This window comes from Nicotiana sylvestris, chromosome 5 (assembly GCF_000393655.2).
Source record: "Nicotiana sylvestris chromosome 5, ASM39365v2, whole genome shotgun sequence".
Classification (NCBI taxonomy): Eukaryota; Viridiplantae; Streptophyta; class Magnoliopsida; order Solanales; family Solanaceae; genus Nicotiana; species Nicotiana sylvestris.
In genome coordinates this window covers 170,078,740-170,222,918 of record NC_091061.1, presented here as the reverse complement: position 1 = coordinate 170,222,918, position 144,179 = coordinate 170,078,740, and the positions used below count along the sequence as shown (strand labels likewise).

Here is a 144,179-nt window from a genome sequence, read left to right as displayed (position 1 = left end):
GGTGGGCGACCTAGAACTGAAATGTATTCCCGCATTTTACTGGTGGGCGACCTAGAACTGAAATGTATTCCCGCATTTTACTGGTGGGCGACCTAGAACTGAAATGTATTCCCGCATTTTACTGGTGGGCGACCTAGAACAGAAAGTATTCCCGCATTATACTGGTGGGCGACCTAGAACTGAAATGTATTCCCGCATTTTACTGGTGGGCGACCTAGAACAGAAAGTATTCCCGCATTTTACTGGTGGGCGACCTAGAACTGAAATGTATTCCCGCATTTTACTGGTGGGCGACCTAGAACAGAAAGTATTCCCGCATTATACTGGTGGGCGACCTAGAACTGAAATGTATTCCCGCATTTTACTGGTGGGCGACCTAGAACAGAAAGTATTCCCGCATTTTACTGGTGGGCGACCTAGAACTGAAATGTATTCCCGCATTTTACTGGTGGGCGACCTAGAACTGAAATGTATTCCGCATTTTACTGGTGGGCGACCTAGAACTGAAATGTATTCCCGCATTTTACTGGTGGGCGACCTAGAACTGAAATGTATTCCCGCATTCTACTGGTGGGCGACCTAGAACTGAAATGTATTCCCGCATTTTACTGGTGGGCGACCTAGAACTGAAAGTAAAAGGACAGAAATGTATGCCTCTATTATATGGGCGGGCTCCCAACTTCAATGCTAACTTAGGAGGAAATGCGTCTCCTATGGGTAAACTAAACTTAGGAGGAAATGCGTCTCCTATGGGTAAAAGTAAATTTAGGAGGAAATACGTCTCCTATGGGTAAACTAAACTTAGGAGGAAATGCGTCTCCTATGGGTAAACTAAACTTAGGAGGAAATGCGTCTCCTGTGGGTAAAACTAAACTTAGGAGGAAATGCGTCTCCTGTGGGTAAAACTAAACTTAAGAGGAAATGCGTCTCCTATGGGTAAACTAAACTTAGGAGGAAATGCGTCTCCTATGGGTAAACTAAACTTAGGAGGAAATGCGTCTCCTATGGGTAAAACTAAACTTAGGAGGAAATGCGTCTCCTATGGGTGAAACTAACTTAGGAAGTGCGTCTCCTATTGGCAGAACTAGACTTAGGAAGTGCGTCTCCTATTGGCAAAGGCGTGGAATGTATTCCCTTGTTATACAGGTGGGCGCCTAAAATATGCAATGGACAGACAAGAAAAGTATTCCTTTCGTTATTCAGGTGGGCGCCTGGCTTCAACAACAACTTTGAAAATAAAATCCTATTCGAGGGCGGATGAACCCAAAATATCCTATTCGAGGGCGGATGAACCCAAAATATCCTATTCGAGGGCGGATGAACCCAAAATATCCTATTCGAGGGCGGATGAACCCAAAATATCCTATTTGAGGGTGGATGAACCCAAAATATCCTAATTCGAGGGCGGATGAACCCACAATATCCTATTCGAGGGCGGATGAACCCAAAATATCCTATTCGAGGGCGGATGAACCCAAAATATCCTATTCGAGGGCGGATGAACCCAAAATATCCTATTCGAGGGCGGATGAACCCAAAATATCCTATTCGAGGGCGGATGAACCCACAATATCCTATTCGAGGGCGGATGAACCCAAAATATCCTATTCGAGGGCGGATGAACCCAAAATATCCTATTCGAGGGCGGATGAACCCAAAATATCCTATTCGAGGGCGGATGAACCCAAAATATCCTATTCGAGGGCGGATGAACCCAAAATATCCTATTCGAGGGCGGATGAACCCAAAATATCCTATTCGAGGGCGGATGAACCCACAATATCCTATTCGAGGGCGGATGAACCCAAAATATCCTATTCGAGGGCGGATGAACCCAAAATATCCTATTCGAGGGCGGATGAACCCAAAATATCCTATTCGAGGGCGGATGAACCCAAAATATCCTATTCGAGGGCGGATGAACCCAAAATATCCTATTCGAGGGCGGATGAACCCAAAATATCCTTAAGACTTGAAAATGTCTTACCTCGAATACTTGCTGGGGATAACACTGTTGGGGAATTATTTACTTACCTGTTGGGGGGTAAAATGTTATCAGCTGGGGATAACGCTGTCGAGGATAACACTGTTGGGGGATTCTGATTCTTTCAGAACTAGTGCTTCACTGAGCTCAAGTTTCATCCCTTTGCTGGGGAACAACTTCCTCCATAGAACTTATTATGTTGGGGGCAACACTGGTTCTAAGACCACTTCCCTTGAGACTGGCGTTATCTTTATTCTTTCCCGCATGGGTACCTGACTTCCAGAAAATTTTCTAAGCGGAAGGAAAATTTTCTGCCCCAGTTTGATAATATCCCTTGCGGCATGCATTTCTGGCATCAATGCCATTTCCTTTACCTGTTTCAAATCAAACAAAATTTGTTAGTTTAAAACATGGTGGTTGGTTGTGATACCCCTACTGGGATGGCTTTTCCCTTTCTCCTTCCTTGCTCTGCGTTCCACAGCTTGTTGGGGATGATATTATGTGCTGGGGATAATCCCTTCCTGCTGGGGATATCCGTCTTCTTTTGTGACATAACTCGGAAGCTGGCATTTCCCCGACCTTTTAGTCCTAGTATGAATTTCCCAAATCATGCTCATTGCTCTCCTTGATTTGCCCACTGGCTTTGGCCTTGAGGTTTATAACTTTGGTTTTGGCAAGGATATCCCTTTTGACACTCGTCAATCCTTTTGTCAATTCCCTTTTGCTGGGGATATTTTCTTGACACTGGCCTCGCGCTTGTTCCTCGCTGACTACACCATTTGGATGCACTAGTCAGATCTCATTTTGTATAATTGGGAAGCTGATGACATATTTTGAAGTCATTTCATACTTGTTCTGACCGGACAGACTCTATTGGGGAAAATTTTTTATGAAAGGAGAAAGATAAAAGATACAAAACAAAAGACAAAGGAAATGATGACTCTTTTACAAAAGAAACTATAAATAAAAACCTATCAAACGCAGATACCGACTCTAATGGCCATGACATGCGTATGTGGCCTATCCTCTACCGTCAATCATCTTTCAAGATCTTCAATTGGCGATTCCCCATTGGATTCTTAATCTTATTCGACTTGTAGTGCCCAAAGGGTTTTCACTATCAAGTCTCTCTCATTTTTTGTTCTTCTCTCAGCTTTCATCGCCTTATGGTGCCTGTGAAGGTTTTCACCGATATGACTCTCTCATTTGTATCACTTTCCAGCTGGGGATTTGGAGTGTTGCCGGTATGACTCTCTCTGCTGGAGATTAGAGTCCTTTCTGCTGTGGAACAGAATGTTATGTTCGCCGGTAAGACTCTCATTTGTCTGACTTGGCATCTTTTGAAGACTGGTCAGAAGGTCTTTCTTTGGACCGTAATGTGGGTTTTGGATAGGGCTAGAAAAAAAAAGGTATTAAAGGCTCAAAAATGCATTAATTCTGGGTTATTAGTTACAACTTTCGGAACTAGATTTATTTACCACAAACGCAACTTTTGCCCCAGTTTCTTGCTTGGGGATATTTTACTTGATTGATTTATATTTTTTCAAAACTATGACCGAGCCGTGAAGCGCCTACGTATCCTCTTTGAGGAATCAGGTCAAACGTAGTTCCCAATTCCTCTTTTTTCATTTGACTTTCTTTTGTGTTTTTTTTTTTACCATTTTTCTTTTCTTTTCTTTTTCGTTTTGTTGTTTTCTTTTCTTCTTTTTTTTCTTCATGTTTTCATGCCATGCTCGCGTTTTCTAGTCGTTTTTTACTGATTCCGAATGAGGGGTATGAAAGAAAAATAAGTAAGGCTCAAAAAGGGGTAACGAAGGATAAAGTGTTTAGGTAGCAGAACAAAATGCCTTCGTCATTCCAGTCTTCAAAACATGCCAAATGCAAACAACACAACAAACAATAGATTTATAGTCTCTTCCGACGGTGCTGGGCTTGACAATTATGTTAAACATATGTTTGTTCATTTGTCACTTCTAAAGCACCGTTGGGCGACACTCTCATTCTCTTTTATTATGAACGACCCTCATGCCAATTTAGGCGAATCTTTATTTAACGGTTTTCTTTGTGTTTTCCCCAGTTCCACATGACTCGGGCTCCAAATAATCTCAAACCGTTCTTATTTCCTTTAAATGCTTTGATCACCTTCTCAGGGTTTTATGATTAACTTTTAAGACTAGGCCCAAACTGGGTGCGCATGTCATGTCCCTAGAATCGGCATTGAACAAAAATGATAAAAGGACTAAACAAAAAGATGACTGGAAATAATAAAAGACCGGATTTTGTATTAGACTACCGGTGAAATGGTTTAAATAACAAAACAAACAAAACAATCCAGAACAAAATCCTAAAACAAACTGGACAAGACAACATCCGACTTATAACCCTAATAATCCGAACAACAGAAATGACAACAAAATGAGCCACCACAAGCTTCTCTCTTGCTGACCAAGGAACGAAACGTCCTCCCACTTTATCAAAATTGGCATTTTAGCCACTGAGCTTTGCATCAATACTGCCGAGACCATTACCAGCTTCAATCTCATCAACCTCCGTCGGCAAGTTCTCGAGGGGGTTCGAGTGCTCCATGTCACTGTTATTAATCACAACCCGCCCTTCTCGGATCATTTTCTCTACTTCCCTTCTCCAACTATAACAGCTCTCAATGTTGTGCCCTATGACATTGGAGTGGTAGGCGCATCGCGCTGCCGGATCAAAGCTCCTTGCAAGTGGATTTAGAGTACATGCGGGGAGTGGCTCAATCGAGCCAGCATGCCTTAGCCTTTCAAACAGACTGGCATAAGATACCCCGATGGGGGTGAGAGTCTTTCCTCGTTTCAGCAGCCTCTTCATTCTTGCATGTTGACAGGGCCGGAAACCTGATCCAGGTGGCTTTTGGTAGGCTTGTGTAGGTGGGTAGGCATTTTGTGGAGCAGGGTGCCTGGAAAGTGAAGTATGGCGGGGAAAGAAGTGGTGTTGGGGAGCGGAGAAGCATTGAGGAGTGATGGAGCTACTCGGGTAGCTGGGAAAGCTGCCATAAGTGGGTTGAGATGGAGAGTATGGGGGATCTTCCATTATGGTGTTGGGTGCTTGGGAAATGACAGAGTTCAAGAGGCTTGGCGGTGGAAGGGTTAGTGCTTTTCCAGTTATCCATGCCTGAAACATATCTGTCACATGTTGTCTCAGCATTTTCACTTCCTCTACCAACCTATTATTCCGTTCGACCAATTGTTGTCGGTCATCGATACCGACCCACTCGTTTCTGCAGTTCTGAGCCATTATTCTTTGATTTTGCTTTGCAGGGAAGAGCTACCACAACCAACCACTTTTCTATATATGAACACAGCAAAGGGAAACCATCAACGTTAGTGTTAGGGCATTTGACAGACAATCATATATCAGAGATACAATTGTGCCCCTCCGAAAATTTCCCACACTTTCCTTTATTTATTTATTCTTTTTATTATTATTATTATTATTATTATTATTTTTCTTTTTTTTTAGTGGTGGTCGAATCTTATGGAGATTGCCTACGTATCATGTCCCCGCATGAATCAGACCTTGCGTAGTTCGGACCAATAAAATATAAACAATAGTAAACATTTTTCAATTTTCATATTAGAACAAACTGAGTTTCAAAGGTTTGAAGATGACCTACAAACTTGAAACTCAGGCAAACCACATTATTCTAATCAAGAGATTTATAAACTCAAAAACAAAAGGCTAGCTCCCTTTCTCTGTTCGACAAATGCAACCAAACAGTTATTTTTGCAAATGTGGCCCCTTCCAATTTTCACATGAATTTTGAGGTCGGGGAGGATTATTTTGACACTTTACAAACTTGTCCATTCTTTTACGAAAATAACCTTTCGACAACTGAAAGATACTCTAAGGCTATTTCGGCAAGAACGGTTTAAGACGCGGCCGAAGCTGGCTCGGCTTATTATGACAAAATTCAAACGGTATTCACCTGACTGTTGACTCTTTGTTTTTCTTTTTCTTTTCAAAATTACAAAAAAAACTGGTGTTGCAAACACGGCCCTTCAGCGCCTCGGGGACGAGGATTTTTAAGGCTGAGTGGGTCAACTGGATCAAAATCCTAAAATGACCCAAAGGTGGCTGTTTATGCAAAGTCAGCCTTCCGGCGTCCCTTTCGGGAACATTCGGCTATGTCTTGATAAAACAGCGTCACCCGACCTCTTTAAAATTTGACATATTTTTTTTTATTATTATTTCTTTTTCTTTTTTATTGGCTATTTTAGCAAAATGGGGGGGTTGGACCCGATGAGGGTTGCCTACGTATCTCACATCCGGTGAGAATCAAACCCGCGTAGTTCGGGCCTCGCGAATAAGTAAATGAACTAATATATTTTTTTTTAATTGGAACTGTGAAAGAACTGCTTCAAAAGAAGAAAGGAAGTATATATATATATATATATATATATATAGAAAGGAAGTATATATATATATTTTTGATTGATTTCTTTTTGAAAGAAAGACTTGTAAAAATTCCTTTTCTTTTGATTTGAACTTTGAGAATTTCAAAAGTAAAAGGAAGTTTTTTTTTTTTTTTGAATTTCCATTTGTTTTTTTTTCTTATTCTAAAGAAAAAAAAAGAAAATATTTTTGGAATTTTACTTTTGATAAAAGAAATGCTTCTAAAAAATATTTTTTGAATTTTGAATTTTCTTTTCAATTTTGAAAGAAGTATCAAAATATTTTCGGATTTTTTTTAAAAAAAACATTTTTATTATTTTTGTTTTATCAACAATGGAAAATAAAGATATTTATATTATTTTTTGCAAGACATGTCTTTTTTTGGAATTTTACTTTGAATTTTCTTGGCAAGACAAATACTCTTTGCAACAAATAAAGATATATATATTTTTTGGAAATAAAAAAAAACTTTTCAGATTTATATATATATTTGCGACAAATAATGAAAGTTTTTTTATTTTTTTATTTTTTTGCATTTTCATAAGCAAATAAATAATAAAAAAAACATTTTAAAAATAAGACTCTTTTTCATTTTCATTTTCATGGCAAGACAAACTATATATTTTTTTCTATTTTTATTTTTTGAAAAACAAAGCAGAACAACGACTCTTTTTTTTTCTTTTCTTAGCTTTTAATAAAACAAACTAATAAGACATTTTTTTTTCATTTTCTCAAAATTTCGGTAGAGTTTTGACAGTATTTGGGCATTTGTTTTCTTTTCAAAATAAACAATCAATTCCCTAACCGCTATTTCTTTTTTTTTCAAAATATTATTCCTGATATTCACAAGTCAGTCAACACACAAGTCCGTATCAAATTAATGCGCAAGTAGTAACAAGTAAGATGCATCAGGATGGTCATTTTCATTTTTGGTGCACCTGTCCTAGACAGACCCAACCCCTGTGTTGAGCCTCCAAAGTCAGATGCACGTGATGCAAACAAACGTTCCTACTAGGGATCCGGCATGTGGCTTTGTTATACTAGGTTCAGAACCTGGGTGTTTGTTCTAGACCTGGCTTACCCGAGCGGACAGCTCGAGCCGAGGGGGGGTAGCGTACCGGGAATACAGAAGCTTCACCGGCTTAGCAACTTGTCCGAACCTCGTTCTAAATTGGGATTTTACACTATACAGAAAAGAAGTCGTACGAAGTACACCCTTCTTCATGATTTAGAAGACTCAGAGAGGAGATGGGTTTCGGCACAGTTTATACACAGTTCACGTAATATCAAAGCGGTAAAAGCAGCATTTAGCACATTAGGCTCAAACATGTAAAAATCAGATAAAACCAAATATGACAATTTATATGAGCTCGAATTTCTAACCCTGAACCACTGGTTCTGGGTAAAGTCCCCAGCAGAGTCGCCAGAGCTGTCGCACCTCCTTTTTCCGACCCCGCGAAGGGCGAAGGAGTTTTTTCCAATTAAAGGACAGTCGAAACGGGATTTGTTTATTTATTTCAGAGTCGCCACTTGGGAGATTTAGGGTGTCCCAAGTCACCAGTTTAATCCCGAATCGAGGAAAAGAATGACTCCATATTACAGTCCGCGAACCAGAAATCCGGATAAGGAATTCTGTTAACCCGGGAGAAGGTGTTAGGCATTCCCGAGTTCCGTGGTTCTAGCACGGTCGCTCAATTGTCATATTTGGCTTATTTATCTGATTTTAATACAATTATGAACCGATGTGCCAATTTTAACTCTTTACCACTTTATTATTATTATTATTATTTTTAAAAAAAATTGTGAACATCGTTTAAAACATGTCTTTGGATTACGTCACATGAAATGCACCCGCAATCCGGAACACATTTTTATTCAATGTTTTAGGATTTAGATTTGGGTCGCATGAAATGCGCATCCGAGTTTAAGAAGGTAAAATTAATTAAATCGCGCCTAAAGAGTCTAGCGTATCATTATTTTGGGTAGGGCCGTGAAATTTGCTAAAACGGCTCCTCCCTAATTCTAAGCGATTAAATGTACATTTATTGAGGGCCCCGCAATCTATACATTTCATTAAGCGAGGCTCATCTCATTTATTTGGACAAATCTTAAAACGACTACATTTTTCTATAAAAATGAGTCTCTAAAATAAAGAAAGAAAATCCTAATTTATTACTAGCTTTTATTATTTTAAGAAGACATGACATGCTAATTGCTTGATTAATACAAATATTGATGAAAAAGGAATTTCACTCTTAATTTCGAAATTATAAATAAAATAAAAATTCAACAACTAATATTCAAAATAAACAAATATAGCTAGATTAAAACTCAGCATTGTTATTTTTTTAAAAAAAATTTATTGAGATTAATTATTCACAATCATTTGAAACTAGATTTAACCATAATTACTAAAGCTTATTAGAAAGTTTATTAGACTTAAACGTTCTCTTAATCTTGCTTAAGCTCAAGTCATGCCTTAATGCCTAATTTACGATGTTTAATTTAAATTCGTGTCTTAGCTAAATTTAGCTACTTGTTCATGATCAACCTATAATCTTGAAGCCTTCATAACTAGTGAATTAACCTATTTTGCCGAACTGATTTATTACAGACTAACTTATGATATTATTTTCTTATTCCAGTTATTATTTAGTAATTCATGAAATAGCTTAAATACAATCAACAAAAGGAACAAAGAAATAAAAACGAAATTAAAACTTCAAATTTTCATTCTTCATATGTATTCACGCTTCATATTTCGGATTACAATAAACAGCTTTTCAGTTGTGTACCTGATATTGGAAGCAAAAGAAAATGAATATGAGAATCAGCAACAGCAGTAAAATCAGTACAACACAGCAACAATAGCCCAACAACAGTAACAACCCAGTAACAGACCGGTGGAGTAGTAATCCAAAAAAAACAAAAGCTTCAGCTTTTATGAAACAACAATCAATTCTGATTTCAAACAACAAAAGAAAGCAGAATATTTTTTTTTAGTTTTTTTTATTTGAAAGCTTAAATATTTTTCGGAATTTTCTATCTCTTAAATGTTCAGCCCTTTTCTCTCTTATTTTCAGATTTGTTTCTCTCTCCCGTTTTTTTTTCTGTCTGTGTATTTCTCCTCCTTTTTTATTTGTCTTCAAGACTTCACATATATAACACATCCCATAAACCTTTTAATCAATTAAAATCAACCCATTTTCTCTACCAAACCCATTATCTTCCCACTCATCCCCATTATATTAAATAAACATATCACACCACCCCATTATATTTTGTCCCCCATGCTTTATTTAAAATAATGCAAGATTCCCCTTTAATTTAAATCTTGTCCCCCCTTTATATTAAATAATCATATCACAACCCACCCCATTTCATTTTGTCCCCCATGCTTCAAATAAACAATTTCAAAATGTACAATTCCTAAACTACCCCTTCCGACCTTACTGAAATTACCAAACTACCCCTGAACGTATTACAAATTTACCAAACTAACCATCAGCCATAACACATCAATTAATCAAACTTAACCAAAATATAGACAATATGATCAATTTCTAACAATGTTCAAACAACAATATGAACATGGATGAACATCATAACAACAATATCACATGAACACGATTTTAACAACATTTCAACAACAAATCACATGAACACGAATTGAACAACAAAGAACAACTAAAATTTGATTGAACAATATTTTAGCAACAAACAATCCTATTTTCGGATTCAACAACAACAACAAACAAAGTATGAAGATTTCTAAATTCAATCATATTGAACTTAAAATCAACTCTAACAACATTACAACAAACAATTCTTATATTAAACTTTAAACAAGATTATGAGAACAATTCAAGCAATAATCATAAATGGTAAACAAGAAATCAAACTATACAAAAATTCGGATTCAAGATCCATCCAAACAAAGTATGAACATGAATGAATCTATTTTAAGACAACAAACATGACGGATTAAACGATTAAAACAATATATTCCTTTAATACAACTAAATTCTTTAAACAAATAACAAGATCGACGAAGAAACAATTATGAACTTAAACTTGAACTTAACAATATTAACAATTTCTAACAATACATAAACACATGAAACAAATTGAAGAAATAGTTGATTAAATTTCAATTTGAATCTAACAAACATCAAACTAACAAATACATACTTAAACAATAATACAAACATGAAATAAACATGAAAACAACTAATTAAACTTCTATTTTGAAATCTGAAAATTAATTTAACAAACAACATGAACATGAACAAAACCAAAAATCAAATATCTAACCATAGACATGAATAAAACAAACATTCGCCGATTTTAGATTCGAAAAATATCAAAACAAAATACGGACAAAAATAAAAATTCAAAAACTACTAAACGGATTGAAACAACGAATGACTAACCAACGACGAACGACATCGACCAAAACTCATCCGTGTATGCGAGGCCGAAGTGAAGAGGACGAAGGTGAGGCGGCGTCGGGGCAGCTGAAGCCACTGCCGCGACAAAGCAGCAGCGATGGGCTTGGCCATGACGCAAACGACTTCCATGGCGACGCTCACTGAAGAAGACGAAGAAGAGCAGCAGCGGCTGAGGCTTGTTTTGGCCTCAAACTACTCGACAGAAGCAGCTGGCCTCAAGCTCATCCATGGCGGAATGAGCTGGACGACGAAGGCAGCGATGGGCTTGGCCATGACGAGCATCGGCGATGGGAACTTCGAACAACAGCTGACTCGTCGTGGGTTGTGTTCGTTTGGTTGTTTGGTTGAGACACAGAAGCAGCATGGTCAGCCTATGAGCGTCGAGCTCAAGCTTGAGCTCGACGAGCTTCGTCAATGGCGGATAGGGCTAGGAATTTCGGACGAAGAAGAAGAAGATGAAGACGATGTAGCCATGGGTGGTCGAAGAGCAGCTTTGTTGCTGCGTCAACTGTTGGACGATAGTCGACGGGCGGACATGGGAGGGTAACTTGGAACTTGAGGAAGAAGAAGAAGATAAGGGGAGGGGGGGCGGATGGCTTTCCTTAGTTTTTAGGGTTTTTCTTCTTTTTTTTGTTTTGTTTTGTGTTGTAAAATGTAAGACAAAGGGGTTTGGGTCTTTTGGGTTATGGACTGGGTCGACCCAGTTCGAAATGGACTGGGTCGTAGGGAAGATTGGGCCATTTTTTGGGCCTATGGCTTGAAATCGAAGAAGAGGCCCAATTCCGACTTTCTTTATATTTTCGCTCTCTTTTCTTCTTTTATTTTTCTAAAACTAAATTATAAAAATACTTAAACTATTATTAAGAACTAAATTAAGTTATAAAGGCGCAAATTAACTCCCAATAACAATTAACGCACAATTAAGTATTAATTAAGCATAAAATTGTATATTTGGACATTAAATGCTAAAAATGCAAACGATGCCTATTTTTGTAATTTTTAATTTTTGTAAAACAATTTTAATTACTAACAATTGTAGAATTAAATGCTATATGCAAAATGCGACATATTTTTGTATTTTTTATTAATTTAGCAAATAAACATGCACAGATAAATACAAATAATTATTCAAAATATCACAAAATATCACAAAATTGCACACCAAGAAAAATTACTTTATTTTTTGAATTTTTTGGGAGTAATTCTCATATAGGGCAAAAATCACGTGCTTACAGGTATTCCTTAGAAATAATATCTCTTCAAATGAACCACATTCCAATGTGAAGGTAGTATCTTGCCATCCATTGTCTCCAGCTCATATGCTCCCTTTCCTGCAATATCACGAACTCTATAGGGTCCTTCCCATGTTGGACTTAATTTACCCGCGTTAGCTGCCTTTGTAGATTGAAAAACCTTTTTAAGCACGAAGTCCCCCACTTTGAAGAATCTGAGGCGTGCTTTTCGGTTGTAATATCGTTCTATGACTTGCTTTTGTGCTGCCATTCTTATTAATGCAACTTCTATCCTCCCCTCGAGTAAATCTAGATTGACCTGCATCTCCTCATCATTAGATTCTTGTGTCGCCTGTGTGAACCGCGTACTTGGTTCCCCTATCTCAACTGGAATTAAAGCCTCAGCTCCATAAACCAATGAAAACGGTGTTTCTCTTGTACTTGTTTTTGCAGTTGTGCGATATGCCCATAAAACTCCAGGTAACACTTCAGGCCAGCTCCCTTTTAATTCCTCTAATCGTTTCTTTAAATTATTGATAATAACCATGTTCGTTGATTCTGCTTGCCCATTACCTACCGGATGATAAGGTGTTGACGTAATCCTTTTAATTTGCCAACTTTGAAAGAATTTCGTGATTTGAGCTCCAATAAATTGAGGGCCATTATCACACACGATCTCCTTTGGTACACCGAATCGGCATATGATATTCCGCCAAATAAAATCTTTGACTTCCTTTTCTCGCACCTGTTTAAATGCTCCTGCCTCCACCCATTTAGTAAAATAATCAGTGAGTATGAGCAGAAACTTTACATGTCCTTTCGCTTGCGGTAATGGACCCACGATATCAATTCCCCATTTCATAAATGGCCATGGCGCAATGACCGGGTGTAATAACTCCGTAGGTCTATGCATATTATTACCGTACCTTTGACATTTATCACATTTGGCCACGAAACTTTCTGCTTCTTCTTCCATTTTAGGCCAGTAATAACCTGCCCTAATTAAAGTTCTTACCAATGACCTTCCTCCTACGTGATTCCCGCAATGTCCCTCGTATATTTCTTTCATTACATACTTCGTTTGCGAAGGTCCGAGGCATCTTGTTAAGGGACCACCGAACATTTTACGATATAAATTGCCTTGCTTTAAGCAATACCAAGCAGCCCTCTTTCAAGCGCATGAGCTTTCTTCTTATCATCAGGGACGGTACCATACTGCAAAAAAGCAACAATCTCGTTCCTCCAATCCCAAGTTAAATTATTAAAATTTACCTTATTCTTATCAGGATCGAGAACTGAATGAAATAAATGTATAACTGAGGCGTTTGCATTGCTTGCCATATCAGCTACAAATGTGAGATTAGCTAGGGCGTCCGTTTCAACATTTTCATCCCTTGGTATTTGTATAACTTTCCGGGTTTGAAATTGCTTTATCAATTCTCGTACCTTTTCTAAGTATTGTTGCATCCTTGCTTCCCTAGCTGTATAAGTCCCCAGCATTTGATTAACCACGAGTTGCAAATCACTCTTAATTATAATCTGATTTATGCCAAGCTCTCGTGCCAATTCTAGACCTGCAATCATAGCCTCATACTCCGCTTCATTGTTAGTTATGGAGTGACATTTAATAGCTTGTCGAATGGTCTCACCCGTAGGTGGTACCAAGACAATCCCTAAACATGCACCTTTTACATTAGATGAGCCATCAGAGAATAAAGTCCAAGTTCCCAGGTTAGCTCCATTGAATACCTGTAATTCTTTTTCTGCTTCTAATTGCATCCCTTGGCTAAAATCAGCCACAAAATTAGCTAACACTTATGATTGTATAGCAGTTCTAGGTTGGTATGTGATTTCGTATTCAATTAACTCTATTGACCACTTAGCTAACCTGCCTGATAGCTCATGCTTATGTAATATATTACGTAAAGGGTAGGCAGTTACTACGTCGATAGGATGACACTGAAAGTAAGGTCTTAACTTTCTAGATGTCATGATTAATGCAAGTGTAAGTTTTTCTAACTGAGGATACCGCGTCTCCACATCTAACAAAGATTTACTAACATAGTAGATAGGGGATTGTTTACCTTGTTCTTCTCGGACCAAAACATCACTTACCGCAACTTCCGAAACAACAAGGTAAATGAGTAGTCTTTCCCCAGCCTTTGGTTTTGCCAGCAAAGGTGGATTTGATAAGTACATTTTCAAATTCCTGAGTGCCTGTTGACATTCCTCATTCCATTCGAAATGATCCTACTTCTTAAGGGCCGAGAAGAATTTAAAACACTTCTCTGATGATTTAGAAATGAATCTTCCCAAGGCTGCAATTCTCCCTGTTAATCTTTAAACTTCTTTCTTGTTTGAAAGTATATCAGGGATTTCCTCAATGGCCTTGATCTGTGCAGAATTCACTTCAATACCACGGTTAGAAACAAGAAAACCCAAAAACTTGCCTGATGCAACGCCAAACGCACATTTTCGGGATTTAACTTCATATTAAATTTGCGCAAAATTGAAATCTATATATACCTCCATAATCTTTCCTAAATGCTCTTGAAACATTTTGGTAACTAACCTCTGATACGTTGCACCTGCATTTTTTAGACCAAAGGATATTACTTTATAACAGTAAGTCCCCCTGTCTGTTATGAATGAAGTTTTTTCTTCATCTTCCGGATCCATTTTAATCTGATTATAACCTGAATATGCATCTAAAAAACTTAATAGTTCGTGACCTACAGTTGCATCAATCAATTGATCTATGTGTGGTAGTGGAAAAGAATATTTAGGGCAGGCTTTATTAAAATCTGTGTAATCTACACAAACCCACCACTTACCGTTCTTCTTTGGAACTACAACACTGTTAGCTAACCAGTTAGGATATTTTACCTCACAAATGGAACCAATTTTTAGCAATTTTTGGACTTCTTCTTGAATCACCTGATACTTGAAAGTTCCTTGCTTTCTTTTCTTTTGCTTGACAGGAGGGTATGATGGATCTTCATTTAGTTTATGAGTTATCACCTCTGGTGGTATTCCTGTCATGTCAGAATAGGACCAAGCAAGACAGTCCACGTTAGTTTTCAAAAATTCAATTAACTTACCTCTCAAACCTTGGCTAAGATTGGCTCCAACATAGACTTTTTTATCAGGCCATTGAGCAAATAACACGATAGACTCTAATTCATCTATTATTGTTTTGATATTTTCATTCTCTTCTGGTTCTTGAATGGTATCAGGCCTTGAATCTACATCTGTTTGCCCTTGTTCAATTGAGGTTTGTGTTGTGATGACCTTAACTGCCTTCTGTGATTGCTATTTACCTTCATTTCTCGTGTTTGTATCTGCAATAGAGTTGATAGCCCTGGTTGTATGTTGATCTCCACGAATTTGACAGATTCCCCATGGCGATGGAAATTTAATAACTTGATGCAAGGTTGAAGGAACAACATCCATTTTGTGGATCCATGGTCTCTCAAGAATCATGTTGTAAGCCATCTCCATATCTACCACCTGAAATTTTGTATCTTTAACGACTCCTTCAGCGAATGTGGTGAGTGTTACCTCTCATTTCGTGAGGACACTAGAATTATCAAATCCAGCTAGAGTATGCGCCTTTGGTATCACTTTATCTTCAGCTTGCATATCATGTAATACTCTTAGTAAAATAATGTTCACGGAACTACCTGGATCATTCAAAACTCGTTTCACATTAGTATCATGTATAATTAAAGATATTACCAATGCATCGTTATGAGGGGTTAATACGCCATCTGCATCTACGTCATTGAATGTAATGTTGTCTTCCTCTAAAACATGGCGCACCCGTTTCCCTTAGGTAATTGTTACTTTGGAAATTTTGTTAGCTGCAGTATATGATATACCATCGACGTCTTCACCCCCACTTATAATGTTGACAGTTCTTTTGGGAGAAGGTGGTTTTGGAGGCTCCTACATGTTATTCATATAAGCTTGCTTGCCTTTCTCACTGAACAACTCAGTAAGATATCCTTTTTTTAATAAATGATCAACTTCACTTTGTAAGAATCTGCAATATGTTGTGTTTATGTCTGTGGTCATTATGAAACTCGCACCAATGGTCAGGGTTGTGCCTGTTTGGATTCGATCTCATTTCCTTTGGCCATCGAACCTTATCTCCCATGCTTTTCAAAACAGCTATGTGCTGACGTTGAAGTTGTAACCACCGAATCTCGCTTTTAAATTTCAATCATCATCTTGCGACTCATAGTTGTTTCGCTCGTTCCTAAATCTTGATGAAGAACCTGATTCCTTGTTTCTTGATCTGTGATTGTACCTTTTATTATCCTGCTTTGACCACGAGTCCTTTCCCGCAGGTCCCATGTAAGGCTCGTACCTGTTTTTACCGGATCTTTTTTTGGTCTCCGCACGTTTAGAACTTACCTTTTCTTCTTTTTGAAATCGTGGAACAATATCTTCCTCAATCCTCAGCTTCGTGCTATACCTGTTATAAACATCATTCCACGTTGTAGCCGGGAATTCTCGAAGGCTTTTCTTGAGTCTTATTATAGCTTCCGAGCTTTTTTCATTCAAATTACTTGTGAAAGCTATAGCTACCCAATTGTCAGGTACACGTGGCAATGCCATTCTTTCACGTTGAAATCTATCCACGAATTCTCTAAGCAATTCTGAGTCCCCTTGTTTGATTTTGAAAATATCCTCCATTCTTTTCTCTACTTTTTGAGCTCCCGGGTGTGCTTTGATGAAAGAATCTGCAAGCTCAGCAAAAGAATTTATAGAATTTTCGGGTAAAAGAGAATACCATGTTAGCACTCCTTTGGTGAGTGTTTCACCAAATTTTTTGACTAATACTGATTCAATATCCTACTTAGTCAAATCATTGCCTTTTACACCCGTTGTGAATGCAGTCACGTGATCTCGTGAGTCTGTTGTTCCATCATATTTTGGAATATCAGGCATTTTGAACTTTTTGGAATTGGGAGTGGAGCAGCACTAGGCTTCCAGGGTTGTTGTGAATATCTATCCATATCTACCCCTTTGATTATGGGCGGCACCCAGGGTATCTGCTCTATGCACTCACTTTGCTCCTTGAGCTGTTTCTACAAGGTTAGTACTAAGTTTTGTAAATTTGAATTAACTAAATTACCTGGTTCTCCATCTTGCGATTCACTGGGGGTTCCACCGCTGCCTGAATTAACAAGCCAGGAACGAGGGTACTCCAGAGTGTTGTTATTTGGAGTAGGTGTGGGTGGTGCAGCAGGTAACTGGCTAACCAAGGCCTGAACGGCTTTTTTGACCTGTGCGGTAATAAGTTTTTGCAAAGCCTCATCCATAGCTTCAACATTTTCGAATTGAGCCTGTCCATCAGTATGAAATCCCTTAGGAATGCCTTCACGAGATCGCCGAGGAGAGCCTTGTGGAGAAATAATCAGTGCGTTATTATCCTGAGGGTCTCTCTGAAGTTGTTGGTTTATTTGGTTTTCTTGGTTTCCTTGAATGTTGTCATTGTTGTTTGACATAGTTGATGCAACAAGGAAAGTTAAGCGAAAAGAAAATAGATTATCAGATTCCGGTAACGGAACCAATTTATTTAACCAAAAAATAAAATTTTAGTCAAAGCTAGAATTTAGAAGTACACGGGTTACTGATAATCAAAAGAGTGTATAAAAGGAAGTAATTTAGGTAGCAAGAGAGTAATCAAGAGAAAAACAAGTAAACCAAAGTTTATCCCAATAGTATTTTGTGTCCTTACAATTGATCAGATATCTCCCTTTTATAGATATCTTGGAGATATACGTTTTACCCAAATCATAATGAGACTATTATGAGTAATTAAAGATATTGAATGCTACGTTACATAATCATTACATTCAATAAAAATTCTCTAACGTATTCCACATTTAATGCCTATTAAATGTCGTATCTGCACTCTTTTCTATTGTCAGATTCATTCCTTTTGATTCTCGGACATAAATGACTTAGATAGGTACGAGTGCTGGGTTATTTGTATACCTGACCGTGCCTCTTCCTCTGCCATTTGCTCGTATCTATTGCAACTCGTGCCTCTTGGCTAGTTGTAATTCTTTGATCATTTGACCAGTCTACGTGTTTCGATAAGTCACCTTTATATTTAAACACAATTTTTCCCAATACAATCATATTACTGGTACATGATAACATGAAATAATGGCAAAACGACATAATCTATCCAAACATTATATTCATCAAACGATACAGTACAGTACAACACAATACAATACGATACATTATGAAACGATATAAAACAACCATCCAAACAAGCTGTTAATTGTGACTGTTACAAGCATGTAGGAATTATGTATTGTAACTGCAAACACTTTGTGGTTTATTTTCTTTCTTTGATACTTGCGATATTCTTTCTTCATCTTAGAACTTCGGACTTGAATCACCTTTTACCACCATATAAAGTGTTAGATCTATGTGCCAAAGAAAGTTTTACAAGTGCAAGTTACATTGATCTCTCCCCAAATAAGTATTATTGTACCATATCTACCGGTAATTTAAATAATAAACTCAATATTTGTTTGGAGTACCTGTTATGAAAAACAACTTCTTAAATTATGCCTTACTATTGGCTAACAAAAAATATCATTTTCCTAACGTGGTTTAGTTCTGTTTAGATGGAAAATTATAATGCACAAATATATAAAAATTTTGAATCTCCTTGATTCGCTTTAGGTTGCTAGCTAGAAAATTTTATGAAATGCAATTTTCAATATACATATTTAGTGATTTTTTAAAATATAAATTACTCACTGAGACGGGGTGTGAATATACTAAGGGTGTTAAACGGGCCGGATCAGCCCATTGACAACCCGGTTTGACTCCCAGGTCAGCCCAGCCCGGTAAGGTGGACGAGTTGGCTAGGGTAGGGGGGTGCCGGACAGGGTCAGGCTATTTTTGGCTACCGGTGCATCAGAACCCGGCTAGTCCGGTAACCCGTTCACGAGTTTTACTGGGCTCCAGCCCGGTTACCGTTGGATTTTTTTTGGTGACCGGCTCCAATGGTCAAATTCAAAAATGACCATTGGGCAACGACTATTTTTTGCAATTTTAGCCATTTTGGCTTACCCCTTAATAAATAGACCCCTCCCCTAATAATTGATAAATTACATTTTTAACCTTTTAAAAACTATAGATAGCCGCCCAACTTCTTATTTTTTCTCACAACTTGCTCTCTTTTTCCACTCTAATTCTATATCAATTCCCTCTTGATTATTGAATTGCTAATTGCTCTCAAGTTCTCAATTAATTATTATTTCAAGTTTTATCAAGTATTTACGGTAGCCACTACAAAATTACAATTATCAAGTGAAATGTGGTATCCATATCATCAAAGATCAATTGAAATATGATATCAAATTTAGTATGGCCATGACTCAAAACGTGCTAAATGTGTCGATTTTAACAGTTGCATCAGAGAGCGCATTTAACCAAGCGAAGCTAGGAAATACCCGTCATTCATTGGGTAGCAACGCTTTGGATGTTCTAGTGTGCTCCATAGGTTGGATAAGATCAGAACATCGAAATCAAGGGCGTGAAGAGGTAGATGAACTAGAGGACCAAGAAATTGGAGATATATGGTTTATTGTTCTGATTCAAGAAATGCTGGAAATCAAGAACCTCATCTTGATATGGATGAACTTACAAAAATGATGCAAAGCATGTGATTGTGAAGACCCGGCCAGTCATCTCGTGAGTTAACACTCTGTTTCCCCTATTTCTACTTCTTTATGCTTCGTTACCCGTGTTTTATGTGGTCAAGTTGATTGGTTTGCGTTTGGCGTGGTTTTGGTAAGAAATGAGACACTTAGTCTCTTTTAAGAAGGCTTAAGTTAGAAAAGTCAACTGGATGTTGACTTATGAGTTAGAGGACTCGGATGTGATTTTCGATGGTTCGGTTAACTTCGGGAGGTGATTTGTGACTTAGAAGTGTGATCGGAAGTGGTTTTGGAGGTCCTGTGTAGAATTAGGCTTGAACTGGCGAAGTTAGTATTTTGGTGATTCTAGTTGGTAGGTGAGATTTTGATCCAAGGGTCGGAATGGAATTCCGAGAGTTGTTGTAGTTTCGTTATGTCATTTGGGATGTGTGTGCAAAATTTCAGGTCATTCAGACGTGTTTTGGTTGGATTTTTGATTGAAAGTGTATTTCGGAAGTTTTTACAAAACTTAGGCTTGAATTCGAAGTGAATTGATGGATTTGGCGTTGTTTGAGGTGTTTTGATGATTGGAACAAGTTTGAATAAGGTATTGGGTTGTGTTGGTGCTTTTGGTTGAGGTCCCGGGGGCTTTGGGATGATTTCGGATGGCTAACGGGAAGTTTTGGAACTTAAGTAATGGCAGATTTTCTACTACTTCTGGTTTTTTCGCACCTGCGGGTTGGGGGCCGCAGGTGCGGTATCGCAGATTCGTGGTTTGGGTCACAGAAGCGGAAAGGCTGAGGAAGGCCTGGAACCGCAGATGCGAAAGAGGGACCGCACCTGCGGAGCCGCAGAAGCGGCGAAAGGACCGCAACTGCGGTGTTGGTCCAATAAGTGAAATTCCGCAGATGCAGAGAAATGACTGTAGAAGCGGTACTGCTGAAGCGGCTATTGGACTGTAGATGCGATTACGTCTAGGCAGTGAGTTTATTAAACATTTCATCCGCGATTTTGAGCCATTTTTCCAACATAACTGAGTATTTGGAGAGCTTTTTGAGGGAAATTGAAGAGGGATTCGAGGAGAAGTGATTGGAGGTAAGATTTATGAGCATAAAACGTGATTCTATTGTGAAATTAACCTAGAAATTCATGGAAATTTAGCTAAAAATGGAAGAACTAGGGCTTGGGATTTTGAGATTTTAAATTGGGATTTGAAGGGCCATTTGAGGTCGGATTTGAGAACTCTTGATATGTATGGACTTGTGGAAGGATAAGGAACCCGTTGATGTGAAAATTTCTGAGTTTCGAGAAGTGGGCCCGGGGCTCGGATTTTGCTACACATCCATAATCAAGACTCTACTAGACATGGCTCATAGACAATCCCTAGGACAGACTTGCTCTGATACCAAGTTTGTCACGACCCAAACTGGAGGGCCATGACTAGCACCCGACCATACTTGCCGAGCACCAACGTACATTTCATCTAACCTTCATTATTATCTTTTAGGGCTGACGAGATCAATATAAATGGTAGACCTGGATCATGGACAACCAACAATAAAATATGACGGCATGAACATACATAGCAGGGGATGACCAGACAATCAAGAAACTACATATAAGGTATGAGCTACCACGCTACCATGAAAGACTATATAACAAAAACCAGCCGACAAGGCATACCAAACTATACATGAGTCGACACTTGTCTATGAGCCTCTAAATGAACATAAGTGCTGCAACATAGCCGGAACAGGGCCCCGACATACCCATAATGTCTATAACAAAAATGCATACCAAGACCAAGGCAAGTCCGGAGAAGGGATCTCGCCAATCACCGCTGAACTGGACAGCCTACTGTGGTGGGGGAGCTGCACCCGCTTGTCTATCAGGACCTGCAGCACGACATGCAGCGTCCACAAATAAAAGGACGTCAGTACTAATAAAGTACTGAGTATGTAAGGCAGGGAACCATAAATACGATCAGTAATGTAAGCAAGGATAGAGAATATACAACCTGTAACACCTTAGTATCTCTGAGGGTTACTGACATGAAATGCATGATACATATGTATAAATACATAAACCTTTAAAGCATTCGCCTCTGTGGGCATCATCATCATCATATCGTACCCGGCCATAATAGGCTCGGTAGAATCGTACCCGGCCACGTGGAGCTCGGTAAAACCCAACTGATCAGTGGTTGCACAATAGGTGCCGTACCCGGCCAACTATAGCGTGGCTCGGTAGAGTAAAATAGATACATATATATAATGCATGCTCGACTCATGGAATCACATTCTAAACCTTTCGGAGTGACGTAAGGTCGGTATCCTCTGTACACGTTATTAGGACTAACTCTTCACTATGAACCTTATAAGAATCAGGAAGTACCAACAACATTGATAACATAAGAATAAGAGAAGCAACATTAACATCAATCGTTCCATAAGAGGGAAAACAATGTAAGTACTGCTAGCTTCTAAGAGTAGAGTATCTTGGAAGCTCGTTCATTACATTATGTACAATCGGAGTCGTGCAAAAGAAGGAAAGGGATAGCCTCACATACCTTGTATATACTTCCCCAATCTCAAGCTATGCAATTGTCAAAACTCCTTAGTCTACAATAAGAGAAACGATACTATCGTTATCATTTAAGCGTCATAACTATTATGTATCGACCACAACCTATTTTACGATGAAACGGACAGCACCTCCCCTATATATATGACTTCACACCATTCAAAACAATCACCAAACAGCCCAAACAACATCAATAATAAACATATTGAGCCTCCCAAAATAGTCCACGCACAGCCTAATCACTCCATACATACGACGACCACCGTAGTCGTGTCAAACGACCCGGAAATGTTACAAATAACTATCATCCCACAACAATACATATATATGGTGTTTATACACAACCTTCCTCCTCCAAAACTCCACAAAATAGTAGTAAAATACGCAGCCCAACAGCAACACAAAACAGTCCACAAAACAATAACATTACTACCAAGACTTTCGATATATATTTCACAAGTTCTAGCTTCAATGGCTTAGCCGCAACTTGGATAATCTTAAATACATATAGAGTAAGAGGTTACTTACCTTTATACAGAAATAACAACTCCAATTTGACCTTAAATTTCCATGAAATATCCCTCCAATGCTGCCACAACAACAAAAAAGCGAAACTAGCGATCAATTAGTGTTTTTCGGCACTAGAATCACTTTAGAAGGCTTGAAATCACCTAGGATTGATATTAAGAACATGAGGGAGTATTTACAGAACATAAACCCTTTAAAACAACCTCCCACACGAGCTGGAACGACACAAAAATGAGCAACAACAAGAAGAACAAGAGACTTACTAGCGCCACGGAATTCCCGACACTTGATTTGTGTTGTTTGCCCTTTTTTTGGGTCTTGAATCTTGAGAGAACCTTGAGAGGATGTTCCTAGGGTTCTAAGGTCTGAAAATAGTGAGAATAAATGACTTAAAACGGGTTGGAGGCATCCTATATAGGTCCAAATATCTTAAACCGCCTTAGTGGGCCCCATAGAGAGGTGCTTGGTGCAGTCTCGCGAAAATGCGCATATCTCTCTACTCCAAGATCGTATCGATGAATGGTTTAATGCGTTGGAAACTAGACTCATAGATATTTAATTTGGTTGGTAGATCACCCCGTAATTCCTTGTAAATTAGGAGAAAATATTAGAAACATTTGACCTAATATTTAAGTAAAATTATGAACCTAAGTTGCGACAACTTTTGTCGACTTTTGTTTCATAACTCGTTTGACTTCAAGACTTATGATACGGATATTATATGATTAAAATACCTTAATACATGACCTCTTGAGTGTATTAAGCACCGCTAGATTTACCTGAAAATACGAGTTACAACATCCTTGATTCATTTAACTTCTAATACTTGTTAATCACCCTTATACACTCTTGTATCACTTAAGACCAATAGGATTGACTTCTTATCATCTCAAAGATAATTCCTTCTTGGATTTATGTTAACTAATATATGGCATGAACTAACACATGTGGATATGGGTTGTAACACCCTCCCCCCCTTAGGAACATTCGTCCTCGAATGTAATGGTTCATGGGGAGTTTAAATCATCGTGGATTCCAATGGAAATTTCCGATCAATTTTCCCCTATAAAATGGTCACTAGCAAAACTTGCAAGTAATTAAGCCCAACATATGGCTTCACAAGGCTACACAAAGCATTATGCGTATTTACATTATCTACATATCACCATTTTGTATTAAGGAGGAGTATTCTCAAATTATTGCTTACCTCATAGAGCCGTTTCACCTTCCAATGTATCCTGTCTTCCACCAACATCCTTGTTATCTTCATTCTGGAATAAGTAAGGGTATTTAGACTTCATCTCCTCTTCTGCTTCCCATGTCATTTCTTCCATATTTTTGTTCCTCCACAATACTTTGACGGAAGCTACATCTTTTGTTCTTAGCTTGCGGACTTGTCGATCTAATATCGCCACTGGCACTTCTTCATATGATAGGTCCTCTGTAACTTGTACATCTTTGATAGGGACGACTCGAGAAGGGTCTCCAATACATTTCCTCAACATAGATACATGGAATACCGGGTGGACAAATTCCAATTCGGATGGCAATTCTAACTCATAAGCAACCTGTCCAATCCGTCGAAGAATTTTATACGGCCCGATATACCTTGGACTCAGCTTACCTTTCTTCCCAAAATGCATAATACCCTTCATTGGTGAGATCCTCAGGAAAACCCAATCACCAACCTCAAACTCTAGATCACGACGTCGGACATCAGAATAAGATTTTTGCCTGCTTTGTGCCGTCCTCAATCGCTCCTGTATCACTTTCACCTTCTCAATAGCTTGGTGAATCAAATCTGGCCCATATAATTCTGTTTCACCGACTTCGAACCATCCAACTGGTGATCTACATCTCCTCCCGTATAGTGCCTCGTATGGGGCCATTTTAATACTGGAATGGTAGCTATTGTTATAGGCGAATTCTATGAGTGGAAGATGATCATCCCAATTCCCCTTAAAATCTAGAACACATGCTCGTAGCATATTTTCTAGTGTCTGAATGGTACGTTCAGCCTGTCCGGCAGTTTGCGGATGAAATGCAGTGCTGAGATTCACTTGTGTGCCTAAACCCTTCTGAAAAGACCTCCAAAAGTTAGCTGTAAATTGAGCTCCTCGGTCTGATATAATAGATACCGGCACACCATGAAGCCTAACAATCTCCTTGATATACAACTTCGCATAATCTTCAGCCGTGTAAGTTGTCTTAACTGGCAGAAAATGGGCACATTTTGTAAGTCGATCAATTATCACCCAGATGGAGTCAAACTTATGATAAGAGCGAGGTAATCCAATAATGAAGTCCATATTAATCACCTCCCATTTCCAGGTCGGAATCTCTATATTCTGAAGCAATCCACCGGGTTTCTGATGTTCTATCTTTACTTGTTGACAATTGGGACACTGGGCTACAAATTCTGCAATAGACTTCTTCATGTTATCCCACCAATACTGCTCCTTGACATCATGATACATCTTTGTCGAGCCGGGATGGATGGAATATCGGGATTGATGAATCTCATTCATAATCTTCTCTCGCAACCCTGCCACATTAGGCACACATAATCGGCCCTGGTATCTCAGTGCCCCATCTCTTCCGATCTCAAAAGCCATACTTTTACACTGCTGAATGCTCTCTCTTAATCGTACTAAGATAGGATCTTCATATTGTCGTGCTTTTACCTCGGCTACCAAAGATAATTCTGATGTATTCTGTACAGTAACACCTCCATTATCAGAGTCTAACAATCTGATTCTCATATTGGCTAGCTGATGAAGCTCTTTAGTCAACCCCCATCTACCTGCCTCAATATGTACTAAGCTTCCCATTGATTTACGGTTGAGAGCGTCTGCCAAAACATTGGCTTTATCGGTATGATACAATATCTCGACGTCGTAGTCTTTCCATAATTCAAGCCACCTACGCTGCCTCAAATTCAACTCTTTCTGCTTGAAGATGTATTGTAAACTCTTGTATTCTGTGTAGATGTCAACATGGACGCCGTATAAGTAGTGCCACCATATCTTCAAAGCATATATTACTGCATCCAATTCCAAATCATGGGTTGGATAATTATTTTCATGCTTCTTCAATTGTCTTGATGCATAAGCAATCACCTTCCTACGCTGCATCAATACGCACCCCAAACCTATTCCTGAGGCATCACAATATACCACATAACCTTCTGTTCCTTCAGGAAGAGTGAGCACTGGTGCAGATGTCAATCGATTCTTCAGCTCCTGAAAACTACGTTCACAAGTGTCAGACCACTGGAACTTGGTAGCTTTCTGTGTTAACTTAGTCAATGGTGATGATATAGAGGAAAACCCTTACACAAACCGCTTATAATATCCTGCTAGCCCTAGGAAGCTGCGGACTTCTGATGGTGTTGTAGGTCTCGGCCAATTCTTTACTGCATCGATCTTCTGAGTGTCGACACTAATACCCTCGTCAGATATCACATGGCCAAGGAACGCTACTGAGTTCAGCCAAAATTCACATTTGGAGAGCTTAGCATATAACTTACGATCCTGAAGCGTCTGTAATACTATCCGCAAGTGGCCCGCATGTTCCGCCTCCGAACGAGAATATACTAGAATGTCATCAATGAATACAATCACGAACACATCAAGATAGGGCCTGAATATAGTATTCATGAGATCCATAAAAGCTGCTGGGGCATTTGTTAGCCCGAACGACATCACCAAGAACTCAAAGTGCCCATATCTTGTCCGGAAGGCCGTCTTTGGAATATCCTTCTCCCTAACCCTCACCTGATGATACCCTGAACGTAAATCAATCTTGGAGAAATACTTGGCACCCTGGAGTTGGTCAAACAGGTCATCAATTCTTGGAAGTGGATACTTGTTCTTTATAGTAGACTTATTCAACTGTCGATAGTCGATACACATCCGTAACGACCCGTCTTTCTTCCGCACGAATAGGACTGGTGCACCCCAAGGTGAAGTGCTAGGCCTAATAAAGCCCTTATCCAGCAAGTCCTTCAACTGCACCTTCAACTCTCGCAACTCTGCCGGGGCCATTCTGTATGGAGGAATAGAGATCGGTTGAGTGTCAGGCAACACATCAATGCTAAACTCAATCTCCCTTTCAGGAGGAAGGCCTGGGAGTTCATCTGGGAAAACATCTGGGAAATTTGTTGACCACAGGGATTGATTGTAGAGTAGGCGGCTTCGCCTCCGCATCCCTAACGTGAACGAATGATAAATGTAACCTTTGAGATTATTTTCCTTACCTTAAGATAGGAAATAAACCTACATTTCGGTGTAGCAATGTTCCCTTTCCATTCAATGACGGGTTCACCTGGAAATTGGAACCTAACCATCTTCGTACGGCAGTCAACATTTGCATAGCATGAGGCCAACCAGTCCATTCCCATTATCACATCAAAATCAACCATTTCTAACTCAAATAAATTTGCCGAGGTTTGACGACTACAAATCATCACAGTGCAACCTCTATATACCCTTCTAGCAATCACAGAATCTCCTATCGGAGTAGATACCGCAAGGGGTTTACTTATCAATTCAGGTTCAATGCCAAACTTATTAGCCACAAAGGGTGTAACATATGATAATGTAGATCCCGGATCAATCAGCGCATATACATCATAAGAAAACACAGATATAATACCTGTAACAACATCTGGAGACGACTCGAGATCCTGTCGACCTACTAGAGCATAGGTTCGATTTTGAGCACCACTCGAACTCGGCACTGCACCTCTACCCCTACCACGACCTGTCGACTGCTGAAAACCCCGTGCTGGAGGTCGAACTGATGAGGAAGAACCAGACACAGATCCAGTCGGCTGAGCCATACCATCACCTCCTCTATTAGGACAATCCCGCATCATATGGCCAGGCTGCCCGCACGAATAGCATGCATCAGAACCTCGACGACACAGTCCAAAGTGGGCCTTGCCGCACTGATCACAATGTGGTGTTGGGGGTCTCATCTGACTAGTATCCCTGTGATGTTGCGAGCCAGATGCCCGCGAACTATGACCTGGACCAGAATAGGATCGATCATATCGAGGCCTCTGAAACTGTGGAGGACCACTAGCTACAGGTGGCGCCGAACTCCTCGAAAACTGTGGCCTGACGCTGCCTCTGAAGTCATCAGAATACCCTGCAAATCTCGCCCTCTTATGCTGGCCCCTATCCTGCTCCCTAACTGCCCTCTGCTGGCGCTTACGATCCTCTAGGGTCTGGGCATAAGCTTGAATACGGGAAATATCCATGCCCTCCACCAAGGAGGCTGTCGTACACTCATTTATCAGATGTGGTCCCAACCCATTCACGAACATATGCACCCTATCACTCATCTCGGCCACCATATGGGGAGCATACCTTGCCAAAGAATCAAACTGCATACTGTACTCTCGCACACTCATATTACCTTGTCTAAGGTTCAAGAACTTATCAGCTCTAGCTCGTCGTATCTCAACTGGCAAGTAGTGACGAAGAAAGGCCTCAGAAAATTCCTTCCACACAGCTGGAGGAGGGTTCGGACCCCTGGATCTCTCCCAACTATCATACCAGAGAACCGCTAAATCCCGTAGCCGATAAGAAGCCAACTCTACTGCCTCTGTATCACTAACATGCATAACCCGAAGTGTACGATGAACCTGGTCAATAAAAGTCTGTGGGTCCTCCTTGGGGTCTGATCCGGTAAACACTGGAGGGTCTAAATTAATAAAATCACAAACTCTCGTACTAACTGGTTTCTCAGCAGCACCTGTATTCTGCCTCTGAGCCTGAGCAGCTACCAAGCTAGTTAATAACTGCAAAGTACTCCGTATATCCTGGTCTGTAGTGCCAGACGGAGGAACTGGAGGTGCTGGGTGCCTCCTAATATCCTCTGGAGGAGACGAGGTAGATGAGGTATGAGAGGGCATCTCACTCTGAGCCTCACTTTGTCCTGCTGTGGCTTGGGGCACCTGACTGATACCCTCTCCCGCTGCTCTATCAAGTCGTCTACTAATCGTTTGCTTCCTAGTCGAAGGAATCACTGAAAGAAAACAAGGTGAATATTAGAGACGAACACTTACGACTCAACTCTACGCACGATCTAGATTCAGGAAGAAGGTAACAACCCTAGATGTCATGTAGCCTCCTGATTATAAATGTGGCACGCTACACATCCATAATCAAGACTCTACTAGACACGGCTCATAGACAACCCCTAGGACAGACTTGCTCTGATACCAAGTTTGTCACGACCCAAACTGGAGGGCCATGACTAGCACCCGACCATACTTGCCGAGCACCAACGTACATTTCATCTAACCTTCATTATTATCTTTTAGGGCTGACGAGATCAATATAAATGGTAGACCTGGATCATGGACAACCAGCAATAAAATATGACGGCATGAACATACATAGCAGGGGATGACCAGACAATCAAGAAACTACATATAAGGTATGAGCTACCACGCTACCATGAAAGACTATATAACAAAAACCAGCCGACAAGGCATACCAAACTATACATGAGTCGACACTTGTCTATGAGCCTCTAAATGAACATAAGTGCTGCAACATAGCCGGAACAGGGCCCCGACATACCCATAATGTCTATAACAAAAATGCATACCAAGACCAAGGCAAGTCCGGAGAAGGGATCTCGCCAATCACCGCTGAACTGGACAGCCTACTGTGGTGGGGGAGCTGCACCTGCCTGTCTATCAGGACCTGCAGCACGACATGCAGCGTCCACAAATAAAAGGACGTCAGTACGAATAAAGTACTGAGTATGTAAGGCAGGGAACCATAAATACGATCAGTAATGTAAGCAAGGATAGAGAATATACAACCTGTAACATCTTAGTACCTCTGAGGGCTACTGACATGAAATGCATGATACATATGTATAAATACATAAACCTTTAAAACATTCGCCTCTGTGGGCATCATCATCATCATATCGTACCCGGCCATAATAGGCTCGGTAAAAAACGTACCCGGCCATAATAGGCTCGGTAGAATCGTACCCGGCCACGTGGAGCTCGGTAAAACCCAACTGATCAGTGGTTGCACAATAGGTGTCGTACCCGGCCAACTATAGCGTGGCTCGGTAGAGTAAAATAGATACATATATATAATGCATGCTCGACTCATGGAATCACATTCTAAACCTTTCGGAGTGACGTAAGGTCGGTATCCTCTGTACACGTTATTAGGACTAACTCTTCACTATGAACCTTATAAGAATCAGGAAGTACCAACAACATTGATAACATAAGAATAAGAGAAGCAACATTAACATCAATCGTTCCATAAGAGGGAAAACAATGTAAGTACTGCTAGCTTCTAAGAGTAGAGTATCTTGGAAGCTCGTTCATTACATTATGTACAATCGGAGTCGTGCAAAAGAAGGAAAGGGATAGCCTCACATACCTTGTATATACTGCCCCAATCTCAAGCTATGCAATTGTCAAAACTCCTTAGTCTACAATAAGAGAAACGATACTATCGTTATCATTTAAGCGTCATAACTATTATGTATCGACCACAACCTATTTTACGATGAAACGGACAGCACCTCCCCTATATATATGACTTCACACCATTCAAAACAATCACCAAACAGCCCAAACAACATCAATAATAAACATATTGAGCCTCCCAAAATAGTCCACGCACAGCCTAATCACTCCATACATACGACGACCACCGTAGTCGTGTCAAACGACCCGGAAATGTTACGAATAACTATCATCCCACAACCCTACATATATATGGTGTTTCTCCAAACCCTTCCTCCTCCAAAAATCCACAAAACAGTAGTAAAATACGCAGCCCAATAGCAACGCAAAACAGTCCACAAAACAATAACATTACTACCAAGCCTTTCGATATATATTTCACAAGTTCTAGCTTCAATGGCTTATCCGCAACTTGGATAATCTTAAATACATATAGATTAAGAGGTTAATTACCTTTATGTAGAAATAAAAACTCCAATTTGACCTTAAATTTCCATGAAATATCCCTCCAATGCTGCCACAACAATAAAAAAGCGAAACTAGCGATCAATTAGTGTTTTTCGGCACTAGAATTACTTTAGAAGGCTTGAAATCACCTAGTATTGATATTAATAACATGAGGGAGTATTTAAAGAACACAAACCCTTTAAAACAAACTCCCACACGAGCTGGAACGACACAAAAATGAGCAACAACAAGAAGAACCAGAGACTTACTAGCGCCACGGAATTTCCGACACTTGATTTGTGTTGTTTGCCCTTTTTTGGGTCTTGAATCTTGAGAGAACCTTGAGAGGATGTTCCTAGGGTTCTAATGTCTTAAAATAGTGAGGAGAAATGACTTAAAACGGGTTGTAGGCATCCTGTATAGGTCCAAATATCTTAAACCGCCTTAGTGGGCCCCATAGAAATGTGCTTGGCGCAGTCTCGCGAAAATGCGAATATCTCTCTACTCCAAGATCGTATCGATGAAAGGTTTAATGCGTTGGAAATTAGAATCATAGATCTTTAATCTGGTTGGTAGATCACCCCGTAATTCCTTGTAAATTAGGAGAAAAGATTAGAAATATTTGACCTAATATTTAAGTAAAATTATGAACCTAAGTTGCGACAACTTTTGTCGACTTTTGTTTCATAACTCATTTGACTTCAAGACTTATGATACGGATATTATATGATTAAAATACCTTAATACATGACCTCTTGAGTGTATTAAGCACCGCTAGATTTACCTGAAAATACGAGTTACAACATCCTTGATTCATTTAACTTCTAATACTTGTTAATCACCCTTATACACTCTTGTATCACTTAAGACCAATAGGATTGACTTCTTATCATCTCAAAGATAATTCCTTCTTGGATTTATGTTAACTAATATATGGCATGAACTAACACATGTAGATATGGGTTGTAACACCCTCCCCCCCTTAGGAGCATTCGTCCTCGAATGTAAGGGTTCATGGGGAGTTTAAATCATTGTGGATTCTAATGGAAATTTCCGATCAATTTTCCCCTATAAAATGGTCACTAGCAAAACTTGCAAGCAATTAAGACCAACATATGGCTTCACAAGGCTACACAAAGCATTATGTATATTTACATTATCTACATATCACCATTTTGTATTAAGGAGGAGTATTATCAAATTATTTCTTACCTCATAGAGCCGTTTCACCTTCCAATGTATCCTGTCTTCCACCAGCATCCTTGTTATCTTCATTCTGGAATAGGTAAGGGTATTTAGACTTCATCCCCTCTTCTGCTTCCCATATCATTTCTTCCATATTTTTGTTCCTCCACAATACTTTGACGAAAGCTACATCTTTTGTTCTCAGCTTGCGGACTTGTCGATCTAATATCGCCACTGGCACTTCTTCATATGATAGGTCCTCTGTAACTTGTACATCTTTAATAGGGATGACTCGAGAAGGGTCTCCAATACATTTCCTCAATATAGATACATGGAATATCGGGTGGACAAATTCCAATTCGGATGGCAATTCTAACTCATAAGCAACCTGTCCAATCCGTCGAAGAATTTTATATGACCCGATATACCTTGGACTGAGCTTACATTTCTTCCCAAAATGCATAATACCCTTCATTGGTGAGATCCTCAGGAAAATCCAATCACCAACCTCAAACTCCAGATCACGACGTCGGACATCGGAATAAGATTTTTGCCTGCTTTGTGTCGTTCTCAATCGCTCCTGTATCACTTTCACCTTCTCAATAGCTTGGTGAATCAAATCTGGCCCATATAATTCTGTTTCACCGACTTCAAAACATCCAACTGGTGAGCTACATCTTCTCCCATATAGTGCCTCGTATGGGGCCATTTTAATACTGGAATGGTAGCTATTATTGTAGGCGAATTCTATGAGTGGAAGATGGTCATCCCAATTTCCCTTAAAATCTAGTACACATGCTCGTAGCATATCTTCCAGTGTCTAAATGGTACGTTCAGCCTGTCCGGCAGTCTGCGGATGAAATGCAATGCTAAGATTCACTTGTGTGTCTAAACCCTTCTGAAAAGACCTCCAAAAGTTAGCTGTAAATTGAGCTCCTCGGTCTGATATAATAGATACCGGCACACCATAAAGCCTAACAATCTCCTTGATATACAACTTCGCATAATCTTCAGCCATGTAAGTTGTCTTAACTGGCAGAAAATGGGCACATTTTGTAAGTCGATCAATTATCACCCAGATGGAGTCAAACTTATGATAAGAGCGATGTAATCCAATAATGAAGTCCATATTAATCACCTCCCATTTCCAGGTCGGAATCTCTATATTCTGAAGCAATCCACCGGGTTTCTGATGTTCTATCTTTACAACTCAGCCACTTTTACTCAGTTTGAAACTAAAATGATATATTAAATAATGTTTCGGGCTGAGAACTACTGTTTTACTAATGCCCGAAGGGCTTATATTATTTCTGGACTGAGTACGGCCAAGGGCCAGATGTGAGGATACTATAAATGAGGCTGCGCACCGCAGCAGTATTATACTAATATTGATATGAGGTCGAGGGCCTGGATTGGATGCCACAAGATGGCTTGATATTGCACTTGGGCCGTAAGGGGGCCCTCCCGGAGTCTGCACACCCCCAATGAGCACCGTCGACGAAATATATGGATCGGACTGCACGTCGCAACGGGTACTATAGGGTACCATTCTATGTGTAGATTTTCTTTATATGTCTGCCACTTAACTGCTTATTTGTTGTAACATTACCATATTTCGTTTCCATTGGTTTATTGCTTTCATATTACTTGTTTTAAACTGCCACATTATAGATTACTCTGTGTTTTTCTGTGACTTCTTATTCTCAGTCATTATTTATGCTTATTACTCACTGGGTCGGAGTACTCACATTACTCTCTGTACCTTGTGTGTAGATCTAGGTGTTCCAAAGGCTGAGTGAGGATTTTCAGTCGATCAATTTATATTCGGGAGCATCGAGGTAGCTGCACGGCGTCCGCAGCCCGGATCTCTCCCTTCTATCCTTTCATTTTATCCGCATTTTTCTAGACTGATTATGTATTAGGTTGTTAAACTTGTACTAGAGGCTCGAGACTTGTGACACCAGATCTGTATAGGCTATGTAGTGGTATTATCATCTGAATTTTCACATATTTAACTCGTTGTCTTAAACTCTTATTAGGGTAATTTAGCAATTTAACTGTGTTAGCTAATAATGATTCTTATATGAAAACGGATTGAGGTTGTTAGTTGGTCAGGCTTGCCTAGTAGTATGTTGGGTGTCATCATGACCGGGGTTGGGGTCGTGACAAGTTGGTATCAGAGCCTAGGTTACATTAGGTCTCACAAGTCAAGAGCCAATTTAGTAGAGTCTCGCGGATCGGACAGAGACATCTGTATTTATCCTCGAGAGGTTGCAGAACCTTTAAGAAAAACTTCATATTCTTGAAATTCTTGTCGTGCGAACTTGTTGGTCCGGGTACTAAACTTCTGTTATTCTATTCTCTCACAGATGGTGAGGACGCGAACTACCGGACCAGGTGGACGACCACCAGTGCCACTAGCTGAGACCACCAAAGGCCGCGGGCGCGGTCGTGGCAGAGGCAGAGCAGCGAGGGCAGCACCTACAGATCTACCAGCTGCCCTAGCTCCGGATCAGGCTCCAGCTACGGACGCTCTAGCAGTACCAGTTTAGACGCTAGCTGTACCCATCGTGATTCCGGGTCTTCAGGATGCCTTGACACAGATCTTATCAGTTTGCACTGGCCTGGCTTAGGAAGCTTCAGCCACTACTGTTGCAGCTACTTCACAGGCCGGGGGAGGCAATTATACCCCCGCTGCTCGCACACCTGAGTAGGTAGTGTAGGGACTACAGACGCTGGGGGCACCTCTAGCTCAGCCGGTTGCACTAGTTTAGGAGTTCGTAGTACCAGCCATGCTGGATGATGAGCAGTGTCGTCTTGAGAGGTTTGGTAGGCTCCAGCCTCCGACGTTTAGTGGTGTTGAGGGCGAGGATGCCCAGGGTTTTCTTGACAAATGTCCGTAGATGCTCCATACAGCAGGGATTCTTGAGTCTAGTGGAGTGGCCTTTACCACCTTTCAGTTCTCGGGGGCTGCTTTTACTTGGTGGGAGGATTTTGAGATGCGTAGGCCTATCGGTGCAGCACCCCTTTCTTGGCAACAGTTCTCCGCTCTTTTTTTGGAGAAGTATGTACCGTAGTCCCGCAGAGAGGAGCTGCGTAGGCAGTTTGAGTGGTTGACGCAGGGGGATATGACCGTGACCCAATATGAGATGAGGTTTTTTGAGTTGGCTCGTCATGCCATTTGGATGATTCCGTCAGATCGTGAGAGGATCAGGAGATTTGTGGATGGCCTTAACTACCATCTTCGTATTCTGATGACTAGAGAGAGTAATGGGTGCTACGTTCGAGGAGGTGGTTGATATCGCTCGTGAGATTGAGATGGTACGCCGTCGGGAGCGAGAGAAGAGGGAGGCCAAGAGGCCTCGAGGATCGGGGCAGTTACAGTAGTGCTCCTTCGAGGGGCCAGTTCCAGCATGGTAGAGGTCGTTCTTTCAGGCCTGCTCAGTCGGCCTATCCACAGTATCGTGGGGCATCTTTAGGTAATGGTCATCATGGGTATCAGCAGGGCTAGCCTTCATTCAGCGCCCTCCCAGCTCATAGTTTATCTCGTGCCCCATCAGCTCAAGGTTCTTTTGCGCCAAGTGCATTTGCTAGTCACTCCGGTGCGAGGGGTTCTCTTCAGTCCCCATATTCAGCACCGGGTAGTTGTTATGAGTGCGGAGAGTTTAGACATATGAGGAGGCAGCGCCCTCGACTTCGTGATGGTTAGTTTCAGCAGAGGGGTCAGCCCTCGACTTCTGCTCCAGTACTTTACCACCCGCCCAGCCAGCTAGGGTGGAGGTTAGGCAGCCAGGGGTCGCCATAGGTGGGGAGGTCAATCAGGTGGTGGCCAGGTTCGTTTTTATGCTATTCCAAGCAGGACAGATGCTATTGCTTCAGATGCTGCCATTACAGGTATTGTTTTAGTCTGCCACAGAAATGCCTCTATATTATTTGATCCCGGTTCCACCTATTCTTATGTGTCCTCATATTTTGCTCATCATTTGGGTATGTCCCGAGAGTTTCTTGCTTTACCTGTTCATGTATCTACCCCGGTGGGCGATACTATTGTTGTAGACCGTGTGTACCGGTCATGTATGGTGACTATTGGGGGTCTGGAGACCCGAGTGGATCTATTGCTATTGAGCATGGTGGATTTTGATGTCATTTTGGGCATGGATTGGCTATCTCCATGTCATGCGATTCTAGATTGTCATGCTAAGATAGTCACTTTGGCTATGCCGGGTGTACTACGGATCGAGTGGCGTGGTGTGACTGATTATGTTCCTAGTGGAGTGATATCTTTCTTGAAGGCTCAGCGTATGGTTGGGAAGGGTTGTTTGTCATATCTAGCGTTTGTGAGGGATGTTGGAGCTGAGACTCCTAGCATTAATTCTGTTCCAATTGTGAGGGATTTTCCCGATGTTTTTCCTGCAGACCTACCGGGCATGCCACCGGACATGGATATTGATTTTGGTATTGACCTGGTGCCAGGCACTCAGCCCATTTCTATTCTGTCGTATCGTATGGCACCAGCAGAGTTGAAAGAATTGAAGGAGCAGCTTCAAGAACTCCTAGCTAAGGGGTTCATTTGGCCTAGTGTGTCACCGTGGGGTGCACCGGTTCTGTTTGTGAAGAAGAAGGATGGCACAACGAGAATATGCATTGATTGCAGGCAATTGAATAAGGTAACAATTAAGAATAAGTATCCCTTGCCTCACATTGATGATTTATTTGACCAGCTTCAGGGAGTGAGGGTATTCTCTAAGATTGATCTCCGTTCGGGCTATCACTAGTTGAAGATCAGGGATTGAGATATTCTTAAGACTGATTTCAGGACTAGATATGGTCACTATGAGTTTCTTGTCATGTCTTTCGGGCTGACCAATGCCCCAACAACGTGCATGCATTTGATGAACATTATATTTTGGCCTTATCTGGATTCGTTCGTTATAGTATTCATTGATGATATTCTGGTGTACTCTCGTAGTCACGAAGAGCATGCGGAGCATCTGCGAGTTGTATTGCAGAGATTGAGGGAGGAGAAGCTTTATGCAAAGTTCTCCAAGTGTGAGTTTTGGTCGGTTCGGTGGCTTTCTTGGGACACGTGGTGTCAAACGAGGGTATTCAGGTTGATCCAAAGAATATAGAAGCAGTTCAGAGTTGGCCTAGACCGTCCTCAGCCACAGAGATTCGTAGCTTTCTTGGGTTGGTAGGCTATTATCGCCGGTTTGTTCAGGGATTCTCATCCATTGCATCGCCCTTGACCAAGTTGACTCAGAAGGGTGCTCCATTTGTATGGTCGGACGAGCGTGAAGAGAACTTTTGGAAGTTCAAGATAGCTTTGCCCACAGCTCCAGTATTGGTTTTGCCATCAGCTTCAAGTTCATATACCGTATATTGTGATGCTTTGAGAGTTGAGATTGGTTGTGTATTGATGCAGGAGGGTAGAGTTATTGTTTATACTTCTCGTCAGTTGAAGCCCCATGAAAAGGACTACCTTGTTCATGATTTGGAGTTGGCTGCCATAGTTCATGCATTGAAGATTTGGAGGCATTACTTGTATGGCGTATCTTGTGAGGTATTCACCGATCATCGCAGTCTTCAGCATTTGTTCAAGCAAAAGGATCTTAATTTGAGGCATCGAAGATGATTAGAGGTTCTTAAGGATTATGATATTATTATTCTGTATCATCCGGGAAAGGCCAATGTAATGGCCGAACTTTGAGCCAAAAGGCAGTGAGTATGGGGAGTTTGGCGTACATTCCAGTTGGGAGAGAACCCTTGCAGTTGATGTTCAGGCCTTGGCCAATCAGTTTGTGAGACCAGATATTTCAGAGCTCAGTCGGGTGTTGGCTTGTGTGGTTTCTCAGTCTTCCTTATATGATTGCATCAGAGAGCGCCAGTATGATGATCCGCATTTGCTTGTCCTTAAGGACAGGGTTCAGCATGATGATGCCAGAGATGTGACCATCGGTGATGATGGTGTGTTGAGGATGCAGGGCTGGATCTGTGTGCCCAATGTGGATGGGCTTAGAGAGTTGATTCTAGAGAAGGCCCATAGCTCGCGGTATTCCATTCATCCGGGTGCTGCGAAGATGTATCAGGATTTGAGGCAGCACTATTGGTGGAGAATAATGAAGAAAGATATTGTGGGATTTGTAGCTCGGTGTCTCAACTGTCAGCAGGTAAAATATGAGCATCAGAGACTGGGTGGCTTGCTTCAGCAGATGGTTATTCCCGAGTGGAAGTGGGAGAGGATTACTATGGACTTTGTGGTTGGACTTCCTCGTACTTTGAAGAAGTTTGATGCTATTTGGGTGATTGTGGATCGGCTGACCAAGTCCGCGCACTTCATTCCTGTGTGTACTACCTATTCTTAGAGCGGTTGGCAGGGATATATATCCGGGAGATTGTTCGGTTGCATGGTGTTCCGATTTCTATCATTTCAGATAGAGGTACTCAGTTTACTTCGCAGTTTTGGAAGTCTGTTCAGCGAGAGTTGGGTACTCAAGTGGAGTTAAGCACAACTTCTCATCCTCAGACGGACGGGCAGTCCGAGCTTACTACTCAGATATTGGAGGATATGTTGCGTGCTTGTGTTATTTATTTCAGAGGTTCATGGGATAAGTTTCTACCGCTTGTAAAGTTTGCCTACAACAACAGCTACCAGTCGAGTATTCGGATGGCTCCGTATGAGGCTTTGTATGGGAGGCGGTGTAGATCTCCAGTTGGTTGGTTCGAGCCCGGCGAGGCTAGGCTATTGGGGACAGATTTGGTTCAGGATGCCTTAGAGAAAGTGAAGGTGATTTAGGAGAGGCTTCGTACAGCGCAGTCGCGTCAGAAGAGTTATGCGGACCGAAAGGTTCGGGATGTGTCCTATATGGTGGGTGAGAAGGTTTTGTTAAAGGTTTCGCCTATAAAGGGTGTTATGAGATTTGGAAAGAAATGGAAGTTGAGTCTGCGGTTCATTGGTCCTTTTGAGGTACTTCAGAGGATTGGGGAGGTGGCTTATATGCTTGCTCTGCCACCCAGCTTGTCTAGCGTGCATCCGGTATTTCATGTTTCTATGCTCCAAAAGTATATTGGAGATCCGTCTCATGTTTTGGACTTCAGCACTGTTCAGTTGGATGATGATTTGACCTTTGATGTGGAGCCAGTAACTATTTTGGGTCGTCAGGTTTGGAAGTTGAGGTCAAAGGATATAGCTTTAGTGAAAGTGCAGTGGAGAGGTCGGCCCGTGGAAGAGGCTAACTGGGAGACCGAGCGGGAGATGCAGAGCATATATCCTCACATGTTTGACGCTTTAGGTATGTTTCTTGACTCGTTCGAGGACGAACGTTTGTTTAAGTTGGAGAGGATGTGACGACCTGGCTAGTCGTCTCATGAGTTACCACTCCGTTTCCCCCATTTCTTCTTCTTTATGCTTCGTTACCCGTGTTTTATGTGGTCGGGTTGATTGGTTTGCGTTTGGCGTGGTTTTGGTAAGAAATTAGACACTTAGTCTCTTTTAAGAAGGCTTAAGTTGGAAAAGTCAACCGGATGTTGACTTATGAGTTAGAGGGATCGGATGTGAGTTCTGTTGGTTTGGTTAGCTTTGGGAGGTGATTTGTGACTTAGGAGTGTGATCGAAAGTGGTTTTAGAGGTCCGGTGTAGAATTAGGCTTGAATTGGCGAAGTTAGTATTTTGGTGATTCCGGTTGGTAGGTGAGATTTTGATCCGAGGGTCGGAATGGAATTCCGAGAGTTGTTGTAGCTTCGTTGTCATTTGGGATGTGTGCGCAAAATTTCAGGTCATTCAGACGTGTTTTGGTTGGTTTTTTGATCGAACGCGTATTTCGGAAGTTTTTAGAAAACTTAGGTTTGAATTCGATGTGAATTGATGGATTTGGCGTTGTTTGAGGTGTTTTGATGATTGGAACAAATTTTAAGGGTTGCGTTGGTGCTTTTAGTTGAGGTCTCGGGGGCCTCGGGGTGATTTCGGATGGCTAATAGGAAGTTTTGGAACTTGAGTAATGACAGATTTTCTGCTGCTTCTGGTGTTTTTGCACATGCGGTTTGGGGACCGCATGTGCGGTATCGCAGATGCGTGGTTTGGGTCGCAGAAGTGGAAAGGCTGAGGAAGGCCTGGAACCGTAGATACGGAAGAGGGACCGCACTTGCGGAGCCGCAGAAGCGGCGAAAGGACCGCAGATGCGGTGTTGGACCAGTAAGTGAAATTTTGCAGATGCTGAGAAATGAACACAGAAGCGGTACTGCAGAAACGGCTATTAGACCGCAGATGAGGTTATGTCTGGGCAGTGAGTTTATTAAACATTTCATCCGTGATTTTGAGTCATTTTTCCACCATAGCTGAGTATTTGGAGAGCTCTTTGAGGGAAATTGAAGAGGGATTCGAGGAGAAGTGATTGGAGGTAAGATTTATGAGCATAAAACGTGATTCTATTGTGAAATTAACCTAGAAATTCATGGAAATTTAGCTAAAAATGGAAGAACTAGGGCTTGGAATTTTGAGATTTTAAATTGGGATTTGAAGGGCCATTTTAGGTCGGATTCGAGAACTCTTGATATGTATGGACTCGTGGAAGGATAAGGAACCCGTTGATGTGAAAATTTCTGAGTTTCGAGAAGCGGGCCCGGGACTCGAGTTGTGCTAATTTCTAGATTTTTGATATTTTTTGATTGTTTTCGCTTGGGCTTTGTCCCCTTAGCATATTGTGATGTTTTCGTTCTGGTTTTGGTTAGATTCGACGCGTGAGGAGCCCGATTTGATAGGCAAAGGCGTCGCGAGCTAGAGATTTAGCCGGTCTGAGGTGAGTAATGAATGTAAATGATGTTCTGAGGGTTTGAAACCCCAAATTTGCACATCGTAGTGCTATATTGAGATGAGACGCGCGCTTGATGATGAGCGTGGGGTCGTTTACTATTGGAGATTGTGACTTAGTCCGTCCCGAGTGATGCTTTTACCGCGTATTTGATTGAAGCTTATTTGTTCTCATTATTATTTGGACTGATTGCCATATTTGGGCTTCGTGCCAACTATTTGAACCCTCCGGGGAGTTTTATCACTATTTCCTCACTGTTTTGACTTACTACTTGAACTCAGTCGTACCGTTTTCCACTGTTTTATAACTCAACCACTTTTACTCGGTTTGAAACTAAAATGATATATTAAATGATGTTTCAGGCTGAGAACTACTATTTTATTAATGCCCGAGGGGCTTATATGATTTTTGGACTGAGTACAGCCAAGGGCCAGATGTGAGGATACTATGGATCAGGCTGTGCGCCGCAGCAATGTTATATTGATATTGATATGAGGCCGAGGGCCTGGATTGGATGCCATGAGATGGCTTGATATTGCGCTTGGGATGTAAGGGGGCCCTCCCGAAGTCTGCACACCCCCAGTGAGCACTGTCGACGAAATATATGGATCGGGCTGCACGCCGCAACGGGTACTATAGGGTACCGTTCTATGTGTTGATTTTCTTTATATGTCTGCCACTTAACTGCTTATTTGTTGTAACATTACCATATTTTATTTCCATTGGTTTATTGCTTTCATATTACTTGTTTTAAACTGCCGCATTATAGATTACTCTGTATTTTTCCGTAAATTCTTATTCTCAGTCATTATTTATGCTTATTACTCACTGGGTCGGAGTACTCACATTACTCCCTGCACCTTGCGTGCAGATCCAGGTGTTCCAGAGGCTGAGTGAGGATTTTCAGTCGATCAGTTTATATCCGGGAGCATCGAGGTAGCTGCACGGTGTCCGCAACCCGAATCTCTCCCTTCTATCCTTTCATTTTATCCGCATTTTCCTAGACTGATTATGTATTAGGCTGTTAAACTTTGTACTAGAGGCTCGAGACAAGTAACACCAGATTTGTATGGGCTATGTAGTGGTATTATCATCTGAATTTTCGCATATTTAACTCGTTGTCTTAAACTCTTATTAGGGTAATTTAGCAATTTAACTGTGTTAGCTGATAATGATTCTTATAAGAAAACGGATTGAGGTTGTTAGTTGGTCAGGCTTGCCTAGCAGTGTGTTGGGCGCCATCACGACCGGGGTTGGGGTCGTGACAGTGATGTACTCTTTCTTATTTTTTATAATTGTTGTAAACTATTAATTTGCAAGTTCGAAAAAAAAAAATCAAAATAGAACTAGCAAACTAATTTGCAGTATTATTATGCGTTGATAATATGAAACGAAAGCCTTTGAAGTTTGATCCTTACATATTGGTCTTATTAAATAATTTTATGTAGCCACTTAATATCAATTTTCAAATATTAAAATTCAAATTTTAAATTTAAAACTTAAAACTTTAAAGTTTAAAAATACTTATTTTATTATATAAAAGTTTACAAAAATTTAATTATCAATTACACTGAATAAGACCTGATAAGCCAGAACGCGGACGGGCCCAACTTAACTCGGAAAATCCTAGCCCACTAACCAACCCGCCCCACTAACTGGACGAACTATTTTTTTCTATGTCCAGTCTGGTCCAGCCCGTTTAATAAACACCTCTAGAATATATTCCTCAAAAATAAAACTTTATCTAGCGTGAAATTAGTTAAACACTGTTGAAATTTAATGAAACATGATTTTCGCTGGGATTGGGATGATGAGATGCCAGTTTGATAGATAGAGTCTAGTTGGATTGTGATTGAAATGCAAATATATGACTGTAAAAAATGGGGCATTTGCATCTATACCCACTTTTTAGGCCACGTTTTAACTTGTGGCCACTTTGCAAAAATAATTGCAAGCGTACTCACTTTTTTGTGTAACTTCAGCATACGGGCATGAAGTAGCAAAGACAATCACGCAAAACTTCAGTATTCTAGTAAACGGGCCTGAAGTAACAAATATTGCTGAACCAAGTGTGCTGAAGTTTTTGTTGGTAATTGCTGAACTTAAGCATAATAGTTGAAGTTTTGTTCTCTATTTGCTGAAGTTTTTGTTTGTAATTGCTGAACTTAAGCATTCTAGTAGCTGAAGTTTTGTTCTCTATTTGCTGAACTTCAGCATGTTCTAGCTGAAGTTTTGTTCTATATTTGTTGAACTTCAGCATGTTTTATGCTATCATGTAATTGATTTTTTGTACAGATAATAAGTTTATCATAAGTAGAATTAGTAACTTAAAAAACTAGATGATGATTTAGCACAACATGTTAATATGAATTGATAATGTACAAAGCTGAATCCAAAAAAAATAATAGAATGTGAATTAAAGGAAATAGACTTATATTTACATACATGTACGTACTTACTTTAGAAAGTTATTTATAATTTATTTTTAAATAATCTGATAAATATACTTATGGCAATTATCTCCATGAACTGAAGTTTAATAACAACACCAATAGTAGTAAAAAAAAGAAGAAGAAGAAAACGAAGGAGGAGAAGGAGGAGGAGAAAGGGGACTGAAGTTGTTTAGAAAATGGGTACAAGTTAAAACTTTAAAAAAATGGGTATAAGTTAAATGGGGGCGACCAAATAGGGCGTCCCGCGCAATTTTTACGTCAAAAATGTAAATTAAGAAAATCTGCTAAGATGTGTAAATTTTTTAAAATTATTGCTTAGTTGTGTTCTTTTCCCAACACAAAAGTGCCAAAAGCCCAATCCATTTCAAGTTAATCCAACACATTCCTGGAACGGTCCATTACATTTAGCACAGGTAAAAAAGCACGACCCAGTCTCTTTTAGTGGCTATGCACTCTATTCTCGGGAATATACTTGCTCCCTACTCCAGTGCATCTCTCTTACTATAAATTGATTAGCGCGAAGACTCGACTCTCTCCGAATTCTCTATGTAAATTTCTATTACTGAAAGACGTGTTCGATTTGATATACTAAACTATTTGGTGAAAAATCATTTACACGTGACTGCTGATTTTATTTCATTCTTCTAGAACATTCGAACACGAATTTGTCGATCATCAATCTCAGGTCAGAGCTTATTCAATTGTTTCATTTCATATTTTCGGTTGATTTTGATGATATTTTTGTGTTTTTTTAAAATTAATTTTAGCTTACATTTTTTACTATTTGTTCTCATTTGGAATGCATACATTGAGCGAGTTATTGTATTTACTTAGCTTGAAGCAATGCGAATTGAATTTGTTTTTTGACGAGGTTTTTGATTGCTTTTATGAACGTATATTTGTGGATGATGAACTAATGGATATGTTAGGTTTGTTTTTGTGGAAAACTGTGTAACTAGCGGGTTGTAGAAACTGAATTTTGAGGATAAAGAGGAAAGACTATGATAATGGAATTTGTAGACTGGGAATGAGGCGGATCCATAATTTGAACTTTAGGTTTCGCCTTGGGGATTCTACCATAACTCTACCCCAACTCATTTGCTTTAATGGTTCGAAATAGATTACTTATACTTATGTAGTGATAATATACGGAGTCTGAGCCAAAGCTCCTGGGTTCGGATGAACTTGTAACTAACACCTGACATCTGTCTCTGGATTGGGATGTGTACTATAGACATCGTGAAGTTATTTGGACCTGTGGAAGAAGGAATAGTGTGGATATGTATACATTTATGCATGATGGACAAGTGGCTACATCAGGTGTGATTTTGTGGAAAACTGTGTAATGAGGTGGTTGTAGATACTTAATTTTGGGATAATGAGGAAGGATGGTAATGGAAATGTTTTGCTAGTACTATTTTTTGTTGATTGGATGAGTATTATAAGCTTTTGGAAGGTCTTTGGAGCTGCGGAAGAAGGAAGAGTGGATACTCAAGGGTGTGACCTAGTGGTCAGTGAAGTGTGTGGAGAACCATGAGGTTTCAGGGTCAAATCCCAGTGGAGACAAACAATACTAGGTGATTTCTTCTCATCTGCTCAATCTTGGTAAGTAGAGTTACGTAGTACTTGTGGTAGGGGGAATATGGTGGAATAGTCGAGGGTCGAGGGGTAACACAAGCTGTCCCGAACACCTCTGTCATCAAAAAAGAAAAAAAAGGAAGGAAGATTGTGGATATGTGATTCAACGAGCAGGGGATTTGGCATTTTTGTTTGCTGCTTGGATTGACTTTCTTTCTGTGGGAGGCAAAGAGTGTTTATTGCAACAGAATGCAATCATTGTCATTTATCCACATAAAAAATGAATGTAATTGTTGTTTATCATTTGAAGTTAGAGCATTCATGTTGCAGTAAGGACTGTCTGCTCCAGTTTTTTTGTTTTGCATTCAGTAATGTAAAGATTTTACACCTGAAAGTTGAAATTGGGAAGAGAAAGTGAAGTTTTGGGGTGGATTGAATGGCAGCATGACTTTGCAATACAGATACACGACAGTTACTAATAACTGTAGCAAATTGGTATATATTGAACTGACTCCCCATTCAATTCGAAACAGCCTTTTCCAGCCCTTGCAGAAATGCAGAGTAAGGTTGCATACAATAGACTCTTGTGGTCCGGCCCTTCCCCGCACCCCGCGCATAGCGGGAGCTTAGTGTACCGGGCTGCCCTTTGAGGAGGTGGTTGTAATGAGGAAAGAAGATAATAGAATTGAACTAATTCACTTGCTTTTTAATTAGTTGATCCAAAAAAAATCTGTTAAGTAAAATGCTTATATGATCCTGTACGTTTAGTGAATTATGGTCTTTTATTAGTATAATAATCTGTTCTATTAAACAGGCTGGCTTTAGGCGAGGAATTTCTGAAATATGTTACATTAGCTGTATGCAAAGAAGAACTTTTTGCTAATGGCTTCAAGAGCAATATTGAGAAGGAAGAGGAACCTCTTTGATTCTACTGTGAGACCTCATACTTTCATTCGAGGTTTTTCGAGCTATGAGAACTGTGGATCTTCTAAGGCTTCTAATTCTTGGGATTGGTGCTCTACAGTAACTCATCAATCTCAAAATGCAGAAAACAAAAAGGAAAGAAATTCAAATCCACTAACCGAAAATGAGTTACTAAAAGTATGGGGAAAACGTGTCCTATCCAAATCATCTGAAATTCCAGCCCTGGGTCTGAGAATAGGAAGATATGGGTCTCTTTCTCCTTTGGGGACCAGGTGGATGACAGACCATCAACGATATTCGACAGCTGCAGCAGGTCAACCTGATTTCGGTAAAGGAAATGATAAGGATGAAGAACCAACTGTTAGACAGAAGAAAGAAGCTTCACCAGAAGAATGTGATGAAGCAGTTGAAGATTTAACCATGGCCAAAGCCAAAGCAAAAGCAAAACAGCTGCAAGATTCACAGAATGGTATTCAACCTATACTTAAGAAAATTTGGGCTGTGCTATTAGGGATTGGTCCTGCTTTGAGAGCTGTTGCTTCAATGAGCAGGTTGAAAATATATTTTATTCCTATATAACAGATAGATAATGTTCTATACCTATGTATTAAGTCACTTTTTGCACTTATTCCAGGGAAGATTGGGCAAAAAAGATGCGACATTGGAAGGATGAATTTAAGTCAACAATGCAACACTATTGGTTGGGCACCAAACTGCTTTGGGCTGATGTTAGGATATGTTCAAGACTGTTGTTGAAGACAGCCAATGGGAAGAGTCTTTCCCGGAGGGAAAGGCAACAACTAACACGGACAACAGCTGATATTTTTAGGCTGGTTCCTGTTGCAGTGTTTATTATTGTTCCATTTATGGAGTTCTTGTTGCCGGTATTCCTGGCAGTGTTTCCCAACATGCTGCCATCAACCTTCCAAGATAAGATGAAAGAAGAGGCAAGATTTGTGCCAATTGTTCCAGCGGCTATTTTCTTTTGTGCTAAAACTTGATTGCTGCTCATTCTCTTTCTCTATCTCTGACGCCAATTTTTGTGACAGATTCCACGTGTTTGCAAAATTATAAGTAAAATAAAATTTCAATCAAGATAGTAACTATGAATAATTTTTTCTTTGAAACAGGAAAAGAATGATTTGCTTTCTTTCCTATTCCCTTCAGAGAAAAATACCCTCTGTTATGGCCTGACTTTCCCTTTGATTAGTCATCTGAGGACATGATTAGCGTTTCCTTTTAATGATAAGCTCCTTTAGTCACTTAATTTGAAGGATATCTTGGAGGCAATGATACGCTTAAAAAAAACTTTTACCCAGCTACCCCTTGCTTCCCCCTTTTAAGTAATGTAGATGCTCCATGATGTCCGAGCTCTTGGTCTCTGTGGCAGCTTAAGGATTGAAAGACATGGAATACTTTACTTATGAGTTAGCATGTGCCGTTTGTCAAGATTGCTATCCTTGACAAATTCAATTATAAGAGTTATAGGCTTTTTATTATCCAAATCTCCTGGAGGTAAGTCAGTTCTCAAGATAATATGAGTCCTTGGATATAGTAGTGGAAGAAAAAGCTTTGTGGTAAAACAGTGGGGGAGAAAGCATTATATCCTGTTTGGCTCTTTTAACATATCAGTGGATTGGTGTAGGGGGCAAAGCTTTTCATTTGGTTATTCTAGCACTTCAATATGGAGCCTTCTGTGCTTGATATATATTCAAATCAGCTGCAGGTTGTATTATACATTAGACTGTCATATATGTTCTTTGTTATACTTTTAGGGTCTGATCTCTTTTTCTCCAAGGAAATGCTTGGAAAATAACTTCTGTTTCAATTATGATATTATCTTTCGACTGTTGTAGAGATTGTCTTGACTTCACAAGTCAATTAATTTAAGTTACTGCAAACTCCCCCCCCCCACCCCCCCACCCCCCCCCCAAAAAAAAAAAAAAAAAAAGAAAAAGATCACTTAGTTCTATTCACAAGATTTTATAACCTTATGTGGGCCTGGTAATTGTTGCCCTGTTGTATTATTTGCCTCGCAAGGAAGAATATGAGCATTTCCTTGAAAAGCTGAGGAACATCCACTACGATGCCATGGTTGCAACTTCTATTTAGTTAGCTTCTGTTTGATAGGCTTGTATATAGTTATGTCTGCTCATGGAACTGTGTAACAGGGACAATCCAGTTAATAGGTGGTTGGACAATATTTGGTTGAAGTTTAAAAAAAATGTGCCATGTTGAAGTTAAAAAATGAGTATTGGAAGTTGTTTTTTGTCTACGAACAATGGGTGTGGTTGGTCAGATGTGATTTTGTAGGCTTTTTATTTCCATTAAGCTCTGAGTATGCACATCCTTATAGTGTTTCAATTGCTTAAATTCAGGAGGCTCTGAAAAGGAAGCTGAATGCTAGGATTGAATATGCGAAGTTTCTACAAGAAACAGTTAAAGAGATGGCAAAGGAAGTTAAAAACTCACGAAGCGGAGAACTAAAGAATACAGCAGAGGATCTTGATGAATTTATGAATAAGGTAAATATTTATTTGTCACTTCTTTTTTGGGTTTCCTTTCATTTGTATTTTCTTCATTTGCCAAATCTTGAATTATTAAGCCAAAGCTTTTATTTGCTCTTCCCCCCTCCTTTCTCTATCTAACTACTGTAGATGTTTATATGACAATTGATTAGGTCAGAAGGGGTGCTAGTGTATCTAATGAAGAAATTTTAGGATTTGCCAAGCTGTTTAATGATGAGCTCACTTTGGATAATATCAGCAGGTTTCTGCCTAATTACACTTTCTTGGTTTAATTCTGACTATATGGAAATTTCTTGCATATATTGCTGGTGGTTAAAATATTGAAGTGCAATTGATATTCGTCAAATGCAGACCGAGGTTGGTGAATATGTGCAAATATATGGGTATCAACCCCTTTGGAACTGATGCATATTTGCGATTCATGCTTCGAAAGAGGCTTCAAAAGTAAGTCTCGTTATTTTCATTTTGAGTTAACTTGTGTCTAATAGTTTATATATCCTTTTATCTCCAATTATGCTCTTTTTTCCTTCTTCAACAAATATTTAGTCCGCTGATCTCTATTATCCTTTTTAGTTTTGATTTTTGAATAAGTCGAGCCTAAATAGTTCATCTATGTTTTCTTCCTAAAATTGTTTCTTTAGAATAAACTGGTCTTCACTATTATGGTTCTTCATTTTGAGTTGACTTGTGTCTAATAGTTTATATATCCTTTTCTATCCAAAGTATGTTTTGTTTCCTTCTACGAATATTTAATCAGTTGATCTGTATTTTCCTTCCAAATTTTGAATAACTCGAGCCTAAACGGTTCATTTCCCTTTTCCTCCTTCAGTTGTGCCTTTATTCTCTTTAAAATAAACTGGTCTTCATTATTATGGTTAGTGTGTCTAAGAACTGATTTTCATTCCTATGGTCATATCACATAAGGTAGCTTTGATATGTTTAAAAGTTCTGTTAAGAGATTATAGCCCCTATCATTTCTAGCTACAACAACCTCGTGCCAAACTAGATAATCAGGTGGTCCTGTTTGTTTGACTTTTTCTTGGGGAATTGCTGGGTTGTAACAGGGAATCAGTAAAAAAGGCATAAGGACTGAAAGAAGTCTAGAAAATGGAGGCCATAGTGAGAACAGTCAAGCAAATCTAATGAGAGCATGCAAGACCTGTGACGTGCAGGCAATTTGTATCCTCTCACAATAAAAGCCTATCTTTCTGTTGCTTTGTTCGTGGTAGATTTCCTCTAGATCTTGGTGGTTACATCTTCATTTTGGAGATGAGTTAATGCTTTTGTGATGCATGTGCTGTAGAAGCAAATTTTTTCGCTCATTTAACAAAACTTTGCTGCTTTTGGCAGGATCAAGAATGATGACAAGATGATTAAAGCAGAGGGCGTAGAATCCCTTTCGGAGGATGAGCTCCGTCAAGCCTGTCGAGAACGAGGCTTACTTGGATTACTTTCAGTAGTAGAAATGCGGCAGCAGGTATGCTTTGATCTTTTGTTAGTCTTGTTTAAATTGTTGACTCGAGCAAATCAACTACTTTTGTCTCAAAATTTGTTGTCTTTACGCCTTATCTTGTTCTCAATGGTTTACACCTTATTTCTGCATCTTTTGGTTCTATATTTTTGTAAGTCTGGTGTATCCTGCAGAAACTTCTGGATATAGTCATACTAGTTAGATTTTGTTGTCAATCTAGTCATTTGAAACAACTTAATGGGAAACCTGATATGTTCTCTATTGTTTGTGGAGTCCTATTTGGCTTTGGAAATTATCAGTTGAAAAGTATTTATCCAGAGAATTGTGCGTTATTTTGAGTGGTCTATACGACTCTATCCCTAATTTCCTTTTTGATATAGGTAAATACTTTATTGAAATGTTGGGCAAGTAAAACCTCTTACAAGATGTATACAAAAAGTAAAGAAACCTATGTCAAAACCTGGTTCTCAACAAAGATCCTCTTGTCATCAATACTGACTAGAGTACGACATGTGCTCCAGAACTTCACAGAAAAACGAAATGTTTCACCCAATTCTTCTTCTGCTTTTGAGCAAACCTAATAGGCACTAGGCACAATAGCATGTCTTTAGCTGCCCTAGCATCATTCTCTGAATTCCAAACATGTTCCACTCTGAACTCCATATCCTCTATGCAGTTTGACAGTGACACAACGAATGGTTGACTTCCTCCACTGTCTGGTACACACGAAACACCAACTGATACATATTATCTTTCTTTTAGTCTAGTTTTTTGCTGTTTGGGAATTGGAAGTCTAAAGCAACTAATCCTGACATCTATACTCTGAATCAACAACATGGGGTTACTATGAAGGAACTATGGTGTACACAGGGTTGGAATCTGACATTCAGAAGATTCCTACAGGATTGGGAGGTGCCTAGAATGATTGAATTTTATAGAACACTAGAACAATGTAGTGGACTACAGGAGGGTGAAGATACACTCAGATGGCAAAAACACAGTAGTGGGATGTATTCAGTCAGCTCTGCATACAAAGATTTGAACCAGGAGGGATCTCAACTCAGTTTATGGCCTTGGAAACACATATGGAAAGTAAAAGTGCCTTATAAAGTGGCCTGTTTTACCTGGTTGGTAATTAGGGAGGCTGTCCTCACTCAGGATAATCTAAGGAAGAGGGGTATACCAATTGTTTCAAGATGTTATTTGTGTGGGAATGATGCTGAGACAATCAGCCATCTGTTTCTTCATTGTAGAGTGACCAGCCAATTATGGGATTTGTTCATTAATCTCAGAGGTGCTAGATGGGTAATGCCAGGGAGCACCTCTGAACTTTTATTTTTTTGATAAGGTAAATTGTATTAATCAAAAGGGATAGAACTCCCGCGTACAAGAAGTATATAAAAAAGTAGAGAATTTACAACAGAACATGATTCTCTACAAAAGAAGCCCAATCTTCCATACACGTAGGTGCTATATGGGTGCACCAGAATACGATTAAAGATAAAAGACTATTCCTAAGGTGAGAAAAACTAGACTTAATCCCCTCAAAAGCTCTCCTGTTTCTCTCCCCCCAAACTATCCACATGAGAGCTAAGGGGGCGAACTTCCACGCCTTTTGCTTTCTTCTTCGACGGGAACCGGCCCAGCTGTATAGCATTTCCTTAACAGTGCTAGGCATGACCCATTGAACTCCAAAAAAGCACAAGATTGCTCTCCACAGGCCCGCTGCAACAGGGCAATGCAGTAACAGGTGATCAACTTCTTCCCCTGAAATTTTACACATGTAGCACCAACTAACAACTGTAATTCCTCTCTTCCGCAAATTTTCAGCAGTCAAGATCACTCATCTCGCTGCTAGCCATGCAAAGAAACACACCTTCGTGGGCATTTTAGGAATCCAGATTGATGAGCATGGAAAATTGGCCTCATCTCTCACCAGCATGCTCTGGTAATAAGACTTTACGGTGAACAGACCATCTCCACGCAGCCCCCATCTCCAAGAGTCGCTAGAAGTGTGTGTACTATGTTGGCCATATAGCAGTGCTAACAAATCTTGGAGTTCTGCAATCTCCCAATCTTGCATGTTCCTTCTAAATGAGAGGTCCCATACTATGCCCCCTTCATGCTCCTTGCGAATCTGTTGGACCATCAATTCCTTCTGGTTCGAAACTCTGTAGACGTTAGGGAAAGAGACCTTAACAGTATCCTCTCCACACCACCTATGATTCCAAAAACTGATTCTCCTTCCATCTCCCACCCTATAAATGATGTTTTCATTAAAGTCTTCCCAATTCTTCATGATGCTTCGCCACATGCCACACCCAAAAGGTGATGTGATTGCCTTAGTCCTCCATCCCCCTCCCGTGGAATCGTACTTTTCTACTATGGCCTCCCTCCATAAAGCATGATCTTCTATCCCGAATCTCCACAGCCACTCCCCTAACAAAACTGTATTGAATACCCTAAGATCTTTTACTCCGAGACCTCCCCACTTCTTTGGGGAAGTGACTGTCTGCCAATTCATCCGATGAAACTTTCTAGTTCCATCTGCCACATCCCAAAGAAAAGTCCTTTGAAGCCGCTCCAGTTTTTCTACGACGTTCACAGGAGCTTGCAGCAGGGACAAGTAATACGTGGGCATGGACGATAAGGTGCTTTTAATAAGCACTTCCTTAACGCCTTTTGATAAGTAGCGTTTCTGCCATCCTGCTAATCGTTTTTCCACCCTTTCGATTACCGGGTTCCAAACCGAAGTATCCTTGTACAAAGCTCCCAAAGGGAGGCCCTAATAATTAGTGGGGAGAGAGTCCACCTTACATTTGAGAACGAGAGACAAAACATTAATGTTAGCAACGTCACCCACTGGAAAAATCTCACACTTGCCAAGGTTGATCTTTAGGCCTGATACTATCTGGAACCACTGCAGTACATGTTTCAGGTAGGTCAGTTGCTCTATATCCGTGTCACAGAAAACCAGTGTGTCATCCGCAAAAAGCAAATGAGAGACTCTTCGTGCACTGGGCACCCCGATCGAAGCTGAGAATCCTCGCAAGAAACCTCCGCTTGCCGCACGATCCATCATTTTACTCAGAGCATCCATCACTAAAATGAATAGCATGGGTGATAGTGGGTCACCTTGCCTGAGACCCCTGGAGCTGCTAAAGAAACCACACGGGCTACCATTAACCATAACAGAAAATCTGACTGAGGAAATGCAGTACTTGATCCATCCCCTCCATCTAGCCCCAACTCCCATTTGCATCATGATGAAATCCAGGAAATTCCAATTTACATGGTCGAAAGCCTTCTCAAGGTCCAACTTGCATAGTAATCCGGGTTCTCTATTTTTTCTTCTGGGGTCTACCAATTCATTTGCCACCAAAGCTGCGTTCAGGATCTGCCTTCCTTCCACAAATGCATTCTGGGAGGACGACATTGTCACGTCAAGAACCCTCTTGAGCCTATTGGATAACACTTTAGAAATAATCTTGTAAATGCTCCCCACTAGGCTAATAGGCCTGTAGTCTGTGATAGAAGTTGCACCCTTTTTCTTAGGCACAATGGTAATAAAAGAAGCATTGATGCTTCTCTCGAAAACACCATTCAAGTGGAAGTATTCAATGGCTTCCATTAATTCCCCTTTAATGGTGTCCCAAAAAACCTGGAAAAAGGCCAAGGAAAACCCATCAGGCCCAGGGGCCTTATCACCAGCACAACTCGACACAGCTTCGTGCACCTCATCCTCTTCGAAAGCCCTCTCTAGCCACTCACTATCTCCCTTCCCCTATATGGTTGAACTCTATTCCCCCTAAAGTAAGCCTCCAGCTAGCTTCCTCCTTGTACAGTTTTTCATAAAACCCCACTATCGCCCTTTGACCTTTTCCTCTCCCTCCATTCTCACCCCATCCACCACTACAGATTGTATGAAATTCCTCCTTCGATTTGCAACCGCAACCCTGTGGAAAAACTTGGTGTTTAAATCTCCCTCCTTTAACCAAAGCGCCCATGATTTTTGTCTCCAACTAGTCTCCTGAGCTATTGCTAACTCAGCTATTTCCCTTTTAATCTCCCCCAATCTTTGTTTCTCGGATTCATCTAACTCTCTCACCCCTTCCCCTCTCTCTAACTCCCTCTATTCATGCATAAGCTCCCTCATTTTAACCTCTACCCTCCCAAAAACCTCCTTATTCCATCTAATAATATCTCCCTTGAGCAATTTGAGTTTCTTTGAAAGGCGGAATGAAGGTGTCCCTGACACCCCGTAGCTTGTCCACCATTCTTTCACTTTATCTCCAAAACCTGGCACTGTCAACCACATGTTCTCAAATCGAAAAGGAGCGTGTGCCCCTCTTCTTCTGCACCCATCTAGCAAACTAGGCATATGATATGAAGTCAGCCTAGCTCGTCCCATGAAGGCGATATCAGGAATCTATCAAGTCTTGACCTTGAGTTGGAATCCTCCGCCCTGGCCCATGTGAACCTTTCCCCTGACAGAGTAAGGTCAATAATAAGATGATCATTGATGAAGTCAGAAAACTCCTCCATGGCCCTCGAAATCAAATTGTAGCCTATTCTCTCCTCCGGAAATCTAATAGTGTTAAAATCTCCCCCTAGAACCCATGGAATGTCCCACTCCCCCATAACATTTGCAAGTTCCTCCCAGAAAAGTACCTTGGACCCTTCTCCTACCGACCCGTACACTCCCCCAAATCCCCACTCCACCCTAGCCTCCCTTCTTGACCTCCTTTACCTCCAAACTTCTATCATCCCACATAAGAAGAATACCCCATGCACTTCCCGCTGATGGGACCCAGTCATATTTTACCCAACTACCTCCCCAAACACTCCTAACAATTGCGTCCGACACGACTTCCATTTTGGTTTCCTGAAGAAAAACTAGATTGGCACCCCACTCTCTAACTCCCACCTTGATGATGACCCTTTTGTTTGGGTCATTCATCCCCCTCACATTCCATGAAAGGATCTTAACTTCCATAAGAAACAATATCCCCTGTCTCCACACCTCCCCTTGCCGAGCTCCCTTATTCCCTGTTGGACACCCGGCCCCTTCTCTGGCATACCACTACACCCCCATTGCTATTTAGCTTATCACCTTGACCCAACTCCGTCCTTACGCCCTCATTAAGAGACTGCTGCTCGATCTCCCTTAACAATTCTAACACCCTATCTTCCTTCCCTTCAAAAGAAACACCTAAAAACTTCCCAAAGTTTAACAGCTTATCCTCCATCCAGAAAGACATGCCTCCACCTCCCATCTGTGATGAAATTGGACATGCGTCTTCTATTAATGCCCTTTCTTTACCCCTACCCGGGGAATACAGGACCATGACATTGCTAGCACTAGGAACCTTATGTGCCGGAGGGATCTCACCCTTTTGTTGGGACGCACCAGCCTCTGGAGTTTTCACCCCGCTGCTATTAGGATGACCGTGAGGGCCAACATTGTATTTGGTACACTGAGCCATGTGTATCACATTATCTGGAGATGATGGCCTGGCACTAGCCGCAACTGGGGTCAACGCAGCAATCTCCACAGAGGGCGGAGAATCATGAGGAGAATCCTCGGCACGTCTAATCACCGGATGAGATAAGGGGGCGTTGTAGCTGGGTCCATCAGAGGCGTTAGGTTGTTGAACAACACCGCCAGCTTTGGCCGGTGCTGCCCCTGGATCAGATGGATGCAGGTCACTGGAGCTCGGTGAGGAAATGCCACTATTCGAAGCACCGTTTCCTGTAGTAGATGGAGTTGTTGTTCCCGTATGCTTAGGAGCCTTGAAGGATGCATGTTGAAATGAACTGGGCTTCTTAGGGTCAATTCTAATGGAGTTGGGAAAAGTTGCCGGTCCCGTGTGTGTTGGCCCTGGCCTATGCTTGCTTGGAACTTTTTCGGCCCTATGATAATTAGAAGAGGACCGACCCATTCTGCCTTTCCAGCCCACGTTACTAACCCAGGGGTATTCACGTCTTACCCTTCTGTTGGAATTTTGCCTTGTTCTATATTCTGCTTCTAGGCTAGCCCATTGATTTCTCTCCCCTCCATACATAGACTGATTACCCCTCCCCTCCCTTCTGTTTGACCTTCCCTTTTCTTCAGCCAATATTACAGGCATAAATATCGGGCGAAATTCAGGGCTCAACCAAACCTTGTAACTCAAGTAGCCATCTTCCACCACGGTGGAGACAGGAATTCTGCCCCCTTTCCTCACCACAATCCTCACTCGCGATAGATCATGTAGGGTGCAGATGACATCAATAAAACCTCCACAGATTTCCCCAACCTTCTTGAATAGGTAAAGACACCAAAGATGCACCGGGAGACCGACCATATTGACCAACAGAGTTTCACCAGCAAAACGGGGGTCAAGGCACCCATCGTGCTCCACCCATCTGTTTAGCTTTAAGAAGTTCCCATCAAACCATCTGTTTCCTCTGACGAGAATTTCTGAAGCTTGATACGCCCGTCCTTGACGTTCCATGCCTCTGCTGCCCAGTTCCTAATAGCCTCTGGAGAACCAACCCATTTGGAAAAATACCCAATCAGACAAGACTTCAGGAAACCCTTACGCCTGAGAGTATGGTCCTTAAACAGTGAGAAATGCGGCTCCTACCCTGCATCGAACTTTCGATTACATCTGCCCTCAAATTCTAGTGTTGGCCAAGAGACAGCTTTGATAAAAGACATATTTTCTAGCTTTCTTGATTCTAAAGAGAAGTATGAACTTCCCTCCGTAGAGTCCTTCATTCGTAGTCTATCAGAGGGGATGATTAAAGTAAGAGAAATTGGTTTTTGCCGAAAAAAGAAGCCCCAGTCGCCGGAAAATAGTGAAAGTCGTCGGAATTCAGAGAAAAATAGAGGGGTAGACTCGGAATGGTACGACGAGTAGGCTGTTTGAAGACGACCAGGTCAGATTTGCTCGGGAAAGTGCTCACGCGCTGGCGCGTGGCCAGGAAATTGCCGGAAAGGGGCCGCGTGTGTGGGCGCGTGGGGTACTGTTTGCCGGAAAGTTTTGCTGGATTGGGGTCGCAGCGGGGGTGGCTCTCATATGGTGGTGATAGAATGTTAGAAATCATGATACGTAGATGGTGGTGATAGAATGTTTCGAGTTTGACAGTGAAGGCATGGTGCTATGCGTTCACGGTGGATTAAGATGGAAAATTGTCTCGGCAATTATTTGGTGGACAATTTGGAAAGAAAGGAACCTGAGATGTTTTGAAGATACAACCAACTCTCTACAAAGGATTAAGATGAAGTGTATTCTTCTTTTTTGTTTTTGGTGTAAATCAGAATATGTAGAGGATCCTGATTCAATCCTAGATGTTTTGAGTTCCTTGTAAGAAGAACAAGGACTATATTTTTGCTTTTTCACATTGTAATTGCCTATTTAGGCTTCAAGCACAAAGTTTGTGCTGATGATTTTTTGAATATACTAGACACTTTACCTTCTCAAAAAAGTCTAGTTCTCTGCTGTAAGAATGGATCCCATGCAACTCTCAAAGTAAAGACACTTTTCTCGGTCTTCTTGACCATATTGTCCAATGGGGGAAATCTTTCTTCTCTCTTAGAAGATGAGATATCAGCTACACCTACTAGTGCCTTGATAGTTGTAATGTTTTTTCTACATTTTGTGCCCTTCCCAAATCCACTTGTTTCTTTCTCTATTTGAAGACGATACTTTTTGCTTATATAGTAGTCCAAGCTATTCAGCTCCTTCATCTCCCAATCTTGTAGATCCTTCTGATATTCATGCAGAGATGTTAAAAGGGTGGGCCGGGCCGGGCCGCTATTTTTTGGACCCGTACGGGTTACGGTCCGGGCCGGTTCCGGGTTGGTTCTTAACGGGTTTAATGGGTTCGGGTTCATCCAGGTAAAAATTGAACCGTAAGGGTTATGGGTTTGAGGGGGCCGGGCCGGGTTTAGTGTATTTTTTTTTTTTTTTGGAATTTTGTATAACTATTTTAGGTTATATTAGTACAAAGTATTAACATAAAGAATACAAGGAAGATGGGAAAAAATGCACTTGTTGCAAGTGCTACATTTATTTCATAATTCAAACTTACAAATTGAAAGATTTACATTTTTAACAAGTAAATTCAAAGGTTTTGATTGACCTTCTTCTGGAGTGTTAAATTCGGATGGGTTACCATGTGTTAATATATCTCCAAGTTCCTCGTCTTCTGTGCTATTAACATCTTCACGTCCTTGATTTCTTCGTTCCGATCTAATCCAATCTCTGAAGCATACTAAAACTTCCAAAGCATTGCTTCCCAATGAGTGACGGGTGTCTCCAAGTTGTTGTCTTGCTTGGCTAAATGCACTCTCCGATGCAACAGTAAAAATTGGCACATTCAGCACGTCCCGAGCCATAGCGAAAAGAACAGGAAATTGCTTTCCATTCTCATGCCACCATCCCAACGGTGAAAATTCCTTTGTGCGAGGCTCTTTTTGCTTCTGCAAGTAGAATTGAAGTTCATCAATGTTCCTGCTACTGGTTTGAGTGTTAGAAAATGTAGAAAAAATATTAAAACTATCAAGGCCTTCTTCATCATCCACAGTAGCAGAAGTGGTACAGTGCATAGTGGGATTAACATTACCTACAGCACGAGCAACATCATCAATTACATTTGCATAATAATTATATAATTGTTGTAAATAATCATTTAGCTTGTTCATAGAGACATATAAATCTGGGGTTTTAGTTGGTCCAATCTCCATATAAGTATATAAAGCATTCATTAATTGGTGACAATCAGACATCTTAATAGAAGGATTTAAAACTGCACCAATTAAGTAAATCGGAGGAATTGGAAAGAAATATTTTTTGAATTTTGCTTGCATTTTTTCAACATCCTTATATTTTTCTTTTTTCTTAAATTCATAGAGTAGAAAAGAAATTTCAGCTATATGTACTAAAGCCATAGTAACAGTAGGGTAATATGCTCCAGAAAACTCAACAGTAGCTGTATAAAATTTATGTAAAATTTTAACATCACTAATGACCTCCCAAGTACTAGCTGTTAACATACGGTTTGGATCAGTACAATGCGCATTAACAACTTCAGTTATTGGGAATCTATATTTGTAGCAGCATTTTAAAAATATATATGTATAATTCCATCTAGTAACAATTTCGTCGGGCATGAATCTGGGTTTAAGGTTATACTGGACACACTTATTCTTAAATTCCTTTATTCTAGATTGTCTATTATTTCCTTGAATAACACCAACTGCTCTTCTAACATGAGTAATCTCAGTTGAAAATAAATCAAGGCCACTTTTAACAATTAAATTATAAACATGACATGCACACCTAACATGAAAAATTTCATCAAGAGGTGGTTGCAAATGCAGTTTTAATATTGAAATTGCGGCATTATTGTTAGAAGCATTATCAAAAGACATACACAATACTTTTTGCTTTAGATTATAAAATTCAACAACTTCACAAATAGTACTACTTATAAACGCAACAGTATGACTCTGATCTTCATCATATCTAAAAGCGATAATACGTTTTTGCATACAAGTAGTATCATCTATCCAGTGACATGTAATTGTCAAATAATCATTTCCATTAACAGCATGGCCACTATCAGAAGTTAGAGAAACTCTACAAGGAAGGTGGCTAAACAAATAACGTACGTATGTTTGATATTGTCCATGAAGTCTAAAGATATCAGCTCTACAAGTACTTCTAGAGATACCTTTAAATAAAGGATTGTAAATCCTTTGAATATACATAATAAGATATGATGAAGAAGCAAAATAAAAAGGTAGACAACCCAAAGCAATCATTTTTGCTAACTCCTCACGATCCTTCATTTTATCATATTTCACTAGACCTCCAGTAGTAGGGTTAATAGTTGTTTGATTTCCATCACCATCAGCGCCCCATTCTATGGGATGCTCAGTTCTCATATGTCTACTAAGCGTCCCAGTCCCCCTTAAATTTCCTCCAGTCAAATGTTTAAAAACACATTTACAAATTTTGCATTTAACTCTATCAGTACCTTCAATTATTTCAAAAAAATTCCAAACCTTACTTCTTTTTCTACGATTAGTAGTCGGAGTCACAGGTGGTCTACTACTAGTGCCACGACCACCACCCCTTGTAGCAACTCCAACACTACCAGCTCCAACACTAGTAGGTGTAGCTGATATCTCATCTTCCATTCCTATTTCATTATCTTCTATTCCAAAATCTTCTTGTAATTGTTCATAATCTATATCTATATTATCATTAGGCGATGTTTCAGAAACATGTGAAAATAATAATGGGTTATTACTATTACTACCAGATGCTGAAGGACTACCTCTTTTTTTATTTCCCCTACCAGTAACTCTTTTACATGCTCTTTTAGCAGCATTAAACATATTGTAAAAATTAAAGTATAAGCTAAAATTAAATATGCAATTAAAATAGTAAATAAGAGAAAGAGTTGGAGGGAGTGCACCGAATTCGACAATAAATTGAGCACTTGATTACGCAATTCCGATGTTACCACGAACAAACGTCAAACAAGTATTTCAATTTTGAACTTCAATTGTTCAAACTTCAAATTCCGAATGATAAAACACGATAAATTAAATTCAAGAAAAGAGAGCCAAATAAAATTAGAAGATGAATTGAAGACTTGAAGTCTTGCAAATTGGAGAATGAGAGAAATTGAGATTGAGAAATGAGTATTGAGTGAAGAAATGAAGAGGGGGGGGGGAGTATTTATAGTTTTAGGGAAGGTTAGTTTTGTAAATTGAAAAAGGGTTAAAAATTTAAAAAAAAGGCTATTTGTGCAATTTTTCCGTTGGCCAACGGACCAATTCAAGGTCTGATCGTTGCCAACGGTCAGTGGGGCCCACCTATTTCGAAAATTAAAAAAAAAAACAAAAAAAAAGTTCTAGCCATTGTTCCGGGCCGGTTAACCCGATAAGGGTAACTGTTCATTGGACCGGGTTCAACCGGTCCGGTTACCCGTTTTAAAATTCTAAACGGACCAACCCCCTCTACCCCTCCTACCCAGCCCAGCCCAGCCCCCTTTAACCGGTCCGAGCCGGTTCCGGGTTTAACCGGTCTGGGCCGGTTCTAAACCGGGTCAACCCGGCCCGTTTAACACCTATATATTCACGTCCTATAGGATCCCGTCTCCCTGCTCTTTGTGTATCTAGCCAATTGCTGCTATTTGCTGGCTGAAAATGCAGTGCGTAGCATTCCCTTAAATCTTTTACCAGCCTTAGTTTTGCAGCTAGCTTTGGTTACAATGTTCTCCTTCCTTCCAGCCGCCTGTAATAGCGACTAGATTTTGCATCAATAGGTTCACATATTTTTTTATGGGATCTAAGGTTTTTTAGAAATGTTAACCAGACTGATATTTCTTTTACAGTTCTTTTTGATTGTGAAAATGTCCCTTGTGCCTAACTCAAGACCATATAAGGAGACACAACCTATTCCCTCAACCAATGCGGGATGTTAGAGTGTGTTAGAGTCCCACACTGGTTGAGGGAATGGGTTATGGCCTCCTTATATGGTCTTGGGCAATCCTCACCTCTTGAGCTAGCTTTTGGGATTGTGTTAAGCCCAAGGTCCATTTTCTTATTATGGTATCAGAGCTAGACTCATTCCAATTCTTTGTTTATCTGATGCTGGCCCCATTTTATATTGTTCACGCTCCAGTTGTTGGGTGTGGACGTGTGGGGGCGTAAGAGTGGGTTAGAGTCCCAAATTGGTTGAAGGAAGTTTAGGACAATTCTCCGGGCAAAAAAGAACCTTTATACTAGAAATATACCAAAAAGTAGAAGACCTACAAAAATATATGGTTTTCTACGAACATCACTCAATCTTCTATACATAAAGGAACGTCATGGGTGCACCGGAAGACAAAGGAATAAGAGAATACTCCTCAATTGTACAAAATTCATCTCTACACCCTCCAAAGCTCTCTTATTTCTCTCTCCGGACGACTTGCGTAAATGTTAGTGGAGCAACTTTCCACACCCTGTGTCTTCTCTTTCTTCTACCATAATTCCATCTGAACATTAACTCTTTGCACAATGCCTGGCATCACCCAAAGAATTCCAAACCATCTTAGGAGCAGCCTCGAAGCTACTGGACAGTGTAAGAAAATGCGTTAAGTACATCAAAATATGGGACACCTGATAGTGTTCGTTATATGCAAGGATCAGTTGCCTTCGAATGGAGTATATGACGGAACAAATAATCTGAGGAGAGAAGAATAATATGTGGACTTTCTTCTGTTTCACTCTTTTTTATTTTCTAGAAGGAATATTTACAGCAGTTTAAATATCATTAACATGCAACTAGATGTGAAGTAGTTGAAAAAAATGAAAACAATGACAAAGACAAGCTGGTATTTATTGTAATGTGTTTACACATCAGTTGACGCACAACACACTGCACTTACTACTTCTCATTCTCCAGTGCAACAAACTCAAATCCTGCTTGTGTATTTCAATATATTGGCTTCAGTATGAAAGTGCAAAAGACTTATCTTTGATTCTTGGATGCTAATATCTTTGCAGTTGCGAGATTGGCTGGACTTATCGCTCAACCATTCAGTGCCATCTTCTTTGTTAATCCTTTCTAGGTAATTCCATTCCCTGTTTTTAGGATCTTGTGATTTAGACTATCAACTGAGCATGTTACCGTGTTATTTTATTCTCGTCAGAGCCTTCACAGTATCAGGCAAAGTAAAACCAGAGGAAGCTGTTCAAGCTACACTTTCATCACTGCCAGATGAGGTGGTGGACACTGTCCAAGTTACATCTATGCCATCTGAAGATTCTCTTGCTGAAAGGAAGAGAAAGCTTGAGTTCTTAGAAATGGAAGAAGAGCTCATCAAGGTAAAATCTTGTTTTTGAATTTTACGGGTCATGAAACCTCATTATAAATTTAAACTATTGGGAAGAATTCATATTGTTCAAGTTTAGAATACTGTTTCCAGAATTTATTAGCAATATTTGAAAGACAAATTGTATTTTCAGTTTTTATTACTTTACTCCAAACTGAATGTCCTTGGTTAGTGAGTTAGAGAAAATGTACATTTTTCTGATAAGACAGTTCTATAGTGCCTCACGCCACAAATATATTACATAGGATTTTCCTAAAAAATATTCTCAGTTTAACCTTTTCATTTCCGTTTTGTTAAGAGAGAAGTTAAGCAGTTGGCTCAATGTTTGACATCACTGTTATTTACAATTATGTTATTGAAAACTTAAGATAGACTTGCGACCGGGAGGATAATACAAAATCCTCTCTTTCACTTGCTTGATACACTTGCTAATCCTTCCTTAACCCAATTCATGTCCAATTCTTTCTTCAAGCATATTTTTTGCCTTTTGGGTGCAAATTTTTTAATGTACATATTACAATGTCAGCTTTCAAATGTTATAATTATGTGATGTTGATTGAAGATAGCTGTTGACCATTTTAAAACTTACCTCTGATTTCGTAGGTTTGTATTATAAGTATCTTTGTGGAATGAAAGAACTATGTACATTTGAGGAATAGCCTCTCGTTCCTAGTCTCTTTATGGCGCACCCATGGAATTACAGTGTGTATAGAAGATTGCATGTCGTTCATAGAGAATCATGTTATGCTGTAATTCTCTACCTTTCAGTATACTGCTTGTATACGTGTGATTTTCCCGTTATTAATGAAATTATTTACCTTGTCAAAAACTACTGTGTGTAGACTACTAATTCTAAAGTCGTTGCTTTTAGGAGGAGGAAGAGGAAGAAGAAGAAGAGCAGGCTAAGATGAAAGAAAAGCAGAAGGATGTAGCTTTGGAAGAGATGACTCTTGCAACAGCTAAAGAAGCAGAAGAACTAAAGAAAACCAAAACTTTGGATCAACAAGAGCAGCTTTGTGAGCTTAGTCGTGCATTGGCTGTTTTAGCATCGGCTTCGGTAAGTATTAGGATGGAGTTTTTCTTTTGTAAATTGGATCTTTGCTGATCATGTCCTGCTTTGTTGCTTATTCTTTCAGTCTGTAAGCCTGGAGCGTCATGAGTTTTTGAGACTTGTCAAGAAAGAGGTAATATATCATTGCTTGAGCTATTACCATTTTGAAATATCGTAACATGCCTGATAAGGAATTTAAGCAAAAGCGAACTGTCTTTCTAGATTTCATGCTAGATCTAGTTAATTCAGTTGTTTGTTTTCTGTTTGTTGTTTTGTTTAAAGAAACTAAACTGGAGAACCTGCTTTTTGAAGTCAGATTATTTTGTTTATCATTATTTAAATAATTTGAATGACCTTCCATTACTTCTCTTTCCGGTTTGAAGGGGTTGTTGCATTGTCTATTAGTTCAAGATTGCTAAAAATTGAACTTTGTATCAATTTCCTTTTGAGGAGTTAAATCGCAATAAGCTTATTGTGGCTGTGGTTCTAGTGGGAGTCGTATGAGTTTCTCCTGATTTCCAATAGCTTAGTGATTCTGATGAAGTTTTTGGAATGTTCATCAATGGGACTTGAATTGTCCCTATGATATCTGATACCACCAAACTTTAATATCTTATGCTTGGTTCAATATCTTGTACCTGTAATATGTTTTCCATTAACGATCTTAAGATTATACTGGGCATTTTGTAAAGAGCTCTTGTAATAACACCTGTTAGTCATCGGCATTATGTGAGGCTTAATTAGTACCTTTTAAAGTATTATGTAGCTATACCTGGTGATGGTGCACTCTAAATTTATTGCGTTTTGTTTTTTTTGATCTTTCAGCATCAGCTATGTTATTTTATGTCTCTATTGGTTTTCCTTCTTTCAATTACTCAATGCACCCTGTTTATGGGTAGCTATCTGTTCTAGGCTTCTAACTGGAACATGTTCAATGTGATAGATTACAAACCTTAAAAGAGCACACTAGGCAGGTTTTGGACAGTAGAATCTAACTGAGTATGTGTTCGGGTACCCAACCTACTTGCTTTGCTGTTCTTTTAGGTCTACTAGTATTTAATGAAATTTCTATTATTTAAAGACAAATGTGGTACTACCGTAAGGAGGAAGGAGGATGGAGGATGGAGGATGGTTGGGAAACTTTAGAACTTTCATATGTGACTTTGTTTATTCCTTGACTGCTTTCAGTCACCTTGTCCTCTTGCAATCATATTCATAGTTGTTTTTCTACTGCGACTGTAAATTCTTTTGACAGCATAGTGCATATGTATATTAATACAATGGAAACACCACAAATTCAACGTTGAAGCTATTTTTGTTTTGATAATTGCAGATAGAGTTGTACAATAGCATGGTGGATAAAGGGGGCCCTGAAGGTGAAGAAGAAGCCCGAAAGGCATATAAAGCTGCTAGGGAGGAAGACACTGACCGCAATAAAGAACGGACTGTGGACGATAAAGTTTCATCTGCACTTATTAACAGGGTAAAACTGATCCTAGGAATATTTAGCTAAGGCTTTAAAATTGCACCAATTCTTGATTTCTTTTTTGCATTGTAGTTGTAAGATTATGCATGAAAACTCATATACCTCCTGTAATTACCACTCAACAGGTTGATGTAATGCTCCAAAAACTTGAAAAGGAAATTGATGATGTGGATGCCAAGATTGGTAATCGTTGGCGGTTACTGGATAGGTATGTATATAGAAGCTAGTTATATGGGCTACAAATTGCGCTCGAGGTACTATCTAAAAATTTAAAAAGAGGCAGCAGCTCTACTTTATCAAAAAATAAGAGAAAAAAGAGAAGCAAGAAAAGAAGAGAGAAAGTTCTACCTTATCAAAAAAGAAAAAAAAAGAAAAAGTGGCAGTTCTAAACAATCTGAACAGTCTCTATTTTTTCACCGAGTTTAATGAACTACTACTGCCACTGCTCAACGTAAAAGAGATAATAACAAGTTTGCATGTGAACATTGAGGTTTTATATCCCAATATATACATGTTCTGTCAGCTTTTTCATTTGAAGTAATTTCAGCATTATCACCTGTGAGCTATCAATTTACTGTTTTCATGTACATGTTTTATATCATGAGGAAAGTTTAGGGTTGGAGGAATTCTTATCAGCCACTGATAGTGGTTCTGGTAGATAATGTAGTGTATGGAGTGTCTTTCGTTTCAGAAAATCCTGGCATTGGGTGCAAATGTCAGATGAGTAAATTTGGTGTATGTCAATGCACCTGTGCGTCCTGTATCTTTGGTTAATGCAGAAATTGGTATCCTTCTCTTTTGTGATTGGGCTAAAACTAGAATCTTTATATTTCATAATAGGATTACTTGTCTCTCTAGCTGAACTATCAACCATATAAAAAAGAAAAAATTTCCTCCATGGAGAAATCTTGTTTATTGTTTCTCCTATATTACTTTCTGCTCCTTTTAGATTCTGCTTGGAAGTTAATAGGAGAATGAAGGTAACTCTTTTGTGTCCTGCGGCAGGGATTATGACGGAAAAGTCACTCCAGAGGAGGTGGCATCTGCTGCTGCATACCTCAAGGATACATTGGCTAAGGAGGGCATTCAGGAGCTCATAGCCAACCTTTCCAAGGACAGAGGTTAGACATGAATAGTTCTTTGATAATTCTTGTTTCTATCTGTCATAACGTATTTTTTTTCCAACTTTACAACTGTACCTCCCAATGTCTGATGTATTTTTGAGGACCTAGGGGGAATCAAAAAGACAACCTAGCGTAAGAAATTCAGTAAAATTTGGATCGACATTTTGATGTTGGTGATTGCTTGCTGCTTGATGAAACAAAAGAGATATCTTGTTGCTGTACTTATCAAAGCAAAAAATAGTAATAATAATAATAAGGAAAAAAACAAAAGAGATTGTTGCAGTGAGTGTAGTTTAGTAGGGTTTCCAGAGTATTCTTTTAGATGCAGCTATATTTGAGATTGAGAAGGCATTTAAGGAGGATAATAAAATGGCAGGCAACTAGTATAGGTTACAGTGGAAAAGCAAGAATGATGTTTATAATCTGACATCAAATTGTTGTCCTCCATTTGCCCAAGAAGGATGGTATGGCTTGCTCAGTTTGTCAAACTAGTTAATTTTTGGGTTGGCTGTGGGCATTGGTCATTCATACTGCGGAAGGGAAAATTTTGTGTAAAAACTATACATAAGTACATAATCATGTAGTTCAAAATCAAATTTTATTTAGAGGACAAGTTTTTTTGACTCTTCAACATAGTAACTGCATCGCATAAAATGGGATAGGAGTATTAACTAGTGTTGATTTATCCCCAACCCCCCCAAAAAAAAACGAAATGTTGTGTCACGTTATAGAGCCCATCAATAGCAGTTAGCAAATAGAACTCTAGATTCTCTTCTCTATTCATCAGTAGTTAGTAATGGTTAACTGGGATCTCTGACTATTATAAAACCTCTATGATAATGATTAGAGGTGGAACAATCCATATTGTGTAACCTGCCCAATGTTCGAGCTTGGATGGGTTGGGTTATTAATAAAATAGTTGATGGGTTATACTGGGTTGAACTCAAAAGGGACCGTGGAAATTTTGGGTAATCGGTTCAAACAATGTAACCGGACAGGCTAAAATCCAACCAGACCGGGCGATTATTTTTTTTTGGATAATATACATAATTTTATTAACGTAGGAAAAACTCCGCATACAAGCCGTATGCCAAAGTTATAAAACTTTACCCTTTCACTTTTTTCTTTTTTGCTTCTTTTCTCCAAAACTAAGTTGAATTTGCTTCTCTTTTTGGCTCCTGCCAAAGGCAACTCTTCTACAGGATTGGTAACTCAAAAACGAAATACACTTCTCTATTTCTATGATCCACCGAAGAGTCACTTGTAAAAGTCTGGTGTGCTTATTCTCTTGTCATTAAAAAAATGTAGTCATTTTTCTTCTTTTACTATTTCTCGCAGATAAGTTATATACAATACTTTTCATTAGTAATATGCTTTTACTGATATATAGTGCTTGTTTTTTCTTCAAGTCTACATATTTTTTTTGTAAACACTAAACAGTCCAATCTTTCAGTTTTTCTCTTTTTCTTTTTTGATGAAATAATTGGCTTTATTGATGTCATCAAGAAGATGCAAAATATTACAAGAAGCAGAAGCATAGAAGCTTCAAAAAGCAAAAAAAGACCACCTGTTAGCTTACTACATATATGCTAACTTAGATACAAAGAGCTAACAAAGTTCACAAATGTTTCGGGGGAATCTACTGGGGAAATATTTGCCCAGCTAAATAAAAACAAAAGACATTTAGCTTCTTCTATTAGGGTGTGGTTAGGAGTTGAAAGTCCATCAAGCATCTTCTATTTCTTTCATTCCATATGCTCCAACAAATACAAGCAGGTATCATTTTCCGGATATTCTTGATGGTCTTATCAACTTTCCAGCTGCCCCAGCTCTGAAATGCCTCCTTCATGTTGTGAGGCATAACCCAGCTAATACCAAAAACAAAGCAAAACATGCTCCAAATATCTGCTGCAACTCTACAATGTAGGAATAGGTGGTTGTTGGTTTCTGCATCCCTTTGACACATGTAGCATCTATTAACTAACTGGAAGTTCCTTTTAATAAGGTTCTCCTGAGTCGAACATGCCTCATAAAGTGCAGTCCAGCTGAAGCAGATGACCTTGGGTGGTAGTCTGGTTCTCCATATTAATTTCCATGGCCAAAGATCAGTAATTCCATTTCTAGCCATTATTAGCCTGTACCCTGCCTTCACAGAATACCTACCATCACTTGCTCCTCCCCATCTGAACTTATCTGTGATGTGCTCATTTAGTGTGACGCCATGTAGTACCTCTAGCAGTCGAACATAATCAGAAACCTCCCAGTCCTGCAAATTCCTTCTTAGAGTAACATTCCAAATGGGGCCATCCTTATTTTGAATGATTGTAGAGTCGGGATCACGTGCAATCTTTCAGTTTTTCTCTTAATCCCACACGTATTAATTTGGTATGGAAAGAGTCAATGGTAGAATCTTTTATTATGAAAAATCAAATACTCGTAAGTATTTTCATCACAAAGAGATCGATGTAACACAGTAGTAATTTGTGGTCTATTTCTTTTTATATGCTTCAACTTGTTGTCTATAAATGTTTCTATCATATTTTAACCACTTCTATTAAAGGAAATATACGTTTAAAAAACTGAAGAATGTACATTTGAAAATTTATTTCAAAAAGATAAACATTATTATTGTACAGATCACAAATAAAATGTGCACATCAATTGGAAATAGATTGGAGAATGATTCACTCAATCAGTTAACTAAATACATACACAAAATCATAGCTAGCTTTCACATTCTCTTTTCAAAAAGAAAAACAAAAAAGGAGGGGAAGTTGGGTCATGTTGAGCAAGTTGTGTTTCAACCCATTGTTAAGCCATCTTGACTCAACCCATATAAACCCAAATAACCGTTGGCTTGGTAGGTTTATGACCCGTTTTGACCTACCCAAGTTTAAGTCAACCCGCACATTTGATTCCTCCAATCAAAGATATTGAACAATAAATGGTCATGAATTAAAGCTGCGAAGAAGGAGATTCCAAGAGTCGGGATGTTCTATCAATTTTAAAGGTAGAAGGAGACTTTAAATAGCAGCTCAATTGAAGGAAGGGTATTCTCCAGTTAGTCTCAAACATTAAGTTTAATTTCTTGGCTTGGATGGAGTAGCACGATTATTTTTTGTTCTGTGGGTTCCAATTATACATGACAAGCTTCAACTATATCTGGAGATTTAAAGTTAATTTGACTTGCCTATTATTAGTGGTAGTAGTAGAACAAATTTAAGTGATTGATTTTTGAATTAGATCTGGTAAGCATCACGACAAGACTTGGTTTGAATTTTATACTGAAATGTTTAAAAATATTGCTGTGTTATTTTAGAAATGTCAAATGTCCCAGAATAGAAGATGTTGCACATGATTGGGACAGCGAACGCTATATTATTTGTCTATGATCGAGATCCTTAATAATATCATTTTTTCCCTCTTTTGTATTAACTAGTAGTTGGTATATATTGTAACAGAAGGGAAAATCCTCGTCCAAGATCTGGTGAAGTTGGCCAGTGAAATAGAAGATGCTGAAGAGGAAACAACAGAAGAGGAAAAAGCTCAAAAGTAAGGCAATACAGCAATAATTTTGATCAATTTAGTGCTATTCATTTAGTCTCCAACCTTTCACTTTATACTAATATGCTCCTTATGTGGGCGCTTATGGTTGAATTTGGGTGGTTGATAAAACAGTTCAGATCCAATTCACAAAAACTAAAATGTGTATGGATATGACTGTGTCAACACTTAAATATCTCCCTCTTACCCCCCCCCCCCCAAAACTTGTTATAGTTTTGTATGTCTACGGTGGAAAATATAGCGGTATGATTTATTAGCGGAGTAATTTGAAAATTGGGAATTTTCCCCTTTGAGTTTAACTCTAAGGTGGCAATCATGCGATGAGTTTGATTATGGTCCGTCTTTTTTTTTATATGGAACTTATCTCACAGATATCGAATATGGTAACCGAAAAAAAATTCTCAATTTTGAAAATCATACATTTCACTTTGCATGAATCAAGCCTGTGACGTTATTGATCTTTATGACAAAATCTGGCTCAGATCTTGCTGGACATTTCAGTTATAACAAGTCGCTGGCTCAGATCTTTATGACAAAATCTGGTTTTGATTTTTTTGATGAGATAAGGAGGAGATTTGTTTGTACATTAGTTAACTAACTTGTTTTCCTCGTGAAAAAATTATTTTTCTTTCAATTGAAATGTCAATCTTTTTAATCCATACCACACATGTAAATTTTACTCTCTTATAAGTGAAAACCTTTATGAATAGTTATTATACTACAAGTGTATTATAGAATCCATATGCATAGACATAATATAAAATTTTGTGTCGAATCAAGCTACGATCATTTTGGGATAGGTAGCACAATCCTTTACCCTACTCTTATAAGGTTTCTTATATTTTGCAACTCTTCTCTTAATACCTCCAATCAATTCAACTCAAGACAAATTGATGCTCCAAATTGTGTTTAATAATTCCGCCACTGTTCGTATGATCGTATCGTATGATGCCCTCAGCTTCTGTAAAAAGTGGAAGGTTTCCACTTTAGTCCATAAATTAGAGGGAGGTTATCAATATATTTTTATCAGTTAAGTCTTGGTTACTGAGCTGTTTGATATCGATATTGGTTGTAGGTAAAAAAAAGTCCAAGGCGTTGGCAAATTGACATGCAACATTTTCAAATATAAGTAAATATATAAATTAATGAACCTTATCTCTAATAATGAGCTTGTTCAATCAAATTTTGAACCGGTCAAAAAGTCAAATCAACAAATGGATCATGATCCAAACTTGTCTAATTTGTTTGGCTCAAGCTGAGTCAAATAACAAGTCATAATTCAAATCCCACAATATAATTTTAGCTTTCCCTCCTTAAATATACTTTTTATTTTTTTTAAAAATGAAAGCTATTATATTTCTCTAAGTAAATTATTAGCTTAAATTCTTCCGGTATATAATTTTCAATCTCTAAGCCCTCATTTGGCCATAGATTTTGCCAAATATTTTTTAATTTTTTTGGCATATTCCTGTTTGTTTATAGATTTTATTCATCTTATCTATATCTATATCTATATTATATATTATTATAAAAGTGGGGAACCTTTTAAGTTAAAAGTTAAATTACCTTATTACCCCTTGAAAAACTAATACCTTTTTTATATAGCATAAAAAAGACGCTAGCTTAGCAACCGTCCTGAACGGCCAAACCAGCTTTCATGCGAAGGGATAGGACGTTTGGAAACCATTCGTTATTCATTCATATGAATGGATGTGTATTTTCTTTTGTTCTTTTATAAATCTGATTCTTCCATGTTTTAACATTCACTTCGAATCTTCGATCGTCTTCGTGTCCCTCAGTCGTGAGTTATAAAGTTATGGAGGCCAATCAGACTACACAATTGAACATATCCATTTTCCAGCGAGAATTGTAAAAATGTTCTGCCTTCCATAAAGCTAGGAAGAATGGAAATAGGCCAAGGACATCACCAACATGACGAGTAAGCTAATAAGTCATGGCTAAGTTATTGTATTTAGGTGCACATATTTTTCTATTCTGATTATATTTCATCTTACCTCAAGATTGTGGGTTTTTGTTGACTTCAACCATGCTATTTGATTCTTTTATTGAGAAACAATTATTTTGATCAAAAATTTGGTGAGAATGGTATGTTCCATTAGTTTTTAAACATCTGTTATCTTGCTCTTTAATCCCTTGTGTAGTGGCACAACTGTATTGTGCAGCAGATCATCAATTCTCAAATGTGTCACTTGATAGTCTTCTATAGTTTTTTGAATGTTTTAAATCCTGCTAGATATATTGTGATGAAAAGAAAAATGTTACTTGTGAAAAAGGCATATCCTTGCAAGAAAGATGATACAATAGTTAAGCAAATTGTTCATAAGAACGTAATCATACGCACTTTACCGACAAAAAGCAGTTTGTTGTGTTGGGAGGGGATAATCTAGCAACATCTGCCATCTAGCCTACCCTTCTCTGGCCCTCCAGCAACTAATTACTAATTATTGTACAAATATAAACGATGAGTAATACTCATGTAACAAAAAAATCCGAAATATACAACAAAATTGAACAAATCCAAACTGATATATATAATTGGTTTGATTTGATTTTGATAAAAATCAAACCAACTTGATCCACAACCCAAATAAAAGTAAGATTAGATATTGTACTGAAGTCTCTGATCACATTAATTGTTTCTTAGGTATTTTAGTTGGTGTATATATGTGGTTTATAGTAAAACAATGCTCTTAGGGTGCATTTTATCTCTTTAACATGATTACTGCTCTATAATCATAACGTTGAAGAAGTGTGCAGCTTCTTTTTCTTCTTCTTCTTCTGTGAATATGAGCGCAATATTCAACTCATCATATAGGGTTATTACTCAACTTCTTTTGTCATCACCAAAATATACAAAGAGGTATCATATGAATTGTATAATCAAAATCAATGAAAGGCTTCCCTAGAAAAGGATCAATTGGTTTTGTGGCTCATTATTTTTTCCTTGGTCTTATGTTAAATCTCCTAAAAATATTTATTTTACATGTAAGAAATTTGAAAATAAAGTAAAAGAGCTATATTGAACCAATTGCTAAAAGGAAGCACTACGAATGAGTAATTAGGCATTTGATTAACATTTAGAAGCATTATGGTATCTATTTTTCCTATGCATACACATTAACTGGAGCATGTGTTTCGATACGTGACGATGAATGGGATTAAGGATTGTTTATATCAGGTGGTATTTAAACTTATCATGCAGTTCATTTTCAAAATTGATGTTGCGTTGCCTCAAACAAAAATGTTCATCATACATCTTTTGAATAATACACATTTATTTGTTCAATCTTATGCACTCGGATTAACTCATAGTGCTATGGCATAATTTAAAGAGGTCAATACATTTGAGAAGCCAATTCAGCGTTGTTTTCTCACGTGGCCAACTTCACGTTACACTTTTAAGAGGGATATCAATGTCGATAACAAGAGTTCTGGTCAGAGCAATTGAATGTTTGAAACAGGTGAAAGGAATATACAGTAGGAATATTGTCTATACGGGAATATTATGCCAGATCCACTTTATTACATATTTGTACACCATAAAATTGAAATAAGTAAAAAAAAATTATATTATTTAATTAAGTTTTATTTGTTTATCTTTTGCATTCATATGATATTCAATCATCTTGATCTCGATAAACAAGTCATATACGATGATGATTCATATAAACTTGTACTTCATTAATTCATATATAATTATTTGCTGAAATCGTTTCAATAATATTGATATAATTTTATAAAATTGTATACTACATGACTAATATACACGTGCAACGCACGTGCCGAGAGACTAGTTATTATAAAAGTGGGAAGCCCAAAACTAAAAAGTTAAAAGACTTTAATGCCCTTTCAAATCAAACAAACTTAACGTTTTAAATATGGATAAATAAAATATTTTGGTGAAGAGTTGTGTCTTAAGATGAAATTAAGGTTGCATATTTTCATTTTAAGTTGATTTTTTCTTCCCTATAAATTGTTTATACTTTTGAAATCAAGTCTTCCGTTTCCAATGTGACTTACATAGAAGTTTGGAAAATATTTTTCTTCAAAAAGTATAGCAATTTTGATTTTGAAGTCGCGGGAGCACGATATACCGAAATTCTCTATACGACATATAGTGGTTCTTCCATCTCTACTTCTTTATTTATACAAAGAAATGAATGAAAAATGGAAAATTAATTCACACCGTTTGGTTTCTCTCTTTGAAGTTGAAAGAGTAACAAGGGTCTCGATCCACTCATAGTTGTACGTTGAGTTGGATAATGAGTAAGAAACTGCTAATTTCTTTTCGAGGTATTAATTACAACACATGTATATGAATGCCTAGGTAGAGTGGTGGTTTTGTTGCCAATGCCACACCAAGCGGAAATGGCATTTTAAAATGGCAAAAGGGCTGCACAGTATCTCGAGGAAGCAAATTGTGACTTGATGACGGCTTTGAAATTGTGAAGATATATGGTCAAAGCCAGCCAGGGCCCATGCAGGGAAAAATTATACTATACTAAAATGAATTCAAGTACGTCAAGGGCTGGAGGAAATTTTTCATCTGCCCTTGTTGCACGTACAACGTACAACTACATTACATTTTCCTGTTTGATGCTTATGGAAATTCCTTCGTCACTTCCAATATAAGATTCTAGCCGTCTTGACATTACTTTCTAAAACTCCACTCATTGTGAGTTTTGTTCTTTGACCATATTTTAATATTATATATATATTAAAATATTAGTACCTCTATATGCAACATATCAACCTCGGCAAAGAAGCAACCGCACGACGATTTCATTCATACAAATTTATACTTTATTTTTTAATGTATAATAATTTTTTTAAAGCTTAGTTGAATACTGTTATTTTTATTTTACAAATCATGTAGCATTACATAACTTGACATACACGTGGAAACTAATATATTGAAAAAATTTCAAATCCCAATACTTTTCAATTTTTTTATTCATATTTTTGGCCAAAAATATTACTGTTTGGTTTTAAAAAAAATCAAAAATTATCCCAAATTTTTGTATTTTTAATTTTTTTTTTACCTAGCTATATTATAATAGAAACCTATTTACTATATTTATTTAGGTTCCTTATTGATTACTTTATATAACATTATTTACTAGTTTTATACAAAACCATAAAAAGAAGGAAATGAAACATACATTAAATATTGGGTATCAGTTACACATAATCCCCTACATTTAAGATACTCTTCCTTTTTCCAAGGAAAACTATATATGTCTTTGTACTTTCCCAAAATCATCACCTCTCTTTGTATTTACCCAAAATCATCACCGTAAGAAACCCACTGCATCCCAAAATCATCACCTCTCTTTGTACTTACCCACAGTAAGAAACCCATTGATACCCATAATCTTTCTAACCCAAAAATCTAGCTTACTCACTTCTCTTCCAAAGCTGTTGATATACGATTTCTCTCTTTAATCGTCCAAAATCTCTTTTTATTTATACAATACAGAAGAAATTCGAAGATTTGCTCTACAATCAAGTTGTTGGTAAGCTTCACTCTACATTAAAGTTGGTTTTAGGTTGAATTTCATAATGGAACTCGAGGAAGATGAAGTTTCGGAATTGTATTACGATTGTATGATAAAGATATCATAATTGTATCTGAGTTGTATTTGATACATCAATACCTAAGACAATTCTGATACAATACTAATACTATTAAAATACAATATTGTATTATAATTTAAGTTTAGAGTTGGTTCTAGGTGGATGTTTTACATTGAAATTTGAAAAGGATGAAGATCAAAGTTGTATCATAATTTAGGATTGTATTACAATTTGTACCTAAAACAATACATGATACAATACTAATACAAGTATAATACGATATTGTATCAGTTTAAGTTTAGAGTCGGTTTTAAGTTGTATCATAATTGTGTAAGAATTCTTTCAGGATTGTATCAAATTTGTATTTGAATTATGAGCAGTTGTGAGATCGTGACGAATTTCACAGTTTGTATCACAAATGTATGATAATTATATATTAATTTATTAGTATTGTATCAGGTATTATTTTAGATATTAATGTACCATCTACAAGTTATATACAATTGTGATACAAATATGATACAATTACGTTATACGTATTGATGTATCTGATACAATTATGATACATTTATCATACAATTCCTGAATATTTCTTTATTTTCAGTGTTGTCCGGTCTCCCAACAAAAGAACGATGCAATTGATGATTTAATAATATAAAATTATCGGCAATGGTGGGAAGAGAGAAGATGGAGATTCTGGGTATAGATTAAGAAATTTTGTTGTAAAAAAAAAGGAGAGAGAAGAGGAGAGGGGAAAAAAAAGGAAAGGATATAATTGAATCTCTTAATTGAAGGCACTAATAATGGGGTGAGAGCTTTTTAAGGAGCAATCTACACAATTTGTAAGAAAAACCTAGATACTTATTAAAAACTTCAAAACATAGAGAACATTAGTAAATAAGTTTCTAATATAATATAACTAGATAATAGTCCCTTAAAAAAAAACCACTTTCTGTTATTATGACCCAACTAATCCATATCTACCCACTTTTCCCTCATTAAACTCACGCGACTTTGCACTTCTCTATTAGTAGAAGAAAACCTTCACCAAAGTTGTTGTGCCAATATGTGGCAATCCACCTCAAAGACAAAATTTGAAGGTAATTTGTTAAAATTTGGTAATGTTAGTATAAATTTTCTTTAGATTTGTGCTTGTTTTGTATGAATTTTCTTTAGATTTGTTTCGCTTTTTTTGTATGAATTTTGTTCTAAGTTACTGGATATTTTTAATAGTTTTAAAACTTATGGGTATAAATCATATATATATTTTTTCAAAAAAAAGAAGAAGTTAAGATAACAGCAGGCACAAGCAAGTTGATCGAAGGGGACCAATGCTTCTACTCCTCCACCGAGGAGCCGTTCTTGCGAGAAGCAAGGGATGTCGTGAACGGTGGGAGGTCACAGAGAATTGATCTATTTATAGAGTGGTCTTATGATTGATACATGATATAGACTATCTCATTCTTTATTCTTTCTGAAGAAAATAAAAGGGTGACTCAACTTCTCAGCTAGACTTGGTGATGAGACCTATTGGCATAATGCACCATGGAACGTTGGAATTCGAGGTCTCATGAACTACTACTAAAAATCAATTTTTTTGTTTTGTTTGTGGACAAACGATATTCGGTCAGGCCTATGGCTGGATACTTTTAGATCTAAGGTCATATTTTGAAAAATGTGTTAAATCAAACTTTACCCGAATCAAATTTTTTAAAATAAATTTCTCTGTCCAAACGCCACCTAAATTTGATGCCGTATGTTTCGTGGCATTTCAGCAAACTGGTTATAATAAAAGGGTTTGAAATGTAATTACAGCATTAGTTTCCGCCATCTTCCTTTCTCCCGCAAAATGCAATTTAATCAAAAACCTTCAGCTCCATTACCGCTGCCATGGCCACAAAAGCACAAAGAAACCTCTCAATTTTCTACACTAGAAGACACTTCACCGTCGCCGGAGCCAAAGTCGCCGGAACGAGGTCTCCGGCATCATCGAAGATTGAAAACTTACTCGTCGTCGCTTCAATTACAAAAGCTTTGACAGCACCAGGAGGAACACGTAACCTAGAAAAATACAACGATTCAATTGCCGTATCAGAAAACCTAGTCCTTCAAATCCTTCGCCGTAACAATTTAGACGCCGCCACTAAACTCGACTTCTTCAAATGGTGCTCTCTCAGGCCCAATTTCAAACACTCAATAGAAACTTACTCTCAAATGTTCAGATCCATTTGCTATTATAATTCTCACAATCACCGGGAAGATATATTCGTTCTCCTCAACTCCATGAAGCATGACGGAGTGTCGCTTAATTCAGCCACATTTAAGTTGTTGCTCGACTCGTTTACTCGAGCTGGTAATTTCAATTCTGCGCTTGAGCTTTTGGAATTCATGGAGAGTGATCTGGAAAATTCTAATAATAATTGTTTAAGTCCTGATGTGTATAATTCTGTGCTTATTGCACTTGTACAAAAAAATCAAGTTAGTTTAGCTTTGTCAATTTTCCTTAAATTGTTGGAAACTAATGATGGGAATGGTAATAGCATTGGGATTAGCGATGCTGTTGCATGTAATGTGTTGCTTGTTGGTCTTAAGAGGGCTAATATGAGGGATGAATTTAAACAAGTTTTTGATAAGCTTAGAGGAAAGAAGAATATTTTTCCGTTGGATAGATGGGGATATAACATATGCATTCACGCATTCGGGTGTTGGGGGGATTTGTCTAGTTGCTTGAGTCTTTTTAAAGAAATGAAGGAAAGGGGAAGTTGGTTTAGTCCCGACTTGTGCACTTATAATAGCTTGATTCATGTGCTTTGCTTGCTCGGGAAGGTTAAGGATGCTCTTGTTGTGTGGGAGGAATTGAAGGGATCTTCGGGCTTGGAACCTGATGTTTATACTTATCGAATTGTTATACAAGGTTGCTCTAAGGCTTACCTGATAAATGATGCGATAAAAGTGTTCAGTGAGATGCAGTATAATGGTATACGTCCGGATACTATTATTTATAACTCCCTCTTAGATGGATTGCTCAAGGCGAGAAAGTTGAAAGATGCGTGCAATTTGTTTCAGAAAATGATTGAAGATGATGGTGTTCGCGCCAGTTGTTGGACCTATAATATTCTTATTGATGGATTGTTTAAGAATGGGAGGGCTTTGGCTGCTTGTACCCTATTCTGTGATTTGAAGAAGAAAAGTAATAATTTTGTGGATGGCGTTACTTATAGCATTGTCATTTTGCATCTTTGTCAGGAAGGTAGGCTTGATGAAGCACTGAAGTTGGTGGAAGAGATGGAAGCTAGAGGGTTTACTGTTGATTTGGTTACCATAACTTCTCTTTTGATTGCGATTTACCGGGAGGGGCATTGGGACTATACAGAGAGGCTTGTAAAGCACGTTAGGGAGAACAATTTAGTTCCAATTATTCTCAGGTGGAAAGACAGTATGGAAGCTACAATGAAAGCTCCACAGAGCAGAGAAAAGGATTTTACACCCATTTTTCCATCCAATGGGAACTTTGGTGATATTCTAAGCCTAGAAGATTTAACAGACCCTGAGACTGATACTGCCCTTGGGGTAGAGGATGAAAGGGATCCGTGGTCATCATCACCATATATGGACTTGCTGGCTAGTAAAGCGAGCTCCCAAAGTCATGCTACAAGAGCGTTCTCTCTTACCGGAGGAAAACGAGTAGACACTAAAGGTGCAGATTCTTTTGATATTGACATGGTGAATACCTTCTTATCAATATTTTTGGCCAAAGGAAAATTGAGCATGGCTTGTAAGTTATTTGAAATTTTCACCGACATGGGTGCTGACCCTGTTAGTTATACTTACAACTCTATGATGGGTTCATTTGTCAAGAAGGGATATTTCGACCAGGCTTGGGGTGTTTTAGAGAAAATGGACAAGAAGGTTTGCCCTGCTGATGTAGCAACTTACAATGTGATAATCCAAGGGTTGGGAAAGATGGGAAGGGCTGATCTTGCCGGTGCAGTACTCGACAAGCTGATGAAACAGGGGGGTTACCTTGACATTGTAATGTATAACACCTTGATAAATGTGCTCGGGAAGACTGGCAGAATTGAGGAAGTAAACAAGCTTTTCCAGCAGATGAAGGATAGTGGAATCAATCCAGATGTTGTCACTTACAATACACTAATCGAAGTTCATGCAAAGGCAGGTCAGCTTAAGCAAGCTTACAAGTTTTTAAGGATGATGTTGGAAGCAGGGTGTGCCCCCAATCATGTCACTGACACAACTTTGGACTTTCTGGAGAAGGAGATTGAAAAACTGAGATACCAGAAGGCTTCCATTAAACGCCCCAATGTAGATAACTCATTATGAGAAGCACTTTAACCTTTAGAGGAGTGAGTTCAGGTATGATGTTCTTCCATAAACTAGTGAATTCAGCATTTGCATTGTATTCAATATTGTTTAAACAGTTGTTCTTCTGGTTTAAAGTGGGATTTTTTTTAAAAGTAAAGGCAGGCAATTCATATGGCTGGTATTCAGAATAGAGTTGGTTTTTCATGAATGTAAAAGCAGGTAAATTTTCTACAAACAGCAATTCAGGAACTACTTTGATTTTCTTTTAATGCGTAGTCTGGAGATTTGAAGTTTGATTGATGTTTGCCATTGATCTTGTTGTTTTATTTTTTATGTTTTATCTATGGCTTTCCGTAAGCAAACATGTTTCTGATACTTCTGGCTTTTTTTGAAGTAATTGAGTATTTGTATGCTCATTGGTAATGCATTCTGACCTTTTAACACTTGAGTTTATATTTTGAAATGTAATTCGAATTATGTTGGTCGCCAGATTTGATTACCTTATTTGGCATAGGGCTGAAGTTTATATCTACTTAGAGGATAGATAATTCATTTGATTAAATAATTCGTTATAACCAGTGTTCTGATTTTTTGAGAATGCAATGTGATTGGTTAGAGCTAAAAATCTGGATTTGGCTAGGGCTTTTCCGGTCCACTTAGTCTATCGTACCCGTCATGCAGAGTTCAGATCAACTCAGAAATTTATGAAGACTGGAAGCTATAGCATACAGAACTATAATCGCAAGATTAGGTAAATAAAAATGAATAGTCAGTCTCCATATAAATACTCTTCATTGATAGATTCTTAAAAATCACATCTTCTATTATGGTTCTCTTTTAGTGACCTTGTAGGTGCACAAAATACAGCACTAGAGTTTTCAAGAGATATGATTCCCGTTTTGCTTGGTTTGTTACATGACTTGCATAACTTGTTATCTCAGGAACTATATATGCCTGACTTTGTCCTCATTCTGCATTTCCAAATTATGCTCTTACATTCTCCAAGCTCCATGTCTTCAGTTTTTCATTCGAACAAATTCTTATATTTTAGGAGTTTCAGGAAGAAGTTGAATTCATAGAATCAAGTTTCTAGAATTCATAGCAAAAGTGAGTGCAAAGGGTTGTCAAAACTCATAAATTGGAGAAACAAAGAAGCAGAAGAAAACCATCTGACAGGGAGTTGATGATGGCACAGAACTGAGCTCTCACAATGGCTGTTTCTCATCATAGTAGATTGCTTTGAAATGTTGCTGCTGGCCAATGAGCTGCTGACTGGCTAAATTTGAGATGTCAGGGGGGAGAATAAGTTTGAAGATAAGAGAAAGCTAGAAGTTAATTGAACATATCATGGAAGCATGCATCTATTGGCAGCAAATACATGTGGATTGACACCTCATATATTATATTCTCCGAAGAATAAGAAGGTCAATACACCCGTCAAATAAGTAGGATGAAAAACATAGGAGACCAGGGTTCAATTCCACCAAGAGTGGCGAAAAAGCTAAGTGATTTCTTCCTATCTGCTAAGCCCTGATGAACAGAGTTATCCGGGATCTAGCTTCAAATCCTCATGCCAAGGTGGAAGAAATAAGGGGATAACAGGGCTGTAATTTGAACTTTTGAAAACTGCTGAATGATTGGGAAGTGGATAGAGTTGCTGCATTGGTAAACCAAATTGATCAACTGCAAGGCCTCACAGACTGTGAGGATTCTTTGGTATGGAAGGGGTCAAGCACCAGATATTTCTCAGTGAATTCTGCTTACAAAAGCCTAATGGGCAATGCCCATTTTGGTAGGAGTTGGCCTTGGAAACTAAAAGGTAAATACACCCACAAAGGTGCTATGGTATGGTTAGTGGCCAGAAAAGCTTGCTTGACCGATGAAAAGCTTAAGAGAAGGGGATATCAACTGCCCTCCAGATGCTATCTCTGTGGAAAGGAAGCAGAACACAACTCCCATCTGTTTCTTCACTGCATTGTTACCTCTCAACTGTGGCACATATTTCTGAATATTGTCAGAATGAACTGGGTCATGCCAAAAGATACAACTGACCTCTTGAGATGTTGGGCTGGTGTGACAGGTGGAGTCAGACAGTAGAAATGGTCCCAGCATGCATTTGGTGGACAGTCTGGAACGAGAGGAACTCCAAATGTTTCGAGGATTTTAGCAACTCTATTCAGAGAATCAAAATGAACTGTTTAGTACTTTTTCTTTTTCGGTGTAAAGAATGCCCTGTAAATGATAGTGACTCCATACTTGATAGTTGATACCATAGAATCCTTGTAAGTTTCTGTAGTAGGGGATTCTTTACTGTTTTTGGTATATGTATTTGTCACTTTTAGCAGCACAAACTTTGTGCTGTTTTCTTTTATAAAATGTTACCATTCTCAAAAGAGTTATCCGGGATCTATGCTAGTGGGACTTGTGCAAAATTTTTGGAGATAACACTCTGTTACAACTTCAGAAGTGTGTACGGCTCTTCTCGTGGAGATAAGGAATTCAATGAAGACGTGAAACTAGAAGAACGTTGAAGCAACCCAAAGCAGACACGCCTCAGAACGCAAGGAAGTGAAGTACAAAAGTATGGAGGTATCAGCTGACTGAACACTGCCTAATATTAACTAGGTTGAATATCTTAATTTAATGTACCATACAAAGCATATGTATTTGAGTTCCTTTCTGTTTCTATCTTAGACTTGCTAGTTTACTTGAGAGTTGGATTATATTTATTCATTCTTTTCCATTAGTTACTTGTGCTTTATAGAACATTTCCTTTTGTATTTCTAGTTCTTGAACATTTCCTTTAGTACTCGAAATTTCATCAACAGATTCTCGAATTTGTTAATACTGTTACTATTAATGTTTAATATTAATATATATATTTCGAAAATATTTTCCCCTCGTCAACCAAAAATCCAAATTCCACAAAAATATTTATTTATTTAAGAAAATTTTTCACGGAAAATGAGTTCCCTTTACTGATTCTAGAAGGGTTTTAATGTGTTTCACTTAATTATTTTCCGTGGCATTCCTAATTGGCTAGCCCCATAAGGAGATTGTTCAATCAAAAAACAATATAGAATCAAAAAGTCAAGTAACAAATGAACCATACTTTTCTTAAACTTCTCTACCAATTAAACCTCTCTTTGATTTCTTTTTGTGTGTGAAAAGTAAATAGCAACGGTGGAGGAACTAGGCTAGTCCCGTGGATTGAAAGATTATTCCAATCCTCTTTTAGGAGTATTGCAAATGAAATAATTATTTTCCGTCACAGAGCTTTAACCATTTTTCTAAGTGAAATTTATATCCAAATGCTACTTACAAATACTTTTTTTCCAATTCAACTTCAAAAGAAAATGCAATTTTTAAGTTTTATCGACAATTTGCTTGTCTCATTGCCATTATTCCAATTTCTACCACTGTAGGTTTACTTTTTTAATAGCAACCTCGAATATGGAATTCAAAGGAATTAAGTTATTGCATTCTCTAGATAATTCAAAATGAAGCAATAGAATGTCCAGGTCGAGCTCTCCCAGTTCGTTCCTAGAAATATAGTCATATATGTCTCCCGTGTCAATCTCACGCGAGCCTCTTTAGTGCTGTATTCTGGCTCGGGCCCGGGCCTTCATGGGCCAAAGGGTCCGGGCTTCGTGGGCCTGAGCTTCGTGGGCCTGGGCTCTGGCGGTCTCGGGTTTCATGGGCTCAATGGGTGGAACCGGCCCATGACGGGCCTAAGCCCACATGGTCCTGTGCATAATGGGCCGGGCTCGTGGGTTTCACGGGCCTAGCGGGGTTTTTTTTTTATTTTTTATTTTAAGGCAATTTCTTGTAGTATCATGGCTATATTAAAAATATATATGTAGTATATATGTAGATCTAATTATTAAAGTGCTTGACGAAAAAGAAAATAACAAAACAATAGTAAAACACTAAATTGTCATGCATAATATATTGTCTTGTAGTATATATATTGTATCTTATGTATATATATTCTCTTATATATTTTCTTGTAGTATATATATTGTATCTTATGTATATATATTCGCATAATATATTGTCTTGTAGTATATATATTGTATCTTATGTATATATATTCTCTTATATATTTTCTTGTAGTATATATATTGTATCTTATGTATATATATTCGCATAATATATTGTCTTGTAGTATATATATTGTATCTTATGTATATATATTCTCTTATATATTTTCTTGTAGTATATATATTGTATCTTATGTATATATATTCGCATAATATATTGTCTTGTAGTATATATATTGTATCTTATGTATATATATTCTCTTATATATTTTCTTGTAGTATATATATTGTATCTTATGTATATATATTCGCATAATATATTGTCTTGTAGTATATATATTGTATCTTATGTATATATATTCTCTTATATATTTTCTTGTAGTATATATATTGTATCTTATGTATATATATTCGCATAATATATTGTCTTGTAGTATATATATTGTATCTTATGTATATATATTCGCATAATATATTTTCTTGTAGTATATATATTGTATCTTATGTATATATATTCGCATAATATATTGTCTTGTAGTATATATATTGTATCTTATGTATATATATTCGCATAATATATTTTCTTGTAGTATATATATTGTATCTTATGTATATATATTCGCATAATATATTGTCTTGTAGTATATATATTGTATCTTATGTATATATATTCTCTTATATATTTTCTTGTAGTATATATATTGTATCTTATGTATATATATTCTCTTATATATTTTCTTGTAGTATATATATTGTATCTTATGTATATATATTCTCTTATATATTTTCTTGTAGTATATATATTGTATCTTATGTATATATATTCGCATAATATATTTTCTTGTAGTATATATATTGTATCTTATGTATATATATTCGCATAATATATTGTCTTGTAGTATATATATTGTATCTTATGTATATATATTCTCTTATATATTTTCTTGTAGTATATATATTGTATATTATGTATATATATTCTCTTATATATTTTCTTGTAGCATATATATTGTATCTTATGTATATATATTCGCATAATATATTTTCTTGTAGTATATATATTGTATCTTATGTATATATTGTAGCTTATAAATAATTCTAAGTAAAGACAAAGAAATATTGCAAAAAGATATTCAAGGGTAGAAGCAATAAATTTTATTACCAAAAATGGCATATCTTTCTTAGTCATCCTTCCCCCAATAGAATGAGCACAACAAGGTACTAATACCACCATTAGAAGGAAAAAAAACTAAGGAAGATGGGCCCATTAGGCCCGCCAGGACCGGCCCAGGCCCGTCTGACAGTCCCGGGCTAAACGGTCCCGGGCTCATGGGCTAATACTACAAGACCGGCCCGTCACGGGCTTCTCAGGACCACCAGGACCGGCCCACCAGGCCCGTTAGGACCGCAGGCCCGGCCCGATCCGGTTCAGGCCCGGCCCACCAAGCAGCCTTAAGCCTCTTATCTATTCTCATTAAACATGATCAAACCCAAAGAGAAATTTATCATTATCATTTTCGTATATTCAGTTTACATTACGGATTGAGGAATACATAGATTAGACATAATAGAAAAAGAAATTGAAAGATTTTGTACTCTTTTTTTTTTTTTTTGTTGTTAATTTTAACCAAAAAAGATAATATTATAAATTTGAACCTTATAAAGTCCCTTTTCTTTTCTGTACAAAGTTGCTGTATAAATGATCAGGCAACGCCATGCAATGTTTTCGCATGGAAAAACAACTCAATGACTTGGCCAACACGTTAGCCAAGTGGGGCCTACTCCTCAACCCCTTGATTTTTTCATCGGTGGACCCACTCTTATTCTTCTTCTGACTGCTCTTCACCAACGCCGCCGTCTCTCCGCCGTCACTTGCCGTAATCACCGGCGGCAGAACACAACGGCGGCCCTGTCTTTGCTTGATTTCACTTAGCTCCATTTCGGGCTTGAACTTCACAGGCCCGAACATGAACATTCTTCTCCGAGATTTCGCTGACATGGAGGTTAGTGCAGTAATATTCACCTTCTGCACATTTTGTGAATTGTAAAAACGGGCCGAATTGGCCCGTTTCTGATTCATCGGCGTCATAACCGGCCGATGAAATGAATTGGAACGAAATAATGGAGACAAATAAGTCTCATCCAATTGCTCTTCTAATTGCCTTTTGTCATCATTTTCATGGCTAATCTTTTTTCCGCAAAAAATTATATCTGAAAATGTATAATTTTCAGAATCAGATTCAGTGAAAAATTCAAAAAAATCTTGTGGCGAAGAGGAATTTTTTGGGCTCTCGTTTCCATCTTTCATTTGTAGGTCAGATAAAGAAATTGTATCTAAATTTTCTAAATCTTCTTCTTCTACTCTTCGTTTTTCAGCTTTGTTTTCCATAATCAAGAAGCTTTTAAGTGAAATACGACGTAAAAGATTTTATTTTGGTACAATATGATGTAAAAAATATACTCTACTATGTTGTGAATAAGTGAAGATTTATAGGAATATATATATACAATCAAAAAAGTGATGTCCTTTCATTTTTCTTATTGTTATTTTTATTTTTATGTTTATTTTATTTTTTCCTTGTTGATGTAACTTAGATGGAACGGCTTCTAGATAGGAATAGAAGGGAAGAAATTAAGGGGTTGATCTCATGCAGTGACCGCATCGGAATTTTTCTTAAGGAGTTTCAAAATATAAAGACATAAACTTACAAAAAAGCCAAGGAAAGTCAATAATATATATATATATATATATAAAAAAAAAAATTTACCTAGCTATATAGTATAATTTTTTGGCGAACGGCTCCGCCGCTGATCACATGCTAGTTATACAAAAATTATGAAATAATACATATATTCTAGCTTAACTTATTATTTATGCTAAAATTATTTTTTCTTACACGACCAGCCAAACACAATATAAGTTAAACAATAATTATTTATGACTCTTTCTTTGATTAAATATAAAGTTATTTTATACGAAATTTTATGTTAAAAATTATTTTTTTCAATATCACCAATCCAATGACCCGAGGAGGTTGGAAAATGTTAAAGAAAATAAGGTTACTAGAAGAAGACTGGAGGAGGTCAAATAGTTATGTGAAAGAAGGTGGATTGGGAGAAAAATCAGGAATGTAAGAAGTGCTAACACGTTATCTAAAAGAAGATATGATGGTATTAATTACTAACGTCTAGAAGATAATGTGATATTACCTCGGAAGAAGGCAAATACATTGATCTATTTAATGTGTGGAAATGACGCCATTTTCAAGCATGTTGTTAAAATATATTTATCATTTATAGAATATTCAAAGATTAGCTAATTCGCAGAAAGTTTGGGACACGGCGTCCTCAACTTTAAAGCTCAAAGTTCAAGCTTCAGGACATTATCTCCTAAACTTTATGTCCTGAATTTTAAATTAGTAGTTCAGGAATTCATGACTAAGTGTCCTGAATTCCAAATGGGTAGCAACAAAATTCATGATACTTAATCATAAAGTTTTGATGAATCGGCTAATCTTTAAATATATTGTAAATATATTTTAAATAATACAATGAAGGCAGTCCTTCCAGAACCGGATATAAATTCCGTGAGTGTTTAAAAGTGACTATTGGTGCACTTTGTCCATTTAGTGTTGGTGAAGCAGTTTTAATGGCAAAATGTCATTACGACGGTCCGAATTAAAATTGCTTGATTAATAAAAGTGTTTAACGGAGAGATATGACAAGGCCTTGATTAACATGGAAAAAAACGAAACAAAATGATAAATAGTGGAACTCTCCAGATTATCAACAAAGGAGACAACAACACAAAAATGGTAGAACTACAAACTACTCTCTTCGGCCCCAAAGATTAGTCTCTGACAAACTAAATCTGTTTTACAAAATATTTTGATGTTTAAGCAAACATCAAAATACAAGAGCGTACAGAAAACTTGAATAACTTATTTTATTACTTTATGCGGGACAAATGAGGTGTGAGTGGTTGGCTTTGGCAGGTACGAGAAGAGGTAGAGGGCGGCCTAAGAAGTATTGGGGCGAGGTGATTAGACAGGACGTGGCGCGGCTCCAGATTTCCGAGGACATGGTTCTTGATAAAAAGGTGTGGAAGTCGAGCATTAGGGTTGTAGGTTAAGGAGTAGTCGAGCGGTTTTCCTCTTTGTCCCTGTTTCCCTCTTTGTTCCGGCGAGTATGATAGTGTTTTGTCTAACACTGCTAGCGATTTATATTATGTTTCACACTTTTGCATAATATTTGTGTTGCTGCTTTTCCATTTATTTGTTATCTCTCACGTTGCCGATATTATTTTAGATTTTTGTTGTTACGGATCCAGTGTCTATGAGTTGAGGTTCTCCCGGAAACAGCCTCGGGGTAGGGGTAAGATCTACGTACACTCTACCCTTCCCAGACCCCACTGGTGGAATTCTACTGGGTCATCATCGTCATCGGGCGGGACAAATGAAATAAGAGTACAAATATCATCAATATATGGATTAAATTAACTAAAATGACAATAACGACCCCATCATTTTCAAAACCAATTTATTTAATACAACACACCAACCATCCAACCACAAACAACCCCTGGATTACTAATTTATGCATTACATTCCATGCATTACTTAATTTACCTCTACATTACTAATTTTGCATTATGCAATCTCTGCATAACTAATCCCTGCCTGGCTTGCATTTGAACCAAACGGTCCCTAACTTCACATTAGTAATTTATTTATTTACACTAATAAATGGATATTGGGGGAATTAGACGTCGAAACAAGCATGGAGAGTGTTGAAAGCATATGTTTGAGTTGCAGCAAGAAATCCCAAGAGATAGAACAGGAAAAAGTTAAGAGATCAAATAGCAAACAGTAACACTAGAAACAGCCCAAAGCTGCTGATACCATTTGCAAGCCAGTGAAAGCATCAACTCTATTTGTTGCGCTTCTTAGCCTGCTTGCCCTGGCCCTTCTTAGGTGGTCCCTTTCCACGACGTTTCAGCATTTCAAGCTTGCTCAGTCGCTCTTGCTCTTGACGTGCCATCACAAGAGGATCATCTTTCATTATATCATGTGGGTACCATTGTGATACCTTTTCGCCAATAAGCTTCTTGCGTAATACCTTGTGAGATGATCTCTGCCCAGTTGGATTAAGCACATGACCAAATATCCTGGCCCTTGCCTCAGCTACCCCTTCAATGGCTGTAGCAGCTAGCACATTCTTCAGTCTGCCAAAGTTCATTTCTTGGTTCTGAAAGCAGCTCAATACTCGGATTCACTGCACAAAGAAGACGCAGTCTCAACAATGGTTCAGTGAGAATTCTAATGCAAATCGCAAAATACATCAGACTCCGTGTTCTTAGAAGCACAGCAAAGAGACAAGGTCCCTAACGTTTGAAGTGAAAATCGAGAAATGAAGCACATAATAAACTGAAAATTAAGGAACCACGAAACATATACTATGAATTTAGTACTATAATAATCAAAATGCAACTAAAATAACTAATCCCATTATCTAATACTATATAATAAAGCCGAATTTTAATCTACTCCTCAAAATAGAGACTAATGAACCAACTAAACCTCCTTTGGATTGCTTAGCACATAGTTGCAAATAAAATAACTAATCTAATACTCCCTCCGTTTCAATTTATGTGAACCTATTTCCTTTTTGGTCCGTGCCAAAAAGAATGACCCCTTTCCTTATTTGGAAACAATTTACTTTTATGTAATGATCTATAGCCACACAAAATATATGTGCCTCATTTTACACCACAAGTTCAAAAGTCTTCTCTCTTTTCTTAAACTCCGTGCCCAGTCAAATGGGTTCACATAAATTGAAACGGAGGGAGTACTATATAATAAAGCCGAATTTCAATCAACTCCTCAAAATAGAGACTCAATGAACCAACTAATCCTTGTTTGGATCGCTAAGCACATCGTTGCTTGAAGCTCACACTTCTTTGAAGCACATGGCTTCATCTAAGAAGCACCCCCCCCCCGCTTCGCATCGATATCTTTAAAGCAATGAAGAGGTGCCTTTTAATAACACTGATCAGGATCAACAAAAATCGGACTCCACCACCTGGAAAGGTCATTCAAATGGCCTCTTGTCGGTGAAATCTTGCTACAACACACTGTCACCTCAGAATAACAGTGGAGCTTGGACATGGAAGAACATATGGCATAAAAATGCCCCTCTGAAAACCTCGTGTTTCTCTTCGTTAGTGGGGCAAGGGAGGCCTGCCTCATCCAAAACAACCTTCAGCTAAGAGGCTTTCAGATTTGTAGCAGATGTCCTCTCAGTGAAAATCATTATAAAAAGAGATGCAAATCACATATTTCTTCATTGCAAGATTACATATCATACTGCAGAATTTATTTTTTGCTTTACTCGGCGTCTTCTGGACAATGCCAAACTCCATCAGAGAGCTTTTCACATGCTGGAACAGGGACAGACTCAACAAAAAGCATTACAAAATTTGGAATAAACTCTCCATGTTATTCGGTGGACTGTTTGGACAGAAAGGAACTGTAGAATCTTTGATGGCAACAAGAGAAACATTCTTAACCTCAAGTCCAGAGCTTTTTCATACTAGTTTGTATGTGCATAATGTCTAATCTAGGATCTCACAATTTGGAAATATGTTTTATTGCACTATCTTAGTGCTGTTTATTCTCTAATAAAATCTCTTACTAGTTGTAAAAAAAAGTTCACTACTTTAACAACTTTCATGAGAACTTCTACCTCATCCTTAAAACCCCTGATCAACAAAGGTGAGTTTTTCCCTTCCCCTTTGTCTTTTGGTATAGCTTTATAAAATGCTTAGCATCCATTGAAATGGATCAATAATAATAATTTCCACGAGACCTTCTAGCTTCTCTTTCATAGTCAAGAAGGGTGATGAGTCGTCAACCCTAACGGGTATGAACACCGCTGTCACCTTTTGCCCAAGAATTTCTCCTACCTATTGCACCTTCACTACTGCACGTTTCACTTCACCTGTGAATCTACTTACTCTACATATATCCCAATGAAGAAAAGAGTGTAAATACCAATTAGCTAGTACAATTTTCCAGCTAACAACGATATTACAACATGATCATACTATTACCTTAGGCAGAGTTTGAGAATAAATTGAAATGACATCAATTGCAGTGAAATGTTGGCATTCTCAACGAGATGGTCTACAATCAAGTATACTACAGCAAGTGCAATTGAAACTGAGTGTGGCCTAGTAATATGAAGGTGCATCTTTTTCTTGGCTCTATAAAATTGTAGGACAGAGATGGAGCCATCAACGCGCTATTAATGCAACTTTTTTACAACAAGAAAGTAAGATATGATAAAATAGCACGAGATGTCATAATCATTGGCGGACTTTGTCCTTGCTAAAAACAATCATGGGTGGACTGACAATATTTGTACTATGATATGAGTTAAAATTAAAAAAAAACGTGTCTGTATAAACCGTACTTATTCTGAACAGTCTAAATATAAGAGTCGTCTCAGATTATAATTAAGAAACCATAGGATTTTCCCCACCCCGCAAATTATAAACTTAGGATTAAAAGATGGTGTTCTTTAACCCAAACGGAAGGAGAAAAAAAAGATTGAAAAAGGACGATGAAGAAAAACCATGGTTCCCGCCCCTATGTTTAAATTATGAAGGGCTCGCTATTATACTAGTAGTAAATTAGAAGAGGACGACCAGAATACGAGGTTCTTACCCTCATGTTTAGAGTACGACGGACTCAAACAACATTTCGGGCTCGTTGTATTAATTCGCAGCGACAAGTTTCATAACTTATACAGATTCTATGTTATTCGTAAAAATTTATTAATACAAACAATTGCAAATGTCAATAAACAGTCCCAAGGGAAACATGAAAATTGAACTGAAACCAAAACAGCTTAAAAATGAAGACTTCAGAATCTAAATATTAGCTAACAATTTATTTTAATGCAGAGAATTGTAATGAAAAAAAAATATGAAGATTCAGAACACAAAAAGAGAACCACAGAGAGAAAACAAATGGAAAAAAGTTGGTACTGTCTGACCTAAATCATTTGCAGAAACAAATAATTAACATGCTGGCAGCAATACAAGTTGAAAAATGACTATTTCTGATACCGTCCAAATTCAATTTTCCGTGCGGGCTTAAAAGTCGACACTGGTGCAGTTCGCCCATTTAATGTTGGTAAAGCAGTTTTAATGGCAAGGGTAGTTACGACGGTCCGAATTAAAATTGTTTGATTAATAAAAGTGTTAACGGAGAGATATGACAAGGCCGTGGTTAACATGAAAGAAAATGATACAAATAGGTGCATTTAAGTTGATACTAGAGGAATTCTCCAGATTATTAACAAAGGAAACAACTGCACAAAAATGGTAGAATTACAAACTACTCTTTTCGGCCCCAAAGATTAGTCAGTCTGACAAACTAAATCTGTTTTACAAAATATTTTGGGGAATTAGAAGTCGAAACAAGCATGAAGAGTATTGAAAGTATATGTTTGAGTTGCAGAAAAAAAATCCCAAGAGACTAAACAAAAAAAAATTAGATACCAAATTGCAAACAGTAACACTAGAAACACCCCAAAGCTGCTGATACCTTTTGCAAGCCAGTAAAATTACGACGGTAGGAAAAAGTAACTACATGACTTCAGAACTAATAAATTGCCAGTAGGTAGAATCAAATGCACCATAAACCCAAATCCATAACCACGCAGGTATACAACACCATGACACCACCAGCAAAATCACACAGGCGCGCGCGCACACACACAGAGAGACAGAGATAGAGGTTGAAAGGAGCTCACCGGAGAATCCGCCGACGGCGTTGGATGACGGGAGAGCGGCGACCGGTGTGAGCCCTGAGGGTTTCTTTCTAGCGGGTAGCGATGGGTTTGACGTTTGAATGTTTATTGATCCAGAGTTATTTCCCAAATTGTGAGATTTTCAGTTGAAATTTTTTATTACTGCGTAATTTGTGTCAAAATTTCATTAAATGAAATAAAACAATAAAGTAAAGAAATATTGCATTGATTTTGGGATGAATTACAAAGAAATATAAACATTATCGTATAACGAGTAAAATAAAAAAGTTTAAGTTAAATTATTTTCAAGTACAGAAATGTGTTATTCTTTTGGAACAGACTAATAAGAAAAATATTTTATGTAAATTGAAAAGGAAGGCGTATTTATTTTTGAATCATATTGTATTTTTATTTATTTGTATCACCGACTATATATGGGGTTATAATATTTAAGTTTATGTCAATAGTTATTCATATAATTTATTCTTTTTAATTTATAGAATTTTAGCACGATCATAATATTATCCGCACATCGTGCAGGTACTAATACTAGTAAAACAATAAAGAGAAGAAATATTGCAAAGAAAGAGGAGGGAATTCTATTGATTTTGGGATGAATTATAAAGAAATATAATCCCTACATTTATAAGAAGAAAAGTGACTTAGTCATAGAGTAACAAACCCTAGAATCCCTCTAAAATTTAGACATTAACATTAAATACAATTCTATTTATAACACTTCCTTGAATGTCTATTCAACAAATAATGTGCCTCATTAAAACCTTCACTAAAATAAATCCAGTGGAAAAAAATTCTAGTGAAGTAAAAAAGAGTACGTTGTTTAGACATACGCCTTTTGGTTGCCTCATTAAAAACCTTGCAAGGAAACCTCAGTGGAACAAAATCTTGTAAGGAAAAAAGAGTACAACGCGTATTAACTCCCCCTGATGAGAGCATCAATTCACATCCTTGAGCATTCACATCCCAATCTTGTGCACTAACTTCTTGAAGATTGACGTTGATAGAGATTTGGTGAACAAATCAGCTATATTATCACTTAAATGAATCTGTTGCACATTGATATCATCATTCTGTAACAACCCGACCGGTCGTTTTGCTTTCTATATTCCCCTCCCCCTAAATAAGATTTTCCATATGTGCTTTTATTATTTTATGACTTGCGGGGATGGTTAGTTCGGGTTTGGAAAGGTTCGGGTTGAAATCGGAACACTTAGTTTCTTAATATTGGCTAAAAGGGGCTAAGTTTGTCTTGAGTTAGCATTTTGAGTAAATGACCTCGAAATCGGGATTTGACGGTCCCAATAGGTTTGCATAATGATTTGGACCTGGGCGTATGTTCGGATCGGGCTTTGGATGAACCCGGAGCGTTTCAAAGCTTAATATTGAAAGTTGACACATTGAAGGTTTTAAAGTTCTTTAAATTTTGTTTGGAGCAGGTTTTGGTGTTATCGAGGTTTGTATGGGATTTCAAGCTAGAGTATAGTTTCGTATGGTGATTTAAGACTTGCACGCAAAATTTGGTGTTATTCTGAGTAGTTTAAGTGTGATTTGGCGCGTTCGGAGTAAGTTGGAAGAACTTGAAGTTCATAAGTTGATTCTATTGGTTTTGGGCTGCGATTTTTAGTTTTAATGTTGTTATCTGAGGGCGCGAGCGAGTCCATTTTATGTTTTCGAACTTGTTGGTATGTTTGGGCGAGGCCCCGGGGGCCTTGGGTGCTAATTGGGCAATACACGGATCAAGTTTGGACTTGGAGGAAAAGGCTGAAGCAGTAGAGCTTCTGGTGCAATCGCACCTGCGAGAAGCTAGTCGCAGGTGCGAGCGTGTGGCTACAGAAGCGGTTTTGGCGAGTTGGTTGTGGCCCGCAGAAGCAGAGGGATTTCCGCAGAAGCGGCCTCACTTCTGCGAGGGAAAGGCTACAGGTGTGAAGAGGGTCGACCAGGCCTGGGTCGCAGATGCGAGAGGCAAGCCGCAGAGCGGGATCGCAGGTACGGTGTCCTTTCTGCAGGTGCGCCCGATGTTGGGCTTGGTGCATTCCGCAGAAGCGGTGTCGCATGTGCGACCCATGGTCCGTAGAAGCGGAATCTCTAGAGGCAGTGAGGTCTTTTAATGTTGGGACTTGGGCCATTTTGGTTCATTTATTTCACTTCTTGTCCGATTTTTGGAGCTTCTTAGAGAGGGGTTCTCACCTAGCTATTGAAGGTAAGTAATTTCTATCCAATGTAAGTTGAATACATAGATTATGGGTAGATTTTAATATAAAAACTTGTGAAATTTTTGGGATTAGTTGAAAAACCTAGGTTTTGACAAAAATAAGATTTAATCACGAAAATAATTATGAAATTGGGTGAAAATTATATATTTGCGTTCGTGAGGTTATGGGTAACATTTACCTTCAAAAATTTAAGGAATCCGGGCACGTGGGTTTGGGATAAATTTTGGGAATCTTCCAATTTGTGTTGGGTAATTACTCTAATAGTTAAATTATAAACTTTCGAACATGTATTGACTAATTTATATAACATTTGACTAGTTTCAGATTGTTCTGCACCGAGTTGAGGCTTTAGAACGAATTTGTGGACCGAAAAGTGAGCTTTGAGACGAGGTAAGTCTCTTGTCTAACCTTGTAAGAGGGAAATTACCCCATATGTTATTTAAATTACTAATTGCTTCTAATTATGGAGGCTACGTATGCACGAGGTGATGAGAATCCATTCGTAGCTACTGATTATGCTTATGTACGGGTAGTTTAGGACCCAAATCATGAAATGCTTGTAATGTGTGCACCCTACTTGTTAATTAAGGTGCCTAAATTATATTGGAATTTGATAAAAGGATTATAAAATACCGAATTTCATATACTTGAGTTTTGGTGGGTTACTTGACCGTGAATAGAAATTGTGCTCTTTGTGTATTAGCCTTGTAATAACTTTTAAATCAAATGTTCATAGAGTGTCCTCTCTTCTTGTGGAGCGGGCCAAATGCCTCGGTAGTATAATAGATGCATCTATGGTTCGTGTCGCTCGACCCTCGACAATGTACATATTATTTTGGATCGGGCAGTACGACCTCGACATAAATCGTGCGTGATAATGTTTGGAGCCCAAACACACTTGATATTACTTTAATGACTTAAGAGGTTATAATTTATATAATGTCCTGAAATTGTTGAAGTAGTTATTATGTTATTATTATTGTAGGTATTCATGTACCCCATGCCTATTAGAATTTCTGTATTTTATTATTATTAGCCCGTAGTAAGTGTCGAAGTCGACCCCTTGTCACTACTTTTTTGAGGTTAGACTGGATACTTATTGGGTACATGTTGTTTATGTACTCATCTACACTTCTGTGCAGGATCTGAGGCATGTGCATATAGCAGTCATACCGGCGTGTACTACCGATACCCCGAGGCCTAGTGATGAGCTGCTTCTTGAGCCATTCTGCAACGCCCAGAGTCTCTCTTTTGCATTTAATTTCTGTCTACTTTATTTCAGACAGTAGTTAGAGTTTTTGTATATTCTCCTAGTTGCTCATACACTTGTGACACCAGGTCTTGGAACACAAACTAGTAGCCTTTATGATTTTGGAGCATTTATTTCACTACATTTGCTCACTCGTTAGCCTTCGTTTTACTTTATTAGATCTTCTACTACTTATTTTATTAATAAATGAAATTCAACTATTTGAAAATTTATTTAAAAATGAAATTGCATGATTAATTCGCCGTTGGCTTGTCTAGCGGTAACGTTGGGCGCCATCACAACCTATAGGAGGAATTGGGTCGTGACAATATGGTATCAGAGCACTAGGTTCACGTAGGTTTCACAAGTTATGAGAGGGCCTAATAGAGTCTTGCAGGTCGGTACGGAGAGGTCCGTGCTTATTTTTGAGAGCCTATAGGGTATTAGAAAACTACCCTTTCTTCATCTCCTATCGTGCAATTGATGTTATGCTAAGTATATTTCTCTTATTCTCTCATAGATGGTAAGAACGCGCACGACAGATGTACCCGACCATGGAGGAGTTGCTCCTCCTATTTCTAAAGCCGAGGCAGAGGCCGATGGAGGGCTCCAACCCGTGGTAGAGGATGAGGGCATCCCAAAGTTGCTCCAGTTATGCCACCAATAGATCCAGTAGAGGATCCTATTATTGAGGAGCAGGGCGAGGTGCCTGCAGCGTAGCCAACCCCAGTAGATTTCATGTCCACGCCAAGGTTTTAGGAGGTCATGGGTCGTATGTTGCGGTTCATGGATAATATGACTCAGGCTGGTTTATTTCTATGACCCAACCACATCTCAAGCGGGAGGAGGAGCATAGACCCCTACCACTCCGGCTCCAGGGCATACAGCTACCGTATACCATACCTTGGGTGCACTACCTGTGGACCGAGCCTAGCCAGTTACAACAGCTATACTTGAGCCCAGACCAGCTGCGACCGGCAAGCCGCAAAAGCTCTTGGATAGATGGACTAAACTACATCCTCCTGTCTTTGGAGGTGAGCGACATGAGTACCCACAAGACTTTATTGATTGGTGCAGGGATATACTGCACAACGTGAGGATATTGGAGTCCCATGGGGTGGACTTTACCACCTTTCAGCTGGAGGGCAGCGTAGATGGTGGCAGTCATATCTTCTTAGCAGACCAGTAGGTTCTCCTCCCTTGACTCGGGACCAGTTCACACGTATCTTTCTGGATAGGTATATTCCACCCTCTTAGAGGGAAGAGTTGCAGTTTCAGTTCGAATCTCTAGTAGGGTCAGATGTCAGTGACCGACTATGAGGCGAGATTCTCTAAGTTGTCTAACCATGCACTTATAATACTTCCCACCGACGCATAGAGAGTGCAGAGGTTTGTTGCAGGGTTGCACTCTGGTATCCAAGTCACTATGGCCCGAGAAGTTGAGATAGGGACTTCTTACGAGCTAGTTGTGGAGATATCTTGGAGGATAGAGGGTGTTCGTCAGTGGAGCTGAGAGTAGATGCCGCGGGACAAGCGGTTTCGATATCCTAAATGGTTCAATGGTGCTCCTTCTGGGGGTAGAGGTCAGTTTGTGAGAGTTTTGGTCTAGAAGGCTCACATATCCAGCATCGCCGCCTTCTTAGGGTGCTCTAGTGCAGCCCTATTTCAGTGCCATTCCAGATAGCTCCTACCGTCCACTAGCTTTTCAGGGTTCTACAGTAGGTATTCAGGCCATCAAGATCAGATTTCAGGTCAGCAACCCGCCATTCTAAGAGGTTGTTTCGAGTATGGGGACCTTGGTCACGTGAGAAGGTTCTACCCTAGGCTTCGGGGCAAGATAGTACAACAGGGTTCTCAGCCTATGATTATAGTACCAGCTGCCGCACCAGTCGTCCGACCGCCTAGAGGTAGAGGGCAGGTGAGTAGGGGTCGTCCTTCAGGTGGAGGTCCATCAGGTGGAGGCCATTCGGGTGAAATCCAATCAGTTGGCATCCCAGCTAGGTTCTATGCTTTCTCAGCTATACCAGACACAGTGGCCTCAAATGTTGTGATCATTGGTATTATTTCTATTTGTGGTAGGGATGCTTCGGTACTATTTGATCCAGGGTCTACATATTCATATGTGTCATCTCTGTTTACACATTTCCTAGGTGTTCCTCGCGAGTCCTTGGGTACTCTTGTATATGTGTCCACTCCAGTAGGCGATTCTGTTATTGTGGATCAGATCTATTGGTCCTGTATCATGACTTTCTGTGGTTACGAGACTAGAGCAGGTCTTTTGTTGCTTGATATGACCGACTTTGAGGTCATCCTGGGCATAGATTGGTTGTCTCCATATCACGCCATCCTTGATTTCCATGCCAAGACTGTTACATTGACAATGCCAGAGTTGCCTAGATTAGAGTGGAAAGGTTCATTTAACTGTGCACCTAATCGGATCATCTATTTTATAAAGGCTCGACACATGGTCGATAAGGGTTATTTGGCTTATGTTCGGTTGTAGAGACTATATTGATTGATTCAGTGCCCGTGGTCCAGGAGTTCTCCAATGTGTTTCCTTCTGATCTATGAAGCATGCCACCAGATCGTGATATCGATTTCTGTATTGATTTGGCTCCAACTACCCAGCTTATCTCTATTCCACCGTACCGCATAGCTCCGAAAGAGTTGAGGGAGTTGAAGGAACAACTTGAGGAGTTGCTAGCAAAGGGGTTCATCAGACTGAGTGTGTCGCCTTGGGGTGTACTAGTGTTGTTCATAAAGAAGAAGGATGATACTATGCAGATATGCATTGATTACCACCGGTTGAACAAAGTTACCATTAAGAACACGTACCCGTTGTCGCGTATTGATGATTTGTTTGACTAGCTGCAGGGGCTAGGGTGTTATATAAGATAGACTTGAGATTGGGGTACCATCAGTTGAAAATTTGTGATTTGGATGTTCCGAAAACGGCTTTCCAGATTAGATATGGCCACTATGATTTTCTAGTGATGTCTTTCGGTTGACTAATGCCTCAGCGGTGTTTATGGATTTGATGAACATGGTGTTCAGGCCATATATTGATTCGTTGACCATTTTCTTCATTGATGACATTCTGATCTACTTGCGCAGCATGGAGGAGCACGAGCAACATTTGAGAGTGGTGCTTCAGACCTTGTGGGAACAGAAGATATATACTAAGTTCTCCAAGTGTGAGTTCTGGTTAGATTCTATGGCATTCTTGGGGCATGTTGTATCACGCGAGGGTATTAAAGTATATCCTAGGAAGATCGAGGCAGTTCAGAGTTGGCCTCGTCCTACCATAGCGACTGAGGTCAGGAGTTTCTTGGGGTTAGCAGGTTATTATCGCCAATTTGTGGAGGGCCTCTCATCTATTGCAGCACCTTTGAGTAGATTGACTTAGAAGGGTGCTTCGTTTCGATGGTCCGATGATAATGTTGTACCTTAGACCGGGCCTAAATGGGCCAAATGGGCCGGGCTTAACGGGCCTGGGCCTGGCGGTCCCGGTCTCTGGCGGTCCCAGGCCTCACGGTCCCGGGCTTCGTGGGCTCAATGGGTGGAACCAGCTCGTGATGGGCCTAAGCCCATATGGTCCTGGGCTAAATGGGCCGGGCTCGTGGGCTTAGCGGGCCTAACGGGCTTTTTGATTTCCGTTTTTAAGGCAATTTCTTGTAAATCATATCATGGCTATATAAATAATATATATGTAGAAATCAAATTATTAAAGTGCTTCAATACATAGAAATCAAATCATTTTTGTAAATTGAAAATAAATGGCTATTTGTGCAATATGGTCGTTGGTGGTCATTGGAGGTGGGGCCCTCATTTTGAATTTGGAAAAATCTTGTTTTGAAGACTTCTATAGTATACTAGTATAGTATATAGTATATAATATATATATATATATAGTAAACTAGTATAGTCTTCTATAGTATAATCTTGTGCAATATAGATTTTCTTGTAGAATATATATTATGTTATGTATATATATTACCTTATATATTTTCTTGTAGTATATATTATATGGTATGTGTATATATTACCTTATATATTTTCTTGTAGTATATATTGTATGTTATGTGTATATATTACCTTATATATTTTCTTGTAGTATATATTGTATGTTATGTGTATATATTCCCTTATATATTTTCTTGTAGTATATATTGTATGTTATGTATATATATTATAGCTTATAAATAATTGCAAGTTAAAGACCCAAAAAATATTGCAAAAAGATATTCAAGGGCATGTCTTATAATTTTTATTACCAAAAATGGCATATCTTTCTTAGTCCCTCCCCCCAATGAAATGAGCACAACAAGGTACTAATACCACCATTAAAAGGGAAAAAAACTAAAAAAAAATATGCCAAAGTACAAGGTACACCATAATCTACATTGTATCTCTAACAAATTTCATAAATCCTTCAAGGTTCGGAGGAGGCTGCATTGGTGGTGGTGGAAAAGAAGCTTGTTCACCACCACTTCCGGGCGAAGCAGCATCCTCCGCAATTTCCGCCATTATTTCTTCATAAGCTTCATCTATCGCCGGTTGTGATTCCGCAATTCCAAAGTTCCTTCTTTTCGAGCGGATCCAATCTCTAAACAGTACAGATTTTTCCAAGCTCTCCCTCATTGACGCTCTATGATCACCTATTTGAAGTCTTGCTTGACTGAAAGTGCTCTCTGATGCAACAGTTGAAGCTTGAATAGATAAAATATCCCGAGCCATCCTTGCAAGAACCAGGAAATGTTTTTCCCTTGCCTTCCACCATTCCAAAAGATCAAAAGTGCCGTCTGGATTTTCCTTTTCAAGTCCCTGCGACAAATAAACTTGAAGCTCATTTAGATGTGAATTTTCATCATAATTATCACCTTGAGAACCCATGAACTCCGTCCAAGATTTAAGTGCTTTTAAGCCCGCAGCTCTTTTAGACGATTATGAACTAGACGAAGTAGGGGTTGGACCATTTGGCCTAGCATGTTCTAAGGCAAGTTGATAATCATTATAAATTGTTTGAGCATTAATTTAATTGAGGCTTTTGCATCTGCAAGTGTAGCAAATTCCTCATTTGAAAGATCTAAAGCCTTATAAATATTTAAGTACAAAAAATGAGGACCTCCTAATTTCATTGTAGGATTTAATATTGTAGCAACACCATAAATAGGAGGGATAGGGAAAGAATATTTTTTAAACTTTTCTTTCATTGCATTTATAGCAAGTTGATAAATTTCCCCACCCTCCGAAAATTCAACAAACAAATCACATAGTGCTGCAATATAAACTAAACAGTTTGAAATAGTAGGATAATATTGCCCAGAAAATGCATTTGTAGCAATTTGAAAATGTTCTAAAAAATCTATAAGAATTTTAACATTCGTCCAATCTTGAGTAGTAAGCATTTCATCATCATCCTCACCACCTACCCGAGCATTAAACGTTGCATTAATTGGGTTTCTATATTCATATGCAACTACTAAACTTTCGTACATATAATTCCATCTAGTCGGGCAAGGTTTAGGAACCTTTCTTTCTCTAAGGCCATATTCATCACATTTTTTAAAATATTCTCTTAGTCTACTTCTACGGTTTGAATAAAAAAGCCAATTAAGAGCCATTCTAACTTTTTCAATTTCTAAATTTAAAATTCTCATACCATCACCGACAATTAAATGATAAATATGATAAATACATCTAACATGGAATATATTTCTAAATGTGGAATTTAGTGTTGTTGTAAGTATGCCTATAGCACTAGTGTTACTAGAAGCATTATCCATAGAAATTGACATTATTTTATCTCTAAAGCAAAAATATCTACAAATATCTGCAACAGTGTTAGCTATAAACTTACCTGTGTGACATGAATTAATTATTCTATACGCAATAATGCGTTTTTGCATTGTCCACTCCTCATCTATCCAATAACTTGTAACAGTTAGATAATCACAATCATTACCACTTCTACCAATATCAGTAGTAATAGAAATCCGATTACTTATATGAGTAAATAAATATCGCAAATATTGTTCATATTCATGTTTATATTTATAGATATCGCTCTTATCTGTTGCGCGAGGCCAACCTTTATAAGTAGAATTAAAAACTCTTCTAATATAATGAATCCAATTAGGATTAGAAGCAAAAGTATAAGGTAAGCACATAACGGTAATCATCTTTGCTAATTCTTCACGATCTCTATTAGGATCGTAATATAAAATACCTCCGGTCACAGTGTTAATTCCGGGTTGAACTAGATTTGAACCTGTACTAGGGTTAACCGTAGAATCTACACTTGTCCCCTCTAGTTGCGCTTTCATTTGTAAAAATCTAGTTTTATCTCTAGGGTGTGTTTTTATGTGCCTAGTCAAACTACCCGTGCCGCTACGGTCTCCAGTATATTTATGCGCCATTAATTTCCCACAAATTTTACACTTAGCCTTATTTTGTTCTCTTACTTGAGTAAAAAAATTCCAAACTAATGATGTTTCTAGGCGTTTAGCAGGTTCTCTATTAAAAGTAGGAGATTCTACAGGTGGGTCGGCCGGTGCATCAGTTGGGTTATTAACAGGACTAGTAGGTGTATCATCTAAATCCGGTGCTTGGGTTTCATCATCATCCTCATTTTCCTCATTATTTTCTAAGATAGTTTCATTAGGATAAAGAGTATTCATAATTTCATCATCTAATCTTTCACCTGGTGCAACATTATGACAAAATTCACTATCGGTAAATTGAAAACAAGGGTGATCACTATCAAGAATTACGGGAGGAGGAGGATGTCTAGGTTGACGACTACTTTCAACTTGCTTATCTTTTCTAGGTCGGGGAGCCGAGGGAAGGGTAGTTGGTTGGACACTACTTTCACCGGTTTTATCTTTTCCCTTACCAAACATTTTTTCAAAGAAAATGCCATATTAATTACAATTATGCAAACTAAAACACACAACAATATATTCTTAAAACTTAAGAGTTGAAACGAGTTTACCGGATTGCCGAACAACTTCTTGAAAATTGAAAATCGTTGAAGACTTGAAGACTTCAATTCACTAACTTCACAATTTTTCACGAAGTTTCAACAATAAAATAAGCAATTCTAGTAGAGAGATTGATGAATTGGTGAGTAAAAATGAAAGAATTAGGGGGTATTTATAGTTGAGAAATAGGGAAAAGTATAATTATATAAAGTTTGGGGGCCAAATGGCTATTTTAGAAACTACCAAACGGTCAAAAAAAGCCCCAAACGGCTACTTTTTAAATATGGCCGTTGGGCTGTTTTTTTTTTTTAAAAAAAATTAATTATAGCCGCTAGGCCCGGACCAGGCCCGCCAGCCGGTCCCGAGCTAACCGGTCCCGGGCTCGTGGGCTTAACAAAGAAGACCAGCCCACCTCGGGCTTTAAGGGACCGCTAGGACCAGCCCACTAGGCCCGTAAGGCCCGTTAAGACCGCGGGCCCGGTCCGGTATGGTTCAGGACCGACCCACAGTGCAGCATTATCCGATGATTGTGAGGCAAGCTTTTAGAAGCTCAAGTCAGCTTTCACTACGACACCAGTTCTAGTTCAGGGATGTATACGATGTATTATGACGCTTCACGTGTTGGCCTGGGTTGTGTATTGATGCAGGAGGGGCGAGTTATTGTATATGCTTCACGTTAGCTGAAGCCCCACAATAAGTATTACCTCGTGCATGATTTGGAGTTGGCCGCAATAGTTCATGCTCTTAAGATCTGGAGGCATTATCTTTATGGGATGTCCTGTGAGGTTTACACTGATCATCGTAGCTTACAACATTTTTATAAGTAGAGGGATCTCAATTTGAGGCTACGCAGGTGGCTTGAGTTACCAAAAGATTATGATATCACCATCCTTTATCATCCGGGCAAGGCAAATGTGGTTGCGGATGCCTTGAGCAAAAAGGCAAAGAGTATGGGTAGTTTGGCATTCATTAGAGCAGAGGAGAGGCCATTAGCTTTAGACATTCAGTCCTTAGATAACAAACTTGTGAGGTTGGATATTTCAGAGCCCAACCGAGTTCTTGTGTGCATCGTCGCTCAGTCTTCATTATCCGAGCAGATCAAGGCTCGTCGGTTTGGTGATCCGCATTTATTAGTTCTCGGAGAGATGGTACTACAAGGTGGTGCCAAGGAGGTTACTATCAGTAAGGATGGTGTTCTGCGACTCCAGGGTCGTTTATGTGTCCCTAATATTGAAAGATTGAGGAAAAGGATTCTAGAGGAGGCATACAGTTATCGGTATTCTATTCATCCAGGTGCTACGAATATGTATCGCGACTTGAGGCATCATTATTGGTGGCGGCAAATGAAGAAGGACATAGTTGAGTATGTAGCGAGGTGCCTAAATTGCTAGCAAGTTAAGTATGAGCAGCAATGACCAGGTGGCCTACTCCAATAGATGATTATACCTGAGTGGAAATGGAAGCGCATCACTATGGACTTGGTAGTTGGGTTGTCGCGAACCTTGAGGAAGTTTGATGTAGTTTGGGTCATTTTCGGCAGGTTGACCAAGTCGGCACACTTCATTCCGGCGGTGACTACTTATTCTTCAGAGAGGTTGGCCCATATTTATATTCAGGAGATTGTTCGGTTGCATGGTGTGTCTGTTTCCATCATCTCAAATAGAGGCCTTCAGTTTACTTCACATTTCTAGAGGGCAGTACAGAGTGAGTTGGGGACCCGGGTAGAGCTCAACACAACCTTTCACCTGCAGACCGATGGGCAGTTGGAGCAGATTGTTCAGATCTTGCAAGATATGCTCAGAGCATATGAGATTGACTTCGGAGGGCAGTGGGATCAATTCTTGCCTTTGGCCGAGTTTTCTTACAACAATAGTTATCAGTCCAGCATTGAGATGGCTCCATTTTAAGGCTCTATATGGTCGGTGATGTTGTTCACCCATCGGATGGTTTGAGCCCGATGAGGCTAAGTTATATGATACTGATTTGGTGAAGGATGCCTTGGAAAAGGTAAAGTTGATTCAGGAGCGACTCCGCACAACACGTTCCAGACAGAAGAGTTACGCAGATCAGAAGGCGCATGATTTATAATTTATGGTGGGTGAGAAGGTTCTCTTGAAATTCTCACCAATTAAGGGAATCATGAGGATCGGGAAGAAGAGAAAGTTGAGCCCGAGGTCTATAGGTCCATTTGAGGTATTAGGACGGGTTGGGGAGGTTGTTATGAGCTTGCTTTGCCTCCTATTCTATCGGGAGTTCATCTGGTTTTCCATGTGTCTATGTTCCAAAGGTATCATACCGACAAGTCGCATGTGTTAGACTACATCACGTTCAGTTAGATGAGAGCCTAGGTTATGAGGAGGAGCCAGTGGCCATTATTGACAGGCATGTTCTCCAGTTGAGGTCTAAGAAGATTTCTGCGGTAAAAATTCAGTGGAGGGGTCTACCAGTCGAGGAGGCGACTTGGGAGACCAAGGAGTACATATGGAACAAATATCCACACTTATTTGGCACTCCAGGTACGATTCTATACCCGATCGAGGACGAACGTTTGTTTAAGAAGTGGAGAATGTAACGAACCGACCGTTCGTTTTTCTTTCTAGATCCCCGCCCCCCTAAATACGACTCCCCATATGCGTTTTTACTATTTTATGACTTTCAAGGATGGTTAGTTTAGGTTTGGAAGGGCTCGGGTTAAAATCAGAACACTTAGTTCCTTAATATTGGCTAAAAAGGGCTAAGTTTGACTTGAGTCAACATTTTAAGTAAATGACCTCAGAATCGGGATTTGACGGTGCCAATAGGTTTGTATTATGATATTGGACTTAGGCGCATGTTCGGATCGAGTTTTAGATGATCCGAGAGCATTTCGGCGCTTAATAGTGAACGTTGGCACACTGAAGGTTAAAGTTCTTTAAATTTGGTTTGGAGCAGGTTTTGATGTAATCGAGGTTCTTTTGGGATTCCGATCTAGATAATAGTTTCGTATGGTGATTTAAAACTTGCACGCAAAATTTGGTGTCATTCCGAGTAGTTTAAGTGTGAATTGGCGCGTTCAGAGTAAGTTGGAAGAACTTGAAGTTCATAAGTTGATTCTATTGTTTTTGGGTTGCGATTCTTAGTTTTAATGTTGTTATCTGAGGGTGCGAGCAAGTCTATTTTATGTTTTTAAACTTGTTGGTATGTTTGGGCGAGGCCTCGGGGGCCTCGGGGGCCACGGGTGCTAATCAGACGATACATAGATCAAGTTTGGACTTGGAGGAAAAGGTTGAAGCAGCAGAGCTTCTGGTGCAATCGCACCTGCGAGGAGCTAGTCGCAGGTGCGAGCGTGTGGCCGCAGAAATGGTTTTGGGCGAGTTGGTTGTGGCCCGCAAAAGCGGAGGGATTTGCGCAGAAGCGGCCTCACTTCTACAAGGGAAGGGCCGCAGGTGCAAAGAGGCCGACCAGGCCTGGGTCGCAGATGCGAGAGGCGAGCCGCAAAAGCGGGCTCGCAAGTGTTGTGTCCTTTCTGCAAGTGCGTCCGGTGTTGGGCTTGGTGCGTTCCTCAGAAGCGGTGTCGGGGGTGTGATCCATTTTTGTTCATTTATTTCACTTCTTGGGCGATTTTTGGAGCTTCTTAGAGAGGGGTTTTGATGCTAGGCTAGAAACCCGTGTTTTAGCCATAGTATTGCACTTTAATTACTGCATTTTTCGTGTTTTTGGGATTAAATGGCAGTGAATTACAATTAGTACGTGTTTTATTCCTTGCAAGCAGTGGTTCCGAGTTCAAGAGTTAATTTGGAGCTAAATCAATCAATTTGGAGCTTTGAAGTCTTAGTAAAAGCCCAATAAATTAAGTCGGGATCGTGTTTGGAGGTCGTGTGCCAAGTCTGGATATCAAAAGAGGATGAAACAATTTCACTCTGAGAAATTAACACTACCTCTAGAGTGAAATTCTTTCATCCTCTTTTGACATCCAGACTTGGTGCACAACCTTTGAACACGATCCCAATTTAATTTATTGTGCTTTTACTAAGACTTCAAAGCTCCAAATTGATTGATTTAGCTCCAAATTAATTTTTGAACTCAGAATCACTGCCTGTAAGGCATAAAACACGTACTAAGTGTAATTCACTGTCATTTAAGCCCAAACATACGTAAAATGCAGTAATTAGAGGGCAATACTACGACTAAAACATGGGTTTCTAGCCTAGCATCAGGTTCTCATCTAGCTATTGAAGGTAAATAATTTCTATCCAATGTAAGTTGAATACATAGATCATGGGTATATTTTAACATGAAAATTTTGAGATTAGTTGAAAAATCTAAGTTTTGACAAAAAAGAGATTTAACCATGAAAATGATTATGGAATTGAGTGAAAATTATATATTTGAGTTCGTGGGGGTTATGGATAACATTTATATTCAAAAAAAATCAAAATCCGGTGTGTCCGAGGGTAAATTTTAGAAATCTTCCAATTTGGGTTTGGTAATTACTCTAATAGTTAAATTATGAACTTTCAAACATGTACTAATTAATTTATATAATATTTGACTAGTTTTGGATTGTTCGGCACCGAGTTGAGGCTTTAGAACGAATTTGTAAACCAACAAGTGAGCTTTGAGATGAGGTAAGTCTCTTGCCTAACCTTGTAAGAGGGAAATTGCCCTATAGGTTATTTAAATTACCAATTGCTTCTAATTGTGGGGGCTACGTACATAAGAGGTGATGAGAGTCCGTGCATAACTACTAATTATGTTTATGTCCGGGTAGTTTAGGACCCAAATCATGAAATACTTGTAATGTTTGCACCCTACTTGTTAATTAAGGTACCTAAATTATATTGAAATTTGATAAAGGGATTGTAAAAGACCGAATTTCACGTACTTGAGTTTTGGGTGGGTTACTTGACTGTTAATAGAAATTTTGCTCTTTGTGTATTATCCTTGTAATAACTTTTAAATCAAATGTTCATAGAGTATCCTCTCTTCTTCTGGAGCGGGCCGAATGCCTCGGCAGTAGAATAGATGCATTTATGGTTCGTGCCGCTTGACCTTCAGCAATGTACACATTATCCTGGGTCGGACCGTACGACCTTGGCATATATCGTACGTGATAATGTTTGGAGCTCGAACACACTTGATATTACTTTAGTGACTTAAGAGGTTATAATTTATTTAATGGCCTGAAATTGTTGAAGTAGTTATTATGTTCTTATTATTGTTGTTATTCATGTACCCCATGCCTATTAGAATTTCTGTATTTTATTATTATTGGCCCGTAGTAAGTATCGAAGTCGACCCTTCGTCACTACTTCTCCGAACTTAGACTGGTTAATTACTGAGTACATGTTGTTTACGTACTCACACACTTCTACACTAATCATGCAGGATCTAAGGCAGGTGCATTTGGCAGTCATACCGGCGCATACCACCAATACCCCGAGGCCTAGTGGTGAGTTGCTTCCTCAGTTGTTTTGCAGCGCCTAGAGTCTCTCTTTTGCATTTAGTTTCTGTCTACTTTATTTCAGACAATAGTTAGAGTTTTGTATCTTCTACTAGTTGCTCATACACTTGTGACACCGGGTCTTGGAACACAAACTAGTAGACTTTTTGGTTTTGGAGCATTTATTTTATTGTATTTGCTCACTCATTAGCCTTTGTTTTACTTTAATAAGACCTTCTACTCCTTATTTTCTTAATAAATGGAATTCAACTACTTGTAAATTTATTTAAAAAGGAAATTCCATTATTAATTCACCGTTGGCTTGCCTAATGGAAATGTTGGGCGCCATCACGGCCTATAGGAGGAATTGGGTTGTGACATTTTCTTTTGAAGATCATGTGTGAAAAATAACTTTGGTGAAATATGCTTTGTCCTATATTCTTTTATGAATCCTCCATTCAATTGTGCTATGCATGTTGCATTATCTTCATACAAAATTATGGGTAGTTTGTCACACTTCAAACCACATTTGTCTCGAATAAATGTATTATATACCTCAACCATACACATTCTCTACTTGCTTCATGAATAGCAATTATCTCAACATGATTAGATGAAGTAGCGATGATTGATTGCTTAGTCTATCGCCAAGATGTAACAGTGCATCCACATGTAAACACATAGTCTGTTTGAGATCGAGCCTTGTATGGGTCAGATAAATATCCAGCATCGGCATAACCAACAAGATCGGTACTGTAATCTTTGCCATTAAAATAAACCCATATCAGTAGTTCCTTTTAGATATCGCAATATGTGTTTGATTCTATTTCAATGTCTCATTATAAGAGCATAGTTATATCTTGATAAGACATTAACTAAAAAAGTTATGACATGCCTTGTTGTATTAGCAAGATACATTAATGTCACGACCCCGGTTTGCCCTCCGTGAACCATCGTAACGGCACCTAGTCTCTACAACTAGGTAAGCCTAACAATGTGGAAAATAAACAAAAATTGTGGAAGAAATAGTTAAAACCGAAATAGTAAAATAAAATAGTGTTTAAGGTGCCGCTTGGCACATACAATAACAACTCTCAAAGCTAACAACATTTCCCAAAACCCGGAATCTCATGAAACACAAGCTTTTGAATGTCTACAGTGTCTAACTCCAGAGTATCTAACAAAGAAAAGAAATACAGGAGGGCTAATACTTAAAAGGAGAGTAGAAAGGGACTCTTCGGTCTGCAGACGCGGCAGATATACTTCAGAGTCTCTACAAGCGCCTCGTCTCAAGCGTGATAAGTCTAAGTTGAATTACTTGGATCTGCACATGAAAAACATGCGCAGAAAGGGCATGAGTACACCACAGCGGTACTCAGTAAGTGCCAAGCCTAACCTCGATCGGGCAATGACGAGAAAAGTCAGGGCCCTACTGAGATTAAATGAAATATAAGGTAAAACAATATAGAATGAGACATTGTAACTAATTGCAACAGTAAGAAATAACACAGAATAGAAGGAACAACAATAACTATAATAGAGACAAATAATCACAGAAAAAGAGTACAGTTCAACTCAGAGATAACAACCAGGGATCTCCCAGGATACCGTCCTGTAGTCCCAAATATACATATCCAATGGATCTCCCGGGATACCGTCCCGTAGTCTAAATCATAGTGTGCGGGATCTACCTGAATTTCGATCTGTAGTCCCAAATGTAAATACCCAGTAGTGGGAGAATTTACCGGGTGCAGTCTCGTAGTTCCATATAACTGTGCAGGGGGATCTATCGGAATCTCACATCCGTAGTCCCAAATGTAAATACACAACAACAACATGAAAAATATTCAGTAAATGTCAATTTCATATTAAGGCAAACATGTAATTCTAGCCTAGCATTCTACACAGAATTCAGGTAAAACAGTTTGAGCAAATAAAGCAATTAAATTACTTAGACATGCTTCCCTAAGCTAACAACATGCTTAAATTGCAAGTAGTGATAACAGGAAAAGAAACATACTAGTAATTACTCAATGAAAAACCGGCTTTTCAACAATTAGCACAAGTACGCACTCGTCACCTCACGTACAAGGCATTTCAATTATCAATAATACCAAATCCTAAGGGGAGTTTCCCTCACACAAGATTAGGCAAGCCACTTACGTCGAACCAGCTTAAAATCAACCTGAAACCACATTCTTGCCACGAGTACTCGACTCCAAATGGCCCAAATCTATTCAATTCTATTGCATAATGTAAATAACACTTCAAGTAATTAATTCGACAAATAAATTCAAAGCTAATACGCGAAATTAGATAAATGACCAAAACGCCCCTCATGCCTACGCCTCAGAATCGGGTAAAATTTAAATTTTCAGAATCCTCGTACTCTCACGAGTCTATAAATATTAAGAGCACTGAAATCAGAGTTCAATTGTCCCCTCAAATACCCATTTTAAGGTCTCTTAATCTCAAGCTCTAATTACCCATTTTGCACTGATTTTTCCCTAATTTTCACCACTAATTAGACATTTAATCACATATAAATGAGTTATGAGGTCAAGAATATTACATCCAAGTGATTCCCCTTTAGTTTCCTAAAAAACTCTCTCAAAAGCTTCAATTTCGTTCAAAAATGGTGGAAAATGAAGAAGGGTCGCAGATTGGCTATTTAAATACTGCCCGAGTATCTGTACATCGCGATCGCGTAAAATGAGGTGCGATCACGAAGAGGAAAATCTGATGGCTCCTGAATTGAGCTATGAAAATGTGTGATGAAGCACGTAAACGCGGAAGAGGGAAAGGTATGCTTACGTGTTCGCGGACAGGACAATTCGAACGCATAGAGTAAATAGTCACAGTACCCCCCGCTTCTAATCCTACTATGCGAACGCGAACAGAGGGATGCGAACGCGAAGGAGGAGGGGGCAGACTTCCACGATCACGAGCCAAAACATGCAAACGTGAAGAGCAATTAACTCATCCTCCGAAATTACATTATGCGAATGCGGAGGGAAGGGCGCGAACACGATTAAGGAAACTGGATACCAATAGTTCAGCAATTCCAACAAGTTCCAAAATGACCTGTTGAGCATCCGAAATACGCCCGAGGCCCTCGGGACCTTAACCAAACATGCCAACCAATCCTAAAACATCATTCAAACTTGTTCCAATCTTCGGAACGCTCAAAACAACATCAAAACACCAATTTTATATCAGATTCAAGCCTAAGAATTCCAAAAACTCTCAAATTACGCTTTCGATCAAAAAGTCTATCAAACCTCGTCCGAATGACCTGAAAATTTGCACACACGTCACATTAAACACTACGGAGCTACTCAAACTTCTGTAATTCCATTACAACATCAATATCAAAATCTCACTATCGAACCAGAAATTTCAAAAATTCAACTTTCGGCATTTCAAGCCTAAATTAGCTACGGACCTCCAAAACACAATCCGAATACGCATCTAAGCCCAAAATCACCCAACAGAGCTAACGGAACCAAATGAATTCCATTCCAAGGCTGTCTTCACACTGCTTCGACTACGGTCCAATTTCTATACTTAAGCTTTTATTTTGGGACTAAGTGTCTCAAAACTCTCCGAAACTCAAAGCCAAGCATCCCGATAAATTAAAATAGCAGAAACGAATACGGGGAAAGCAATTAATAGGGGATTAGGGCATAAATTCTTAAAACGACCGGCCGGATCATTACAATTAATGCACCATTGCACTAAGATATGGTACTTTAGGACCAAGAAGTTCTTCATTATTTTCTTGAGGTTGGAACGAATATTTTTTCACATCAAGTGATCAAATAACCATCGGAGTACTTAATATATGTGCTCCATCCATGTAAAACCATTTTAATACCTTTTCTATGTAGACAAATTGATGAACAAACATCCTATTTGCCAAATGTTCAATTTGTAAATCGAGACATAATTTTGTCTTTCCGAGATCTTTCATCTTGAATTCCTTCTTTAAATAATCAATTGTCTTTTGGAGTTCTATAGAAGTTCCAATAAGTTTTATGTCATCAACATATATGACAAGTACAACAAATTCCGACGTTGTTTTCTTTATAAAAACACATGGACAAATGGCATCATTTATATAACATTCCTTTAATAAATACTCACTAAGATACCACATTCTTCCTAATTGCTTTAGACCATACAAAGATCTTCGTAATTTGATTGAAAATATTTTTCGGGAGTTTGAATTATGTTCGTCGGGCATTTTAAATCCTTCTGAAATTTTTATGTATATCTCATTATCAAGTGAGCCATAAAGGTAGGCTGTAACCATATCTACTCAAGGCATGTCAAGCTTTTCATGGATAGCAAAACTAATGTGGTAACGAAATGTTATTGCATCCATAACAGGGAGAATATGTCTCTTCATAATTGACTCCAGGCCTTTGTGAAAATCATTGTGCAACAAGGCGTGCTTTGTATCTTTGTACCTCATTTTTCTCATTCCTCTTACGTACAAAGACCCATTTATAGCCAATAGACATAACACCATTAGGTGAGTAACGAACACCAACTGGTCGTTTTGGGCATTTATACCTTTATCGGTAGTTTGAAGGTGCGAGTATCTCCGCATGATGTATTATGACTTGTGGGAATCATCGGTTTTGGTTTTTAAGTTATTCGGAATCAATTTGGAAGAATGAACTTCAGGATTTAAGCGTTAAGTTCGAAGAGTTGACCAAGTTTGACTTTGTATTATTTGACCTCGAATTGGAGTTTCAATGGTTTCGATAGGTCTGGATAGTGATTTTAGACTTGGGTCATGGGCGTATGTCCGGAATTTCATTTAGATGTTTCTAGAGGGTTTCAGTATCATTTGGCAAAAGTTGGAAATTGAAGGTTTAGAAAGTTCATACATTTGACCGGGAGTTGACTTTGAGGATATCGGATTTGGATTCTTGTTTTGAGAATTAAAATAGCTTCTATATGTCATTTGGGACTTGTGTGCAAAATTTGAGTTCATTCCGGGTTGATTTGATATATTTCGGTGCGAGTTTTGGAAGTTGAAAGTTCAAATTTCATTCATTTTGATTTGAGGTGCGATTCATCGTTTCAAGGTTGTTACGCGTGATTTGTAGCCTTGAGTAGGTCTGTCTCGTCATATGGAACTTGCCTGCATAATTTGACAATAGTTGGAGTTGATTTGATATGGTTCGGACGCGTGGTTGTGATTCTAGAGATTTTCGAAGTTCATAGGGATTTCCATGCGTTTTAGCATTCAATTCATGATTCTAGAGGTTATTTTGATGTTGTGATCGCGCGAGCGTGTTCGTGGTATGTTGTTGGACTGGTGTGGGTGTTTGGTTTGGAGCCTCGGAGGCTTGAGTGAGTTTCAGATTGGTTTCAGAATGATTTTATATGATTTTTGAGTGTTGGTACTGGTTTCTTCGCATTTGTGATATTTTTGTCTCAAATGCGACTATCGCAATTGCAAAGTGGCCATCAATTTGCGAAATTGGACTGCTGAGAAAAATACGCATTTACAAAGGAATCCCTCGCATTTGCGAAGTGTGGTTGTTCGCTTATGCGAGGATCCCTGCCGCTTTTGCGAGACAATTGTCTTCGCATTTGCGAAGAATTGGGTCGCAAATGCGACCTTAGCAAGAAGACTTTTGGTTCTCTTTTGCGATGAATTGTTCACTTTTGCGCCTACATATCGCTGGGTAATTCCGAGACTTAGCTTCATTTTGTTATATTTTGAACCCTAGCCTCGATGGAAGGCGATTTTTGTGGAGGGATTTTCATACCAAACCATTGGGTAAGCACCTCTAATCAATTTTTAGTTATATTTTATGATTATTAATTAGATTTAACATCAAATTCATGAGAATATAGGGGAAAATTTTGGGATTTTGTCTAAGTTCTGAAAACTAATAATTTGGAATTTGAGAGTCGAATTAGACACGAATTTGGAAACAAAACACGTATATGGACTTGTGGGGCTATGGGTAGTCAAGACCTACCCTTGGACCCGGGTTTAGACTGGGCGAGCCCGGGGTTGACTTTTTAGAAATTGTATAAAAGTCGTAGCTTTATTAATTGAAATTGTTTTCTCTTGCATTGTGTGATGTATTTAAGTCGTCTTTGGCTATATTGAGCCACGCATAGGTGAATTTGTAAAGGAAGAAGCTAAATTGAGTATTTAGTTGGCCGAATTGGGGAAAGTGTCTTGCCTAACTTTGTTGAAGGAATTTTTCCTACTATTTGACATTATTGTTGCATGGGGGGTGATACATATATAAGGTGACGAGTATATATTCATGTGCCAGGGTTAATCGTGCTCGGGGGTAAATTATAAATTATGCCTTGTAGAAATACGTGACCTTTTTGCTTCATGTCCTACTTGACTTCTAGATACTAAGAATATGGAATTAAATGTTAGAAACCAAGGTTAAGTTTACTATAACTTGATTAAAATTTGACGGAATGTTGAGAAACATTGATGTGTCTAATTCAATCATCATTATACTTAATCACTAATTTCTACGACTTTCATTCTTGAGATAGTAGATTCTATACTTGAGTTGTAGATTATTTTGAGAATTTTGGAAATACTTAAACAATAAGGTTCCTGAGGGTTATTGAATTATTGACGGCTTGAAGGTTGTGATTGAGATTCATTTGGAACATTCATTTAACCACTCTTCTTGATGTTATTTATGCTTCCTACCTTGCTTGTGATTGATATACATGTGCTTGGTGAGGAAGAGTGTAAAGCACGAAGGGTGATGTCGTGTCATTGTATATATATTATCATGTGAGGAGAGTGTAAAGTACGAAGGGTGATGCCGTGCCATTTCATTTAAGTGTAAAGCACGAAGGGTGATGTCGTACCATGTCATGTGAGTGTAAAGCACGAAGGGTGATGCCGTGCCATTTTATTTGAGAGTAAAAGCACGAATGGTGATGTCATACAATTTTATTTATGTTATCATGCTTGTATATTATCACGAGTTCATGGCACGATGGGTGTTTTCGTGCAGGCGAGGACGAGATTTTTATATGACATGGCAGGAAGTCTTCTGGTTCGCTTTTGCGATGAATTGTTTGCTTTTGTGCTGGTTGCTCGATGCGTATTAGCTGAGTATTAAAGATCAGAGTAAGGTGAGTGGTTATTGAGAGGGTTCTAACAAGTTCTAGGTCTTATGTAGCGTTTAAGGACTTCTGAATTTGTGTACGGGTAAGGTTGAGATCGGTGATGAATGGCAATCGGATCTGCGATATTTCCTTGTCAAGAAAGATCTCGCATAACAATGTTGGAGAGATACAAGAAATGACTTCGGGTTCCTAGGAGGTTCCTTCAGGGCGATCATATTGGATTGATCCCTTATTAACTGCTTTCCCCGTGTTTGTTTCTGCTATTTTGATTTACCAGGATGTTTGGTTTTGAGTTTCGGAGTGTTTTGGGACTCTTAGTCCCTAAAAGAGAGCTTAAGATTTAGAATTTGGACCGTAGTCGGAGAAGTGTGAAGACGGCCTTGAAATGGGATTCCATCGGTTTCGTTAGTTCCGCTGGGTGATTTTGGGCTTAGGGGCATGTTCAGATTGTATTTTGGAGGTCCGTAGATTATTTAGGCTTGAAATGTCGAAAGTTGAATTTTTGAAGTTTCCGGTTTGATAGTGAGATTTTGATATCGCGGTCGGAATGGAATTTCGGAAGTTGGGGTAGTTCCGTAGTGTTGAAAGTGACGTGCTTGAAAAATTTCAGGTCATTCGGACGATGTTTGATAGACTTTTTGATCGAAAGTGGAATTTGAGAGTTTTTGGAGTTCTTAGGTTTGAATCCGATGTTAATTTGGTGTTTTGATGTTGTTTTTAGCGTTCCGAAGGTTGAACAAGTTTGAATGATGTTTTAGGATTGGTTGGCATGTTTGTTGAGGTACCGGGGGCCTCGGGTGTGTTTTGGATGCTCAATGGGTTATTTTTGGACTTAAAGAATTGCAGATTTTCTGTTGTTGTGTTGCAGAGAAAACATCCATCGCGTTCGCGAGAGGGTTCTCGCATTCGTGTAGAGCATTTGGGCGAAGCAGCTGAATCATGCTTTGCGTTCGCGAAGGTATGGGCCCTTTGGTCTTCGCGTTCGCGACATGGTCCTCGCGTTCGCGTAGGGTCCGCCAGTGTAAGATATGTGTTTGCGAGTGGACCCTCGCGTTTGTGAAAGAGGAAGATTGTCCAATGTATTTTTGTGCATCGCGCTCGTGACAATGGTGTCGCATTTGCGAAGAAGAACGTGCCTGGGCAGATTATAAAATTTCAAAGTCTAGGGTTTAGCCATTTTTATGAAAACTAGAGCTTGGGAGCTCGGATTTGAGCAAGATTTTGAGGGATTTTCAGAGATATCAATTGGGTAATGATTCTTAACTCCTTTTTTATTATAACCCATTAATCTAAACATGAATTCATCATATAATTTCGGATTTGGGGTGAGAAATTGGGGAAAACTTTGGAAAAGTTTTTAGACCTAATTTTCGAGTTTTGATTGGGTATTTGACATCGGATTTGGATAATTTTAGTATGGTTAGACTCGTGAGTGATTGAGGGTTCATAATACGTAACTTTTACCTGATTCCAAGATGTGGGCCCGGGGGTATTTTGGTCATTTTTCCTAATTTCGGGTATTAGCTTAGAATTAGTTAGTGGAATCTATTACTTGAAGTTATATTTACATTATACAATTGATTTGAATAGATTTAGGCCATTTGGAGTCGAGTACTCGTGGCAAGAGTGTAGTTTCGGATTGATTTTGAGCCGGTTCGAGGTAAGTGGCTTGCCTAACCTTGTGTGGGGGAACTCTCCTTAGGATTTGGTATTGTTAATATTTGAAATTCCTTGTACGTGAGGTGACGAGTGCATACTTGTGCTAATTGTTGAAAATCCTGTCTTCATTAAGTAACTATAATTGTGTTTCCTTTCATGTTTATACTACTTGCAATTTAAGCCTGTTGTTAGCTTAAGGAAGCATGTCTAATTGACTTAATTGCTTTACTTGCTCAATCTGCCTTATTTGGATTATGTACAGCATGCTAGGTTAGAAATACATGTTTTACCTTGGTATGAAATTTGAATTTAATTGAGCATTCTTCGTATTGCTGCTGTGTGTTTACTTTGGGACTACTGGATGGTATCCTAGGAGATCCCCCTACCTATTTACTTTGGGACTACGGATTTGTATTCCGGGAGATCCCCTGCACATATATTGATTTAGACTATAGTGCGGGATACTGAGAGATCCCCAACACGTATATTGAGGATACTAAGAGATCTTCGGGATACCGAGAGATCCCCAACACATATATTGAGGATACTAAGAGATCCTTGGGATACCGAGAGATCCCCAACACACATATTGAGGATACTAAGATATCCTCAGGATACTGAGAGATCCCCGATTATTATCTCTATGTTGAGCTGTATTCCTTCTATGATTATTTTGTCTCTGTTATAGTCGTTGTTATTCTTGTTATCCCGTGTTACTTCATACTATTAGCATTTAATTATATTATCATATTCTATATTGTTTTACCTCGTTTTTCAGCTATAATCAGTAGGGCCCTGACTTTCCTCATCACTACTCGACCGAGGTTAGGCTTGACACTTACTGAGTACCGTTGTAGTGTACTCATGCCCTTTCTGCGCATATTTTTTATGTGCAGATACAGGTACTTCGACTCAGTCCTACTACCCTTGAGGCGAGGCGATTCTCCAAAGACTTTGAGGTATATCTGTCGCATCTGCAGATCGAGAAGTCTCTTTCCATCCTCTCTCATAGTATTAGCCCTTCTGTATTTACTCTTGTTTAGACATTCTAGAGTTAGACACTTGTAGTTATTCAACAACTTGTGATTTCATGAGATTCTGGGTTTTGGAAAGTTGTTCAATTTGAGAGACTATATTGTATATGCCGAGCGGTATCTTTAAACCTTCACTATGTTAATTCCGTAGTTTTTATTTATTTTATCTGTTGCTTTCCCTTTTTCTGCAATTGTCAGGCCTACCTAGTCTTAAAGACTAGGTTCTGTCATGATAGTTCGCGGAGGGCGAACTTGGGTCGTTATAGAAGCTATATTGCTTGTGGTGATGTCCTCCTATATTGAGTTAAATGCAAGGTTCGCGGTTGATGAGATGTTTAATTTGCTCATGGTCTAGAGTTGATTATGGAATTTTTGTAGTGTCGTGAGTTAGCATGTTAGAGGCGATGCACCGTATGGGGTTGAAAGGTTGCATGTACGAGGTTACATTTTAGTTTTGGAGGTAAATATACGAATTCTTGATGACACAGACGATTTCGGGTGTTTAGGAATATGCTGGCACTATTTGTTTTCGCCGGAGGAGGGTTCGCCTATTGGCAGGTGCATTGTGTTTTGACTTATGGGTATTTTTCTGTAAGATGATGGAGTATGACTGGCGTATCAACCATTTGAGTAGCGATAATGAGATCGGATATGGAAATTCTGGTATATATAAAGTTCAGGAACCGGATGTTCTTATTGGCAGACTATTCCTTGATTGCGAATTGTGAAAGAATGTTGAGGATTGGGTGATTGATGATATATGTTATGGAAAGGTTGCTATGGGCTTTTGGAAGGTTATTTACCTGTTCAGGAATGATCAGAATTTGGTTTGGGGATTATTTGTGAGCCCAATGAGAATGTGTATTATGTATTAGATTGGATTTGCTTTCTCCTGCACAACTGTTACCGCAGGTATATCATCAGGCAGAATAGATGTTATTATCACCTTGGTCTAAGTTATGTGTTTCTCTCTTATGTTATGACGGGTTGTGAGGGTTACATGATTCTTCACACGCATATTGTAATTCTGTTTAGGCCTTGTGGTGTTATGGGCAAGATGACCTTCATGATGTTGACTTGTTTATTGCACCATAGTTGTGCTTGTCTTCCTCAGTTGTTTGTACCTATTCATTTTCCCACAGTTATATTTTGTGCACTCTATTGTGCTTGATGTTGATGCACATGTGATAAGTGAGCCGAGTATTATAGTTCGATGGGTACCCTATGTGGATTAATATGATTGGGATCTGGTTGTGTGCCACAATGGTATTGGTAATGAAATGTAAATCCTTATGCCTATTTCTTGTATCTTTAATTTCATCTTGTTGAAAATAGTTCATACGAAAATGCTAAAATTCCCTGCGTGCTTAACTTGCTTAGTAGCCTTCGTATTGAATTTTCTTACTATTTTCGGTCATGTCTGAATTATTACTTGTTGAGTGTACAAAATCGCATTGTGTGGGGATCCATAGGATTTTGTTTAGACTTGTCGGTTAGGTTGCTTGTATTGGCTGAGATGAGGTTTCTAGACCCGAGATTTGCACTATCATATTGGGATAAGGAATATTTGGAAGGATGGTACTATATTTCTGTCTGAGGATTTGGGCAACAACCCTGGTCGGACGAGTGAGATTCTTGACTTATTAATCAGATAAGTGGTTAAGAGATTATGTGTGTTTCTTTTATCATCGGTAGTGTATGAAGGTTTTGAAGAAGGTTTTAATCGATATGGGGTTTACTACCGGTACCGAATTTGTTTATGGGAAGCCATGGTGTTCAGAAGTTACTGCTGTGAGTATATGAGTGATGAAGTATATCATGTGATTACATCTTGGGTTATGGTTATGGCTTGGCACCACTTTTTCAGACTAATACAGTGTGTAGATGTGAGATTCAGGTCTTGTAATGAATTTCGAATGTTAGAGATTGGGTTCTAAGGTTTAACGACCAAGGTTGAAGTAAAGATCTCTAGTTATGTTATGTTGGCAGGCTTATATGGAACAGGGTGACATGGGATCACCCTCGGGTATGTGCATGGTAAGGTTACATCGTGATTTGATAGCTTTGGAACGACTCCTAACACGTTCAAGGACTAATATATGTTTAAGTGAGGGGGATGTAATGACCCGACTGGTCATTTTGAGTATTTTCACTTCGCTCTGTAGTTTGAGGGTGCGAGTATCTCCACATATTGTATTATAACTTGTGGGAATCGTCGGTTTTGGTTTGCAAGTTATTCGGAATCGATTTGGAAGAACGAACTTCAGGATTTAAGCGTTAAGTTGGAAGAGTTGACCAAGTTTGAATTTGTAGTATTTGAAGTTGGATTGTAGTTTTGATGGTTCTGATAGGTCCAGATGATGATTTTGGATTTGGGCATATGCCCAAAATTTCATGGATGTTTCTAGAGGGTTGCTGCATCATTTGGTGAAAGTTGGAAATTTAAAGGTTTGGAAAGTTCATAAGTTTGACCGGGAGTTGACTTTGAAAATAACGAATTCGGATTATGGTCCAAGGAATTGGAACATATTCAATATGTCATTTGAGATTTCTGTGCAAAATTTGAGTTCATTCCGGATTGGTTTTATACGTTTCGGCGCGAGTTTTGGAAGTTGAAAGTTCAAAGTTCATTGATTTTGATTTGAGATGTGATTCATCATTTTGAGGTTGTTATGCATGATTTGAAGCCTCGTGTAGGTCCGTTTTGTCATATGGAACTTGCCTGCAAAATTTGACGACAATTGGAGTTGATTTGATATGGTTCAGACGTGTGGTTGTGATTCTATAAATTTTCAAAGTTCATAGAGATTTCCATGCGTTTTGGCATCCGATTCATGATTCTAGAGGTTATTTTGATATTGTGATCCCGCGAGCGAGTTCGTGTTATGTTGTTGGACTGGTGTGGACGTTTGGTTTGGAGCCTCGGGGACTGGGGTGAGTATTGGATTGGTTTCGGAATGATTTTATATGATTTTTGAGTGCTGGTACTGGTTTCATCGCATTTGCGATATTTTTGTCGCAAATGCGACTATTGCAATTACGAAGTGGCCATCGCATTTGCAAAACTGTCCTTCTGGGGAAAATTCGCATTTGCGAAGTGTGGCTGTTCGCTTTTGTGAGGATCCCTGCCGCTTTTGCGAGACAATTATCTTCGCATTTGTGAAGAATTGGGTCGCAAAAGTGACCTTAGCAGGAAGTTTTCCGGTTCGCTTTTGCGATGAATTTTTTGCTTTTGCCCGGGTTCACATTTGTGAACCCCGTGTCGGAAATGCGACATCTGCAACCTGCATATAGCTCGGTAATTCCGGGACTTAGTTTCATTATGTTATATTTTGAACCCTAGCCTCGATGGGAGGTGATTTTTGTGGAGGAATTTTCATACCAAACCATTGGGTAACTACTTCTAACCAATTTTCAATTATATTTTATGATTATACATTAGATTTAACATCAAATTCATGAGAATCTAGGGAGAAATTTGAGGATTTTGTCTAAGTTTTGAAAAATAAAAATTTGGGATTTGAGAGTCGAATTGGACTCGAATTTGGAAATAGAATACGTATACGAACTTGTGGGGATATGGGTAGTCAAGACCTACCCTTGGTCCGTATTTAGACCCGGCAGGCCCGGGGTTGACATTTTGGAAATTGTATAAAGGTTATAGCTTTATTAACTGAAATTGTTTTCTCTTGCATTGTGTGATGTATTTAAGTCATCTTTGGCTAGATTGAGCCGGGTGGAGGTGAATTTGTAAAGGAAGAAGCTAAATTGAGTATTTAGTTGGCCGAATTGAGGTAAGTGTCTTGCCTAACTTTGTTGAGGGAAATTTTCTTACTATTTGACATTATTTACTACATGCGGGGGTGATATATATGAGGTGATGAGCATATATGCATGTGATAGGGTTAATCATGTTCGGGGTTAAATTGTGCTATAAATTTTGCTTTGTAGAAATACATGACCTTCTTGCTCTATGTCTTACTTGACTTCTAGATCCTAAGAATATGGAATTAAATGTTAGAAACCAAGGTTTAGTTTATTATAACTTGATTAAAATTTGACGGAATGTTGAGAAACATTGATGTGTCTAATTTGGTCATCATTATACTTAGTCACTAATACATTGCTACGATCATTATTCTTGAGATATTAGATTCTATACTTGAGTTTTATATCATTTTGAGAATTTTTGAAATACTTGAACAATAAGGTTCATGAGGGTTATTGAATTATTGACGACTTGAAAGTTGTGATTGAGATTCATTTAGAACATTTGTTAACCAATCTCCTTGATGTTATTTATGCTTCCTACCTTGATTGGCATTGCTATATATATGCTTGGTGAGGAAGAGTCTAAAGCAGAAGGGTGGGTCTGTGCCATTGTATATATATTATTATGTGAGGGAGAGTGTAAAGCACGAAGGGTAATGCCGTGCTATTAAATTTAGGTGTAAAGCATGAAAGTTGATGTCGTGCCATGTCATGTGAGTGTAAAACGCGAAGGGTGATGCTGTGCCATTTTATTTGAGAATAAAATTAAGAGTGATGTCGTACCATTTCATTTATGTTATCATGTGTGCAGGAGAGGACGAGGGACATGCATTACGTTATGATACCTTTTCCTCGTGTATACATTCATGCCTTTACATTGAGTTGTCATTGTCGTACCTATGTTTCCTATGTGACTTGTCGTTATTGCTATCTTGTTCTCTATCTCAATTGTTTTTGTGTTGCCCATGCCTTCTACTTGCTTAACATGCAAATACCATGCCTACTTCCTGTTGTTATAGTTACATCCATGTCATATATATTTTGTTGCACTTTAGTTCAAGTCTTCCACCATGTTAGTTATTCATGCCTCTACTTGATAGTTTATAAAGATCATGCTTATCCTTCTCGTTTGTTATATTTACATCTAAGCCTTCTACCATGTTAGTTAACGAAATTTATGTTCTTCTGCTATACTTGTTGTCATTACTTTTGTGCCATATATCTCGTCTATTTCTATCTTCTATATGCTTCTGGTTTGTTATTTGATACAATCTGGATACTCTCTACTTTGTGGACATTATTATTCTACCTAGTTGGTACTGTTACATGCACATTTGGCAAGGATGAGATAAATGCACGAAGGGTGTTGTCGTGCTAATTGATTTGACACACACACACACACACACACACACACATATATATATATATATATATATATATATATATATATATATATATATGGTGAGGAAGAGATAAAAGCACGAAGGGTGTTACCGTGCCATTTGATTTGATATCTTGAATATACTTCTCACACCAGGAAAATTATGAATTTACTATTGTGATTTCTCCTAATAATCATTTACTGCCTCGCATAGTTGTTTATGATACCCTTATCTGTTATGTTCTATAACTGTTTATATTATTAGTCTACTACACAGGTTACAACAGTGAGTATCTTTTTAAACTAAAAATTCGTGTCACTACTTCGACGAGGTTAAAAAGTATACTTACTGAGTATATGGGGTTGGTTGTACTCATACTACACTTCTGCACCTTGCGTGTAGATTTTTGAGTTGGAGTCGCTGTGTATGGCAGGAGTTAGCATTGAAGATGTACCTGCAATTCAGATATAGCTATCACTTATCCTTGGTAGCTTTAGATTTTGTTAATCTGTTTATGTAACTTCCAAAATGATGATGTATTTAATTGTACCAACTTTGTAAATTTTAAATTCTTAGAAGCTCACGATTTGTACTACCAATCCTTGGGTTATTATATAAAAGTTCAGATAATTCTTCACTGTTTTCCTATAAATCTCATTTGGAATGTATTGGCCATTAGTTGGCTTACCTAGCAGGTCGAGTTAGGTGTCATCACGACTAGTGGATTTTGGGTCGTGATAAGGTGTTTGGACTACAGGCCCAAAAACTTCACGTTTTGCAAGTGAATTTAACTCTGATTGGATTCTTCTTGTCATTTTGGCCAATCACGCCTTTATCAACATTCTCTAACAGATTGAGGTTCAAGATCCTCACTATGTTGCATAATGCTAGATGCAACATTATATGCAAAGACATAATCCACCATTATATCCAATCGATTCAAATTTGTCTCAATATAAATTGGATTTATTGATAGTTCCTTATTTTTTTGAGTCTCGGACTCAGTAATTTTCTCATGAATCTCAAGATTGATTAAATCATGAATTTCTTCACGAGACTCATTCGTAGTGTAATCTTGATCATTTATTTTTGTTTTTCTAGGATTTCGATTCTTAGAACCAATGGTCTGCCACGCGTTAGGCGTGCTTTTGACTCATTAGCTATGATGCTAGAAGATTGTCCAACAGATACATCAATATGGATCGGAACATTCTCTGCAGGGATATGTTATTTTGTTGCCCTTTTCAAATCCGTAAATGCATCTCGCATTTGATTTGCTATTTTCTGTAAATGGATAATTTTTTACACCTTTTTTTTCATAAATATAGACACGTGGATCAAGATGAGACAATCATGGATTTTTTCACAAAATTTTCCATTTGGTTTCATCAAATTTTCCTCCTAATTTTGGGAAAAGTGCCTCATCAAATCGACAATTTGCAAATCGAGTAGTAAACAAATATCCCGTTAATATTTTGAGGTAGAGAATAATGGAGGGTGATTCAAACCCAACATATATTCCTAACCTTCTTTGGGGACCCATTTTGGTGCGTTATGATTGTGCTATAGGCATATATACTGCACATCTAAAAATTTTTAAATGAGATATATTAAGTTCATGACCCAAAAATAATTGCAACGGGGAATATTTATGATAGTTTGTCGGTCTGAGACGAACTGGCATTGTTTCATGCAAAATGGCATGACTCCAAAGAAAAGTAGGTAACCTCGTTTTTATGAGTAACGGTCTTGCTATCAATTGCAGACGTTTAATCAAAGACTCTGCAAGGCCATTTTGAGTGTGAACATGAGCTACACGGTGTTCCACTTTTATCCCAGTTGATAAGCAATAATTATTAAATGCTTGGGATGAAAACTCAAAAGCATTATCAATTCTCATAGGCTTAATTGGATGATCGAGGAATTGTGCCCGTAATCGAATTATTTGTGCCATTAATTTTGCAAACGCAAGGTGGCGAGATGATAATAGGCACACATGAGACCATCTAAAGGATGCATCTATTAAGACCATAAAATATCTAAACGATCCGCTAAGTGGGTATTAAGTGCACAAATATCGCCTTGTATACATTCCAAAAACGTAGGAGACTCAATCCCAATCTTTGTTGGTGATGGTCTAATAATTAACTTGCCTTGATAACAAGAAGTGCAAGAAAATTCATTATTTAAAAGAATCTTTAAATTCTTTAATGGATACCCATTTGATTTTTCTATAATTCGTATCATCATAATTGGTCCAGGATGTCTCAATTGATCATGCCAAAAAACAAAAATATTGGAATAATAACCTTTTAGTTTACGATAGAATGTGCCTGAATTGCAGTAATTTTTGTCCAATATAGGCCACAAGAGAAATATGGGAATTTCTCAAAAACCCTTTTCTGGCCAGAGACATTATTGGTAATGATGAGATATTCAATATTATTCTTATCTATTGTCTCAATATGATATCCATTTTCGGCGGATATTTTTAAAACTCGACAAGTTCTTCTTGAACTTGAAGGAGAACATTGCATTATCTATGATAAGTATTGTTCCTCTAAACAGAGTTATAGTAGCTCTTCCAGAGTCTTTAATTAGATTACTACTACCAGAAATTGTAGTAACATCTGCCTTACACATACTTAAATGAGAAAAATATTTCTTCTCTTTGAATATTATATGTGCCGTACATGAATCAATTAAGAAAATATTTTTACAATTAAACTTTGATCCAAGTTTGCTTTGTGAGATATTCATATTTGCTTCCCATGCTCTAACATACAAAAAAAATATACGAATAAACATTAGTATTTTCTGAGGAAGAAGGAAAGAAACAAAGTCAAATCAATGATTCAATTACGTGAATACTAAAATTTACAATGGTAACATGTACAACATAAAAACTAGTACAATAAAATTATCATTCATCATATTTTTTGTACGTATGTATTGTTCAACAACAATAGGTACTACAAAAATTAGAATCATTTGTGTACAAAGTTTGCATCGAATTAGTGAGAAGCTATATATTGAAACACTCATTCTATAGTTTCATAAGTTTCACGAAAAATTACCAAAGATTCTGAAGATTTAAATTAGGAATAGTCGTAAAGGGAAAAAAACTTGCTTTACGTCTCATTTATCATTTTTTGTTGAACTGTAAAGATATTGTTTATTGAAAAATAAATAACTAAATAAAAAATAATGACAAAAGATACATCATGCACACTCACTGTCACAACCCAAATTTTCCGTTGTTGGGTGTCGTGATGACACCTAGTCTTAGAGACTAGGTAAGCCTAATATTAACTGAAATAACAACAACTTAACTAACACCAAACAAATTTCGAAAATAGAAATCTTTATACAAATTTACAATCCCAAAACTAGTAGTACAAGTCATAAGCTCTACAGAGTTTGCTAGAAAACCTCTAAAATACAACTGTCTCAAAATAAAAGTGAACAGTGTAAATACAAAATAAGAAGGTGGCTCTGAAGCCTGCGAATGCAGCCGCAGGTTTACCTTGAGTCTCCACAGCAACGGTCTGCACAACTACTAACGATCAAATACTTGGATCTGCACAAAAATGTACAGAAGTGTAGTATGAGTACACCACAGCGGTACCCAGTAAGTATCAAGACTAACCTCGGTGGAGTAGTGACGAGGAACAGTCAAGACACCTACTGTACTAAATAACCTGAACAAGTATAATTGTAGGAGCAACATAGTACGATATTTATATAAACACTACGCATAAAGACAAAACGATATGGAAATTTCAGTAAGAAAAGGAAAACAACAACTAACAGCGGAACACCAAAAATAATGACATAGTAAGGTAATGCTGAATATGGTCTAAATTCAATGAGAACGGTTAAAAGAAAGACATGTAGCAATCATATAAAAATAACCACTTTTGCATCAGGATTTAGCCAATAACCTTCACGAGGTATCGAACCTCATTTATTCATAACTCAGAACACTTGGCACCTTGTGCCCTCATTACAACCAACAACTGCACGGATTGTGCACATGCCAATAGAACCAGACGAGGGTATGTAGAAATGATCAATAACATCAAGATCCGTTTTTCTTAACTGATAAGGGTGATTTGCTACGTATATGCTTGTGCAAGTGTTCTAACCTAGTAATGCTAGCTAGTAAGTATTGAAAAAAAGGAATGGACAACACGTAAAATATTTTTCCACAGTTTTTCACAATATAGAACTCACACAAGTAAGTGCACCACTACACGAATATCAACAATAAGAATGCCCTCAGGCCATCACAAATCATCACAACTCAATCCCTCACACATCCCACCTTGTCTCGCCATGTGTGCAATAATAAAGTAAGTGCCCTTCTTATCTCGCCATACGTGCAATATAATGTTTCCACCTTGTCTCGACACATGTGAAACCCATATATATATCCCACCTTGTCACGCTGCATGTGCAAATATCAATAGAAACAATAGCACGATAGAAACCTCATAACACTCGCACGGTACAAACCTTGTGCATCACAATAACAACAATCGCACGGCAGAAACCTCGTGCATCACAACAACAAGTACAACAGCAATAATGACAATAAATACAAGAGTACAACAAATAAATCAACTCAAGAACATTCGATCACAAAGAAACGATAGAACTAGTTCACAAGGAATAACCACAATAGAGAATACTAGGCGTAATAAGAACAACTCAACAAGGGAGAAAATAATATGTAGCAATGATCTCACAATATACAGTTCAACAACAAGGGAGCTAATACAAGTCAAATATTCCAAATAAGGACCGGTCAACTAAGATATAGGATATCTAAACTTCTTTTAAGGTTGATCAATTATGAAGAAGATACAACAAATTCAATTAAGGATAAGCAGCTGAAAGATAATCATAACATCAATTAAAACTAAGCCATTACATGATGGGGTAATAATAAATTCAAATAGGGATAAGCAGTTATGAACAGATAAGATGACAATAGAAGACGTAAAATCTTCAGTTTAATCAAATAAGAGTCAAATAGGCAATAAGAGTGAGTCGTAAAGCAATTAATTCCAGTTAAATCATGTAGAGGTGAAACTAGTAAATAAGAAACTCAATCATATCAAAAACAACTTCATACACAGTTAATATAAGGACCTAAGAACCCTAAAAGTCCAACTTTCCAAAAATAAGTCCGAGCACGCACTCATCACCTCGCGTACACTGACTATAATTATCATAGAAGATTCGAATCCTAAGAGGGTAGTTCCCTGATGTTTTGCTTAAAGTATATATATATATATATCGCTTAAAGTATATATATTTGTATGTATATCGCCTCATATCTTACTTTTGTTTCGTGGATTTAGGAAGTTAAATATATTGATTTATATTAATTTGATGTGTTTTTATATGTATGAATGATCCGGGAGTAATAGGGGGCGATATGTGCAAAATTTGAGTCAAAACGGACGAAAACAGAAAAAATGGGCATTGTAGCGCCACAGGCAGTGCCTAATGCCACCTGTGGCGCCAGAAACAGAATGTTCAAGTTGAGAGCTCCGTGGAGGGTGCCTGGCGCTAGCCAGGGCGCTAGTGATGTGAAGTTTCTCCAAATTCACCCGGGAGATGGTTGTTTCGGCCCTAGACCTACCCAGCACGTATAAAGCAAGACTAAACTTATTTGTGAAGGGGAAACGTCACTTTTGAGAGGAAATATTGTTGTTTAATGTTGACTTAAACTTGATTACAATTCACCAATATATGGTTATTTCTTCAATTCTGTGATTAATTGCTTAATTGTATGGTGAGCAGTTAGGTTCTATTTGCTATCTATGTTATGCTTGGGAAAGCCGTGTTTAGATTTGAGAAGAATTGAAGAGAGGATGATCTTAACCCTTGGGAGGGGGCGGATTTGTGGTTAGGATAGGAATATACCTAGTCACCGTGCTTAATTAAATATCGTAATCTTAATACGTTTTTAATAGATTGATTTTATAGGAATATAGGCATTAATCTATTTTGAATAGGCGAGTAGTACTTCGGGAGAAGGCTATGAGAGCAATTATCGATTAATTAGCAACAATGAGTGAATTGTATGAGAGGGAGAGTTAACTAGAACACAATAGAATTGGTGAATCGACCACAACCCTAGAATATTGTCTCTATTGAATACATAACAATCATTTTACTGCTTGATAGTTTAGTTATTACTTTGAATTGTAGTTTAGTATAATCACATTCTTGAACTCGAATTTAGCTTGACTGAATAACAATATTGGTGAGTTAGTGGGTAGTTGATATAAGTCTCTGTGTGTTCGACACTCGACTTATCATTTTATTACTTGTACGACCACGTATACTTGCATGTGTGTTTGGGAACAACAAGTTTTTGGCTCTGTTGCGGGGGACTTGAATATTAACTACTTTCTAGTTTTTGCTTATTTTGTTTATTTCGTCAAGTATAACGTTACTTGATTGTTTCTCTGATCTCAGGAACGTTGACTGAATGCGCAGGGTCAGAAGCCAGGACAAACTTCAAGGCTTTGATCCTAAGCCTGAGAGGACATTTCATAGGAGGTTGAGGGAAGCCAATAATACTAATAATCTTCAGGCACTTGTTCAATTTCCTGTGAACATGGCAGAGGAAGAACATATGGCTATTCAGGAGGTGGCTATGCCTAGCATTGCTAATGTCACCTCCATTATGGTGAAGCCCAGGATCATTGGGCACTTTGAGCTGAAACAGAGCATGATCCAGCTACTTCATGCGAATGGGCAGTTTATGGGTCTTCCACACGAGGATCCACAACAGCATATCCTAAACTTCTTGGAGATTAGTGACACTTATATCACTAATGGAGTCACTCCAGACTATGTGAGGCTCACACTTTTTCCATTCTCACTGTTGGGCAAAGCAAAGTGATGGTTGAAGGCAGAACCATCTAATTCTATTACCTCATGGAATGATTTGACAAGGAAATTTCTGGCAAGGTTCTTCCCTTCAGGCAAAATTATAAAGATCAGAAGTGAGATAGTTGCCTTCAAACAGAAAGTGGGAGAGTCTTTATACTCAACTTGGGAGAGGTTCAAGGGGCTAATCAGATATTGTCCTCATCACAATCAAACAAGAGAAGTATTAGCTCACACTTTCATAGAAGGTCTATATCCTGAAACAAAAATTGTGGTAGATGATGCAGCTCGAGATCAAGTGTTGGAGAAAAGCTTTGATGAGATATATGCATTATTGAACAAATTCTCCAATAGCAATCCGGATTGGCAAGGAGAGATGGGCAGACACACAGTGCAAAAGTTTGCAGGGATTCTTGAGTTAGATGTCGTCTAAACATTATCAACACATATTTCTACACTGACCAACCAAGTCAATCAGATGACCTTGATTATCAACAAGCAACATGCATAACCGGTACAACGGGTTCAAGTGTTTTGTGAAATATGTGGAGAGGGTCACACGAGCGACTTATGCCCCGCTAATCCAGAATCTGTCTGCTTTGTGGGTAATGCAAATAGGGGCCAAACAAACTAATATGGGAACACTTACAATCCCAACTGGAGGAATCACCCAAACTTCTCTTGGGGTGGAAACCAAGGTACTCAGAATCAATGCAAGCTTCAAGCACCTCAACAGCAATATAGACTACCTCAGGCTGAACAACAAGCGAGTCTAACAAGTCACCTTGAAGACACATTAAAAAAGCGATGGCTGAACAGCAAGCCCTCGCTCAGAAATTTATGGCTGAGCAGCAAGCCCAAGCCGCAACAATGAGAAATTTGGAGCGTCAAATGGGACAGCTTGCCAGTGCTCAAAACACTAGACCAGTTAGAGCTCTTCCAAGTGACACTGAAGCTAATCCTACGGCATCCCTTAATGTCATGTCATTGAGGAATGGGTGGCAATTAGAAGAAGCCCAGTTGAAAAAGAGGAAATAGGTGACTTTTAATGAGAGGCCAGCCACTAGAGGTGGAAAATGGTTAAAAGAAAATAGTTAACCACTCATATTATCCACTAAAAATGGGTTGGATAATGAACTCTTTAAAAATGGGTCAAATATGGATAAGAACCATATTATCCATTTAGAAAATGGATAACCAATGGGTAAACAATGGATAACCAATGGGTCTGACATTTACATTTGTAAAGCTTTAAATTGGGGGTTCCTCAAGTTAAGGAAACTAAGAATTCTCCCAAAAGTTATCATATGCAAGAAGTCATGGATAATATGGTTATCAATATTATCCGCCGGTTAACCAATTTTTTATCTGTATTAAATATGGGTTGGGTCGGATAATTTATCCATTTTTTCATTACCCATTTTCGACCTAAACCATATCCGATCTGACCCACCCGTTTGCATCTCCTACCAGCCACTATAGAATCAACATCCGAAAAATCTAAGGAGGCAGAGAAGCCAGTTGAAGAGGCGGTGGCTGAGCAACCCCCACCATTGGTTGCAAGGCCACCACCTCCTTTCCCTCAAAGATTGCAGAAAGTCAAGGATAATGTCACGTATAAAAAGTTTCTTGATATTTTGAAGCAGGTGCAAATTAATATTCTATTGGTTGACATATTACAAGAAGTGCCCAAATATGCAAAGTACATCAAGGACATAGTGGCAAATAAAATGAGGTTGACTGAGTTCGAAACCGTGGCACTCACTAAGGAGTGTAGCTCAAGAATTCAAAGCAAGTTACCTCAGAAATTGAAGGATCCGGGTAGTTTCACTATCCAAATGTCGTTTGGTAAACATGCAGTTGGGCGAGCCTTATGTGATCTTGGAGTGAGTATCAATTTGATGCCACTATCTGTGTTCAAATAATTAGGGTTGGGTGAGCCGCTCCCAACAAAAATAATCTTACAACTGGTTGATTGCTCCCTTGCTCATCCTGAAGGAGTGATTGAACATGTGCTAGTTCAAGTGGGGTCTTTCATATTCCTTGCTGATTTCATTATCCTGGACTACGAGCATGATCAGGAAGTCCCATTTATTTTAGGGCGTCCATTCTTAGTCACGGGCCGAGCTATTATTGATGTTTGCGAATGAAAGATGATGATGAGAGTAGGTGATCGATTGGAGGTATTCAATATTTATAAAGCACTCAGGTTTCCAGCCCACTATGAAGAGCTATCCATGATCTCTGTAGTGGAAAGTGATGTCACATCATTAGTGCCCTATATGAGCCCTGTAGATCCTGTTGAACGAGTGTTGATTGGGGATGAAGTAGACAGTGAAGATGAAATGATGGGGGAAATCGAGCAAGTACTGGATATGTCTTGCAGTTATGTCCATGGGTTTGGAAATTTTGAGGAGTTGGACAGACCTGTCACTCTGACCCCTCCTAAGTCATCTATTGAAGAAGCTAGAACTTAAGCCACTTCCAACACATCTGCACTACGCTTATTTGGGGAACTATGAGACATTTCCCGTGATTATCTCATCCAGCTTGACTAACACTCAAGAAGAAAAATTGCTCAGAGTACTCCGTGACATAAAAAGTATTAGGTGGACTATTGCTGACATCAAGGGAATTAGTCCATCGATTTGCATGCATAAAATCTTCTTAGAGGATGGACACAGCCCCAGTGTGGAGCAGTAGAGAAGGTTAAATCCCATTATGAAAGAGGTTGTGAAAAAGGAAGTAATCAAATTGCTCGATGCAGGTATCATCTTTCCTATTTCTGACAGCAATTGGGTAAGCCCGATTCAATGTGTGCCCAAAAAGGGAGGGATGACTGTGATTGAGAATGAGAAAAAATAGCTAATTCCTACTCGCACTGTGATGGGGTGAAGAGTCTGCATTGATTATAGAAGGCTCAACAAAGCACCCCGCAAGGACCATTTTCCACTTCCATTCATTGACCAAATTCTGGACAGATTAGCCGGGCATGAATATTATTGCTTCCTTGATAGTTATTTGGCATACAATCAGATTGTCATATGCCCAGAGGACCAGGAGAAGACCACTTTTACTTGTCCTTATGGCACTTTTGCCTTCAAGCGAATGTCGTTTGGTCTTTGTAATGCACCAGCCACTTTCCAGAGATGCATGATACCAATTTTCACTGACATGGTGGAAAAATTTGTGTATGGATGATTTTTCTCTCTTTGAGTCGTCTTATGATGATTGTTTGAGGAATTTAAGCTAGGTGCTGGCCCGTTGTGAAGAAACTAATCTGGTACTGAATTGGGAAAAGTGCCATTTTATGGTACAAGAAGGCATCGTGTTGGGTCACAGAGAATCTAGGAGCGGCATTGAAGTTGATAAGGTGAAGGTGGAGGAGGTTGAAAAATTACCTCCACCTATTTCAGTGAAGGGTGTCCGGAGTTTCTTGGGACATGCAGGATTATATCGTCGCTTTATTAAAGATTTTTCTAAAATTGCTACTCCTTTATGCAGGTTGCTTGAAAAAGATGTAACTTTCAACTTTGATGACACCTGCCTCAAGGCATTCGAAGAACTCAAAAAGAAGTTGGTGTCTGCTCCCATTATTATGGCACCTGATTGGTCCCTACCGTTTGAACTTATGTGTGATGCGAGTGACCATGCTATTGGGGCAATGTTAGGCCAAAGGAAAGAGAAGGTGTTTTATTCCATATACTATGCGAGTAAGACTCTTGATGATGCACAACTGAATTACATGACCACTGAAAAGGAGTTGTTAACTGTTGTGTGGGCCTTTGAGAAATTCCGGGCATACTTGGTGAGTTATAGTCCATATCGATCATGCAGCAATCAGGTATCTGTTTATAAAAAAGGAATCTAAGGCTAGATTGATGCACTGGGTTTTGTTGCTGCAGGAATTCGATGTAGAAATACGAGATCTAAACGGGATAGAGCCAAGTAGCTGACCATCTATCAAGGCTGGAAAATCACGATCACGTGGAGGAGGGTAGCCAAATTAAAGAAGTATTTCCCGATGAGCAATATTTTGCTATAACCCAAGACCCTCCCCCATGGTATGCATACTATGTGAATTATCTTGTAAGTGGGGTACTCGCTCGTAAAATTGAATCTAAATCTAGAAAAAGGTTTCTACATGATGTGAACTTCTACTATTGGGATGAGCCATATTTGTACAAGCAATGTGCTGATTAGTTGATGAGGAGATGCATTCCAGAAAAGGAGGTTGAATTAGTGTTGTATGATTGTTTTGCATCACCTTATGAGGGCTATCATGGAGGAGATAGAACAACTGCAAAGGCATTGCAATCCGGTCTCTTTTGGCCAACTTTATTCAAGGATGCCCATGCATTTGTTAAGAAGTATGACCAATGTCAGAGAACAGGAATAATCACAAGGAGGCATGAGATGCCTTTGAACAAAATCCTAGAAGTTGAGATTTTTGATGTGCGGGGGATAGATTTTATGGGACCATTCCCATCGTCCAGAGGAAACTAATACATTTTGTTCGCAGTTGACTACGTGTCAAAATGGGTGGAGGCAATTGCCTTGCCAACAAATGATGCCATGGTGGTAGCTGTGTTTGTGAAAAAGAACATATTTTTGAGGTTTGGGACTCCACGTGCCTTAATTAGTGATGAGGGGACTCATTTTTACAATCGGTTATTGAATAACCTTCTAGTTAAATATGGAGTTCGCCACAGAGTTACTACAGCATATCATCCTCAAACAAGTGGGCAAGCTGAGGTGTCAAATAGCCAAATAAAGAAAATAGTAGAGAAGACGGTGAGTGTGAATGGGAAGGATTGGGCAGCAAAGTTAGATGATGTCTTATGGGCATATAAAACGCCAATTGGGGCATCCCCTTATAAGCTTGCTTATGGTAAGGCATGTCACTTGCCCGTTGAACTTGAACACAAAGCATACTGGGCTATTAGGGATTGAGTATATAAACGTTCAGGGGATTGGGATGTTGTCAAATAAAAAAAAAAGTGAAAATCCTCAAAAATAGCACCCAGGCCAGCGCCCAGCGCTGCCTGGGGCGCTGAAGGCAGAATGCTCAAATCCCCCAGCGCCAGGCATAGATTGAGCGCTGGGCTGGGGGTCCAGGTAATATTTATTTATTTTTATTTTATTTTTCGTTTTTTCTCTCCTCTTTATTCAATAACCCATACCCACTTAACCCAACTCAATTACCCATTTACACTAACATTCTAACCTATTCTAATACCCATACCCATCCCCAACCCAACTTAACCATAACCAAACTCCAAATTAACAACATCAGAAAAACACAAAAACAAAGAAAAAAACGCTACACTCTTTTCTCTCAACTGCTTCTACCGCATTCTTCTTCTTCTACTTCACAAAAGTTTCTCAAAGTTTTTCTCTTGCTCTCCTTCTACACTCTAAAGGTAATTTCTTCTTTCTTTTCTTCTTCTTCTTCTCCTTGTTTGTATGTTTAATTGTTAGATAACAATGTACATCCCATCCCCAAGAGCCCTAATCCCCAAATTTTTTCCCTATGTAGTTCTCATGAAATCTTTATGGTGGGTGGTTTGAGTTGGTCAAAATTGTGTGGTTATTGTGTATACGGAGTAGTAAACTAGAATTCTCTCTACTTCATTGAAATTTGGGAGGGCCACCATATTCCACCATTGTTGAATTAGAAGCACACACTTTATTCCCACAAGGTTTTTGTTAAAATGCTTGAATGAAGATTTTGGTGGACCGGTGAAGTCTGAGTAACCGAGTATATTTGTGTATGAATTTGGGCTAAGTTGGGGTGTGTAGGGATGCTTTTACATGCTAGAGAGTTTGGATTTGATTCAAATCATGTTACTACACCATCTATCTTATATAATGTATGTTGTAGAATCTTGTAAATTTAACTAATTTAGTGTAGTCTAGTAGTTGTGGAAAGGTGAGTACCATATGCCCTTTGCTTACCTTAATGTGAATTCACGCAGCCATGATCAATAACTCTTGTATGGCATGGGGAAGTCTTGAGTACCCATCGCTTTGGGGTGCAACACTTGTACATGTTATTGTGCCTTTTGTTTTAAGTGTGGGGTCATTTCATGACTTGCACAACAACCTTAGGCATATTTATTGATGTGCTCTCACATTCATGCTTATTTATGTTGCAGGATATTATGGCTTGTGGTGGTTCTAGCAAAGCCAAGGGCATTGGAAAGTCCTCCACCACCTCCCCAATGCCCAAAAGGTGAAAGCAGGGAGAAAGTTCGTCATGACAATCCAAAGGAAAACAGGTTGTCGAGGGATCTCAGCAGGCGTCATTGAGGCCGAGGCCTCATTTGGATTTGGCCGATGCTGCAACTATTTCATGGCACAAGGACTTCATTCCATCTAGATGGTACATCTCTGAGATGGGAATTAATACCATGACTTTAGAAAGAAACTTCCCGGAGGTACTTGGCAGGCTACGCGCACTAAATATGAACAAGTTCTTGGAATGCTCGGGGCATGCGAACCTGAGCATAGTTCGAGAGCTTTATGCTAACTGGGATGTTGTATGGGGCACTGCACGTGTAAGGGGGAAGGATGTGCCGCTGGATAGAGAGTCTTTATGTCAATATTTGGGGGTTGAGAATGCTAACCCGAGGAGACTCCAATGATTTATCAGACGCCCGAAATATGAGTTGATACGTCACACTCTTTATGGCATGGATTCCAACGCTAAGTGGAACAGGAAACAGGGCAACATTCACCTTTCTATGGTTCCCTCCGACTTCAACAAAGCTGCCAAAGTATGGCAGAATTTTGTGCAAGTCAGTCTCATACCGGTGGAGCATAGCAGCGACTGCACTCGAGCTCGATTGTGTGTCATCTTCTTTTTGATGACCGGCAGACCCGTTAATGTGGGTGAGATTATGCGTAGTGAGATGGCCTGCACGAGATTTGGGCGATAGATTAGGCGGTTCTTCTTCGGCAACTTACTCACACAGTATATGCTATTCTGAGGAGTGCCAGAGTACCCCGGATATGATGAGGTGGTGGAGGCTCCGTCAGGGCTTATGGATATCACATCTCTGTTGGAGACGTCATCAAAAGCCACTCCCGTAGCCCGGATAGAGCGCTTCAATAGGTACCTCTATAACTCGATGAACTTACTCATGAGCAGGGCAGGTATTTCAGTCGATGAGCGTATGTATTTACGCAATGACTTGTCAAGCTAGTCCAAGGAGATGTTGGGGATTGCACCTGGCAGCCCAGTTCACTCACCGGAGGACATCAACACTATCAAGGGTTCAGATTCAGAGGACGAGGTTGGTGATGATGTTACGGGGACCATGGCTTTGGTGCCCCTAGGACCGGATGATGATGTGCCCAAAGCTACTACTGGAAGGCACGATGAGGAGGAGGACTCTGACTGACAGAGAGTTTTCTTTTCACCCTACTCTATTTTACATTTTATATGCATCGAGGGTTATGCATAATTTAAGTGTGGGGTGGGAGGAATACTATCTGTGAGCACGTGATTTTTGCCCTATATGAATCACTCCTATAAATTCAAAAAAATAATTTTTCCCATTATTTGTAATTTCGTAGATTTTTGTAGGATTTTTGTTAATTGTTTGCATTTTTCTATGCATGTTTGTTTTATTTAAATCGTGAAAAAAGTACAAAAAAAAAATCATGCATAGCATGTAGGTTATTCCACAGTTCCAAGATTAATTAGTCAGTTATTTGTTTTGTTAAAAATGAAAAGCGCAAAAAATTTGGCTCGTTCATACAATTGTTGTTTTTAATTTTAGATTGGTAATGTTTCTCTTTTAATTTAGGATCAGATAATTTTTATAAATTTTGTAATTTGATAATTAGTCTAATTTTACAACTTGGACCAATTTGGGTTAATTTAGGTTTTTTATTAATTTAGGAAAAAGAAAGAAAACAATTGAAAAGGAAAAAGAAATAATTATAAAATAAAAGAGAAGGAAGGTATGAATTTGTTTTAAAGCCCGAAATTGGGCCAATTTGGTGGAAAACCCAAACAAGTTGTGATCCAATACGCCTAGGCCCAACCCCAAACCCGGTCCAGCCCCGTCCTAACCAAACGACCCTGATTCCATAGGTCAATCCCAACCGTCGATCTAAGTCGATCCAACAACTGGGAACTGGGGCTTCTATCTATATTTAGGTGTCCGAATCTAGGACCCCCCCCCCAGTCCAAACCCCTTCCCTCCCATCTTCGTCTCCAACATCAAGGAACCCTAGAGCCCGCCGCCCCAAAACCTCCGCCATATCTACCGGCGGCGCAACCTCCAACCTGCCCCAAAATTACACCATAGAATCCCCTTCGCCCCCTCATACCAAATCCACAACCCGTCCCTTCAAATCGTCATCGAGCTTCTCGAATTTCAGATCGAAGATCGGAGCCCAAACCCTAATATCTCCAAACACTGCCATAGCTTTACCACACTACCACATTCAGCACTCCTTGCCAAGTCCATGAGATATTTCCCCCAAATACGCCTCAAACCAAGCCAGAATCGAATCTGAAAATAAAAAAAAGAACATTGTCTCCTGCATGGTCACTCCTCGTCTATTTTCTTCCATTCGATAGTTTGAAACCTACCCCAAATGAATTGTCCTTGACAAAGAACAATCATCTGGGGTCAGTTTGGAGTTGTATCGAAGCCCAAGTACGAGTCCGCTTCAAGTTCTTTTCATATTCCTCAAATAGGTACAACCTTTTCTTCGCTTTTCTTTCCTGATTCATGTTTTGAAAACAAAAAGAAAAATGTGTCATTAGGCCACTGTCTCATTTGGTATTTTTTTTAGTTTCATTTAATTCTGTTTCCTTTCGTTTTGTTAGCCATAAGTTACTTAGCAAAATTGATTCGTGACTGTGTGTATTTGTCTGCCCTTCTTCTTTTTTTGTTGTTGTTTTCCCTTTCTCAAAATTGTTTTATGTTTAGTTGCATAATTTTGGGTTTTTAGCATTTTAGGGCTATTTATTGATTTAGGATGGTTTCATGAATCTTCTATCAATATTGTTAGTAGTTTAGTTTCTGTTTGGTTTTGTTTGAATTGTTCAGTTCTTTACAGATTTGAGACCATATTTTGGGTTTGTGGTAAGGAAAACCTGGGCATTAGAAGCCCACTAGTTTGGGCCCAGGTTTGGGAATCAGGTGGCCTGCATTGGTTTAGGCTAGGAGGGTTAATAACAGGAGTTTAAAGGGTATTTAGGGCATTTTTTATTGAAAGAATCTTTCACAACTGCCTGGAAAATTTCCAGGAAGGTGTGATTGGGGTTGGTTTAACAAACAGGCTAAAACTTGGGGTCTGAAGTGAAAAAATGAAAATTAGGGAAGGGGTAAATGATGAAGTTAAGAATCAGATTTTGCTGCCATAAGGCTGTGTATAAAAGGTTCACTTCCTGCATTCTTCTGGGGGATGACAATATTAAGAGCTAGAAACGACTGAAAAATATATACTCACTGATAGAGCTTGGAAAACTAGAAAGAAAAAAACAAAAACAAAATTTTGCAATCACTGTTCTATTACAGCTTGTTTTCATATTTCTCGGAATTTTAAAAGTTCAAATGACTACTCATCTTCTGGGCTCAAAAGATGGTTGTAGCTGGTTGATAATTGTTGTTACTGCTGTTTAGAAGTTGTTGTTATTGTTATTTCTTTGCTGAAGTTCTGTGTTTGTTCTTGTTGTTCCAAGTATGCCTTGGACCTCGAAGTGGCATATTGAAATCTGCAATGAGAATGTTGATAACACATTGTTTTGTTGAATTCTATTCTAGATTATTCAATTCTGTAGTTATTTAGTCCCTTTTTATGTTTATGTGTTCATTTATGTTATTGTCATTGAAGTTCATTTGTAAGTTGGACAAATACTCTAGTCTAGCATATCTGGTTTGTGAATTGGTGGAAGCCTTGTAAGACATTTATAGTTTCGCTTAAGTCTGTTGAGGTTAGTGTTGAATTCTTTGTTCAGAGACTATGATATTTGGGACTTTTGTTGAATTGTTGAACCATATGTATGGAGCTGAATAAGAATCCCTAGTTGGATTTCAATATTATCTAGAGTCGAAATAGTACGTAATTGGCTCGTAATTGACATGTAATTGATGGATGCTTATGTAAGATGATTTTGTTTTACGAAAAAGGAGAAGAAACATGTTCTTGTATTCTCATTAAAAGCAGGTTGTACAATCTAAATAATTAGGTGTTTAATGCTCCAAAAGAAGACTGCTGTGTTTTAATATGTGTTAAAACTGAAAAGTTCTTGAGGATTGTTGGGCCTAACGTTAGGCCCAGAGAATTCAATCCATGGCTGTATGGTTTTGCTCTATTTGTGGGCTCGATTCGGGGCCCAATAGCCTTCAGTGTTTGCTTGTTTTCTTAAGAGTCGTTTGATTCAACGAGAGAGGGATCTTGACAGAAAAATGCGACTCAAATGTTCAATTAATTTTTGATTCCATTAAACATGGTGTTAATCTGACATAGTATAGCTTGAGCGTTTTTTTTTGACTTTTGGAGCTGGGCTCAAGGCTGGCCCATGTCGGAAGATGATTAAGTCGTGTGGGCTGCCCATTCACGTGGGTTAAATTTCAGCCTAGGGTCCTAACATAGGCTTTTAATTCCCTTGTCAACCGCGTGACAATTTGCTCTTGCACATATTAATATCCCTTAGGTTGATTAAGTGTCCTTGTTTTAATAGATTGAGGCGTGCCATAAGCAAGTTAAATCATCTATGACCCTCATAAATGTTAATTTAGATATTAAAATGAATTTCGTAGTTTGTTTTAGGCGCATTAATTATATAATTATCAAGGTTACTAAAATCCGGGGGTACATTTCATGTGGCCCGGTTTTAATTTTCTAATAAGGTTAAATAGAACGCGTCGTGACTTACGGGTGCATTTTATGTAGCGTGGCTTACGATGTATTTTAAATAACCTTGAAATAATTCCTTAGATGAATAAAAGCGGTTTTAAAATTAAAAATGCACATAGGTCTAAAAGTGTTTTTAAAATCAAATAAATAGGCCAATAATAATAGTTGAGCGACCGTGCTAGAACCACGGAACCTGGGAATGCCTAACACCTTCTCCTGGGTTAACAGAATTCCTTACTCGGATTTCTGTGTTCGCGGACTATAAAACAGAGTCAATCTTTCCTCAATTCGGAATTTAAAACCGGTGACTTGGGACACCATAAATTATCCCAAGTGGCGATTCTGATTTTTAATTAAATAAATCTCGTTTTGATTGTCACTTAAATTGGAAAAACCCCTTATACACTTCCGGGGTAGGAGAAAGGAGGTGTGACACTACCTGTGTTGTAGTTGTATATCTTGTATCAACTTGTTTTAATTTATTTCTTTTAGTAGTTCTAATGTGTTTCGTTTATTGTTTCTTTTATGATTATTTAGTCTAGTTTGTTTTATTTTTAGTCGAGTTTTAGTTTAGTTGCTTTAAACCAAAAGAAATATATATATATATATATACAAAAAAAAGAAAAAAAAATTGAAAAAACTCGGACTTTTCCCGACGATGAATCTTTTGGACAATTTTCTTGAGGGATAAATTCCGATTAAAAATACCAAAAAAATTTTTTTTTTTTGAATAGCTAGGTAGTATTCCTTGGTTTTTCTTTCGGTGCCGGTTCTTTTCCAAGGATATAGCTCGAACCGGGTACTTGATTTTTCTTTTTTAGGAGTAGTTTAGGAAGAAACTGAGTCGCTTGGAGATACTCATTGACATGGTTGATGCTGGCACATTAGGCTATGACATACATTCTATCTTTCCGTGTATTTGGTTTGAATTGTGAAGCCTAAGTAAAGTAAATAACCTATTTTGTGATGCTCTTTCTCAGTTGTTTGACTTGTATGCCACATAGTGCAACATTGCTTAAATTTCTCAATTATTTGTTCTTGTTTGACTTGAAAGTTGAACAGAACCGTCTTGATTGAGTCATATGCAACGTGTGTGTGAGAATTTGTGGTCTTCTGTGCTATCCTGTGTAGTCTAGAACTTGCCTCGTGTGTTAATTGAAGCGAAATTGTAAGTTGTTTTAATCTAGGAGATGACGTAGGCATTTTCTTGCTTGATCATAGATGTGCATGTCGCATAAAAATAAAATTTTCCATTGCTAGCCCCTTTGAGCCTATAGACCTTTCTTTTGGCACCCACATTACAAGCCATACCCCTATTTTGTTCTTAATTGATATTGATTGAACATTTACCTCCTAAGGTACTTAGTCGCTAAAAAAAGTAAGGTGAGACATTGGGGAGTAGTTTTTTTTTTTTGAGTGGAACCATGGAAGGGCCCTTTAGTGCAATAAAGTTGAAATCAAAAGTCACTAGCCGATGAAATTTAATGTATGGAGTGTGTGAAGAAAAGAAAATAAAGAGAGAAAGGAAAAGAAAAATTGAAAGAAAAAGAAAAAAATGATAGTGAAAGTATGTAGAAAAATACACGCCTCCAATTCTTAATAATTTGTGCTAGTGGGAGTATTTAAGTGCTTAAATGAAAGTAAGGGCTATGTTGCATATAGTTTATGGCACGTGAATTGGTTGAGAAGAATATGTGCTTGAATTGTGAATGTAGCGTATTAACGTGCTTAGGAGGGTTAGTCACTATTTTTAAATGTATCATATCCGTCCCTTAGCCTACATTATAACCTTAAAGTCCTAATTGATCCTAGATTTGGCTAGCTTAAATTAGTAGAGACATACACTAGGGACAAGCTTATGGTACGACCACGGGATGCATATGAATTCTTTGTGAGAGTGAGCGAATTTTTTTCCAATTGTATGATGTCCTTAATCTATATTCAAAAGCATATTTGAATGTGTGGACTAATTTATATTCACTCTTTCGTTTGTTGGTGAGGGCAAATGATCTCATGAATGATTGGTTATATTGTAAATTTTCTTGTTGGATGAGTATGTGAATTGAGGTTGCTTAATGGTTACAAGTCGGCTTTTGAGGTTGGGTGGTGACAAATAGGTTGTTGGAATTGATTGAAATGAAAGGTTATACTTGGGCATGCTTAAACGGGAAGAATGTGAAATTTTGTATGTTCATGCTTGTGTGTCGGTATTGTCATAGTCAAGGATATAGTGTGTGGTTAAAAGTTAAAGTGCTCCTTTATAATTGAGACTTATATGTAGGTGGGGGTTTATTTGATAGTCCTATTGCTCGAGGACGAGCAAGAGTATATATATTTGTATATATATTACTTTTATTTTGTGGATTTAGGATGTGAAATGTATTGATTTATATTAATTTGTTGTGTTTTTATGTGTAGGAACGATTCGGGAGCAATCGGGAGCGATATGTGTGAAATTTGAGTCAAAACGGACGAAAACAGAAAAAATGGGCATTGTAGCGGCACAGGCAGCGCTTAGCACCACCTGTGGTGCCAGAAACAGAATGTTCAAGTTGAGAGCACCGTGGAGGGCGCCTGGCTAGGTGACGTGAAGTTTCTCCAAATTCGTCCGGGACACGGTTATTTCGGCCCTAGACCCACCCAACACGTATAAAAGCAAGACTAAACTTATTTGTGAAGGGGAGACGCCACTTTTGAGAAGGAATACACACAATACACATCGGGGAGCAAGAACATCTCAGATTTCTTCATCTTTTCTTATTATTTTCAATTATCCAAACTTATGAAATTGTTTGCTAATATCATGAGTGGCTAAAAATCCATTGTT

General features: G+C 38.5%; 3 protein-coding genes, 1 long non-coding RNA gene and 1 other non-coding gene across 12 annotated transcripts; 3 read left to right on the top strand and 2 right to left on the bottom strand.

Annotated features, from left to right (window-relative positions):
* Positions 1-43,759: 43,759 nt before the first annotated feature.
* Positions 43,760-70,234, top strand: LOC104214144 (uncharacterized). Its single transcript, XM_009763780.2, has 15 exons — positions 43,760-43,978; positions 45,686-46,346; positions 46,430-46,742; positions 48,174-48,320; positions 48,476-48,564; positions 48,675-48,767; positions 49,674-49,800; positions 62,348-62,412; positions 62,494-62,668; positions 63,548-63,733; positions 63,813-63,860; positions 65,061-65,210; positions 65,339-65,421; positions 66,219-66,334; positions 69,799-70,234. Exons 2-15 carry the CDS (start codon positions 45,754-45,756, stop codon positions 69,891-69,893), a joined length of 2,280 nt encoding a protein of 759 aa, XP_009762082.1. The 5' UTR covers positions 43,760-43,978; positions 45,686-45,753; the 3' UTR covers positions 69,894-70,234.
* Positions 70,235-77,336: 7,102 nt separating this feature from the next.
* Positions 77,337-82,608, top strand: LOC104214099 (pentatricopeptide repeat-containing protein At4g01570). 8 transcript variants are annotated; one of them, XR_707819.2, is made up of 3 exons: positions 77,337-79,873; positions 79,981-80,041; positions 80,883-81,862. XR_707819.2 is itself a non-coding variant. In XM_070145650.1 (2 exons), exon 1 carries the CDS (start codon positions 77,390-77,392, stop codon positions 79,838-79,840), a length of 2,451 nt encoding a protein of 816 aa, XP_070001751.1. In that variant the 5' UTR covers positions 77,337-77,389; the 3' UTR covers positions 79,841-79,873; positions 82,287-82,608. The 8 variants fall into 8 exon arrangements, 3 of the variants coding, with proteins under 3 accessions (XP_070001751.1, XP_009762073.1, XP_009762062.1); XR_707811.2 differs by having other exon boundaries at positions 80,874-81,862; XR_707814.2 differs by having other exon boundaries at positions 79,976-80,041; positions 80,874-81,862.
* A 5,782-nt stretch (positions 82,609-88,390) lies between these two features.
* LOC104211067 (uncharacterized) lies at positions 88,391-92,871 on the bottom strand. Its single transcript, XR_011399957.1, has 2 exons — positions 92,686-92,871; positions 88,391-89,139 (listed from the first exon to the last, which is right to left on the bottom strand). It is a non-coding gene; the product is annotated as an uncharacterized lncRNA (long non-coding RNA).
* Positions 92,872-97,684: 4,813 nt separating this feature from the next.
* LOC138869652 (uncharacterized) lies at positions 97,685-98,668 on the top strand. Its single transcript, XM_070147284.1, has 2 exons — positions 97,685-97,748; positions 97,875-98,668. Exons 1-2 carry the CDS (start codon positions 97,685-97,687, stop codon positions 98,666-98,668), a joined length of 858 nt encoding a protein of 285 aa, XP_070003385.1.
* A 31,906-nt stretch (positions 98,669-130,574) lies between these two features.
* On the bottom strand, positions 130,575-130,679 carry LOC138869808 (small nucleolar RNA R71). Its single transcript, XR_011400061.1, has one exon. It is a non-coding gene; the product is annotated as a small nucleolar RNA R71 (small nucleolar RNA).
* Between the last annotated feature and the right edge of the window lie 13,500 nt (positions 130,680-144,179).

Coding starts and splice junctions, on each gene's coding strand:
- LOC104214144 (XM_009763780.2), top strand. CDS start 45,754: ATGGCTTCAAGAGCAATATTGAGAAGGAAGAGGAACCTCTTTGATTCT. Junction 49,801..62,347: donor TAGTAGAAATGCGGCAGCAG/GTATGCTTTGAT, acceptor ATATCTTTGCAG/TTGCGAGATTGGCTGGACTT. Junction 63,861..65,060: donor TGAGACTTGTCAAGAAAGAG/GTAATATATCAT, acceptor TGATAATTGCAG/ATAGAGTTGTACAATAGCAT.
- LOC104214099 (XM_070145650.1), top strand. CDS start 77,390: ATGGCCACAAAAGCACAAAGAAACCTCTCAATTTTCTACACTAGAAGA.
- LOC138869652 (XM_070147284.1), top strand. CDS start 97,685: ATGCCGCGGGACAAGCGGTTTCGATATCCTAAATGGTTCAATGGTGCT. Junction 97,749..97,874: donor TGCTCCTTCTGGGGGTAGAG/GTCAGTTTGTGA, acceptor CTAGCTTTTCAG/GGTTCTACAGTAGGTATTCA.